This window comes from Leucopleurus acutus (genome assembly GCF_964270905.1).
Source record: "Leucopleurus acutus genome assembly, chromosome: 3".
Classification (NCBI taxonomy): domain Eukaryota; kingdom Metazoa; phylum Chordata; class Mammalia; order Artiodactyla; family Delphinidae; genus Leucopleurus; species Leucopleurus acutus.
In genome coordinates, this window is record NC_139145.1 from 140,073,694 (window position 1) to 140,195,926 (window position 122,233).

General features: G+C 39.4%; 1 protein-coding gene across 5 annotated transcripts; it reads right to left on the reverse strand.

The window, feature by feature from the left end:
* Window positions 1-13,426: 13,426 nt before the first annotated feature.
* NNT (nicotinamide nucleotide transhydrogenase) lies at window positions 13,427-108,763 on the reverse strand. 5 transcript variants are annotated; one of them, XM_082836079.1, is made up of 22 exons: window positions 108,600-108,763; window positions 100,725-100,928; window positions 95,443-95,672; window positions 92,922-93,139; window positions 89,046-89,133; window positions 84,019-84,107; window positions 80,069-80,256; window positions 62,053-62,186; window positions 61,367-61,558; window positions 60,658-60,811; window positions 57,145-57,306; window positions 56,220-56,330; window positions 55,218-55,363; window positions 53,832-54,027; window positions 50,713-50,946; window positions 49,258-49,418; window positions 47,909-48,088; window positions 40,292-40,451; window positions 38,105-38,186; window positions 19,036-19,154; window positions 16,857-16,972; window positions 13,427-15,322 (listed from the first exon to the last, which is right to left on the reverse strand). In XM_082836079.1, exons 2-22 carry the CDS (start codon window positions 100,873-100,875, stop codon window positions 15,173-15,175), a joined length of 3,261 nt encoding a protein of 1,086 aa, XP_082692205.1. In that variant the 5' UTR covers window positions 100,876-100,928; window positions 108,600-108,763; the 3' UTR covers window positions 13,427-15,172. The 5 variants fall into 5 exon arrangements, with proteins under 5 accessions (XP_082692205.1, XP_082692207.1, XP_082692206.1 ...); XM_082836081.1 differs by having other exon boundaries at window positions 108,732-108,751; XM_082836080.1 differs by lacking the exon at window positions 108,600-108,763 and adding an exon at window positions 108,199-108,306.
* Window positions 108,764-122,233: the final 13,470 nt, after the last annotated feature.

The following is a 122,233-nucleotide window of genomic DNA, read 5'->3' on the forward strand; positions in this document are numbered from 1 at the left end:
AACTCAAGCAGTATGAATCCAGAGCCTTCCCTTTTAACTTCTACACTTTTAACTTCTAATGCCTCTAAATGGAAGTAAAGGAATATTGCCTATCAGACACCATTTAAAATCTAGTCAACAACCCATTTCACAAAATAACATTATGAAATGAAATGATACTGTCATCATATAACAATTTAAATGGTTTTACTTCCAGCCAAAGATTAATGTTGTATTTTAAGGAGAGTAAGGAGAATTTTTTAGCTCCCTAGACTTGGACAATCAGCCCACAGAACATTCAGAATTTGGTGATTTAATGATCTTAATGCACAATTTTTTTTCTCCCTAGAGCTTAACATTTTTACCAGAAAGGAAGATGAGATTTTTCTCCGAGTAGTCTAACAACTGTAAAGAGCTGTCTTAAATTTTTCTAATTTTTTATTGCCTTATTCTATTTAATTCACAAGTTTGTGTTTCCCCTTAAATGAATAAACCATAAACTCAATCTTTTTTCTCATTAGCTCATAAGCACCATCTAGTGAAGAAACAGAATAACTACAGAATGATTCTTCCTGGTGAACAGGATTTAATCTGTACCAATAAAGCCTAAGTTAGCACCATTTTATATCACTGTTCTCAAACAGAAGATTTGTTAAATGCAAACATTACGGCTAAGGTTTAAAATATGTATTTCAAGCTTTCTTGTTTTAAATTTTTAGAAATGAGAATTAGCTTGCTTTGTATTTCCAACTCCATTGGCCTTTCTGCTACTGTTGACTGTATGTCCTTAGACAGCATTTTAAATGGCACATTTTACAGTACCAATAACCCTGGATGGTTTCTGAAATATGTTTTTCCATATCAGCCCATGTTCTGCTTTTTTCCTCCCTCTTTTCATGTATCACATTATGATTTCTTAAATACATTCACCTAATCATTTATCAAGGACAATCTCTGCCCTCCACGAGCCCATAGTCTAGTAAGTACAGACTTTAGGGAAACAAAGTATTACAGGTGTTATGATAGAGTATAATGTAGTGTAGAACCACTATACTACAATTAATCAATTCTAATCAGAAGGGTCAGAAAGAATTGGCTTCCATTTTGCAATTTCCTCAGAAGGCAAGGAACACATATTCTAACCTATTCTATGCTATAGAATTCTAATCTATTCTAACCAACTCACCACATTAACCAAAGCTCTCCATTACGTCTATAAAATATATTGACTCATACTCACTGCACAGTGAATGCTTAGGGCTAGAAGGCTTTCTAAACACTCATGAACATCTGTTCCTACCAGCTGAGTTGGATGCTTAACAAGAGGCAGTTGGATTTTGTTCCAAAATATGTTTATGCCAGTTTTAGTTGTAGTTACACAATATTAACTACACAACTTAAATAATTACTACATCAATCAATCAAATATAAGTTCGAAAACTGCTGTCCAATTAGGAAGGAGTTAGACAAGTGTAGACGATTGTGGGGAAACAGAACATTCTAGAAGAATTCTGCATTCAAATTGGTTTGAAGATGTTTTTAGATTCTTGCCCTAATTTTTTAAAAAACTTGGAAATCTTAGCTGATACTTATGGGTATATTTTATGCAAGAAAGACAATGCACGGCATTCCTAGGATCTCGAACTTTAAAAGGAAGTAAACATCATAAAAGGATTCATAATCAAGAATAGTATTTTAAAAGTGGCACAGAGGTATAAGAAAGTTGTCAAAGAAGGTAAAATATAACATGAGGTCAAGATTGTGGAACAATAGAACAATAAACTAGGCTCTTTAAATCATATTTAGATAAAAATGAGAGCATGAGAGGTGAAAGTCTTCGAACCATGGTAGCTGATGCCATAATAACAAGGAGCAGAGGCAAAGTTGATCTCCTCGAATCCTATTTTCCATTCTTCTGTGTAAAGTATATTGAACTTTAGCTGGAAAAGGTAGAAGAGAGACTTTATAAAGAACCTCCTAACTTCTCTACAATGTGCCCAAATGGGACTCGTACATACTATATCCAAGTATAAATTCAGAACACACCTTTAGATTGATGACTCTGTCGTCAGCCATCTTTGAGGAATCGGGAAAAATGCTACAAGACTGATCATGGGCAAATATATTCCTTACCTTGAGAAATGGCAAGAAGTTGATATTGAAAATGATGGATTGGAAATATACTAATTGTCCTCAAAAACATTCTAGAACAAATTATTAAAATCTCAGACTATAAGCATCTAAAAAGGGAACAGTGTTGAGTGTGAATCATGATTAGTTCATAGGAAACAAACGCTACCAAAACTAACCCATAACTATTTTTGTATGTTTATTAAGTTAGTCACTTCCCTATTTCTCTGTATTTTTGGAAAACATTTAACAAAGCTTTTAAAGATACGCTTCTGGACAAAAAGTGAAGAAATGTGAGTTCAATAGATTTATTGCTGTTTGTACTTAAAATGTCCTGATTAACAAATCAAAGTCACTCTCTTGGAGAAGAGTGTGTAGCATGTGTTGTCCTGTTTCGTCCTAAGCCCTACAAAATAAGGAAAATATTTTTCTTCTCAATGAATTCGATGAGAAAATTGATGCCATACTTGCAGGTGACACAAAGTTCACCTGACTCAAGTTCCTGATCCCCAAGGATAGAAAATAGGCCCAGGGACTTCCCTGGTGGTGCAGTGGTTAATAATCCGCCTGCCAATGCAGGGGACATGGGTTCGAGCCCTGGTCCAGGAATATCCCACGTGCCGTGGAGCAACTGAGCCCGCGAGCCACAACTACTGAGCCCAAGTGCCACAGCTACTGAAGCCCTCATGCCTAGAGCCCGTGCTCTGCGACAAAGAGAAGCCACTGTAATGAGAAGCCCACACACCACAACAAAGAGTAGCCCCCGCTCGCTGCAACTAGAGAAAGCCCGCGAACAGCAACAAAGACCCAAATGCAGCCAAAAATAAATAAATAAATATTTTTAAAAAAGAAAATAGGCCCAAATAAGTTAAAAAAAAAAGAAAAGTAAAGAAGTGTAAATGGGAGAGAAATTAATTATCAGTAGCCTGTGTAAGGAAAGGGTTAAGGATTTAGTTAAGTTCAATATAATAAAAATAAGTGTCAAAGAGGTAATGTGCTCACAGGCTAAATTAATTATAGTAGTTACAGTAGTAGGACCCTAAAAAAGGAGACATTTTCCATACTGGCTGGTCAATGGTGTCAAATGTTAGAGATGTCCAAGAAAATGAGTTCTGAGGTTTACATTTGGTGATAAGGGCATCATGGTTGACTTTCAAGAGAGTAATTTCTGCTAAATAATTAGGGTAGGAACCAACAACAAAGGTTTTTGAGGCCCAAAAAGAGTATGAGCAAAAGTAAACTACCCACTTGAGAGCCTGACTGGTAAAGGAAAGAAAATAGCATTTAAGTAGAGAAGATAAACTAGTACTGGATTAACGTTAAGTTCTCTTGCTTTAGAGAACTTTGCTAATTTTATGCAATTGCGAGCAAAAACCAAAACTATAATTAAAACTGAGAAGCAATATTAATTTCCTTAGATTATTATACAGCTTCAGCTATGCTCTGCCCCTAATAATCCATATGGTTTTGCATTTTATTTTAATTTTACATGTATTATATAAATAAGCATATCAGAAAGACTAGTTCTAAGGTAATATAGAGGAACTAGGAAATAGTTTAGCAGAATTATTGGGCTAGTATAAAGAAAGGAGGAGTCTAAACTGTGGATGGAAAGGCAATTTTCTGCAAAAATTTGATCAGCTCTACTGCAAAGCATCAACCTCTACAGGAAACATGGACTAGCATGAAATAAAGAAGTTCAGAAGATAATGGAGAACTCAGATAATAACAAAAAGGAAAGCCAGAAATAGAGGCAGGACAGAGAATCTGCCCAAACCAGACTAGACAACAGCCTTCATAACTTTCCAGTAAAGAAGGAGGAGTAGTTAACACCAGAACCACGATGTGCTTTTGCAGTCGAATTATTTGTAGCCTGTTGTATGGCTATGTATGCATAAGTACATAACAAGATCCACAGCTACAGTATTAGAAAGAAACAAAGAGAGAAAGAGAGAGAGAAAGAGAGAGAGAAAGAGAAAGGAAGGAAGGAAGGAAGGAAGAGAGGGAGGGAGGGAGGGAGGAAGGAAGAAAGAAAAGGAAAACTCAAGAGCAGCCTGCACTTAAAAACGAGTAGTTCATATTCTAGGAGTGATCCTTCTCATGGCACCATGTCAAAATGACAGATTCTGTATTTCTAAAAGGTGAAGAAATCTTTCGGAAAAATTGACTCTGCCAAACACATGCGTGATGTTAAGCGAATGTCAAACTGGTACATTAAACTGTACTTCTTTGCTTCTTTGTTTAGAATCCCAAAGAGTTCACAAATTACAAATAGTTCCCAACTTACCAAGAAGTTGTTTTCTAAATGTTAGTTGGCAAATGGGCTTCCCTGGTGGCGCAGTGGTTAAGAATCCGCCTGCCAATGCAGGGGACACAGCTTCGAGCCCTGGTCTGGGAAGATCCCACATGCCGGGGAGCAACTAAGCCCGTGCACCACAACTACTGAGCCTGCGCTCTAGAGCCCGGGAGCCACGACTACTGAGCCCACGTGCCACAACTACTGAAGCCTGCATGCCTGTGCTCCACAACCAGAGAAGCCACCACAATGAGAAGCCTGCGCACCGCAACAAAGAGTAGCCCCTGCTCACCACAACTAGAGAAAGCCCACACACGGCAACGAAGACCCAACACAGCCAAAAATAAATAAATAAATAAAATAAATTTATAAGAAAAAAAAGTTAGATGGCAAATCAGTTCTATGACAGCATAGTACTGTGGTTCAGAGTGGAGCCAGACAGCCCAGGTTCAAATCCTGACTCCACCACCTACGTAATTAATTGAACTCTGAGCTCCCACATCTGTAAAATGGGATACCTACTGAAAGGATTGTTCTGTTGTGATTAATGAGTTATTACATTGAAAATCTTCTGTTGTGATTAATGAGTTATTACATTGAAAATCTACATTGAATCTTTAGAATCATGGCAGGCACATAGGGAGTATTCAATGAGTTTTAGCTGTTATTATAATTAGCACAGTTGTAGGAACAGAAACACAGTTAAGTAGTTCCTAGAACAGGAGGCTCATAGGGCTGTGGTTAAGGGAAACGACAAGAGAGAAATATGTCACCAGGGGTTTGGTAAATTTCTATACCTTCCCATATGTGTAAGAGGAGACTTCTCTCTGGGTTACATGTCCCAAAGTGTTTAGCAGAATACATTTAAATTCCAAAGAACATGTTAAGCAAAAAATAAATAAATAAAAATGCTTAATTAAATTTAAAAATTCAATGATCAGATGACAATGGGAAATGCTGTATATTATATCCTTTCTTCTTGGAGATTTACAGCACATATCAGTCCTGTGATTAAAAAGAGAAAACTACCATTGAATTTTGTTTAATCCAGCATTTCTAAACTTCTGTAACCGTAGAACCTATTTTTTTCTTACCTGCCATTCCCATCACATTTTGGGAAATGCTTCCCCTGGTCAATTACTTCTCAAATATTCTAAATTGAAGAACAAACAGCAGTCATCCCTAAAGAAATAAAACTGGAGGCTTTTGACTCACAGCCCTCAAAGAATTATAAAAATGCTATTCATAAGTAGAATATTGATTAAATCATGATTGCTCTTCTTTTTTTTTTTTGCGGTATGCGGGCCTCTCGCCGTTGTGGCTTCTCCCGCTGCGGAGCACAGGCTCCGGACGTGCAGGCCCAGCGGCCATGGCTCACGGGCCCAGCCTCTCCGTGGCATGTGGGATCTTCCCGGACCGGGGCACGAACCCGTGTCCCCTGCATCGGCAGGCGGACTCCCAACCACTGCGCCACCAGGGAAGCCCCATGATTGCTCTTCTTGCTCAACCCATTCAAAGTCAGAATAGCAATGTTAAAATAAAACATAAAGCTCCAATACTTCCTTTTTCTGCTCATATTAGTAAGCCCACTCTAAGCATTTTTTCTGTTCAACTTAATTATTACAGACTTTAATGAAGATAAATCTGAGAACTGCAAAGTGTATTAAAGCATTACAGTTCTGACTTATTGTGATCATTTCACAGTGTATACAAATATAGAATCATTATGTGGTACACCTGAAACTAATGTTATATGGCAATTATACCTCAATTAAAAAAGCATTATAGTTCTTCCTTCATAAATCCAAAATTGTTTAATTATAAAAGAAAAGGAAGCTTTTAACTATTATTGCATGGAAAAACAGAAATAATTTTTATGGCAGCCCAGTGATGTTTTTACAATGCATGCTAGTACTCATGTCAGCTCTTATAGTTTTCTTGCTTCTGGGAATGTTTTTATCCATGGGTTAGAATTTAAAGGGAGAGGCATTGTAAGGGAGTCCACATTGCTCTAATAAGTCTTAGTTTCAGCGTAGCGCTCTTAGCTTTTATTTCCCCTCTTGAAATATCTCATGGAGCTTTTAGAATGCCATGTGCCTGTTTTCTTGCCCACAACAGTAACGAAACACCCAGTCCAGGCACAAAAATTTCTAAAGTACAGAGGTAAGAGAAGATTTAATTGTTCAGAATCTCAGTTCATTCATTCATTCATTCATTCAACAAATATGTATTGAATATGTTCCAGATGTCAGAATATATGCTAAGTATTGATGATACTACAGTGGGCAAAATTAGACAAGATCTCTATCCCTTTGGAGCTTATAGTTCCAGGAGGTACAAATATAATTACATATAAAAAAAAGTTGAATTAAAATTTCTCTGAAGAAGAGATATTTGGTTCTATGCGTACATATAACATGAGAACTGATTTAATTGGGGGTTCTGGGACACTTCCCTAAGAAAGTATCAATGGAGTCAAGAGCTGAAGGAAGAGTCATAGTTAACTGGATGGCAAAATCAGGGGAGAGCCTAGCAGGCAGGAGTAAACGTGTGGGCAAGGCCCTCTGGCAAGCAAGGGCCTGGTAGCAGTTGCTTTCCTTTAGCCCTTTCTTGGGAAAGGAAACTAACAAACTAATCCTGGCTCAGTAGTGAATGACAAAGAATAATGTTATGTGTCCAGATAGCTGCATGTTCATCATTGGAGATGTAAATTCTTAGCTGAGCGGGAAAATCATTATTTAAATAATGTTGAAGATTCAAGCACCAGGACAGACTGATAAGGAAGATATTCTGGGGTAAGCAGGGTTTCCAAGTGTCTCCCAACTCATGCTGCCTAGAAGAATGACCATTATGCTTCCACAGGAAAAGGGGAAGTGGAGACAATGGAAAGAAATAAGGAATCCAAGGAAGGGGTAGAAAAAGGAATAGTCAGAACTAAGTTAATGCATAGTTTAAAAAAAAAAAGAGAACCAAGTTTGCTCTTAATGCTTTGTCATAGTTTGTTTCAGTGTTCCACTGCAGTGTAACCAACCACATCCAAACAACAATTTGTTATTTCACAGAATTCTGTTTGTTAGACATTCTGGCAAGGTTCAGCCTGTGGTTCTCCTGCCCCATGGATGTAGCTCATGCAGCTGCCTTCAGCTGGTAAGTCCAAGACAGCACCAATCCTCCAAGACTCTCTATAAGTTGCCTCTCGTGATTCAGCCCAGCTTCTTTATATCAAGGCAACAGGCTCCTAGGAGGGAACTTTCAAAAAGGCCAAGCCCCAAGGCACAGGCACTTATCAAGACTCTGTCTGCACGTCACTCGTTAATGCCCCACTGCCCAAAGCAGAGTCAGAGAAGGACTGATCCCCACATGCAAGAATGAGTGCTCTTTGAATTCCTAAAAATGTTGTATTTCTCTGGATGTGAGCATATACTACACCAAAGCATCACTAAAAATATTTAGCCTTGGGCTTCCCTGGTGGCGCAGTGGTTGAGAGTCCGCCTGCTGATGCAGGGGACACGGGTTCGTGCCCCGGTCCAGGAAGATCCCACATGCCGCGGAGTGGCTGGGCCCGTGAGCCATGGCCGCTGAGCCTGCGCGTCCGGAGCCTGTGCTCCGCAACGGGAGAGGCCACAACAGTGAGAGGCCCGCGTACCGCAAAAAAAAAAAAAAAAAACATACACAGAAATCACTATTTTTAAAAAAATATTTCATCAGGACAAAAAAAATTAGTTGGGATAGAAACGCTAACCTGTGTCCTTAAAAAGACGCTGATTATCAAAAGAGCTGTGTTTTGACCTTGCTTTATTTCAGATGTGCTCCGACTATGAACGAATGCTTCTTTTCAACTTTTGGCTATAGATTTAACACCAAAGCACTGCTGATAAACTAACAGAAATTAGACGATAGAGCACTTTACATTCCTCACAGGGCAGGGAGGAAAAAAAAAACCAAAAAACCCTTCCCCAAAACAACTCAATGTCTCACTAAATTTTTAAAAATACAGATTTCTGAAGCAATTCAGGTTTTCTCAGGAGAATAATTAAATGACTCCTCCTTAAAACTTCTTTGCTGGAATCATTTGGATCAATTCCATTTCAAATTATTTAAACAGTAGAGCACCTACTCCTTTCTTTGTGGAAATAACATTAATATTCCATTTTCACACAAAGGAGAAAAAGTTTATCCCCAAATATAAATTGTATTTTATTTTTAAAGTTTCACCCCAAATATAAATAGTAATAGGAGAAATTTGCCAAAATACATTGAGATTATCATATCCTTCACCTTATGTACTTCTTCCTCCCCATTCCACATTGCTTTAAACAATCTTGTAACTTCTTTGATTTCATTTAGTAGAGGATGTCAATATGCAAATATATTAGTAACCAGGACTAGGCAAGACAATATACATTTCAGAAGATGCCAGACTTCCACCCCCCTTTGCCTCTGAATGAAGATGTGCCCCCAGGAGTAGGAGGACGAAACGCCCTGAATTAAGGTCAAGTTTCCACCACCGGCAAATGTGGGAGGTCTGAGGAATTAACTTCATTTATAGAAAAATAAAGCCAGTTTGTGAAAATTCCCAGCAAAAAAACTGTGGCCTGACTAGCTGTCAGGTGGGAAGGTGCTGGAGGTCAAAGCAGGCAAGGAAATATAGCAGGTATGGTCCTGGAAAGCAAAACCCTGGGAAGTGGAGCACCTACTCCAAAGTCTCCTTTATTCTGCTCCTGAACAGGAAGCATCCTCAGGATTTAGGCTTTTGTGTATGAGGCAAAAAGAGAGAATGAGTGGAAGGACAAATCCTGACTGGATAACCAGCAACTTCTGTAATGCTGTATAAAGAGAGTAGGCACTTGTTTCACATTTCTTCCTATAAGTGGTTGGCATCTTCTTGCTGAAATTTTAAATGGGTTTTTTAAAAAAGTATTTAAGGGCTCCCCTGGTGGTGCAGTGGTTGAGAGTCCGCCTGCCAATGCAGGGGACACGGGTTCGTGCCCCGGTCTGGGAAGATCCCACATGCCGCGGAGCGGCTGGGCCCGTGAGTCATGGCCGCTGAGCCTGCGCGTCCGGAGCCTGTGCTTTGCAACGGGAGAGGCCACAACAGTGAGAGGCCCGCGTACCACAAAAAAAACAAAACAAACAAATAAAAAGTATTTAAATAGTTTCTAATGATGTGGATCTTCCCTTTCATGAGTGCTATCCTTTCCTTCAGCTATTTTTATTTAACAAACATCAACAGGGTGGGTAGTGGACCTGCTGGCTGTCAGCCAGATCTGGGTTTAAGTCCCACTCTACCACATGGCAGAATGCACTGAAAACCCTCAGGATGTTGATAGGAGGTTGTCTAGCACAAAATAAGCATCATTAACTAATAGCTACTGTTACTATTACCCACTCACTGAGCTACTAAAGTGAACTATAAGGCAGAGTCTTGCTATCTAGAATTTTTTTGTAAAAGCTAAGATAAGCTTCAAGATAATGAGCCCTAAATACTGAATAGAAGTCAATTGTAACACACATAATAATGCACGCCCTCCCTCCTTCTGCCCTGCATGGTAATATATTTATTAAATGGCTTAATTTACCAAAAGGTGACACACTCCAGAAGTGTAATAAGCAGGACCAAAAGTGATTCATTATGTAGAAAACAGTAACATCTTTCATAGTGACGCTGCTATCCAACTATTCAATCTGGGTTCATCACTAAAATCCACCTTTGTTGCTACTTTCACGGACAGTATTCTGGGTGAGACGCATTACAGCAAGGACCAAAGCCAGTATAGGTACTCTGAAAGTCTTATGTATACAGTATCCTCATAAGATTTTTTGCCATAGTCTTTAAATGTTCTATTAGTCTCATTTACAATGATCATTCTAATCTTTATGAGACCATGTTTCCCAAGTTACTATAATTCTACCCAACACTAATGAAGCAGTTATCCCCAGACACAAGGGTGTGGACCTGAAGTATGCCTAAGCTTCCATGCCCATATATATCCCAATGGGACAAAACCACAGAACTAACTATAATTTGCAAGAATAAAATTTTCCATGAATCAGTAAAGCCCTGAAAGCTTTCAAAGGCCTTTTCTAGAAGGCGTGATTTCTGAAGCATAGCATTCCAGTAAACTTGGAGAGTAGTGACGAAACATTCTAAAGATAAAGCCATGACATTCTGTTTCATCCCTCTGGGGAAAAAATCATCACCCTGCTGACATAATTCAAAGGAGTTATGTATTTAGTCACACTTTCTCCCATTTCTCTGGAGAGCTTTAGATGTGACCTTTCAGTTCTAACCCTGTGTGTGCAGTAGAGGACTAGAATCGCAAGGTCTGAATAGAATTAACCAGCACAAGGCTCTGCTGTACTGGTTTACCCACCGTATTATACTCCGGAAGGCGCACTCCCTAACTGGGAGAAAGAAGCAAGAAAAAAACCAAGGCTGGTGGATAGCGACTCACTGGCATTTGAAAAATCAGTTCCAGGAAAGGACTGGTTTAAATCAAAGTTCACAGGCTAAATGTAGTCTATACCTTACTGTAGAAGTTTCCAAGTTCTGCTTTTCCTACTGTAAACCAAAAACAAAGTAGGAGGATGGGGGAAAAAATGGCCTTATTTCAATTCCTAAATGACTCATTCCATGGGGTTTTACTATCCTGTACATCAGATCACATTGCTGCTGTGTTTTTCATCTTCCCAAATGCAACAGGAAAGAGAATGAGAAAAAGTTTATCAGATATTCCTCTTCCATCTTTATAGTAGAGGAAACAGGAGCACCCTTGGCCCCCTGCTGAGTTCTCACTCCCCTTTTCACGTCTCTCCACTGCAAGGGGAAGGAACTGGCCACCATCACCTCAGGTGTCACCTGCATACCCCAAATCCACATCCCCTCCTCAATTCTTCTCAAAGTCCGTGACAACCACTTCTGGTCCCTGCCAGTCCACTGCTGCCACATGGACTTCCCCCCTGAACTCACCAGCACCCTCTCCATTCCAGTGCCTTCATGTCTTTGTTACTCACAGTGACCAAGACAATGCAGCCCAAGCACACAGTTCTCTGAAGAAGTTGGTCTATGAGTGAAATTTGAAATATCCAGGGGCAAACTGGACTCCATATCATTTAAGCAATCTTTCCATTAGTATTATTCTTCACAGATGGCTTTTGGAAAGAACTGATAAGCAGAGCTCAAGGCTGTAACCTTTGGCAAGAATATGAAGTACAAATATTTCATATAGAACAAGGCAGTCATATGCTTTGACAATCAACATGACCGAGATCCAATATGGTTTTCCACTCTTCCCCCCAATGAATTATCTACTATGATCCAACTGTTTTTTCCTACCACTATCTTAATCGTTATATGTAACACTTTCAAATATTGGTCATTCTAATTACTGTGTCATCATCTATATCACTATTTTACCAGCATCCAAAAGATCTGCATCCAGACTTACAGTATATACCATGTTAAATGTCTATAATTACTTAAATAGTGAAGAAAATAGTTCAATTCCTCAGCCCAGTACATAAATCTAAGAAATAAGAGTTTAAGAACAGCAATCTTGAGTGCTTTGAAATTCAAATGTTACTATTTTTGCTGCCTTAGTAAATCAACATTTCAAAAATTTCACTTAAAAAAGTTTTTTTTTTTTCTCCTTGTTAATTAACCTAATTCTTCTTTCCCTTGAGAATCTAAAGAGCAGCTGGATTATGAAAGTTGCTGCCACTGGAGTGAAGTTTTGGGTTTGGGTTTGTTTTTGTTTTTTACATTCTGCCCCAGTAATATTTGTTGGCAAAGACTCTCAAAAACTGGCAAGAGCTATAAATTAGATATCTGAACTATTCTCCCCTATCTATACAAGAGAGCTGTCCAACTTTCCAGTACTAAAATGCCTTAATTAAAAAGACTTATGCCTTAGGGGACTAGAAAATTTGCCTCTAAGTCAGATGAACATATGGGTTATAAGTTATTAATTATACAAACTAAGGCTTTGGGATCAGATAAATTGAATTAAACCCTAAAGCTAAATGATACATAATATATCCCATATTTGTGTTGGATAGGAAAACAGTAAAATCCGAAAGTTAGGGTAATGACTTAAATGGAATCAGAAAGGCCAAGGCCCACCTTCCAGATTCATTACCAAATACTTAATTGATATTCACTGGCTCAGGAAAAACTGAAAGTCTACTGCATGAACAGATTAGTCCTCTCTATTAGTCTCTCTATTACAACCCTAGAAAGAAGAGTATGTAGAATGATAAAGAGATTTATGTATCAGAAAACTGTCCAAGGTTAGATAGATAAATCAATAGATAGATAGATAGAATGTATAAAAACTTATACATTTACTATATACTATTCCTTAGTTGGATGCGTAACTTAAACACAAACTCCCAAATTAAGACAAACATGAGAAAATAAAGGATGGTTAATAAGGGCAAAAAGACAAATCAATGTTAGCACTTTACTGTCTTTTTTTTTTTTTTTTTTGGTAACAGATTGTAGGGTATAATGGATTTTTAAAAAATTATTTCTAGGGCTTCCCTGGTGGCGCAGTGGTTGAGAGTCCGCCTGCCGATGCAGGGGACACGGGTTCGTGCCCCGGTCCATGAGGATCCTACATGCCGCGGAGCGGCTGGGCCCGTGAGCCATGGCCGCTGAGCCTGCGTGTCCGGAGCCTGTGCTCCGCAACGGGAGAGGCCACAACAGTGAGAGGCCCACATACCGCAAAAAAAAAAAAAAAAAAAAAATTATTTCTAGTTGAATTTCAAAAAGACATAGCGAACAACAGATCAATACAGAATAAAAATAAGTCATTATTTACCAGTTATATGACTTATCAGAAAGGGAGGAATAATAAAATAAGATGAACAAAAATTATTTTTGTTGCTTTTAGACCTCACCATAATTAATAACCCAAGATCAACAATCTTTTGGAGTATTACTTTAAGAAATTAAATATCCAAAAATCCCTTAAATCACTTAAACAATAAAGTAAAATAAAACCAACCAGAGCATGAATGACAAAGGATTAGCAAGTACCAAAGAAATGAGATCATCCTAAATTTTTAAAATATAGAAAAATATTTACTATAAATGTTGGAAATAAATCCAAGTATAATTATTTTAATTTAAATTGAATGCAGGAATTATCTCAAAAAAAAAAAAAAATCCAAGTTGCTGCTTCCCAGATATACCTACAACTACTTTGAGAAAAGGAAAAGGGCATGACTCAAGATACTATTTACTTTCTTCTAATAGAACTTTCATGATATAATTCAGTCTTGAGGTTACAAATGACCTGAGATCCATTAACAAATTGCATTTACCACTTAAAATTTAAAAAGGAGTCTTTCCTTATTTAAAACACATGCACACACAAACAGATCTTAATCTCAGGCACAGCAAGAAAGAAACTGATTACTAAACCAACAAATACTATGAGTTTTCAACTCAATAAACATGAGTATTATAGTAAAAAATTTCACACCAGTTATTTCTTTTTCTGATTTAGAGATACTTTTTACATGTTAATAATTGTTTCAAGAAACTTAATGCCAAATTAATTATATATAGAGAGAGAGAGATTCCAAATATTCTTCACACATTCAACCTATACAGAGATTTTGGCATAATGGCAAAGTCACGAAGAAAATCTACACTTTTACTGCAAAAGACATAATCTTTACTGGTGCTAAAAAGACATAATCTTTACTGGCGCTTAAACAAAGAGGTAGCTAAAAAGTGCCACCATTTCTCTCAAATGTTATCATTTACATAACACCTTAAAACACACTCTGATTTGGGAAAAAAATTATTCTTCCAAGCAGTTAAGACAGATTAATCTCATCTATTTCATGGTAGCAAAATCTTCCTCAGATATTAATAACAGGCAGAATTACTTGAGTTTAGCCTTTCGTCACCAGAGACAATTGCTACATCACTATGCAAACATGGTGAACTCATTTTATTAGTCAAATAGTTGAATTCCATTCAAGTGCACTTAACACAGTACTACACATTATAAATTGATTGAAATTAGAGAGATCTCCAATTGGAAATGGGGTTTAAAAAAATACAATTAATGCTGATTTCAAATTATATGTTTCATTGGTGTTCTAATGAAACATACAAAGCAAATGATTTGTTTCCAGCATCTCTGAAAGATTATCTAGTCCTTTAATGTATTAAAATGGAAGTGAGAAAATACACCCCTGAAATATAGAATCAGAAGTACAGTTTGAAAAATTGAAACTGATGTGATATGTTTAATTCAGATTATGGTTAAATGGTAAGAGGACAGCTCAAGAGTTGATGAAAGTTTCAAATTAGTCACATTTGTTGAAAACACATAAATGCAGGTGGCTGTAATGTTTACACTGAGTCAGATTTTTTCAAATCTATGTATAATGTAAGTCCTAAAAAATTCATAAAGACTAATTTCTTAAAAACTGCTGACTGTTGAGGAAAATCCAAATGGATTACATCTAAAATGAGGCTGTTCCTTCTCCTTGTGTAAAATACTTTTGGAATTCATAACACAAAAACTATGCACAGGAAGACATTTAGACTTGTCAATCCTTTTTTAAAATGGAGGGACTGTTGCTCTTGAAAATTTTCCCTGTATTTGCTTTGCTTTCTTCAGAGTCTTCCTTTTCTTTCAAGAGCTCTGATATAGATGCGTATCAGCTGTATATGTTAATAACTTATTTGCCTGTTCCCACAAGTGAAGAGGTGGCTTTGTTAGACAACAGCTTGATCTTTATGTTTTACTTCTGGTAGGATTCTCTAACTTTCGCCTGAAGAGCATCACACGTCTTCTTGGCATCGCCTAGAAGCATGGCTGTGTTAGGTTTGTAGAAGATTGGATTGTCCACTGCAGCATAGCCAACACCTAAGGACCTCTTCATAACAATGACCTAAGAACCAAAGATTAAGTGAGATGGTGTATTTAACAGACCTGGCCAGGACTTGTTCTGCAAACAAACATTGCCCTGCCCTGACTTTGAACAAAGCAGGTACCACTACTAATTCTTTACTACAAAGACTTAAAATACACAAGGAGTAGTTTTAAATGCATGTTTACTCTGTATTAACTTTAATTATTTAAATGTGCCCATACTCTTATATCCATTAGAGAAAAGGTCATGTTAACAACAGTATATCTCCAAGTGATAAGTGATTTTTTTCCTCAGTGCTTTTCTCTATAAAGACTATGTATAACATTTTCTAGTCAGAAGAATAAGCATCTTTCTCTGAATGGGCTAAAGAGAACAAATTTAGTGCATAAGCTTCTACTACCCATCCTAAGATAAATGTAGTTGAGTGGGAAAATGGTATGATTCTTAGTCCATTGCTTTAAAGTAAAGGATATGAGACAGAAAGGATATAAGACAAGAACCCAAAGAGCAATCTAGTGTGTCACAGAACAGAGCTAATTACTAATAGAATGCTTCCACGAAGAAAAATGAAGGGGTAAGTCCATCCATCTCTAATACTGATGTGTTCTAGACATTTACAATTACACGGATTGTGGATGTTGCTGTCCTGTTGAATATCAAGTCAATTCTTCATGAAATGCAAAGCCTTTCTACGGTCTTTTAGGACACGCATTCTATTCAAAAATGGAAGCAGAGCAAATTTATTCATGTTCCATATACCATTGATACAGTAATGTACCCTACAAACTCAAATACTGGTGATCGATGCAACTGTCCATATACACATGAACAAGTGCACATCATATCTACTCACTCACCACAAATACTATGTTTAAAATTCACACATTTACAATAAAGAGAGACAAATTAAAGGGAAAATATACGTTACGTTATAATGATTCTTAAAATGCAGATATGACTTGAGAGTGTAAAGAGACTTGCCCAGTCGGGGCAGAGGAAAATTTATAAGCGTTTGCATTCTCTACAATCTAGCAATTAGCTTTTTCAGAAGTAATGTGCTGTGAGCAGGGCTTGCTTCCTTCCATGTTATTATTTGGTTTTCTAAATCACCCTTCTTCTGTAAACTCCATAACATACAAATTCCCTTTCAAAAAACTTAAATGAAAAAATGTGCTCATCTTCGTATGTGAAGGCGATGATACTGACTCACTGTCCTGGAGGGAAGCCATCTGCTTCACTGGACTCGGCCTGGAATTCAGCCAGACTCATCCCAAAAGCTCACAGGTCCTTTTTCAGCTGTAGTTACAGATTGTGTTAATCCATCCAGATAATCTCTTTTAGTTCTAATCGAGATCAGGGCATTCACTCAGGTTCTCTGGTGACCACAGAACAGACAGAAGCTGGATATAGAGAGCTGGACCCTAAATCTACTCTAACTCCTGAGCCTGCTAAAAGGCATCATCATTTCTCATCAAGTGACCAAGGAAAGTTCTGTGTATGTGTTTTAAGAGACCTTTAATTATTAGAATGAAACACAAGTCTGAAACTTTACCTGCTTTGATTTCCAGACCTCGAGGACTGGCATGCCTGCAATAATAGAGTTGGGGTCTTCTTGAGCCGCTGAATTAACAGTGTCATTAGCTCCAATTACAAGGACCAAATCAGTGTCTACATAATAAAAGAAAATATAAAAATTAAAAGGGTCACTTTTACTTTCAGGCAAATTATGGTGACCTGACTTTATAACAACAACAACAGAAGCTAAAATTTACAGGACAAGCACTTGTGCTAGGTATTGTACAAAGAGCTTTATCAGAGAGGTTCAGTAACTTAGCCAATGTCACATAGCTTAAAAGCAATAGGTCCTGCATCTGAACCTGAGCACCCTGACTGGAGCTTGCATTATTATGCTTTCCCTCCCCTCAATGGATCTACCTAATCTGACTTTATAGCTCTTTTATGATCCCAAAATGATCTTGCCGGTAACATTAAAGACCTGCACTCCCATAAATGGGCGCTGAATTTTGTCAAAAGCTTTTTCTGCATCTATTGAGATGATCATACGGTTTTTCTCCTTCAATTTGTTAATATGGTGTATCACACTGATTGATTTGCGTATATTGAAGAATCCTTGCATTCCTGGGATAAATCCCACTTGATCATGCTGTATGATCCTTTTAATGTGTTGTCGGATTCTGTTTGCTAGTATTTTGTTGAGGATTTTTGCATCTATGTTCATCGGTGATATTGGTCTGTAGTTTTCTTTCTTTGTGACATGGATAAAGAAGATGTGGCATATATATATACAATGGAATATTACTCAGCCATAAAAAGAAATGAAATTGAGTTATTTGTAGGGAGGTGGATGGACCTAGAGCCTGTCATATAGAGTGAAGTAAGTCAGAAAGAGAAAAACAAATACCGTATGCTAACACGTATATATGAAATCTGAAGAAAAAAAATGGTTCTGAAGAACCTAGGGGCAGGACAGGAATAAACATGCAGATGTAGAGAATGGACTTGAGGACACAGGGAGTGGGAAAGGTAGCTGGGACGAGGTGAAAGAGAGGCATGGACATATATACACTACCAAATGTAAAATGGATAGCTAGTGGGAAGCAGCCACATAGCACAGGGAGATCAACTCGGTGCTTTGTGACCACCTAGAGGGGTGGGATAGGGAGGGTGGGAGGGAGACACAAGAGGGAGGAGATATGGGGATATATGTATATGTATAGCTGATCCACTTTGTTATACAGCAGAAACTAACAACATTGTAAAGCAATTATACTCCAATAAAGATGTTAAAAAAAAAGATCTGCATTCCATTTCCAACTTTTAAAATGACTACTTAATATGCAATTCAATGTCTAAAAGAAAATGGTCTAAGAGTCTGTACTATATTAAAGCTGTGTCCATAATTCCTGGAACTGGCAGGTTTCACACATAATTTAACAACAGTGAAATCTGAAAGGGGGCATAAAATTAAAATGGTCTAAATTCCCTCTTTAAGGATCATAATATAAGGTACCTTAGAACTCTGCCAAAAATGCCATGTGAATCTAGACATACACACAATTTCATTATTTTTCTCTAATAAACAGTACTTTTCAAGTTTACAGTGGATACGTGCCAGAGGGAACTGGTTTAATTTTAACAAACATGATCTTGGGCCAAATGTCATTAGCATTCAACATCCACCCAGTGACAGCCACAAAGTCCAACACCTTATCTAGTGAAGTCCTAGTACTTTAAAGAAAACAGAAAACTACTTACTGACCATGAGTTGGTACAACTGAAAACCAGTAAAATCTCAGACACTGGCAAGAATCAGACACTAAATCATCAGCAGAAGCAATTTCATAAATGAGGAACCTGAGGTTGAGTACCTAGTTCAAGGCCACAAGCAAATGAGACTCAGGACCTGGATTCCAAAGCCAGGTCTGTTCCAAATCCCTCTGCAATGCAGTCCACTGCACTGACTCCCAAGATTTTCACCATCCTTCAGATCTCCTCAGAGGGAGAAAATGACCCATGCTGCTTACAAACCTGTTGCACCTTTTTCAGTACTGTCTTTCGCTTATTTAATTTCAACTGCATCCTTACTAGGAGCAGGTTACTCTTCATCTGACTAGTAGGTCTTCAGTAATCCCACAATTTATGCCCTAAGACTGGAATCACTCTATTCATAGTAAGAACACCTAAACTTCACCATTATCCCCATCACTTACCTGGGAAATCATGGTTGATCTCATCCATCTCCAACACAATATCATACGGCACCCCAGCCTCAGCCAGCAGCACATTAAGCTGACCAGGCATCCGGCCTGCAACTGGGTGAATTCCAAACCTAGACATGAAACAAATGAACAGCTGGCCTTACTTGATGGGCCGAAACGTACAGAGACCCCAATATCACCTCCAAATCTGCACACTTTGTTCTTGGCATCTCTGCTTCTCCTGGTACTATCTGATCTCCACAAGCAGGAATAGAATCTGTCTAGATATACGGTCAATCTACAAATAGTAAGGTTTGGAGATTCAAGATCTCAGTATATACAAACTGTAACTCCTCTCAAAAAACAAAGTGTGACTTTAGAACCTGACTCTTCCATATATGTTTTAAGTTCAATGAACTCCCAACAACATTAATAATATCACCTTACATTTAATAAGCACTATGTTCTCTCATGATACTTTATAATTTTTGAATCTTTTTGAAGTCAGCCTGGAATTAAACGTTTGCCATGAAAAACACTGTCACGCACATAAGTTAAAGGCCTACATTCAGCGAGTAATATGCAGCATTGCTCCACATCACAGAAGAAATGTGATAGTAACACGCTGGAGTGTTTAAAAGGCAGAGGAATACACAAATCAGATATCTGCTCTTTTATGAAGGCCAAAGAAACTGAAGCATCAGGCAATTTCGTTCAACCACAGCCATAATGGGATCTCTGAAGTCATGTAATCCAGCCTCTTGCCCACAGTATTGATCTCTGTCTCCCCAGCACTGGGCACAGTCCGTAGCACACAGGAAGGACCAAATAAAAGGTGAGTGAGTGAGTGAATGAATGAATGAATCCAGTGAAGAAATGCATTTTATACTACCTCTAGGCAGGGATCCATCCAACCTCAGCTTAAATATCTTCAGTGACCAGAAACTAACTCCATTCTAGCTCTATTCCATTACTAGAAAATCCCAATAACTATATATATATATAGTTATATATATAACTATATATATATAGTTATAGATATATAGATATCACACGCTCATTATATTAAACCAAAAAGAACCCTCAACTCATTGCTTTCCAAGGTCTGTAGTCTGAGGGTCTACTCCCTCTTTCACATGTGGATTCCTCTGAGCTAACCTAGGATGCCTATTAAGCAAAACATCTTCAATTCTTTCAACTGTTCAATGACTGACAGGACTTCTAGACTCACTGCTGTCCTAGTCACCTGTTCCTATATTGTCACTGTCCAGCTCAAACCTCAGTCCCCCACCGTAAATACAATATGCTGGATGTGATCTAGATGCACAAGGCACAGCAAGAAAGTCATACCCTCAGGCCCCTTTCAGAAGCCTAGGTCTGTAACAGCTCCCACACCACACTGCTGGTTTTTATCACTGACAGTTATGTAAGATGCCCTATTGGAACTCTACTCAGTGCTCTGTGGGGACCTAATTGGGAAAGAAATCCAAGGAAGAGGGGATATATGTATACGTGTGGCTGACTCACTTTGCTGTGCAGCAGAAACTAACACACCATTGTAAAGCAGTTGTACTCCAAAAAAAAAAAAAAAGATGCCCAGTTACTTTTCACAGGAACTGCTGCCAAGCCAGATCTCCCCACTCGTAACACAGTCCCTGTTAGGAACAGATTAAAAAAGCATAGGAATTGACCCCTCCCAAAGGCAGACCTGAAAAGAGCTATAAAATGGCTGTTTATATTGTCCAAAAAACTGATATATGGTTTTCTACATCTTTGAATGAAGTTAATGAAGATAATCTGATAATGAAGAGCCTGAATTACTGGGGAGCTTGTAATTGGAAAACAAGATATCAAATGATAGGTTCTCTTTAATCAATTTTTTTTTAAATTTATTTTTGGCCGCATTGGGTCTTCATTGCTACGTGTGGGCTTTCTCTACTTGCGGCGAGCTGGGGCTACTACTCTTCATAGCGGTGTGCGGGCTTCTCACTGCAGTGGCTACTCTTGTTGTGGAGCACGGGCTCTAGGCACAAGGGCTTCAGTAAATGCAGCACGTGGGCTCAGTAGTTGTGGCACGCAGGCCCTAGAGAGCGCAGGCTTCAGTAACTGTGGTACCTGCGCTCAGTAGTTGCAGCTCGCGGGCTCTAGAGCACAGGCTCAGTAGTTGTGGTGCACAGGCTTAGTTGCTCCACGGCACGTGGGATCTTCCCGGACCAGGGATCAAACCCGTGTCCCTTGCACTGGTAGGCGGATTCTTAACCACTGCACCATCAGGGAAGTCCCTCAAATTCTCTTTTATACAATCTTCATTCTGGGACCGCTGAAAGTTCCTAAATAATCAACTTATGTTTAAAAAACCAGAAACTCAGGGCTAAAAGGAAACAAAACAGTTATCTCTAGGTGGTTGTACAACAGATAATCATTTTACTTCTCCTCTATTTAAAAATGTTTTCCAAATTTTCTATGAGAATGAACAATTTTAGGGTGGGAAAAAATTAACTTCATTTAAAATAAATTAATACTTCATGCTTTTATATTGTGATATAATTTACAAATTTCTTATATATTATTTCATTCTATCCCTAATCATCTTTAATAATCTCCATCAAGAATTAGAATTTAGAGCAGCTGATTCAAATCCAGGACTTAGTTAAATAAACTGGGCTTTAGAGCTACATTCCTGTACCTTAAAAAAAGAAGAGAGCAAGAATATATATAAGAGGGGCTGCTGGCATATATTCTGGCACAATGACTAATACTGACTCTTTGAGATGTGCTATACAATTTGCACAACTTTTTTAGTATAGCTAACCTGTAAGTCAAACTCGGGTCTTTCTGCCTCAAGAGTCTTTTCACTACTATACAATATAGGCAGTATAGTCAAGCATTTAAGAGGTGTTTTTGTTTAGTTAGTAGCTCAAGTTAACTAGTTACATGATGCTCAGTAAGTTACTTAATAGCTCCCTCTCTCTCAATTTTCCCATAGAGTACTAACCAGCTGTTATTACAAGCCCACATCATGCCAAGGGCTATATTAAACTCTGTAGAAGAGGTTTGAGAAATACCTATTTATCTCTGCTTAAATGGGTGAAACAAGGAATTCTAAGAATCCAATTTACAGTGTTGAGAAAAACTGAGCACCCAGAAAGTTTCAAACAATACTATAAGCTATAAATTTTTTTTAATTTAATTATTTGCATGGACATAGGAGAAAAAAATGTCTCTTAGTACACAAAGTACCTGCAACAATGCAAAACATTTACCAGCACCTCTTAAATGATGGGGAAGTAGGTTCTGAAAAATTACTAGGGGTAGGAGGTAGAATGAACTGTATAGAATGGACTATTAATAATCTAAGACTTTTTAAAATTTTTTATTGGAGCATAGTTGATTTACAATGTTGTGTTAGTTTCTGCTGTACAGGAAAGTGAATCAGTTATACATATATATATATATCCACTCTTTTATTTATTTATATTTATTTTTGGCTGTGTTGGGTCTTCGTTGCTGCGTGCAGGCTTTCTCTAGTTGCGGTGAGTGGGAGCTACTCTTCGTTGCAGTGTGCAGGCTTCTCACTGCAGTAGCTTCTCTTGTTGCCGAGCATGGGCTCTAGGTGCGTGGGCTTCAGTAGTTGTGGCACACGGGCTCAGCAGTTGTGGCTCACGGGCTCTAGAGCACAGGCTCAGTAGTTCTGGCGCACGGGCTTAGCTGCTCTGTGGCATATGGGATCTTCTTGGACCAGGGCTCGAACCTGTGTCCCCTGCACTGGCAGGCAGATTCTTAACCACTGTGCCACCAGGGAAGTCCCTCCACTCTTTTTTTAGATTCTTTCCACAAACAGGCCATTACAGAGTACTGAGTAGAGTTCCCTGTGCTATACAGTAGGTCCTTATTAGTTATCTATTTTCTATATAGTGGTGTGTATATGTAAGACTCTTCTAAAAGGCATTTATCATCTCTTCCCTCAGTGGGCTACCTACAGTTTTTTTTTTTTATTGAAGTATAGTTGATTTACTACTTTAATTTGGTGAGAATAAAATTAATACATAAATAAAATTAATCATTTTTTGGAAATGTAACAGTTCAACAGTTAAGTAAAAATTTTTAAATGTTCTCTAAAAACAAGATTTTTTTTTTTTGGCTAGACACTGCTATCCTAATGTCATTGTCTGTTCCAAACCAGGGTTTTTAATCACTCCTGAAAACAAAAGAAATGAGGCAAAATACTGACAATTCATGTTCATACTCTCCATGCAGTTAACACAAACTATATTCAGCACTACTGCAGCTATTTTCAAACTGCCTCAAGCATTTGAGGAAAATGCTTTTTTGGAAAGAAAGCATTTCCAAAATGTTACACAGACTCTTGAGTTGAGATGTCTACTTTAAAATTTTAATACCTTTACAATGGCAATAAGATAAAACATTTGAAAAAAAAATTTCTCCAGGCACCAAACTATATGCTCATTAAATGGGAGTTATTAATACTAACCCTCAATCCTGAACATGAATGTCATTTTAATATTTTAACAATATAGAATTTTAAGCATGAATATAAAATATAGAGAGAAAAATGCAGTATATTGAAATAACCAAAATATACTCCTAAGCCTGCTGATTACATGAATGTAGAAAAAGAAAAGGCATGACGAATGAAGTTTCAGAGGTGCTTGATTTTGTAAACAAGCATCACAGTCTCTAGTTCAGGACTTTTAAACCTTTCTTCAATGATGGGGAGGGATGAACAATCCCTTAGGTTCACAGGAAATAACAGAAGCAGTAAGAAAAAGACAATAACAAACTCAGAGAAGGTAAAGCTCACTTACATGTAATAAACAATTGAATTGTAAAAAAGAGGAAAGACTGAGTTTGTGTAATCCTTACAAAAAGTGAGAAAGAAGGCAGAGCACAAAGCAAACTAAATGCGCATGAAAGGATGACATGGACCTGGGTCTTTAAAGGCACGTATGACACTAAGGTGTATAAAGAAAGTAATTTGAACATCAAAATAAATAAGGATAGGGCTTCCCTGGTGGCGCAGTGGTTGAGAGTCCGCCTGCCGATGCAGGGGACGCGGGTTCGTGCCCCGGTCCGGGAAGATCCCACATGCCGCGTAGCGGCTGGGCCCGTGAGCCATGGCCGCTGAGCCTGCGCGTCCAGAGCCTGTGCTGTGCAACGGGAGGGGCCACAGTAGTGAGAGGCCCGCGTACCGCCATAAATAAATAAATTTAAAATAAATAAATAAGGATAGTCATGGATTATAACCCACTGTGGAAAGTGGGAATTCATGAGTCAAGACCGATAACAGATTCATAAGTCAATAAGGAAAGGATGAAAGGAAGGAAGGGAGGGTAGGAACACTCTCCCCTATAGTGGTAGACCATCAACTGATAAATGTAGTGGGGTTATAAGACCACCATTTTGCCACCATCATAATAAAGTTTGGTTCAGATAAAAATCAGCAGCAGTACATGCTCAGTCTAAGGAGTAAAGCTTGAATGAGGAGCAGGATTCTGCAAGGTCTTAAAGAGAGCTCAACAGAGAAAGAAAACAAAAATCAGTAAAGACTTTCAGTGCTTTCTCTGACAGCTACTTTATTGAAATTGATCAATAGTAAGTAGTTGTTAGAACATCTGGATACTTTGCTCAATGGGCATTTGGTTAAGTGGGCAGAGTCTGTATTTCTTTTTCTCCCCAGCTAACAGTTCCTTATAATACCTAATAAAATAAATTACCAAGATTAACAAACCAAATCTCATCCAAGAAGAACTTAAATTGAAACTAATTTTTTACGTATTTTAAGGCACTGTTTGGTATACACAAAATATTTGGTGTACAGAATATTTTAACTTTATGTTCTTTAAATATCAAGTGGGAGCAACAGCCAGCTCTACCCACCATGAGCCCCTCCCATCAGGAAACTGGCACAAGCCTCTTAGAGAGCCTCATCCACCAGAGGGCAGACAGCAGAAGCAAGAAGAACTACAATCCTGCAGCCTGTGGAACAAAAACCACATTCACAGAAAGACAGACGAGATGAAAAGGCAGAGGGCTATGGACCAGATGAAGGAACAAGATAAAACCCCAGAAAAACAACTAAATGAAGTGGAGAAAGGCAACCTTCCAGAAAAAGAATTCAGAATAATGATAGTGAAGATGATGCAGGACCTCGGAAAAAGAATGGAGGCAAAGATCGAGAAGATGCAAGAAATGTTTAACAAAGACCTAGAGGAATTAAAGAACAAGCAAACAGAGATGAACAGCACAATAACTGAAATGAAAACTACACTAAAAGGAATCAGTGGCAGAATAACTGAGGCAGAAGAACGGATAAGTGACCTGGAAGACAGAATGGTGGAATTCACTGCTGTGGAACAGAATAAAGAAAAAAGAATGAAAAGAAATGAAGACAGCCTAAGACACCTCTGGGACAACATTAAACGCAACAACATTTGCATTATGGGGGTCCCAGAAGGAGAAGAGAGACAGAAAGGACCTGAGAAAATATTTGAAGAGATTATAATCGAAAACTTTCCTAACATGGGAAAGGAACTAGCCACCCAAGTCCAGGAAGCACAGAGAGTTCCATACAGGATGAACCCAAGGAGAAACATGCCAAGACACATAGTAATCAAATTGGCAAAAATTAAAGACAAAGAAAAATTATTGAAAGCAGCAAGGGAAAAACGACAAATAACATACAAGGGAACTCCCATAAGGTTAACAGCTGATTTCTCAGCAGAAACTCTACAAGCCAGAAGGGAGTGGCAGGACATATTTAAAGTGATGAAAGGGAAGAACCTACAACCAAGGTTACTCTACCCATCAAGGATCTCATTCAGATTCGAGGGAGAAATCAAAAGCTTTACAGACAAGCAAAAGCTAAGAGAATTCAACACCACCAAACCAGCTCTACAACAAATGCTAAAGGAACTTCTCTAAGTGGGAAACACAAGAGAAGAAAAGGACCTACAAAAACAAACACAAAACAATTAAATATCAAGTGGAAGAACTAAAGGCACAAAGAATGTGCCCCATCAAAGGCAGAGATTCTATAATTAAATTCAGGGACCCTCATGTGTCATTATTTTTTAATAATGATGAAACAAAATAATTTCCAAAAGAACACATCTTAAAATCAAAAATTTTAGTTTGAAAAGGTCATTTCACATTATGGAGGTTCTTAGTAATATAGTTAACATATCAAATTGCATTAATCAGCTGATTTGTATTCAAAGTTAATGCCAATCTGTATTTCAACTGTCAATTCAAGTCAACATTCAAAATTAATGCAGGGTTGTTTTCGCACATCAGGAAAAGGTACTCTATCTTCTACCACTGACTAGATCCAATGATAAAACTAAATAACTAGATTTAGTTCAGGGAGTTGCAGCTTAAAAGGATCAGAGGGCACTTGGATAAGTTTCCAGAGAAACACAAAATACCTAACAACTTAGAAAATAACATGCTCTAAGTGAAAAAAGATAAATTGGCTAGAAAAAGAAAGGCAAAACTGATTTTCAAGCAGACCAAATAAAACAGAAGTTGACCAAATATTCCTCATTTTCATTAAACAGAAGAAAAGAAAACAGTCTTCAAATGCAAGAGAAAGAGTTGCAATTAACTTAAAAAAAATACTTTCTGTCAACAATTAGAACAAATCTCCTAGTTAGGGAAAGTTTCAGGCTTTTCTGTGGATCAGGCAGAGACAGGTTCATTCATCTGAGCTGACATACAAACCACCAATTCAGTACAAAATGGATTCAAGGGGATTTGACAAATAAATGTAAAGGATGGTTGGCTGGCAGTGGACATAGTCAAGGCAGTTATGATAGCTGAGACAGCTCTTCATTCATGGGAGGAGGAGGAGGGATAAAAACTACTAGTAAGAGAGAGCAGCAGCTTTGGTGGAACTGAGGATTCCCAGAACAGCTGCAAGACATTGCTCTACCTCAGTCCTATACTACTAACTGCAATGAATGTGCTCTTTTGAGATCTTCATAGTAAATCTTGGACACCAAAAATTTCTCCTAGGGCTTCCCTGGTGGCGCAGTGGTTGAGAGTCCGCCTGCTGATGCAGGGGACGCGGGTTCGTGCCCCGGTCCGGGAAGATCCCACATGCCGCGGAGCGGCTGGTCCCGTGAGCCACGGCCACTGAGCCTGCACGTCCGGAGCCTGTGCTCCACAACGGGAGAGGCCACAGCGGTGAGAGGCCCGCGTACCGCAAAAAATAAATAAATAAATAAAATTTTTTAAAAAAATTTCTCCTAATTTCCCAATCTTTCTGAGCATCAATAAGTGCTTCTTGTTTCCCCCAGGTCCCTTCCTCTCCCCAAAACCTTATTGGTGAGGCTTAAGAAAGACTAAGAGTCACTGTGCTACATGACATTTAAGGTCTGTACAAGCTTCCTATTGCTGATATAGCAAATCACCACAATTGTAATAGCTTAAAACAACACAAATTGATTATAGAGGTCTGACATCTAAAATCAGTTTCTCTGTGCTAAAAAATCAAGGTGTTGGCAGGGCTGCACTTCTCTCAGAGGCTCTGGGAGAAAATCCATCCCTTGCCTTTTCCAGCTTCTGGAGGCCCCCATTCCGTGGCTTGAGGCTACATCACTCTGACTTCTGCTTCCATTGTCACACCTCCTTCTCTGATTCTGACCCTCCTTCCTCGCTCTTGTAAGAACCCTAGTGATTACATGGGCCCACCCAAATAATTCAGAATCATCTCTCCAGCTCAGAATCGTCACTGAATCTACAAAGTTTCTTTTGCCATATAAGGTAACATATTCACAGGTTTGGGGGTTTCGGAGGTGGGTATCTTAAGGGCCATTATTCAGCCTACCACAAACTCCCTTTCCAGTCCTAAAATTCCATGAACCAGAGATTCTAATTTAGCTGAGTGAACCAATACACACTTTGTGGTTTACTTTTGTATTTCAATTCTGTATCCCTTCTTGATTCCAGTAATTTTAAAAAAATTTAATTTATTTATTTGTTTTTAATGCTGCCTTTGCTTATCTTTAAATTATTCCATCTGGCAATCATCTTTATGCTTTAACTGAGGTGTCTTGGTCCAAATTAGAAATTAAAGACCTCCAAATGTATTTGTTATTATTGTAATATTTGATTAGCTGCAGACTGCATAAAGACAATGTTTCTGTTGAGCTAGTTGTGAAGGGTAAACAATCATAAAGCTAACTAACATGTTATGCTGAATATCCCAAAGGACAGATCACTTTATATCTGTTTGCACAATAATTTGTTATAGTAAACTTTAAGAATCTAAAGTTGGAAAGAAACACATGCCAGGCGATTCCAAGAGAATGCCAATGTTTTGAGAGAAATGACAGAACACACTACATTTGGAGAAATATATATGTGCAGGCTGATAAGTCCATGTGAATTTACAACAATTCTGGCCCATGCAACTGGCTAATCTTCAAAGTATGGATTAAAGTTAATTATATCGGACATTGGTTGCCCATGACCAGCAAATGCCAGGAACTAAGGGCCAAAGCTCATCAACATTCCGTCACCACATGAAGAATATCCAGAATTCCAAAGTGCAAAGCCTACCAGCCTTTTGGTTCTTCCCCATGAACCATGAAAATTATCTTTATTGTATACATGCTTCACAAAACAGGATCAGCTGTCCTTGTCCATAACGTAATGCTACAGAAGGGGAATAACTACTAAAACGCGATCACGGAAAAATCCTCCATGCTCCCAGAATTCTTTCTTTATGCTCCTCCTCCTTACGATGCACTGCAGCATAGGAACTGGCTGAAGACTGTGCTCTCCAAACTGGGAGCAACTTGGGAATAGGAACTGTGTCTTATTTATCAGTTCCCCCAGTACCTGGCACTCTATTAGAGTGACTCAAATAAAGGGAGGGAAGGAAAGGGTTTTGTTTGGGTTTTTTTTGCGCTACACGGGCCTCTCACTGTTGTGGCCTCTCCCGTTGCGGAGCACAGGCTCCGGACGCGCAGGCTCAGCGACCATGGCTCACTGGCCCAGCCGCTCCGCGGCATGTGGGATCTTCCCAGACCAGGGCATGAACCCGCGTTCCCTGCATCGGCAGGCGGACTCTCAACTACTGCGCCACCAGGGAAGCCCCACCCTCCATTTCTTTTTTCCGTTGCGGAGCGCAGGCTCCGGACGCGCAGGCTCAGCGGCCATGGCTCACGGGCCCAGCCGCTCCGCGGCATGTGGGATCTTCCGGGACCGGGGCACGAACCCGCGTCCCCTGCATCGGCAGGCGGACTCTCAACCACTGCGCCACCAGGGAAGCCCAGAAAGGGTTTTAAGGAACATAGTGTGCCCAACAAAGTACACTGACTCAAACTTTCTACCATCTCTTTTTAGAGAAAGATTTCAGGGAAGTAGTAAAGAGTAGCAGTTAAAAGCTCTAGAGTGCCACTGCCTGCGTTCAAAACATTTGGACAATTTACCCGTGTGCCTCACTTTCCTCATGTGTACAATGAGATTCATAATAAAGCCTCTTCAGAGGATTATTGTGAGATTTAAGTGAGGCAGTTCATGTAAAGAGCTTTTTATACTTTAGACTACTGCCTGGCATACATAAGCCCTTAATAAATGTAACCTGAAACTATAACAGTCTATTGAAATACATTTTGTGATATAAATGCTCATCTGTATTGCTCAAATAAATGCACATTTTTAATGATCATTTACATTTTAAAAAACCACAAATTTTTACACTAAAACAAATGTGGTTTGTTATCAACATTTCTGAATTAATTTTCTAATTTTTACCTTGAAATCCCACTAAGTATCAATATGGTCCAACGAAAGCCAGAAATTCTTTGTACTTGCAACTACACAAAAAAAACTAGAGAAATTATATTGTCAATATAGACTGAGGCCAATAATTGCCAACAGCGCACACATTGGTCGCAGTTAATATTCAAGTGTCGAATAGTGTCAAATTTCAAAAGGCCACGTTTAACCCTTCTATAGATACTATTAAGGCAAAAAAGTACTGTTTCCTAGATTGGTTCAAGAAGGCAGAGTAGAAGAACGTGCACTCACTCCCTCTTGCGAGAGCACCAGAATCACAACTAACTGCTGAACACTCATCGACAGGAAGACACTGAAACTAACCAAAACAGACACCCCACATCCAAAGACAAAGGAGAAGCCACAATGAGACAATAAGGGGGGCGCAATCTCAATAAAATCAAATGCTGTAACTGCTGGGTGGGTGATTCACAAACTGGAGAACACTTATACCACAGAAGTCCACCCACTGAAGGTTCTGAGCCCCACCATCAGGCTTCCCAACCTGGGAGTCCAGCAACAGGAGGAAGAATTCCCAGAGAATCAGCCTTTGAAGGCTAGCAGTATTTGACTGCAGAACCTGGACAGGACTGGGGGGAGCAGAGACTCCACTCTTGGAGGGCACACACAAAGTAGTATGCGCATCGGGACCCAGGGGAAGGAGCAGTGACCCCATAGGAGACTGAACCAGACCTACCTGCTAGTGTTGGAGGGTCTCCTGCAGAGGCAGAGAGTGGCTGTGGCTCACCGTGGGACAAGGACACTGACAACAGAAGTTCTGGGAAGTACTCCTTGGCATGGGCCCTCCCAGAGTCTGCCATTAGCCCCACCAGACAGCTGGTAGGCACCACAGCTGGGTCGCCTCAGGCCAAACAACCAACAGGGAGGGAACACAGCCCCACTCATCAGCAGTCAAGCGGATTAAAGTTTTACTGAGCTCCGCCCACCAGAGCAACACCCAGCTCTACCCACCATCAGTCCCTCCCATCAAGAGGCTTGTACAAGCCTCTAAGACAGACTCATCCACCAGAGGGCAGACAGCAGAAGCAAGAACTACCATCCTGCAGCCTGTGGAACAAAAACCACATTCACAGAAAGACAGACAAGATGAAAAGGCAGAGGGCTATGGCCCAGATGAAGGAACAAGATAAAACCCCAGAAAAATAACTAAATGAAGTAGAGATGGGCAACCTTCCAGAAAAAGAATTCAGAATAATGATAGTGAAGATGATGCAGGACCTCGGAAAAAGAATGGAGGCAAAGATCGAGAAGATGCAAGAAATGTTTAACAAAGATCTAGAAGAATTAAAGAACAAACAAACAGAGATGAACAATACAATAACTGAAATGAAAAATACATCAATAGCAGAATAACTGAGGCAGAAGAACGGATAAGTGACCTGGAAGACAGAATGGTGGAATTCACTGCTGTGGAACAGAATAAAGAAAAAAGAATGAAAAGAAATGAAGACAGCCTAAGAGACCTCTGGAACAACATTAGATGCACCAACATTCACATTATAGGGGTCCCAGAAGGAGAAGAGAGAAAGAAAGGACGCAAGAAAATGTTTGAAGAGATTATAGTCGAAAACTTCCCTAACACGGGAAAGGAAACGGCCACCCAAGTCCAGGAAGTGCAGAGAGTCCCAGGCAGGATAAACCCAAGGAGAAAGACACCGAGACACATAGAAATGAAATTGACAAAAATTAAAGACAAAGATAAATTATTAAAAGTAACAAGGGAAAAATAACATACAAGGAAACTCCCATAAGGTTAACAGCTGATTTCTCAGCAGAAACTCTACAAGCCAGAGGGGAGTGGCATGATATATATAAAGTGATGAAAGAGAAGAAACTAAAACCAAGATTACTCTACCCGGCAAAGATCTCATTCAGAGTCAATGGAGAAAATTTAAGCTTTACAGACAAGCAAAAGCTAAGAGAACTCAGCACCACCAAACCAGCTCTACAACAAATGCTAAAGGAACTTCTCTAAGTGGGAAACACAAGAGAAGAAAAGGACCTACAAAAACAAACCCAAAACAATTAAGTAAATGGTCACAGGAACATACATATCGATAATTACCTTAAACGTGAATGGATTAAATGCTCCAACCAAAAGACACAGGCTCGCTGAATGGAAACAAAAACAAGACCCATCTATATGCTGTCTACAAGAGACCCACTTCAGATCCCAGAGACACATACAGACTGAAAGTGAGGGGATGGAAAAAGATATTCCATGCAAATGGAAATCAAAAGAAAGCTGGAGTAGCAATACTCATATCAGATAAAATAGACTTTAAAATAATGTTACAAAAGACAAGGAAGGACATGACATAATGATCAAGGGATCAATCCAAGAAGATATAACAATTATAAATACATATGCACCCAACATAGGAGCACCTCAATACATAAGGCAAATGCTAACAGCTGTAAAAGAGGAAATCGACAGTAACACAATAATAGTGGGGGATTTTAACACCTCACTTCACCAATGGACAGATCATGCAGACAGAAAATTAATAAGGAAATACACGCTTTAAATGATACAATAGACCAGATAGATTTAATTGATATTTATAAGACATTCCATCCAAAAACAGCAGATTACACTTTCCTCTTGAGTGCACATGGAACACTCTCCAGTATAGATTACATCTTGAGTCACAAATCAAGCCTTGGTAAATTTAAGAAAATTCAAATCATATCAAGCATCTTTTCCAACCACAATGCTATGAGATTAGAAATCAATTCCGGGGGAAAAAAACATCACAAACACATGGAGGCTAAACAATACATTACTAAATAACCAAGAGATCACTGAAAAAACCAAACAGGAAATCAAAAAGTACCTAGAGACAAATAACAACCAAAACATGATGATCCAAAACCTGTGGGATGCAGCAAAAGCAGTTCTAAGAGAGAAGTACACAGCAATACAAGCCTACCTCAAGAAACGAGAAAAATCTCAAATAAACAATCTAACTTTACACATAAAGGAACTAAAGAAAGAAGAACAAACAAAACCCAAGGTTAGTAGAAGGAAAGAAATCATAAAGATCAGAGCAGAAATAAATGAAATAGAAAGAAAGAAAACAATAGCAAAGATCAATAAAACTAAAAGCTGGTTCTCTGAGAATATAAATGAAATTGATAAACCTTTAGCCAGACTCATCAAGAAAAAGAGAGAGAGGACTCAAATCAATAAAATGAGATCAGAAAGAGAAAAACAAATACCGTATGCTAACACATATACATGGAATCTAAAAAAAAGAAAAAAAAAATGGTTCTGAAGAACCTAGGGGCAGGACAGGTATAAAGACGCAGACGTAGAGAACAGACTTGAGGACACGGGGAGAGGGAAGAGTAAGCTGGGACGAAGTGAGAGAGTGGCGTGGACATATATACACTACCAAATGTAAAATAGATAGCTAGTTGGAAGCAGCCGCATAGCACAGGGAGATCAGCTTGGTGCTTTGTGACCACCTAGAGGGGTGGGGTAGGGAGTGTGGGAGGGAGACGCAAGAGGGAGGGGATATGGGGATATATGTATATGTATAGCTGATTCACTTTGTTATACAGCAGAAACTAACACACCATTTTAAAGCAATTATACTCCAATAAAGATGTTAAAATACATATTTTGCTCTGAGGGATTACTGGCAATTTTATACCATAGATTGAATATAGAGATGTACGTGAATACACATGTACTCTTTAGCTTTCCTCTCTTCTACCAAAAGTTTCACTCATTTGACTAATTACACAAATAACTTCCATCACACCCACCCACCTGTCACCATGTTTTACAAGAAGGCAGGCTCAGTGCAAAGAAACACACTGTATTCTTTCAGAAAACCAGAAGCACTGGCTAACTCCTCACCAAATAGTGCCAGCTGTAACTCTGAAACTCAGATATAATGACCTATGCTCTTGCTGTTCTTCATCATTTCAACTAGCATCTGAATTGGAAACACAATGAGGTTATAAGCGTCCTCAATTCAGAATATCTTAACACCTATTATCTAAGTTCCCAGCAAATGTACAACTCCACAGGGTCAGGATTTTTGATCTTTGTATTCACTGATGTATTCTCAGGACCTAGAACAGTGCCTGGCACAAAGTACTATATCATTATTCATACAGTGAATTGTCATTTACATGAATAGTCATGGCTGATAAGAAAGTATTGCAAAGCTGGTAAGAAACTCATAAATAATAACTATTTCTTTATTTAACTACTATACTGGATCTTTTATCTGGCCTCACTTCTACTGTCAGATGCATGTACCTTTATTACTTGATAAATTTGCATGTCCTAGCTCTTCCTGTACCCCAAAACATAACAAAATCCAAGACGGCTGAACTCTTGTTTATTTAGATTACATTTAATCCATGAAAAACAGGAAAATCCAGTTAGATCAACAAAATATTTCATCTTCAACTGTCTCCAAAGAATGGGTTTCCTAGTAAAAATAACATATATTTAAACTTATAGCCAGGTCACACAAGACTGTAAAACACTATTAAACTGCAAATACCACTGGCAGCTAGATGTGTTTAGACAGAGGATGAAAAAGTAAATATTTATTTTTTAAAACCTGCAAAAAAAATGTCATGTTATGAGTAGTATAAAAAGTTTAAAATATCCCCCGGACACTTATCTACTCTTCTCTTTTGCATTCCTACCTTCCTTCTACTCTACTCTTCTTAGCATACTATCACATTAAATGGAATTCATTCACTGATTCATTTGTTGATCAATTTGTTCTCTTTATATCTATAAACTTTTGAGAGTGGGAACTGGGGCTTACACATTCTTGTATTCTCAGTACCTACTAATAAGTTTCTATCAATAAATTATTAATAGAAAGATAGAGTTGAACACTAACACGAAAGCAATATATAACATCAGTTAGTCGATCAAAGAAGTTGAAAGGTGGTTTCATAAATTTAAAAGCAATAATGCCTTTATACAAAGAAAATCAAGCAGTGATTAACTGCAAAAAGAAAAACATATATACCTCTTTCTAAGAATTATTCCTTGGAAAGATTATCTCAGCTTTACAATGAAAAGCCTATCACATCGATCCAAAGACTGGGAAACAAAGAGAAAAAAATGTCTGTGCTCTTGTATCGTAAGATTTTTGTAATAAAATGCTTTCAGAGATCAAGCATAAATTAGGTGTTCTGGGTGCCCGGGAAGCAACAATATGCTGGCCACTAAAGAACAGCTAAGTCAGTGAACTTCCATGACATGAGCTCTTGTCATGAAATGTCATGTGCTTCACTAGATAATCTCAACTCTCTGTGAGCATATTAGGACTATGGCCAGAGTAAAGGAAAACAGGAGTGTCTCTAAATCAACCATGGGCCATGAAGCCAGACAGACTGTACGACAGATGCAATTTTTCTTGGCACCACTTGGGCATAACTAATTGATGGCAATCGTATGTCCACACTGGCACGTTTCCATGCGGAATGTGTGCTAATATGTCACCACATCTGGATGCTGGGCATGCTGGGGTCCGGAGGCACAAAGATCTACTAACAGCAGAGGCCCGGCAGCTGTGCTCAATGAACACCGTGGGAGCTCCACAGAGTGATGAAAGGACTAAATTACCACAAACTGTAAATACAGATTTATTTCATTAAAATACGAGGTAACCGCTGCAGCCATCTCTTGTTCAAACAGACATTTGCCTCTTAAGAAAAAGCTAACATCCATGTATATACACAGTCCTAACTTCATAAAGAAAATCTGCATCTCCCCTATGGAAAGATGACACAAATAAAGCAAAATCAACAAAGTTGCTATATTCCCTTTAAAAAAAAAAAAAATCCCACACGGACACTAGGAAGGAAAAATATGATAATATACTCTCATCATGTTAGCAAGAATAGTTCTCTTCCATTTAATTCAAATGTGAGATTTACATAACTGATTACAAAGCCCATGTTGAAAATTCAACATATTATAGTCAAAAAAAAACCCTTGGACATATTAATATATATTTCATCTTTAATATGAAATAGATCAGTATAAATGGCTTACTCTTCCTAACTCACAAGTAGAGATTAGGCTGACCAATAATTTTATTCTGATCCTACATAATAAATTATTAATAAATTTATTATTCATAACTTATTTGAAAAATCAATGACGATTATATGAAACAAAAGCTCTCATGCAAAGCCTGATGCTCTGGCCACAGAATTACTTCAATAAAAAACAAATTATAACTGAGAAACTCTTCATATATGTTTACTTAAATATCTGCTATAAATCTTAAGTCAAATAATTACTTTTCCAATGCAGTGTGACAGAAATCCTCCTCTTAAAACAGCAGTTTATATTATGTCCTCATGGATAAAATTCAAATTTTAATCAGGTCAGAAACTAAAATTTCATTTGTCTTATCCCTTCTTTTTTCAGATGATTTTTTTCCTTCCCTCTTAATTCCTTTCCTTTCACATCCTGCCTTACGTCAGGCTGCTCAACCTGCACCCACAAGCTGGACTGACCAGTGGGTAATAAAAGAGGTATGTCAAATTAATCATTCCCCTCCCTAAGGATAACTAAGACATGAAAGCCACCTTTCTCTGTTTTATTATGATTGCCACTCATCTCCTAAACAGTTATGTGGTGATAGAAGGCATTACTAATACATTAGAATTTTTCACATGTGGATTGAATAAAGAGAAACAATTTCTTTTTAGGAAAATCATGAAAGATTCTGTAACACATCCTTTCCACTTGCAGGTCTGCAAATGCTTTAAGTGGCAAGACTACGACTAAAAGGGAAGCACTGTTTAACACCCTCTATGAAAACAGGAATAAGTTATGAAAATGAGACCTTTTATGTGAAAAGTAGAAAACAAAGAGGATACCTTTTCTCATTTTCTATCTTCAATTCATCTAAGATTTTACCAAACGTGGAAACTGTCTACATCACAGAAACGATGGTCCTATCATGAAACAGTATCTTGATTCTGTGTATTTGAAAAGCACAGACTCACTATATAGGTCAAGAGCAAGAAAAGGACTGAAGAAGGAAAAAAAGGGTGAGAAGAAAGGAAGAAATAAAATGTAGCTGACACTAAAATATTTTAGATAACCCTCTGATTTCATCATCTAAGTCTCTTTTACCGCTATTAACAGTTGGGACATTCAAGCTGAAGATTATAGGACTCTGCATCCAGTCTGGCACAGATAGTCTGACTAGTTCTAGGCACACTGTGGCTTATTTTCTTATCATCTGCCACCAGACAAAAGTGTAAGATTGACAGCTCAAAGGAATTTTTATTAACAGACATTAACTGTTTTGTCAACATACATTAACATCCTGGTGAACAAACTAATTGTATTTAACAAGAGAGTTATCTTGTCGCTCTGACTTACGGTACCGTGTCAGTGAAACTGCTAGGGAACCCGTCTCCCCACGCAACACGAAGCAGCTATGCTCCAGGGACAACTCCAGACGGTCCCTTCTTCGCTGCTTCCTAACAGTGGAGTTCCAGAACGTGGCTCCAAAGGTGCGCAGAACAGACGCAAAGTACTGCAAGGGTTCACCACCCCCCGCCCCATTTTTACACCCCACAAAACGCTTTATCCAAGGTCATGGGGAATAATCTAGAAATGCAGAGTCCTTGACTTTGCCATTCCGCTTAATATCCGCCCAAGAGCAGAGTCCAGTGCCCAAATGGCAAGTAGCAGGAACAGCTGCCATTCTAATTCACAATTCAAAAAGTGTATGGCTTTATTGATTACCTATTTTATATATAGGAAAAGAAATTTTTCTGCAGTCTTTTCCAGCCTGAGTGTGAGAGCTTTATCAGTCAACTATTAACCAGCCACAGTTTCACCACCGGGTCTCACCCTTCAGAGACCACTCATTTGAGATGTTTTTCTTCAGTGTAAACAACAGACACCAAAAAGACACAACTTGACATGATTCAGATGCCTTGCTTGACCTCCTTCCCCAAATCAAACCACAGAGAAACCAGGTTTCTCTTTTTCCCTACTGATAACTATCCTGGAATTTAGTACAATAAAATTTCCTTTTCTAAAATGAGACTATATTTAGGTTCGAGGCTATCAGAGATAGCGACGACTAACAGGTAAGCCTAAGGCTAGAATAGAGTCTTTTACAACTTATAATAGTTTCTCTACCTAGTATTCACAGGGAAAACTCCACTTGAAGAAACAGTCACCGAAAGGAGGTCATCTATTTTCCTTTCCTTTAACACATGAACTGCAAGCACTTACCTGACTTTTTTGCCCTGTTCGGAGAGCATCTTTACCAAATCAGCAATGGGGTACTGAGCTTTGGCTGCACAGAGACCGTAGCCTACAAGGAACATTAAGAACACAGAAGAATGTGGTTTTATTTCAGATTGTATGAACTACAATTTCTCTCTTGATTGAAACATATTTTTATGCCAAAAAGGGCAATCAGTTAACAGGACTAGAAGTGAAAACAAAAAACTTACAATATGGACTTTTAAAAATATTGGCCTAAATTTCAAATTCAAATTCTCATGGTCCCTTCTCAGTCTCCTACAGTGTCTGACACTGCTAGGCACTCGCTCCCTACATCACATATCACACATCTCACTCACACACACACACACACACACACACACACTTGTGCACAGGCTCTCACTTGCTCTCACATAAACATTTTCAAACTGTCTCCCTACTTGGCTTTGATAACATTACAGTCCCCTGGTGCCCTTCCTGACTTTGTCACCACTCTTCCTCGATTTTCTTGAACAGATCTTCTCCTTCTGTGCCCTCGCCCTTAAATGATGAAGCTCCCCAGGGCTTTAACTTTGCACCTCATTCTGTCTTTGGAAAATCTCAGCCCATCCCACAGCTTCAACAACCACCTGACGGCTCCCAACCTGTCTCCAGGCTCACTGAGCTCGAGTTCAGCCTGTCCGCTGTCCCAGCTCCACCACAAACTTAACGTCTCCAAATAAGAACTTAAAACCTTCCCCCTCTGCCAAAAAATAAATAAATGAATAAAGTGTTCCGTATTTCTGATGGTCCTACAGGTATGACCGAAAATGTCAGTCATCTCCCTTCCCCTTGAACCCCTGTGCTCTGTCCCTCCTCTCTGTGCAATGAATCTCACATCTGTCCCCACTTCCCTACACTCATTTTTCCAAAGACCAAGTCTCTGCTCAAGGTACTCCCTCTGCCCCCGCCCAGTGCCATCCATCCTCTAGGGCCCCATACAAATCCTCACTTCCTAACAGTCCTTCTTAGGTTTCCCACGGTAGAAAAAGTGTCTGTATCATCCAATTCAGCCCTATCATAACCCACCGTGCATTATTTATCTATCTCACTTCTCCACTAGATGGAAAATGCCTAAAGGGAAAAGAGTGCTGTCTCTTACTCTCCCCCTTCACACTCCAGCACAGCATTTCTCAACAGGTAATGCCAAAGCACTCTGGCTGGTACAAGCCATGCTGCAGGAATGTCCCAGGCTTCACAGAATATTTAGTTTACCTGCTCCCACACACCAGCTGACAGTAGCAGCTCCGTCCTGGAGACAAACCAAAACCCCAAACCCACGAGTTTCAAACACCCCTAGAAAATGATATTGCCCCCACTTGAGAAGGCTTGCACCTGAATATTCAATCCTGCTAAGGTTTGTTATTTATTTACATCTTAGTATATAACCAACCAGCAAACTACCCACATATCAAATCAATTGACTTTCTTTATAGAAAACGTCTATGATAGCATGATAGAGTTAAAAATCCTAATCTGGAATCAATGTATTGCCTGTAATAAATACAACGGCATTCTGCGATGAGTAAAGCAGTACTGGGCTAAACCTCAGAAAATTGGGAAACTGAGGCCTGAAGAGATTAACTGACTTGGTCCACATATGTCAATTGTCAGAGGCAAAATTAAAAACAGAAGTAAGGTGTTATGACTCCTAGATGAAGTCCTTTCTACTGGGCCTTGTTACCTCATCTTGTTGGAAACCACATGATTCTCAATGATTTTTTAAATATTTACTTTTGGAAAGAAAGATATTAACATTTACCAACCTTTACTGAGCGAGTCTAACAAGTGAGTTAGACACTTTCATATACTAATTTAATGCTGACATAGGCCCAAAATTTACCAATGAGAAAAAAAATAACCAAGACTCAAAGATGATTTAAACATTTGTACAGAACCACAAAAAGACACAGTAGAATCCACTACCTCAATTTATAGAATCTCTATGTGATTCCCAATATATTAACCTAAGCCAAGAATTCTCAGTACTTTCCACTTAGTAATCACAGGGCTGCTTCTAAATTTCCATTAAGTTTTCAAAAGTGAAGACGTTCCATTTTGATTTTTTTCCCTATTACAAGAAATTACTTTAATGTAATCAATTACAACAGCTATTACAGGTTGTTTGTTTGCTTTGTGGTTTTGGTTTTTTACCTGGAGTAATAATAATGCTATTAGCTTCTCGAATCATGTCAATTGCATTGTCAAGGTTGATTTCTGTATGTGTGCCAGAAATTTCCATGGGTTTTCCACCAGCTGTTGAAGTGGTACCGTAGCCTCCAAGAATCACATTAGCCAGGGAGCGATTCATTGCCTGGAGAGTAAAATTGTAGCTGTGAGAGCTTAATCCACATAACTTTTGAAAATGGTATGAATCCTGTGTATATGGTATTCAGAATCATTTAAAGAGGCTTATTTGATCACCTAAAACATTTTAACCAAACCAATTTGATCTAGCTTCTGAAAATTATTTCAAAAATTTAAATGATAAGAAGACATCAGGGAAATCACATCATTTTTTTCTATAAAATCAAGTGTACACTGATATCTTTTCGGTCAAAATAAATTTTTGAAAATTTAATGGAAAATTACCAGTCATATTGACATATATGTGAAAAACTCAGATCTAGTCATTATTGCCTGTGTACTGATTGAGCAAGTTCTACCTCCATATTGACATGTATTTCATCAGAGTAAAAGAGAATCATAGCCATAAGAAATTTTACAAGGTGACTCTACAGATCTCAGGTGAATTCTGATACCAGCTGCAAGCTGTCAAAAGGCAACAGGGGGCTTCCCTGGTGGCGCAGTGGTTGGGAGTCCGCCTGCCGATGCAGGGGACGCGGGTTCGTGCCCCGGTCCGGGAGGATCCCACATGCCGCGGAGCGGCTGCGCCCGTGAGCCATGGCCGCTGGGCCTGCGCGTCTGGAGCCTGTGCTCCGCAACGGGAGAGGCCGCAGCAGTGAGAGGCCCGCGTACCGCAAAAAAAAAAAAAAAAAGGCAACAGGGAGGAATCAAAGGACAGGGATCCCTATCATTTATAAGTCTGCTGCCCTCTGTCATCAGGAAAAAAGGAAATGTGGGAGTTGATACTGTCTTATTTTCCAAATCAACTACAGCTCCATGAAGCAATAACAGAAGTGACTGGATTCATCATTAGTCTTCTAAAATATTTCACTTCCAAAAAAGGTAAATGAGTTAGTTTATACACTGCTTCGCTAAAGTTTACACCCATCTTTTACCTAGAAAAATAATGTCAGGAAAAAGTAAGAGGAAGGCATTTATTGCATGCTCATTTACAATCATCCAACAAAGTACCATACAAACACCACGGCTGGAATATGTGACAATAACGGATCTGGTTTTGAAAACTGTTTGGAGACCTCTAAAGGTGTGGTGGTTAAAAAAAAGACAGGAAGCTAGATGTTTTGAGTAATCAAAAACATTTTAAGGGGCTTCCCTGGTGGCGCAGTGGTTGAGAGTCTGCCTGCCGATGCAGGGGACGCGGGTTCGTGCCCCGGTCCGGGAAGATCCCACATGCCACGGAGCGGCTGGGCCCGTAAGCCATGGCCGCTGAGCCTGCGCGTCCGGAGCCTGTGCTCCGCAACGGGAGAGGCCACAACAGTGAGAGGCCCGCGTACCGCAAAAAAAAAAAAAAAAAAAAATTTTAAAGAATTCAAATCACTGTGTGATCAAAGTAGTCATTCTAAATGATCATAGCTGAATGTATCACTTCATAAAGAATTCCAAAAAATTAAATCCTATTTTAAGGGTTGTAATAAACATATCATTGATCCATCAGTTATACTATTTTAAAGCTATATAAGTGTCAACCTATACTTTAAAAAAAAGACAACACTTTATTTTTAAAGAGCAAAAAGCACCTGGAGATTTTCAGTGATAAGGAACACATCAGAGAAAAAAAAACATGACCACTCATCCAAAGATAGGCAAGCCTGCTACCACCTTAGGAGAGAGAATTACATATACTGCAGAAGTGGGACAGAGGCAAAGGCAGGAAAGAAACGAGCAGAGAAGATGAGCAAAGGGCCACACTTGACTTATCATAAGTTTCAGAGATGTGGATCAAAATGTTGCCAGAGTTTTTTAAATTGTTCTTTTGACCTAACCCCATTTATCAGATATAATATTCACATTTCACAAAGTTCACAGTCTGGTGGATTTGTCTAAGTTTCTTACATATAAAATAAAGTTCAGAATATATTTATGCATATTACTAACAGACAAGAGGGTCGGAGAAAAATTAAAGTGATGCTTTTAATTAAGTTCTTCATCTCAATCCAACGTGGAGTTTTAAATTCTTAACACAACCTCCTATACTTAAATCCAAGGTTGAATGAAAATCCAAATAGCCATACCTGACACTTCCCAAACATTCAACATTTGCTGATTTTGATAAATCCTTTCTAGTTTTAAATCACAGGATTCTGAAACAAAATTACCAGAAATACATTCTACCAAATTCTTGCCCTTAAAAACTGATTCAAAGGCCAATTTCAGACACTGAGATATTTCTGCAATAGATAACTTTAAAAAAAAAAAAAGTGAAATGTACAAAGAGGCTCCATCACCTGCATCACACAGTCCTGTATAAAGGGAGAGATGACAGAGGCACAGGATGTAGAAGAATATGACCACTTTAACTTGGCTTAAAAGGAACCCTCCTTTTCTTCCTATAAAACTGAATGGAGGAGAGGGAAAGAATTTCTGAGGACATTTTATTAATGTGTACCCACTTCTGATGGTATCTTACAAAGAGAAATTAGGGAACCACACAGTAGTTTAACAATCAAAGTCAACTTGTTAAATATATATCCACAATCATATCACCATTAAGCTAATTCCATGTGGTCTCTTAAAAACTAAACTAAATTAATTTTCATCTCTGAATTTACCAACGCAACATCACAGTTCCAACAAATGTTTAGGGTTTAGGGCTTTGTTTTGTTTCCTTCTTTTTTTTTTTTTTTTTTTTTTTTTTGCTTGCTTAAGTGATTAATGAGACTATCCTGTGACCACTGATCCACAGATTGAAGAGTTGCCAACTTCCAAGACAAAGTATTTGCAACACTGTCCAAGACTGTTCCTTTCAAGTTATTAAGTCCTGTAATGAAAATTGTATGCTACATTAAAGAGATCCTTAATTCACATAATTCCAAGCAAACTAAGAAATAAATATGAAAACAAAGGAAAGGTCATAAAATAGACAAAGCAATAACAACATGTATACCATTGACTAGCCATCTCTCATTTCAATGCTTTGTAGGTGCTAATTTGTTGATTGCAAGGCAAAAAAAAGTTATTTTTGGTTTGGCTTTGATCTACTTCATTCTGTTTTCTTTTCATTTGGAAACAAGCAGCAAAGTGCAAAAATCAGAAAATTTGCTCTGAGAATGCTGTTCCATTTTTGTAAGCCTTCTATATCCCAGGCAATCTGGACACTATCTCAAGTAAATGGACTGCAAAATCATAAAGAGTTTAACGTCTATACGACATCTGGATATAAAGCAAATCATTCATTTGAGCTGGCTGTTTGACACTGTCAACATTTTTCAGCTTTTATAATACTGGGTGTTGTGTAACCAAGCATTAGGCTCAGAGGATACCCAAAAGAATTCTTTGTCAGAACAAAAATTCAATTTTCGGGATGCTGATTACACTTAGGGTGCATTCCATTCCCTCTCACATAATAAAACCACTCTGTGCTGGTTTGGACTTGCATGTTTCCTTCAATAAATAATAAAATAATGAAGGTAAACATACCAGTAATATTAATAGATGTTTGATATGTGGTAGTGTTTCTGCTACCATAACCTATCTGGAGAGGATTCCAAAAGGTGAAATGAGCTAACAAATAGAATATTCATCTAATGTTCATTTAACAATTATTATATTCATTTGAATGTGCCAGGTGCTAGGGCAGGCTCCATAAACACAAAGGCAAATAATAAATGGCGTCTTAGGGCTTCTCTGGTGGCGCAGTGGTTGAGAATCGCCTGCCAATGCAGGGGACATGGGTTCGAGCCCTGGTCCGGGAAGATCCCACATGCCGTGGAGCAACTAAGCCCGTGCGCCACAGCTACTGAGCCTGCGCTCTAGAGCCCGCGAGCCACAACTACTGAGCCCATGTGCTGCAACTACTGAAGCCCATGTGCCTAAAGCCTGTGCTCTGCAACAAGAGAAGCCACTGCAATGAGAAACCTGTGCACCACAATGAAGAGTAGCTCCCCGATCGCCACAACTAGAGAAAGCCCACGTGCAGCAATGAAGACCCAACGCAGCCAAAAAATAAAATAAAATAACAAATAAATTTAAAAAGATAAAAAATAATAAATAAATAAATAAATGGTGTCTTAAAATATCTTGTAAAGTGAGAATAGTATTTCCTACCTCCAGAATTAGTTTGGGGATCAAAAGAGTTAATATTTGTAGAGCACCCAGCATATTCTACTATGCCCAATTACAAGGAGCTATTTCACTTATATTATTATTATGAACCACTCTGAGCTGCTAAGCACAAGCCATGGAGAAAGTTTCTTATAATAAACAGTTTATTATAAGAAATAAACAATTTCTTATAATAAAGATAAGAGTCAATGAGTATTAATGTGAAAAGTCAGAGCAGGAAAACTTAGAAGAAAAGGAAATTTCTATCTTTGAAATTGAAAACCATGCAGGTGTGTTTTTGTTGTTGTCTTGTCTGTTTTGTAATAAGTCATAGGAGTAGAACATGAGCAGTAAAACAAGCACTCTGCACATCACACTGGTGGGAGCTTTGACTGCAGAGTCCTTTGGAGATCAATTTATCAATATCTACACCCAACAAAAAGATCTTATTCCGTTTAATCAAGTAATTGTACTTATAGAAATTTGACCTAAGAAAATAATAAACAAGACACAAGGAAGAATACTGCAGAAAAAAAAAGTTAAGAACAACTAATATCATGGACTTGGATAAATAAATTATGGTATATGTTTGTGATATAATAACATGTAGACACTAAAATTTATTGGTTAGAAAATTAAACGTTAACATAGAATGTATTTAAATATATACATATGAAAAAAGACAAGAATTAGAATATTATGTGTTAACAGTTAAGTGGTAATGGGATTATAGATTATTTTATATCCTTATTTATCTTTTTCTATTTCCTTAATGAAAGATGTTTCATTAAACATCTTTTATTTTTGCAACTGAGTAATATTTTTTAAAAATTAAAGCTTCAACTGCTTTCAAATCCAAATTACTACAATTTACTATTACAAAAAACATATCTGACCCAGTGTGATACTTATGGTCACAGACAGCTATGAGACCTTGTTAGCCTTACATACAATATAGGAATAAAAAAATATCTGAGGTATGCTGACAGTGGAATGGCATGCCTGAAGCAGTGGAAACAGAAAGAAAAGAAACAGAAGAACTAGAAAAAACAGATCAAGAAATATGAAAGAATGGATAAAAATTAAGAGAAATATGGTATAATTACAAAAGCACATGTAGAAAAGAGTACTTTCAACAAGTGCCTTTTATACCTTATTCTAGTTAATGCTACTGCTAAAGGTTACTATAGTTACTATAACCAACAATAAAAGAAACTAAATAAAGAAGGGAAAGGAGAGGAAATAAAAGACACAGACAGAAATTTGGGAAATATTGTTGATAAATTTAAGAACCTAAAGAAAACCATTTAAGAGAAAAAGGATAAAGATAAGAAGGTACCCATGCTGACACTCCAAGAACAATATACAAGCCCCGACTTCCTCTCCCCATAAGTATGCCACTGGCCTTGTAAAAATACAAATACTCCCATTTAGTTTTAAAATCAGTATTTGACAAACTGTTAAGTATTAATGACAATCTGCTGCCCCCTGCTGGTCACTGAAATTCACCAAATGAAGCAAAGTCTAAGGGTTAAAAGTTCATTTTTAGAGAAAACTATTTCTAATACAACTGAATAAATTTTTCTCCTTCTTAAACATTTGTTTTTAAAAACTCCACATCCTCGGGCTTACCTGGTGGCGCTGTGGTTGAGAGTCCCCCTGCCAATGCAGGGGACATGGGTTCGAGCCCTGGTCCGGGAAGATCCCACATGCCGCGGAGCAACTAAGCCCCTGCGCCACAGCTGCTGAGCCTGTGCTCTAGAGCCCGTGAGCCACAACTACTGAAGCCCATGCACCTAGAGCCCGTGCTCTGCAACGAGAAGCTACCGCAATGAGAAGCCCGCGCACCACAACGAGAAGCCCGCGCGCAGGCTTGAAGGTTGCTTGAAGACCCAAAGCAACCATAAATAAAAATAAATTTAAAAATAAATAAATGTATTTTTAAATAAATAAAAACTCCAAATCCTGACACTTTTCCAGTAGGAAACACCTGTCCAAACTCCTTGAACTTGGGAGATTTAATTTAAAACCTCTCAGCTTGTTTTGAACTTAGGCTTTCAAATTTTTGTTTTTCACAATATAGCCAAAGCAAACTAATTTTTTTATTATGAAAAGATAACTTCAGCATTCAATTTGCAATGAGATTTTTCAATTAAAGACGTAAGAGGAATTCTGAGTTGTAAAATAAGGTATTTTTATAATTGTAATAAAAGAATGAAGGTGAAGTTATTTTTCTGCCTGAGTTATTAATCAGCATAAAGTCACATTCTAACTTCACCCAGTTTCATGCTTGTCCTTTCACAGCCATTCAAAACAATTATTTAGAGAATAATATCTATAATTTGAAAAAGTTTTTTAGTCAAAACTTTAATTATTTGCAGGATATCTTCTTGCCATTAAGAAGAGAATTAGAAACAAAAAGGAAGCTAGGAAGTATGTGTCTTGTTAATTTTTTTTCTAAATCATGCTGACCACAAAACTTCAAGATAGGCACTCTCACAGATGACGAGTGGGAGTGTAAATTGGAGCAAGCTTTCTGGAAACCACACAGCAGTAAGTAGGCAGAGCCCAAAAAACGAGCACACCCTTTCACTTCTAGGAATCATCCTAAGACAAAAATCAGAAGTGCCAAAATGTATTTAGGTACAAAGAGAAAGATAAATCAAACAACCTTAAAGTACAGCATTAGGGAAAATTAAATAAATCTTGAATATCCATATTCTAGATTAGTATGAAGACCCTTAAAATCATATTTAAAAAGCATTTTTAATGATAAGAAAGTGGTAAGACTATAATTTGGAAGAGTAAAAAAATTCAACGTGGGCTTCCCTGGTGGCACAGTGGTTGAGAGTCCGCCTGCCGATGCAGGGGACACGGGTTCGTGCCCCGGTCCGGGAAGATCCCACATGCCGCAGAGCGGCTGGGCCCGTGAGCCATGGCCGCTGAGCCTGTGCGTCTGGAGCCTGTGCTCCGCAACGGGAGAGGCCACAACAGTGAGAGGCCCGCGTACCGGGGGAAAAAAAAAAAAAATTCAACGTAAGACAGTGTACAATATGATCAGATAAGTAAACACACAGATATGCAATACACGAAGAAAAAGAATAGAAGGAAATAAAATCTTAAGTGTTTATCACCAGATGGAGGGAGTTAGAAGATTTTTATCTTATACTTAATTTTCCAAGTTATCTACACTTGTGTACTTTAAAAGCAGTATGGCAAATGTATTCAAACGAAACACTCTGATATTTCTGCTGGAGAGAAAAAGAACCAACACAGTCATTTTTACTGCAAATAAAAGAAATGACAAACAGGTCCTCATTTTCAGAACAGCATTTCCTTTTCCTCCATTGGCTGTTTCCTTACCACACACATGATGTAGGACAGTATCGCACCGGAGGAGCCGATGAGCGCACCCACGATGGTCAGCAGACTGTTGTTGAGCAGGAAGCCCTCTGCACACAGGGCCCAGCCTGAATAGCTGTTCAGCACAGTGATGACCACGGGCATGTCAGCACCCCCAATGGCAGCCGTCAAAGTCACACCCTAGCAGAAAAACCAGAGTGGAACTCAAAATTCATGCAATGAAAAGAAACCTCTGACACTGAGCATCATGGCTCCTAATCATTCCGGTTTTCCAATTAATACATTTACATGTAAGTTCCACACCTGGTAATGAACGAGTGACCCCTATCGGACCAACTCTCCTACAGATATAACAAGTGCAAACGCTGAACCACAACCCCTGTGCAAAAAAATCCCTAAATCCCTAAAAGGGAGTGATGAAGAGCAGGCAAAAATTGGAGAGGGGTCTACACTCGGAAAAAAGTAACAGCGCTGAGTAAATGTCACAGTGTTTATGACTTTAGCTGATGAGGAGGGTCCTGTTGGTGCCAAGTGAAGCAGCTAAAACTAAAATATAAGCCCAGTCTTACTAGCTTGAAAATCTGAGGATAGGGTTTAGGGTGACTAAGCAATTACTGTATGTCTAACTTTGTGCTAAGCACTGTAGATGATTTAAAAATTTTTAAACATAAACCTTGTCTATAAAGTATATACTAAGAGTATACTAGACAAACATGAAGTAATCAGTGAATGGCACAGAGCTATACACTGCTCTATACACTGCTATAAATAGAATGCTAAACTGTGACATACAGACACCTAAAGAATACTGTATGTATCCATATACTAAAGCAGTAACTGGAGAGGAAGAGGGGGGCCAACCTATCCTGAAAGGTTTCACTGAACTCCCTCACTGAACACACAGGGTTTATTAAAAGCATTTCATTTCATATGATTATTTGGTTTGGTATCAGAGCTTCCAACAAATGTGAGAGCAACTAACGGGCAGGGACTCTCTGACACTTATTTTATAGGGCTTGTCACACAGCAGGCACCTAATGAACAGAAATGAAACCCCTGGCTTTTTAAATTCCCATTCACCAACACATTGATCCAGTGAAAAGACCCCAGAGCAAAAAAGATGTCACATGTGACAACTTTGACAGGAATTAGTAAGTGAAGAGAAAGAGTAATTTTCTCCTTACACTTTTCTATATTTTCCAGACTATCCAAAGATGAATACATAACAGCATTTTGAAACATTTTTATTCCATCAGGGGTCTTGAAGAGATAGAAATAAGATTAGACTGTAACCTAACAAAATACTTAGTTCCTCGCTAAGAATGTGCTTTCCATCTCTGACCTCTTACCATGATAGCAGACAGAGCTGACACAGAGCCCAGACAGGTGATGCCAGTGGTGAAGCTGGGGTCCATCATGAACGGGATGATTCCACCCACGCTAGCAGCCAGCAGGCCAGCATTGAGTAGATGCCTTCCAGGGAGCAGGAGAGGGGCAGATTTCAGGATACCTAGGGCCAAGCATGTGGGAATCAGAACCTAGAACGTGTCACAAGAAACTCCCTCACACGCACACACTCTTAAGTGTGTGTCATTTAATCCTAAACCACCAAAATTTAACATTAGGATAAAAACATGCTACTTAAAATATCACTTTATATCACCAGCTACTGAAACATAAAAGTAAATTAGAGTTCTTACACATAAATATTAATGGAATTAGGAAAAGTAGGGCTTGACTTAATTGTCCTTTACTTTGATCACACAACAATTTCCTTACTCTTTGTCATGGAATCATGAAAAGTGATTTTTTTCCCCCCATATGACCAATACAGAAGTTAAGTGTGGTTTTATTTATTGAAAATGTCAAAACAGAGTCCTAGAACATTAGCCTTTCTGATTCTATCAACTGAGCCCAAGGGAGAAGGGTCCTTGTTTGCTAGTTGGTTCTGAAGACAAAGCATGTACTAACATCTTACTTATGGTACATCTTCTCCTTTTCTTAGCCCCTTTTTGTTTCTTTTGTAAAAGTTGCCACTGCTGTTTTATTTATTTTTTGGTTTACCTTCCTTTTTGATTGTCTCCTCCCCAAGAATATAAGCTCCATAAAAAAATAAAATAATAAAGACAAAGCGTGAGACAATATCGTAGGCTTTAAGTTCTTTTGTGATTTTTAAGTTTCATGGAAGTTCCCCACTTAATTCTAATGACTTGATTACTGAGAGACAAGACCAGGTTTTTAAATGACAAACTAGTTTCTCTAGAGACTTGCTTTTTCATGAAAACACTGAAAGCAGCTATGTGAGGTTTTCCCCTCCACTTCTATTTTCATGATTGGCTTTAGCGGTAGCAAAAGCTGCCAGGCTAGCCCCTAAAATGTGTATTTGTTTTAAAAGTAAGTACTGTACACTAATCACACAAATTTATTCAATAAGCCTCTCTCTATTCTGGAAAATGTATGAATCATTTCTGTGAATGTTACACCAGCATCTCTAACCAAGGATTATAAAGACGTTATTTTGTTCATACACATTATCAAAGGTCAACTAGTCCCTCTATGTGAATTTCTGTGCATTAGTTTCCTTCACTAGCTGTCTGCAGACGACATGGCTTCAAAGCTTTGTGAGATCGGTAAGGATCAATAAAGGGAAGCCATGTTTATGGAGAAAAAAAAACTTTCATAGTGTCATACAAATACTCTTCACCTAACAGGTTCCACTACTAAGCTATTTTCTGAAATTGCAATGGACCCCTACACACCCTAAATAATAGATATTTACCTCTATGTTATACTGAATCACTTACCCTGCAATTTTCCATAGGCAACAAGAGACCCACTAAACGTGACACCACCGATGTAAGTACCGAGGTAGGCCACGGTCTTGGTAAGATTAGCTGCTGCATCCGTAGCGAAATGTGGATATTCTACAATGTACTCAGCTATGCATGTAAGCACAGCTGCCAAGCCCACTAAACTGTGGAAAGCAGCAACTAACTGAGGTAAATCAGAAATCTGGATGCGTTTCGCAATTGTCAGTCCTGTTGGAAAGTGAAAGTCAAAGAGAAATTAAAACTTGACAGACCTTTGAGAAACAACCCAATAAAGACCACACTTGAATATTACTCAGCCATAAAAAATAGGAAATCTTAAAAAAAAAAAAAATAGGAAATCTTGACATGGATGGACCTTGAGGGCATTATGCTAAGTGAAGTAGGTCAGACAGAGAAAGACAAATACCATAGGATCTCACTTTTATGTGGAATCTGAAACAAACAAACAAACAAACAAAAAACCAAGCTCATAGATACAGAGAACAGATTGGTGGTTGCCAGAGGCGGGAGGTGGGATGGGGGGTGGTGGGCAAAATGGGTGAAGGGGGTCAGAAGGTACAAACTTCCAGTTATAAAATAAATAGTCCTGGAGATGGAATGTACAGCATGGTGACTATAGTTAATAAAGCTGTACTGCATATTTGAAAGTTGCTAAGAGAGTAGATCTTAAAAGTTCTCATAAAAAAAAAAAAAAAAAAGTTCTCATCACGGGCTTCCCTGGTGGCGCAGTGGTTGAGAGTCCGCCTGCCGATGCAGGGGACACGGGTTCGTGCCCCGGTCCAGGAAGATCCCACATGCCGCGGAGCGGCTGGGCCCGTAAGCCATGGCCACTGAGCCTGCGCGTCCGGAGCCTGTGCTCCGCAACGGGAGAGGCCACAACAGTGAGAGGCCCGCGTACCGCAAAAAAAAAAAAAAAAAGTTCTCAGCACAAGAAAAAAAATTTTAACTATGTATGGTGACGCATGTTAACTAGACTTATTGTGGTGATCACTTTGCAATCTACATATATAAATAGCAAATTATTATGTACATCTAAAACTAGTATAATATTATAGGTCAATTATACCTCAGTTTAAAAAAAGGCCTCTTAAGGTTATTCATCATTGTCATTAATTAAGTATTTATCTGCTTCCTGGCAAAATATTCTCTTACAGGGACTATTCCGGCAAGAACACTGGCTTAAATACCCTTTCAAACAGCAGGCTCTTTCAACACACCTCACCAACGCCCAACTCCAAAGAACCCAAACACACAGCATCAACGTTCCTTACAACCTTTGAACACTCTCCCGGACTAACGCTTCTTCAGATTACTTAAAGCTCCAACTAAACCCCTTAAAAACCCCCCACTGCATGAATAACCCAGGCTCTCTTCCCTATCAGCCAACATTTGCCCCTGAGCACACAAGGAACAGCTGGAATATGAAGAAGGTCTAGGTTTTCAGGTGAGTGGATGGGAGCCAAGTCCAAAGGTAATGAAATGCAAATATCTGAGTAGTAAACAACCAAATCAGGAGACTCTGAAGGAGTTGCCTGGCTACAGGTAGGGGGAATAGAAGGACTGGGGCTCACAACATTTGCAAAGGTCATGCCTAAAGGTTGTCCTGCCATGAACCTACAGCACAAGCATTTTCCTTCAAGTGCTTTTCCAGGGACTGTCAAGAAAGGATGCACAGCTTTCCCAGGTAAGTATAAAAGGAGATGTAAAGCTAATGCTGTGCTTGGTAAGTATTTAACCACCAGCCCCTCAGAATAAAAACGTGCGTGTGTAAATACATACATGAGTTTTTACTCATAAAAATGTATGCAGCACACAATTTTTAAACAATAAAAATATATACAATACTCTTTACTGTAAGTTTCATATAACCAATTGACTCACAGAATGTTACCAAATTCTGGTATATGTAGCCAACCTAGTGTCTGCAACTGATGAATGAGTGTGGTTCCCACATGAATGTTGGTTGAGATTTTTGTTTACTCTAACAAGTAAGACGAGAGTGAAACAACGAGATGTATATAAGAACTTCACTCACTGTCAACCATGTGAGTGGCAATTTTGCTGAATCTGATAATAGTTTCCAAGTACTGGAAGAATATTTGCTCAATTTTTTTGTGCAATTCACAGTGTAATGACAAAACACACTTTTAAGTTTAAGCTTGCATTATTAATATTTTCTCCATCACCTTACTAGGTATGGACAATGAACAAAACAATAAATGAAACACAGATTCACAGAATTTGTTGATTTCCATGGTGTAAATACAACTGCCATGGCTGCTCTCAAGCTACCAACATGATGTCATTAAATATGGGTTCAGGAAGAGATGTACAGAAACCCCATCATTACATAGTATTTCTACCACACAGACACAAGACACATGGGTAATCTCAAAAGCAGAAATAATAAAAGCTAGTGAATTCATTAGAAAGTCATGGGTGTTTAGGATTATTACCTTTGTTTCTAATTTATTTAATTTTAAGTTTATATAATTTAATTTTTGATAATAGCTGTGTTTAATAACCAGCTCGAAAGATTCTTGAAAATTTAACAACCAACCCCAGCACACCACTGAATAAGACTAAAAGAGTGTTTTTTTCTGCTGGCACGTGTTTTTCACGTTTTTAACAGGTCTCTGAAGCAGAATCTTCTGCTGTTATTTATACCCAGCAGAATAAAAGATGAGCCTATAGATAGTACACATATAAGTATTCCAATTCCCTGTTCAATTATCAGCTAACTGGACAGAGTCAATAAAGGAAAACAAGAACTGAGCACAAGGCATTTCTCAGCCCACTCTTTTGACACAGTTGATATCACTCAGTGTTTTAAAATGTTTACTTCTGAATGAGAATTACACCAACTGTGATGATTTTTTGCCAAAAGAATATTTACTGAAGCAACTTCCATTAAGGCAATTTAATTCCTTCATCAATATGGGCCTCAAACAGAAATATGTATATTCAGAAACTGAAGTGCAATTAAAAAGTTCTTACTCCTAAAAAAGTATTCTTAAATCTCTGAGCCTAACTGCCATCAGGTGTTCAAAGGGCATGGACTTACATAAAGGCAGAAACCCACAAGTGCTTACCAATGGTACCGCCCAAAGCCATTGCTCCAGACATCTGAGCTAACAGTTCTGGGCACGGTTTTAGGCCTCCAAGGGTGGCTGCCAGGCCTCCAGCCACCCCAATCATGCCCAATGCATTGCCAAGACGCGCAGTTCCCTGGGTGGAAAGCCCGGCCAGGGCACCAACACAGCACAGGCCAGAGCCCAGGTACACAATCTTTTCAAAGGAAAGGGAAGAGAAAGAGAGATTATCAAAACCTTCAGTCTACTAGCTTAAGGAGAACTCCTCTTGAGGAAACATGATTCTCTAAGGACAATTTTAAATTCAGACAATAGAGCTCTTTTTTTAAATATTTCAATATATTTTCCTATCCATTAAGGATATTACCATATTAAATACTTTAAATTGTACTTGCAATTATACCATTTATGTACATTGGCTTCTTCTGGACTTGATAGCATACAAATACATATAAAAGTACCTAAATTTAAATGGAGTTATTATGGGATCTAGACCTGAACTAATGCTATAAGTGAGCCATCCCCTGAGGTTGTAAGTGCCAGAGACCGTGCTGTATACTTTACTTATGCTGTAACTCAGTCTCATGAGAGTCACAGGAGGAAAGAATCATCATCCTCATTTTATAAAAGAGAAAACCAGTGCTTAAAGAGGCCACATAATTTTTCTAAGGGCAAACGATCAGTAAATAGCAAATCTGGGATGCAGACATACGTCTCCCTGACTCACTGTTCTAACTCTTCTCAAAAAAGATTGTGTTCATTCAACAAACAGTACATGTTAGAAACAGCAGAAACCAAAGGAGACCTGATTTTTCAGCTGTCAGAGAGGCTGAAATAGTCATTGAAAAGAAAGGTATGACTGAGTTTGGAACAAAGTTGAGTCTCTATTATAAATTATATTTAGACATGGAACTTTCAAAGTTCAACTTGATTATTTCTGTTTCTCTACACAGCATGCATTTTTAAATTAGCTTTTTTAAATGCACTGGCATAACATCTCCTGGATCCACAGGGGAAGAAAGTAAGTAGGAAAAGGACTAATGATATCTAATAATAAAAATTTTTTACTGATTATTTCATTTTATCCCTACAACAACCCAGCCAGATACATAAAAAGGGTACTAATAAACTTCTTGCCTCTTTTTACATGTGGAAGAACTTAGGGACAAACAGGTAAACCCATCCTTGCAGACTTGGCAGGCAAATCTGTCTCTAGAATCCAAGGTCCTGATTCTTAGAGGATGAGAATGCTCTATTTGACCAAGATGTTTCAAAAGTTACTGTCGTATTTGCTTGATAGAATTTGAATTTTGGTAATGATAATGTTAGGTCTACTTGGGATGAAGACACAGTACAAAAGTAAAAGCTTTCAAAAGAGACTCTTACTTGTTCAATGTTATAACCACTGGAGAGGGCAGCTAAGTATCCTCCAACAAAGGTACCGGCAGGGAGCAGATACAGGTAATTGTGTTCTGGGGGGTCGGTGGGACGTTTGAACATGTCCAGCATTCTCTGAGTCACCAGAAAGCCACCTTATCAAAGTAAATATAAAACAGAAAGAGGTATCTCATTGAGCAACATAATTTTTAAAGGGTTACAAGTTTTCTATTTTAAGCACATCTTTATCATCTAGGAATAAATATCATTTTAAGTAACATTTCAGAACCTCGAAATTAGAAGTTATTCTATTATTCAAGCCAGTTACATTGAAGGGAGGAACCCTTAATACATCTAGGAAGAAAATTTGCTCTCAGAGTATAAAACCAACTATTTCTGCATGACTAACAGTAAACAGCCATTCAAACAGCTCGGGAATGTAGAAGATCAAAGGCCAGGGTTTTTCTTCTAATAGGTTATTCTGTTTGTTAAACCCTATAATAAGTGATAAAAGAGAAAATACCATATCAGCTGGCACCAGGTCTGTTTGGACACGTTAAAGAATTTATAGCTACAAAATATCATCGAATGAGTTTCATATACAAGTGATGTGCTAGGTTTTCAGTTTTCAGGAACATAGGCCAGGATATGGCAAAAGGCTAAAGTTTTATCTAAAATTATACCCATTTAAAGATGTTACGGTGATAGCTCTAAGTCAGTTTAATTCAAAACTATGCATTAAATAACTTTCCAGTTAACCTGTAGGCATCGTAGTTAACCTTTGGGGCATTCAGGGGGAGGGGTGTTCTCTTATCAAATAGTTTCTAAAACTTACCAATGGGCAAAATAACTAATTTTCCTTCACACAGAGCATTTATCATCTGAGTGAAACATTTTTTAAAGGCATGAGTAAATTCTTAAAAATCAGAATGTTTGTTTTATATTGATTTATATTTGCTTCTCGTGTCTCCACTAAAAATCGCACTCTGGGTTCTTTCACTGTCCTCATACCTGCAATGTTGACTGAGGATATGAATGTGGCAAGAGCAGCAAGGCCCTGAGAAGTTGTGGAAGGATACAAATGTCCTCCCATCAGCACCAACCCACCAACTGCGGTCAACCCTGGGAAGAAAGCATGGATATATTAAACAGCAGCTAATAGTCGTGCTGCCAAATCAAATGTCATCGCTGAAAGACCTCACAAGCACATGCATCATAAAGGAGAAAGTTCTCACACACATTCTCACTGAAGTACTTTTGTGGGCAAAGAGTTACCAAAACATTTTCTCCTTCTGCATAAGAATTTTAACCTTTACTTTCTAGCTCTGTTCCCCTGATAAAGATATAAATCAATAATGTTACTAGACAACATTGTTCATGGTGCAAAGGGACCTCTGGTGGTTACACAACTGGAAAATACTATGCATGAACAATAAATATATGATGGTGAAAGCCCATAGCTTTGGGCTTTCCTGAGCATAGTACTTCTTGGAATTGGACCTGTTCCCGGTGGAGATCCTGAAAGCCATGCCTGTGCAAGAGATGTCCCCTGGGGCCATGGTTTCCAAGCCACAGCAGCTCCCACATCTGTCCACGTAGCTGTGTGGACCCTGCATGGACCATGCTGCCGCTGTGAAACACTGTTTCCAAATTTTATCAGAGGAATCCCTTCTTTAAAGGAAATCATAACTGAAAGAAGGAACAGTAGCTCTGCACTGCTTGCAACAGGAGCAGCCCAAAGGTATGACACACTCCATCGGCCTCTCACTTCCGACCCCACCTCTGCACCCTCTGGGAGCCCGAGTCACCACAACCACCAAGATGCCAAGCCCTACAATTTGGAAAACACAGACCTTATAAACCTCATGGAAAGCACTCCTAGAGTTGAATAAGCCCTTGAAAACCTAAATTGAGGGAAAACAAGAGGCGAACAAACCTGAGATTGCATTAGTCACAGACATCAGTGGTGAGTGGAGAGCGGGGGTCACTCCCCAGACAGTGTGGTAGCCCACAATGCCAGCCAAGCCAAAAGTGGTCACCATCTGGGAAAAGGCTAAATTGGGAGCCGCAATGCCCAAACCCAGTATCCCAGTGAGACCTAGAGAAAGAGAGGAAAGAGTGTGAGTTCACATCCAATTATCTCGGGAGGATTAAAAGCACACACACACCCACACACAAACAAACATGTGGGACAGTCAATGCTTTAAAATTCCACACCCTTGCCAATAATGAGATTTTTTGAGATGTTCCATGACTGGGAAGAGGGGTGGTGAAAGGGAGTTAAAGGTATTGCGAACAAAATTCAACTTCCTGACCACCACTCCCCAAAATAAAATAAATTTTAAACATCTAGTAAAATTTATGAGTCACCTTAATAACAATTTGCACATTTTCCTCTGTATAACTTGTCCTCTTCCCCATTTTAACTTTCACTGACAGTGCCACATGTGTTTATACAAGTGTTTTTATTCCAGAATTATAGGCCTATAAAGGATCTACCAAAGCATTTTCTACTTGGGCAACACACAACCTTTATAAGACAGACTTCTGTGAGGCCAAGTTCATGTCACTCTCAGATTTGGCTGAGGAAGAAGGATTTTAAGAGAGTAGGAAGGATTTCATTCACTCCAGCACCTCCCCAAAACATATGGCTTCCACCCACCCGGGACAGAAGTTTTGCAATTGCTCCTGAATCTGGACTGGACTGCTGGCCAGGGTAGTCAGCTCCAGCCCCAACACTAAGTCAGCAAACAGGATTTTACAAAGAAAAGGAAAAAAAAAAAAAACAAATTAAATTAAGAATGTGCAGAATACAAACAGTCAGCTCTCAACATACATCTTTAATTATCGCCTTTCCTAATAGCAAACATGTGGATGGCTGTTCTGCAACAGAGGAAAGGGTTACCTAGTGGTCAGTGAAAACCAAATGATAATGGGTGACCAGAAAGCTGGAATTTAACTTTTTTGAATAAGGTACTTTTATCCCTTGATATAAACTATTTCTTTATAAGTGGCATAGCTGGAACATTAGCAGTTGACATTCATTTTACTTTACATCAGTCAATAAGACTGTAGTTTTAAATTTTTTTTTAATTTTTTTCACTGCCCCACACAGCATGTGAGATCTTAGTTCCCCAACCAGGGACTGAACCAGTGCCCCCCGGAGTGGAAGCACGCAGTCTTAACCACTGGACCACCAGGGAAGTCTCTGTAGTTTTAATTTTTATTTTCCTACCCACATACAAGATTTCCAGTGTTCCAATGGATGGCCTGTTAACCATCTGGAGGGAGAGTTAGACAGAATATTGTTTCGTGTTTCAGTTAAACATCAGAGAAGGGCTGTACAGGGTTATATTTAAGGACATGTTTTCTTAAGCCAGACTGCCTGGTTCGAATCCTGGCTCTACTGCTTGTCAGCTGTGTGATCTCAGGCAAGTTACGTAACCTCTCTGTGCTCCAGTACCCTCATCTGTAAAATTATTAACCCTCTCTGTTGTCATCTGGAAAAAGAAAATAATAATATGCCCACTTTACTGAGTACCTATAAGGAATAAATGAGCTAAGGCACATGAAGTGTTTTAGCACAATGCCTAGCACTCATTAAATGCCCACATTAGTTCAGAAGCACTAAATTACCATAACCTGCAGTCAATTGTGTTGGGCATCTAAGACAGAAATCCCACATCTGAAGGTTTTCTTTTCTTTTGTTTTTTAATAAACTTATTTATTTTATTTATTTATTTTTGGCTGCGTTGTGTCTTCGTTGCTGCGTGAGGGCTTTCTCTAGTTGCGGTGAACAGGGCCTACTCTTTGTTGCGGTGCGTGGGCTTCTCATTGCAGTGGCTTCTCTTGTTGCGGAGCACAGGCTCTAGGCACGTGGGCTTCAGTAGTTGTGCTACATGGGCTCAGTAGTTGCGGCTTGTAGGCTCTAGAGAGCTGGCTCAGTAGTTGCAGTGCATGGGTTTAGCTGCTCCGCAGCATGTGGGATCTTCCGGGACACGGATCGAACCTGTGTCCCCTGCAGTGGCAGGTGGATTCTTAACCACCGCACCACCAGGGAAGCCCCAGGTTTTCTTATTAACTATTTAATAAACTAAAGTCTTTTCTATAATACATTCAGTAATGTCAAATGTGCTACATTTAGTTTGTATAACAGAGGAAAAAGAAAAGAAAAACAGAGAAAAAAGAAAAGGGAAAAAAAGCAAATTACATTCTTTGAAGAATGCTAGTCAAATAGATTCCTAACAAATACAGAAGAAAAACGCTTGGTTTTATTATAAAGGAGGAAGTTTTAGGGTACAGAAAATAAATATAAGGCCATCCTTTTATTCACTGGAATATGCCAATGTCATATCTATTAAAATGCAATAAACCTTGACTCAATAAACATAAGAGAAACCTAGAAAAATAAATCACTACATTTCCTTATGAATTGTAAAGAGAAATGGAAATTTACAACCCTGCTGACAATACTCTCCATGCACAAAACAGTAATATGGTTTCTTTTTTTTAACAAGTAAGAGCAAATAGGGACACTGCTCCATCTATTCACTATGTTCGCAACTAAAGGCTTTTTCAGTCATTTTGCTGAGACTTGCTCTTTATTCAAGGAGAGTTACATATTTAGCTTTAAAACATCTGGACTCACATGGGAATTTGGAGAATGCTGAGGCTACGAGAATTCTGTGTGCTTGGTACTGGTCCTTATTCTTTATAGTTTGCTTTTGTTTTGTTTTTATTTTGGCTCTAAGCAAATCTAAACATTTTTACTTCATTCTATGAGACAGAAACCAATTTAAAATCAAATATCCATATTTCAGACTCTAACAGTTCACAGCCAGAATGAATATTTATCATTATTTTACGATAATTCTTTACTGCCTTCATGAAGGTGAATTAGAAAACAAAGAATCTATGTTAAATTGTAAAGAAAGAGATAAAAATTTTTAAATTGAATTTTTTTTTACTAGGTGAATAACTTACTGTTTATTCTTCAAGGCAAATATTTGGTTCCCCAGTCTTATCCAGAGGTGCAGATAATCACAAGTGATGTTTTATAAACCACAAAAAATAAACCAATAACCACATTTACATGCACTTAACACCAACACAATCTGTCATATATCAATACTCATTATATTTGATATATATAAAAACATTAACGATATTTTAAATGTTTTCTATAAAAGTATTAACAGCCTATGTATTATTTCACACTCATTCAATCCAGCATTTATCCCAGTGCCTGCATCTCTGAGGGTACACAGTGCAGTCTCCACGTCCAGAGGTGGGACAGATGACATGTATGTGAAAATTGCTTCTAACAGGCCCAAGTCCTGATGGAATCCAACAAAGGACAACAGCATTTCATTTACTAATTTTGACAATTAATACATAACTCACAAAATTCAAAGAATTTGGACTAAATCTTCATAGATGGGACCCTCACCTGCTGTATATACAGAAGCTGATGTCATCGTCTTCCTGAAGGGCGTGACAGTAGCTGCTTTTTCAGCCTCCAGCTCAGCCACTGTCCTCTGTTTTACTGGGGCACCTTGAGGAATATTTTTCGGTGTGGGAGCAGGAAAGATCACTTCGCCATCCTAACAGAAATCGGAAAAATAGCACTTTTTAAAGTCAATTCAGCATTCAGTCAATCCAGTGTTGGGGAAAAACTCTTCTTTGAAAAGTAATTTTAAATAAATATAGAAATTCACGTAATTTATAATATCACTTTATATAAATATATATCACACATGTATATAAATAATGTCTGTGTCATGCATACACACATAGATGTACAATTAGTACGTGTACAGAACATATAAGGAAGAATACAGAACAAACTTAAAAGCAGATAGGTGGGGGAGGGGGAATATTTAACTTTTACTTTATTCAATTCTGGGTTTTTTGTCTGTTTTTTTGTTTCTGTTTATCAAAAGCAATGCATATTTTAGGTGAGTCACACATGTATATAAATCTTGCAATATTTTTCTTTAAACTGTTCTACATTTTTAAACAATTTTTATTGGCATAAACCCAACACATCGATACTTTATTAGAATATATCCCAATTCCAAAATAGGATCGTTCTGTAAACAAAAATCCTAAAACAAATATATAATGAAAACACAGGAGAAACAGATCTCTTCACTTACCTTCATCACTACAGTTCCTCTAATGACGTGACCCATTGTACCAAAGTCAAAGTCATCTTTCACTTCAAAATAAAAGTTGTCTTTGTCAGAGCTGATGGCCTTCAGGAGCTTGGTGATGTTGTTGGAATACAGGGTGCTGGCCTGAGTCGCCATTTGGCTGGGAAGATCTGTGTAGCCTATGTGAGTAATCCCCTAAACAAAGAAAAATACAGTCAGAAAGGTCTGTTACTAAATGCCCATATTCTTTCTAGGACAGTTCTCAGTCAAGGCTAAGTTCTGAAATTACAAATCTTTATAAATATACACACACACTCACAAATACATATTTCAAAAGGAGCTTTAGGGCTTCCCTGGTGGCGCAGTGGCTGAGAGTCCGCCTGCCGATGCAGGGGACACGGGTTCGTGCCCCGGTCCGGGAAGATCCCACATGCCGCGGAGCGGCTGGGCCCGTAAGCCATGGCCGCTGAGCCTGCACGTCCGGAGCCTGTGCTCCACAATGGGAGAGGCCACAACAGGGAGAGGCCCGTGTACCACAAAAAAAACAAGGAGGTTTAAATGTGACTGTTTTTAAGTTTAGAAAATTTCAGGCCTCAGTTTCTCTAAATAGTTAAAGCAATAAACACCCTCTCACAAATCAATAAAGATATAGGAACAGGTTCATAGATAGAGGAAGCTTTGTGCTGTACCTTATGAACATAAAGTTCTCCTGGCTTGGTGGTTTCAAAGTTTCCGCCAGCCTCAGCAGCTAAATCCACAACAACTGAACCTTCCTTCATGGACTCGATCATTTCTTTACTAAACAAAACAGGAGCTTTTTTACCTAATAAAACCAAAGAAAAGAGTACAAATTACATGGTAATTTCTTAAAACTTTATATTCTAATTATTACAGTAGGCTCTGGGTACCCAGGAATTTAACATCTGAATATATAACTCTTTCAAAGAGACCCCCTAAAGTTCATAACACAGGTGAGACTGGTCAGTCTCCTAAGGAAGAAATAGGATGAGTGTGAGCTGCAAGCCAGTGGGTGGGAGGGAGCCGCTTAGCCAGAGAGCAAGCCTTGTCATTTGCAAAGCATGGAAATTTCAGCTAGCACTGCTCTTCCCAACTGGTTTACACCCTGTACCACTCATGAAGAGATCAACATTTTGCCTGTTTCTTTAAAAATGCATAATAAATAAGCTAGTAAGGAAACTATGTGCACCCAAATTGGACGATTCATAAAGATCACAAATGTCAAGGGAACATTCAACAGTAATCTATGAATGACAAAATAGAGTATTTCCAATCGTCTTAACCAATGGCACCAGATTTTCCCACATGCTATATTAATCTACCTTAATTTAACACAGGATAACTTCGAGGAGAGACAGGGAAGTACCATGAAATGGACACAGTAGGATACCACAACTCCAAAAAATCTTAGGAACCACTCATACATTTTTATTCCCACTCAACAACTATGTATTCTGCACCTCTGGTGAGTCGAGCTCCATGCCTGGTGCTGGGAGTGTCCTGGTAGATAAACAGAAAAGATCCCTGTTCTCATGGAGCCTGCCCCTCATGAGATATTTCACATCTTATAATAAATCGTTTACTAATTCTTTCATAGAGGATAAAGCACCAAACATAAGGATTTTTCAAGCTAACATAAATTAATATGTTCAACAGGGGTCCACACTGTGGGTATAATACCTCGTTCAAGTTTCATAAAACAGTGTAAATATCTAAGCCAAAAGAGAAAGGAAATAAACTTGCGAGACTAGCCACAGGAAAGCAGAGAATTAATAGCCTAATGATCTTTTTTTCTTCTTTCGGAAGTTTTCAACTCTGTCTACAGAATTTTAGTAAAAGCACTGTCAGTTTTATAAATGGAAATCAACTCAAAGTAAAATTTGCATGATAATAATCTGCTTTTCAATCTACTTGACTGGAATATATGCGATTCAAAAAAGAAAAATAACCTTTTTTTTGTAGCACGTGTGAAAAACAAAGTTGTAAAGATACGTGTGGGTGTACCTCCTTTCTCAATGCGAACCTTATACTTCCAAGATCAAGCCCAACTCCTAAGCCTCCTATTACCCAAGGCCTTTCTCCCCGGGCTGAAGCACTCCTCTTAGCATTTCTCCTCACTACTGCCCCACTGGACCTTCTGCTCCAGCCACAATGGTTAGTTAGAGAAGCTCTGGTTCTCTCTTCTGAGTCTCCATGAAAAAGAGCAAGAATGAGGAGATCTTTTCCCAAAGACAACACACCCTTTGGTCCTGGTAGTTTCGCCACTTCTCAAAATTCTCTGGAATTACGTATTCCTTTCCTCTACCCTCCCGCACTGTAGTCCACTAAAGGTATCTTGAATACTTAAACATTACTCGAGCATGAGAATTTGGGGATGCAAACAACAGCACCTGAGGACTCGTCCCAAACTAAAGGTCATGCTGACCAGCACTGCTGTGATGTAAAGCTCTGGATGACGTGGCTGCATCTACATAAAGTGGCGACTTTAAACGGCTAACCTGTACTTTGCAGGTATTTACTGTCGTCACCACCCACCCCCAGCCCTTGTCCAGAGCCCCTTCGTTATTAACCAGACTCTCGTTTGCCACAGCCTTTCCTCCCACCTTACTTGGACCCTCCAGTCTTAGGTCGACGTGCCTTAAGCTACTCTTCTGGCTAGAACCAAGTTGGATCCAGGCGCAACCCCTTTGAATTCTAACCACACCAACTTTACGACCATCGACCTCACAAATTGGATTTGGCATCTAACTAATTTCTCCCGCCCTAGACATTCTGGATTCCTTCTTCCTTCTGAGATATCTATAGCTACAGATCAGACCCTGCATCTGTAATGCTGCCCACTTTATAAGACGTCAAGTGGCCAAAACCATTTAGGCTCCCTAGAAAACATCTGATATACCTACCACCTATTTCTCTTCTTTGATTTTACTTATTCAACCTTCACAAAACAATTTTGCAGTGGCTGACACAACACACACACACACACACACACACACACACACACACGTGTGTCATAACAGAGGTAACAGGTGTTCCGTCCATATTATCACTCGGAAATTCAACCGCTTTTGAAAGGATAGCATTTTCTTTCACGTAACAGTATTTTACTTAGTACATAGACAAATAACTGGAAGGTAAGTTAAAAGAATAGACTTAAATTACAGATGAATGTTTAAAAGACATGGAATTATTACAAGTAAAAGCACACAACAGAACAGTATGTATAGGATGTTCCCATTCAGTAAAAAAAAATTTACATATACATATGTATGAATGTTTCAAGAATGTGTGTGTGTGTGTGTATAGATACATACACACACACACACAAAATATTACATATACTATATAGTTCCTAGCAAATTCTATAGAGTATAATGTTTAACAATATCAGGACGTCTTTGAGTAGTAAGACTAAGAATAATTTATTTCCTTCTTTGTGCTTTTTCTTATCTCCCAAGTGTTCTAGAAGAGCTTGTTTTCGTGTTATACTTTCAAAAATTCAATAAGGGCTACAGGGAATACAATGATGAATATAACAGTGCAGCTGCCTTTAAGAACTCACATGTGGATTAACTTTTTGAAAATTCTGAAAAGTGCAGAAATGCAAATTAAAAACAGAAGAAGGGAAGAAAGGGAGTCAAAAGAGGAGCAGAGTAGCACAAAAAAGTTCCAAATGAGCAAATCCTCAAAAGATTAGGTCAAGGGAGGGAAAGACTGAGAAGGAAATTTCAAAGTACTATCCTACCCTGATGGCCTACTATGATAAAAATGTAATGTAAGGTAAGTGCGGCATCACAAAATGGAAGGAACAAAAGGAATAAGATGATTAGCTAGGTTTTGGGGGAAAAAACTCCCCAAACCTAATATCTTACTTCAAACTGAACTCTGAACTCTATAGGTCAGAATTAATTATAAAAGAAGGGCTTCCGTGGTGGCGCAGTGGTTGAGAGTCCGCCTGCCGATGCAGGGGACACGGGTTCGTGCCCCGGTCTGGGAGGATCCCACATGCCGCGGAGCAGCTGGGCCCGTGAGCTATGGCCGCTGAGCCTGCGCGTCCGGAGCCTGTGCTCCGCAACGGGAGAGGCCACAGCGGTGAGAGGCCCGCGTACCGCAAAAAAAAAAAGAAAATAAAAGAAAAAAATCAACCCATAAAGAAAAGAAAAAAAGGAAACACTTGGTGAATATCTCTCCTGTCTTTGGATTGAAAAGTACTTCCTAAATTTACAGCAATGGGAAAAATTACAAAGGAAAATGTCAAAAGGCTTAAATATGAAAAAGGTATGTATTACTATCCTCAAAAAAAATAAACATGACAAAAAATTAATACAATAAAAATCTCGTGGGAATGTGAATTGGTTCAGCCACTATGGAGAACAGTATGGAGGTTCCTTAAAAAACTACAAATAGAACTACCATATGACCCAGCAATCCCACTACTGGGCATATACCCTGAGAAAACCAAAATTCAAAAAGAGTCATGTACCAAAATGTTCATTGCAGCTCTATTTACAATAGCCCGGAGATGGAAACAACCTAAGTGCCCGTCATCGGATGAATGGATAAAGAAGATGTGGCACATATATACAATGGAATATTACTCAGCCATAAAAAGAAACGAAATTGAGCTATTTGTAATGAGGTGGATAGACCTAGAGTCTGTCATACAGAGTGAAGTAAGTCAGAAAGAAAAAGACAAATACCGTATGCTAACACATATATATGGAATTTAAGAAAAAAAATGTCATGAAGAACCTAGGGGTAAAGCAGGAATAAAGACGCAGACCTCCTAGAGAACGGACTTGAGGTTATGGGGAGGGGGAAGGGTGAGCTGTGACAGGGCGAGAGAGAGTCATGGGCATATACACACTAACAAACGTAGTAAGGTAGATAGCTAGTGGGAAGCAGCCGCATGGCACAGGGATATTGGCTTGGTGCTTTGTGACCGCCTGGAGGGGTGGGATAGGGAGGGTGGGAGGGAGGGAGACGCAACAGGGAAGACATATGGGAACATATGTTTATGTATGACTGATTCACTTTGTTATAAAGCAGAAACTAACACACCATTGTAAAGCAATTATACCCCAATAAAGATGTTAAAAAAAAAAAAAATCTCACAGAAATTTAAATAAAACCAAAACACTAAGATCCTAATTGATAAATAAACAGCAAATACAAATGGCCAATTCAAAGAGAATGGTAACAACCAAATGAAGAAAGTTCACCCTCAGTAAGACTAAAAGTAATGTGAGTACAGTGAGATACATTTTTGCCCTCAAACTGAAAGAGTCAACAAAATCCAAATACTTCTGAAATGAAACAGTTAGCTGGAAAATCTACTAATGAGATTATGAACTGTATAATCTTTCAACAAAGCATAGTAGATCAAGTGTGTATCAACAGGCCCAAAATATTGATATTCATTCATCCAGTAATTCTACTTCTAAGGTTTGATTAATCCTGGGGAAATCAATGAAAGTACAGATACAAGAATAAAGCAGAAAAAAATGTTAGAACATTATTTTTAATTGACAAAAACTGGAAATAAATGAAAAGGCTAACTTTGGGAGAACAGTTAAATTAAATACAGCACATTCAAACAAGAAAATTCCACAAACCATTAAAATATATTTGCAAAGAGTTCTTATTGACTTATTATGTTAAGGGAGAAAACTTATGATATAATAATATTAAGTGGAGAAAGTAAGAAAGATATTTTATCTTCATCTAACATGATAAAAATGCATGGAAAAAAGGCTGAAAGAAAATGGTAAAATGTTAAAAAGAGTATTTTTCACTGAGTAGAAGGATCACAAATGATCTTTATTTTCTACTTTGTACTTTACTGCATTTCCAACAAGACATACTATTTTTATAAACAGATAAAGCATAAAGTTTTAAAGTTTCCCCGTTTAAGCTAAGGACAGAGATTAAAGAGTTGCACTAGAAGAATTAAAATAACTTAGAAATGCCCTTTCCCAGTCTGTTAACTTACCAATTGAAAATACTGCACTCAAAATCCTCTGCCCTCCGTGCTACAGCAAAGGAAGCTATACAGTTAGGACAGCCTTTCAAAGAGTGAATCCAAACACTTATACAGGCAGACAGAAACATAACTAAGGATGGATAATAGACAGGAAGATGTGCACAGATTTTTTTATAATATATAACATAGAAAAGAATATATCCAATGTTTAATTAGAGATGTCCCATATAGAGATGTCCCATAATTACCCCAGTGACAGCCCTGTGCAGATCCTAGACACAAGGATAAAAGATCAAATGAGCATATCAGGGTTTCAAGACAGGACTGTAGAAGGCAGAAGAGTTAATAAAAGAAGGCAGATAAGAGGTATTTTTTTAGAGGCACAATTGGGCTTTCCCCTTTTGACTGCTCATTTCTGTTAATTTTATCATTTATCTGCAAAAGATGAGATACACAAAAAGACCAAGACTGTTACATCTCTTCAAACCACCATCCCCCAAAAATCACTGATTGAAAAATTAACAAGGAGAAAAAAAAATTTTTAATATATTTCCTGGCACAATACAAACTGTGGGTGAAAGATGTTCAACTTCATGAAATATTTCTTGGTTCCTTATGGTTCATGGACATTAAATTCCCGGTAAGATTACTCAGTTCCCTCCCAGTTGGGAGTTTATTTCCATACTTTTGCCAAGACAATGGTAGGACAACATGCACTCACAGTCATCATTCAAGGATTCATCCATTCATTGACTCAAGCAATAACTTAGTGCCTACCACGTGCAGGCTAGATGGGGAAGGAAAGCTTTACTTACAGCTCTAAGGTCTAATAGTTTAGGATTGAAAGAGGTTGCATTCAAAGATTAGTTGCATTCAAAGATTTATTAGGAGAATAGCTAAGATACTTATAGCACTCATCTAAAAGTTTTAATTATAGTTTCCCAATTGGATGGCCATCATTTAGGGTGAGTAGAGGTGCCACAGATTAGTGTAAGGCATCCTTGAATCTTTGTGTGCACCCAGAACTGCCAATAGACAGAAAAAAACGCCTCACACATGTGCACTGTTTCTAGACGTATGTATGTATGGCTGTGATTCACACAAAGTTATTCTGAAATGTGACTGAATTCATAGAATCTTTTCATACTCATGGGTTTTCTCATTAAACGAATACTAAGATGCAGTTTTTAAAGTAGTAAATTCAAAGATTTCTAGAAAAAAATTACTTCTTTCTAAAAATAGCTTTAACAACTTTTCACTATGCAGCAAAAGAATATACCGCTGGCCTCTCTACAACAGTAAATTAAAAAAAGAGAGATTTGGCTTAAACTAAATCTCAACAGCTAAAGATCTACTGGAAAGTTTTGCAATATATTATAGCTCTCTGAATAAATCAGGCCTAACGTGATCATCTGAAATCAATAAATTCGCAGATTCTATCTTACTGGAAAAAGAATCAAGCCCTCACAAACAACTTTAATCACACAAAAAAAAGAAAGAAAGAAAGAAAAATTAATAGGAAACCACTAAAAATATTAAGAACAACAAGACACCAAGATGAAAAAGGCTTACCACAAAATTTTATAATAATTCCCAAGAGCATTTAGCATTATTTACCGGAATTATTCAATGGCATTTAATCAGATGGGGAAATTCCTAACTTCCTGGCCTGTAAGCCATCAAATTAAGCAGGCTCAAGAAAAACTTTCTGGGCTTCCCTGGTGGTGCAGTTGCTAAGAATCTGCCTGCCAATTCAGGGAACACGGGTTCGAGCCCCGGTCTGGGAAGATCCCACGTGCCGCGGAGCAACCAAGCCTATGCGCTACAACTACTGAGCCTGTGCTCTAGAGCCCATGAGCCACAACTACTGAAGCCCGTGCATCTAGAGCCCGTGCTCCACAGCAAGAGAAGCCACCGCAATGAGAAGCCTGCGCACTGCAACGCAGAGCAGCCCCCGCTCGCCGCAACTAGAGAAAGCCCGCAAGCAGCAACGAAGACCCAACGCAGCCAAAAATAAATAAATAAATTTATAAAAACAAAGAAAAAGAAAAACTTTCTGCTTTAACAAGAACATGGTATATTTAACAGTATAGTGATAAAGAGATTAATAATATAAATTATAGAGTATATGTCTCCAAACCAAAATAGATTTCTCATGAACAAGTACTATAAATAAAGGATAATTTTTAATGTAACACAATACTATATATTGACTACATGCAAAACAGAGCATGTAAAAATGTTCTGAACTTTAGTATTTATACAGTAAGAAATGTCATTCTAAGCATATAATTTTATACTGAGCACTAGTGTTTATCCAGCATGCTCTTGTCACTACTTTGATTTCCATTTTCTCCACACAGTCCATGAGCTTCAGGAGAAATGACCTGAAACTACTCCAGAGGCAGGCCTCGCTGGCCTAAGGGTAATCTCAGCACCTACTGAAGACCAGTTCAGAAATCCAGGTGTAAGCTGAGGGGCATCTCATTGCCCTGCCTACATGGATTGGTTCAGAAGTGGGGATGTAACCCAGTCAAGGCCAATAAGAATGAGGGAAAGTGTGCTAAGGGATTGTGAAAAAGAAGTTCCCTTGCTCTTCAAGAGGGAGCCATGAGAACGGCTTGCCTTGCCCTCCGGATGTGTGCTGCGCACAGTGGAGGCCTGCCTCTGCTCCTGACCATGAAACCAACTCAGAGGGGGCGGAGCTAAAAGAGGACAAAGCGGCACGGCAGGGCCCCGACCACACCTACCCAGCTATAACTGGCTTCCTTCACCTACGCAACCCAGCAAATCTCCTTTCTTGTTTAAGGCAGACTGTGTTGGAATTTCTGCTTCTGGCAGCCAAAGGCACCCTAACAGATACACACCAAAGGCTCTTTTGGAATAACAAAATCATAGATGGGGTTAAACTATTGAGTCTTTTTTTTTTAACACATTCCTATTCTTTATGATAGTCTACTTCTTTTTTTCTTTCTTTCTTTCTTTCTTTATTTATTTATGGTTGCGTTGGGTCTTGTTTGCTGCACGCAGGCTTTCTCTAGTTGTGGTGAGCAGAGGCTACTCTTCGTTGCGATGCGCGGGCTTCTCATTGCAGTGGCTTCTCTTGTTGTGGAGCACGGGCTCTAGGCACGCGGGCTTCAGTAGTTGTGTCATGTGGGCTCAGTAGTTGTGGCTCATGGGCTCTAGAGCGCAGGCTCAGTAGTTGTAGCACACGGGCTTAGTTGCTCCACGGCATGTGGGATCTTCCCGGACCAGGGCTCGAACCTGTGTCCCCTGCATTGGCAGGCGGATTCTTAGCAATTGCATCACCAGGGAAGTCCAAAATATTGAGTCTTAAACTATAAAAATGTTACAGATAAGGACAAAAGGCTTTTTATACATATATGTACACATATGAAAAAAAAGAGATAATTGGTTATGTAATAGATTGGATGTGGCAAAAAACTGCTGAACATTTGACCCACTGATCTAATAAGTCTCTGATTCTGCCAGCCCCGAGGTGCACAGAGCAACACACGGATACAATCCCTCTATCTCTGTTATCACTAGAGAGGCTACAGATAGCTCTGTTCATGAACATAAAGGGATTCTGACCCAAGCTTAACCAGTCAAGCTTTATATGTGAGTTCTATTCCTGGAACTAGATAAAAATTTTCTCTGCCTAATTAATTATTTGTATAAGGAACCAGAGAGAAAGCCAGGTGGCAAAAACTTGACTGTTACAAATTGGATGCCTTGAGATATTTCTAAATGTAATATGTAGGAAATATGATTAGTCAACAGCATGTTTTAGCAGATAAGAGAAATCCTTAAAGATCTATTTAAAGAAGAAGCCTAAAAACAAGCCTTTACCTAATAATTAAAGAACACATTTATAAAAATTTTTTGAGGATTACCTCAATAATTTACCTGCCATAGCTGCAAAATTCTGTATAGATAAAAATCAAAATCAGTCAAGGCTTTACCATGGCTTCATAAGCTATGGGAATTCTCAAAAAAAGGAAAACAACTTACCAAACCTAAATGGTAACATAAAAAGGAAACATATATAATATATTATATATTATATATATATATAATACATTAAATAATATTCTTATATAAATTATAACATTCTTTGTTTTCCCTCCAATACATGTCTAGATGCACATTAGCTACCAATCCCTAAAAAATTAATGAATATTTATTATACATTTGTTTATAAAATAATTAGGAGGTTATTTTTTAAAAGAGAAATAATGCTGTTTATTTCATTTTCCATGTCAGAAAACTTAGGTCAGGGGACTTCCCTGGTGGTGCAGTGGTTAAGAATCCACCTGCCAATGCGGGAGACACGGGTTCAATCCCTGGTCCAAGAAGATCCCACATGCCAAGAAGCAACTAAGCCCGTGCGCCACAATGACTGAGCCTGAACTCTAGAGCCCGCGAATCACAACTACTGAGCCCGCGTGCCACAACTACTGAAGCCCACACGCCTAGAGCCTGTGCTCTGCAACAAGAGAAGCCACCTCAATGAGAACACGTGCACCGCAGCGAAGCGTAGCCCCCGCTCACCGCAACTAGAGAAAGCCCACGCGCAGCAACGAACACACAACGCAGCCAAAAATAAATAAATAAAATTAAAAAAAAAAAAAACTTAGGTCAGAATGAGATTGACAGAAAAGCCTTAATGAAATGGGTATCTTCAGAAAAGTCAGATAAAAAGCAAGTTAAGCCATGGTTTTCCACAGTGAAATCCATGCTAGATTGCCATCTAATGGCAATGCTTTTGTAACTTCATGAGTATGTCCATAAGCCTGATGATTTCAAAGAACATCTTTGACATGCCACATAATGCTCAAGAATGTCTGGACTTTCTATTGCAACAGTCAGTAAGCTTTTCAGTCTGGATACCATTTGCAAAACCAAGCATCACCAATGGAAGAAAGGTGATTATGCTAATGCTCTATGTGCCAGGCCCTACACTGGGCTTTTCTCTTCATGTAGTTCTCAAAACAACTCTGCAAGATAAAAAGGATTACTTCCTTTTCAGAAATGAGGAATCTGAGGTTCAGAGAGCCACAGCTGTTAAGCAGTGGAACTGGAATTTGAATCTACTCTATCTGGTTCTAAATCCATGATCTGATTGCCAATGAATGGATTAAACATAAGCAGATAAAATTAAAAACTGGGGAAGAGGAAAGAAGCTTTTAGTTCCTCACCAAAATCCACATTTGTTATGGGTTGAATTGTGTCCCCAGAAAAATTCACATGTTGAAACCCTAACCCCCGGTAACTCAGAATACGACTATATTTAGAGACAGTCTTTAAAGAGATGATTACATTAAATGAGGCCATCAGGGTGGGCCCTAATCCAATCTGACTGGTATCCTTAAAAACAAGAGAAAATGTGAACACAAAAAAGACACCAAGACCATGTGAGGACACAGCAAGAAGAGGCCCTCTACAAGCCCAGGAGAGGAGCCTCAAAAGAAACCTTGATCTTGGACTTCTAGGCTCCAGACTGTGAGAAAATAAATTTCTGTTGTTTAAGCTCCCCAGTCTGTGAGATCTTGTTACGGTACCCTTAGCAAACTAATACAATGTTCTCTTATCCCTGGGGGCACAGTTAGACAACCATTCCCAGCCTCCTTCGTAGTTAGGTTTGGCCATGTGACTAGGTCTTTAGCAGAAGAAATGTGAGCAGGGGTGGTGTATGCCACTTCTGGGCATCCCATGCACACTCCTCCTTGGCCCTTTACTTCTAGCTGGCTGGAACAGAGACAGTGCCCTGAGCGACCTTCACGGCCTCATAACGATGATGACAACATTGCTGTACCTGAATCCCCAGAGGACCACCTGAAGGAGAGCTGCCCTCCAATGTGTCAACCACCTATTACTGTTAACTGAGCAAGAAGGGACTTTCTATAATGTCTGAGCTTTTGGGTGAATTTGTTTTAGCAGCTAGACCATCCTAACTAATACTGAGGCATAAGAAAGTATAGAGAAAGTGGAAATAAGGAAGAACAGAAATGCCCATGGTGGAAAGTGCTGGTTATAGCTGTAACTCTATCTATCGGGTGCTGTTTCACCAGAGACGGGACAGCCTCAGCCTCCCAATCCTTTTCAACTCAGGGACTGCCACAGAGGGAAGCACAGTGCTTTCCAATCTTGCAACATACTTTGGGAGAAACACCAGACCAAACCAGGAGATAATTCTGGGCCATAAATCTTCCTACCAGGGCATCTGTTAAATTTGGCCCAGTCACTCACTAAATGTGCCCAAACACACTCTAAATAGTCAAGATTGATAAATGACGATGGAAAACTCCACAGTCTTGGCATCTTCCTCTTAAGGACAAGTTGCCCTGCCTCTGTTGAAAGCTACCAAGACGTGTATAGACAGCCTGTGGTTACCAACCCTTGATGTTGCAACATTTAAGTATTTTTCTCTGCCCTTCCAAATTCTCAAAACAAATGAAACTCTGTACAAGAAATATTACAAAATTCCATACAATCGTACAATGCATTTAAAGGAGGAGAGGATGGTAGATGAATCAGATTAGTCAGTAAAAGAAAGTTAAATAATTCAAAAAAAGCTGAAAATCCCTGATCTATCACTGTCCTGTAAGACCACAATGTTTACAGAATGAAAAGAACAATCTGAAAAATAAAGCTTTACTTTAGAGAAAGACCTTGTGTAGTCATCAAAACAATATTATCTTTGTGGAGTTTCACAAACAAAGAGTATACTGCTATATCAATTATTCTCTTGCCTAAAAGAACAAGTGTGAAAATTACTATGGAGGGCTTCCCTGGTGGCGCAGTGGTTGAGAGTCCACCTGCCGATGCAGGGGACACGGCTTCGTGCCCCGGTCCGGGAAGATCCCACATGCCACGGAGCAGCTGCGCCCGTGAGCCATGGCCGCTGAGCCTGCGCGTCCGGAGCCTGTGCTCCTCAACAGGAGAGGCCACAACAGTGAGAGGCCCACGTACCGCAAAGAAAAAAAAAATTACTATGGAAAGTTACTCTTTTGTACTATATTTCTACTTCATATGAAAGATGGCTTCAAAGAGACAGGCAGCATCCAATGCAAAACCAATGTTGATTTTCCAGGAGACTGTGAGATCCCTCAGGTTTGGTCTCACATGTGTAAGGCCCTTGTATATCAAGGGAAAACACTCCCTCCCAATTCTCCAGAGTCATGCAAAATTGCCACAAAGCTCCTTTGATGGGTGTATACTACAGACCCTATCTGATATAGATAAAAATAAAAAGGACTGTTACCCTAATCTGGATCATACCTAAAAAGAGGCCCAAAGATATACAGCCTAAGGGATCATAATTTATAATCAAGCAATGAATATCTTCCCTCCTGGCTGATAGGACACTTTCTAACTCCTGAACAGACCTTCCCACTACTTCCTAATTCTATCTCCTGAGAGGCCTAGCTCAACACCTCAAACTGCAAACGTGGCAAGTGTCCTACTTTTGAAAATTTAAGAAAGCTAGCTTCCCAGTCTTAAACTAGCCTCTGCAGTATTCCTATCCAAGAGTGTTCTTTCTTGGATGGCACTAGAAAAATAAAAGGGATTGTACCAACTGAGAACTAAGGAAGGAACCCACATTAGCTCAGGAACATCTGCTGAGCCACAGCTGTACACAAGGCTCCCTGGTAAGCACCCTCGTGGCAGAGATGAGACAGGGCAAGTAAAGGGCAGTGAGACTGAGAACTACTGGAATTTGAGGTACGGGCAAATGCTATGAATGCCGAAAAAAGAGGGTTTACTACGGAGCAGGAGACAGCAGGACCTCTGGAGAAACTACTAAGCTCAGAAGGACTTCAAAAGGCAGGGAATAAAGACACAGACCTACGAGAGAATGGACTTGAGGACACGGGGAGGGGGAAGGGTAAGCTGGGACGAAGTGAGAGAGCGGCATGGACTTATATATACTATAAGTAAATGTAAAATAGATAGCTAGTGAGAAGCAGCCACATAGCACAGGGAGATCAGCTCGGTGCTTTGTGACCACCTAGAGGGGTGGGATAGGGAGGGTGGGAGGGAGGGAGACACAAGAGGGAGGAGATATGGGAACATATGTATATGTATAACTGATTCACTTTGTTATAAAGCAGAAACTAACACACCATTGTAAAGCAACTATACTCCAATAAAGATGTTAAAAAAAAAAAAAAAAAGGCAGGGAAGGGCAGGGACAGCATTCCAAAGAGAAGGAACAATACGTGCAAGGCCTGAAAGTCCTTGGCCTCCTTGAGGAGATAATAGCAGCGAGCGTGACTGAAATCTGGCCCAGAGAGCAAGACATGAGTTTCACATGAGATCCAAAAGCTCAATCAGGACTAGAAACTGAAAGGCAAGAAATACCTTACCAAAGGGTGCAAAATTTAGAGCACCGGTAAGGGTGGGGTGGGGAGGGAGGGGAGGTGATCCAATCCTGAGGACTTTAGATGCCTTTACCTAATGATGCTGGGAACTTGAGTGGTCCACGTTACTGTCATGACTAAACAAAACCCCAGGCTTTCCAGTAGCTATGGTTCAATTACGAAATGAGGGCAGGGCCTGAGGTGGAGACGGGGAGAGCAGGAAAACCAGATGACCCTATGATGCTTATGATTTTTAATTAGGCGTCATCAGGAAAGGTTCTAAATGGAGAAAGTTGTCTCAGGGTAGATTTAGTGTGTGCCCCACAGTACTCCTAATTCTCACAGGAATTTAGGCAAAATTTGCCTAACACACAGTCACTGCTAAACCACTGTGATTTCTCCTCACACCCCCACCCCGTAATCCCTAATTTACGAATTAGATTTTCAACCTGATTCAGTTTCTTCCTGATTAAACCTTCCAAGTCTATGAAAAGTCTCTCTAAAAGGGTTTCAGAATAATAAGAATGCTGAAAAAATCTCCTGTGTCTCAAAAGGTTTACTGGAAAAGATTATGAGCACAGCCTGAACTTTATCAGAGAGGGGGGCTGCCAAACTTTTTAGTGGTAACCCTAAAGGTCACAGAGCTGGACAGGAAGGTTGGGAGCTTTCCCTCGTGGGCACAGCACCACAAAATGAGACTGTCCGCTAGGCCCTCTCTTGAAGTTACCTGCACTAAGTGAAATGCTAGCCCTGCATCCATCGCCCAACCCAATTGAGGGGGTCTAGACAATGGTACAAGACACCAGCAGCATAATTAGTAGCTAGCTACAGAAACGTTTCGTTTTACCCAGGACCCTCATGAGTACAACGTTATTGTGTGTCCAAGCCCACTGACTGACGTGTGCCTAGGAGGAATGAAAATTTACCAGCTCCACAGGATTGCTACCTGAAGCGAGCTCATTGCCCATGTTCCTCTCTCAACGTTCTTATCCACGCCAGGTTTTCAGTACAGCCGTGAGGATCTCGGTCTAAGGAATCGCCACTTGGAGAACTTCTGACATTTAACTTAATCCCCTTTGGATCCACTCAAGGAAAACTTTAGAACAACTTCTGCTCCAGGAGTCTTTCAGGAGCAAGACACACCATCACGTGACTTATGCAAAGGCTCAGGACCAACACCAGTAAGGGTACAATGCCAAGGACACTGTTTTTCAAAGGGCATGTGTACCTTTATATAATCTTTTCAATTTTTTTTTTTTTTTTTTAATGCTCAGAGGTTTTCAAGTTTCAGTCCCCTAGGGATATGTAAGACCTTTAGAAAGATCATCTTCATCCTTATTATATTCAAATTAGCTTTTCTCTTTTGGGGGACTTACCAAAAAAGTAACAGAAAGGTGCTTTTCAGACCAGCCTTGTGAGTGTGAACTCTGGGTCAATCCACTGGTCAGGGACTTTGTGCAAGTTTAAAGTGCTTTGACCAGATGGCTTCAGAAAAGACTGAAAACAGGAAAGGCTCAGCAGAACAGACTCGTAAACCTTCAACAAGTCCTCTTTATCACTATCATATAATTTGAACTGCTGCTAAGGTACACTTACTGTAAACTACTTATAAAAAATAAGAAGTTAAAGTTTAGTCAACTGTTCACATGCCCTTTTTCTGTTCAAAAAAAAAAAAAAGATACTATGGGGGGTAGGTCCGAAAAGTCCATATGTGTTTTATGCAAGAAGTCTTGAGTTCTATAACTTACTTTAAGATTTACCATCAATAATAATTCTATATACTATATCCAAAGTATACTCAGTTCTTTTTTTAACCTAGTGACATATATTTTATTTTTTCTATTTTTTATTATTTTATTGAAGTTTAGTTGATTTACAATGTTGTGTTCGTTTCAGGTGTAGAGCAAAGTGATTCAGTTTTTATATATAGATATATAGATATAGATATTCTTTTTCAGACTTTTTCCCTCATAGGTTATTACAAAATACTGAGTAGAGTTCCCTGTGCTATACAGTAAGTCCTTGTTGGTTATCTATTTTATATACAGTAGTATGTATATGTTAATCCTAAACTCCTAACTTATCCCTCCACCCTCTTCCCCTTTGGTAACCATAAGTTTGTTTTCTTTGTCTGTGGTTCTACTCAGTTCTTTATAAAGAGAATGATTTAAAACTACTAGCTTCAGGGCTTTCAGGGCTTCACCATTTACTGCATGAGTAAATGCTTTAGCACCCTCTACTGGCCACTTGTTACATCCAGTCAGTTCCCAGCTCATCTCCCCAACAGGCAACTACCTTTCAACGGTCTAATGGTGGCTACAGCAAAAGCCACCCCATCCTTCCTTCAAAGCCACCTGCAACAGCTGAGCCAGAAGCCACCACCACAAAAGGAAAGGATGAACCCTGAAGTGCTCTCCTGCCACCACCTGTCCATGAGTCCTACTGTCGCTGGCAGATTTCAAACACCACCTGTGGCCCCTGCCTTGTCTGATCTGCACCCACCTCCAGTAACCAACCCCAGCCTCATTTCCACACACACACACAGATTCTTCCAGGGGCTGAGCCCATGTCACTCTCCCGCTGTCTGCTTCATCTAGCCAGCTCCGGTGGGATGGGGATGTCTGGAGAGAAGAGCTCACCCACTGGGTATCACATGGGTAAACAGAGGACAAAAAGAAGAGCCTGAAAGGCACGTTTTCCCCCACAAGCTCACAGATATGCTGCCAATCAGCTTCCTGCCCCTGGGTGTATATTAGCCAGATTGGGGGAAGGGGGTGCCAGAAGAGGACTTCTCCTTTCCCAGAACCTCATGACAAAGCAGCTTCTCCTAATTTTCCACGGTCCCCTAGAGAAAGCAAGGCTCCTTTAGGAGGATCGAACACAAGTAACGCGAACCCTGTAAGTTCTCATTATCTGGCCCACTTTCTTTTAGAAAGGGAAAAAAATTAGAGTCAGCATGGTATTCATTATTCACTAACAGAAGCAAAGGACAGGAGAGGAGATAGGAATATAAAAGGTAGAGAGTTTCTTCACTCCCAAATCTTGCTAGATCAAGCTACTGTTTATTACTGATTAATAAATGCTGGCTGGTTTGACATCAAGCATCTATTCTTTAGAAGAGGATGTTGTAAAGGACTAAAAAGTAATTGCTGCCATCAAAGAGCTCATGATTTGATTGTAAAGACCAAACAAGTCAAAGGAAGTAATTACAAAGTAACAAAGCATCATAACCTTTAGTAAAAAATATATACGGGAAATTCCATAAATATATATACACACACACAAAGTCCCCCTCTCTTTCTCATGTATAAAAAAATGATCATCAGGGCTTCCCTGGTGGCGCAGTGGTGGAGGGTCTGCCTGCTGATGCGGGGGACGCGGGTTCGTGCCCCCGTCCGGGGGATTCCCGCATGCCGCGGAACGGCTGGGCCCATGGGCCATGGTCGCTGGGCCTGCGCATCCGGAGCCTGTGCTCCGCAACAGGAGAGGCCACAGCGGTGAGAGGCCCGCATACAAAGAAAAAAAAAAAAAAAGATCATCAAAATATTAATAATGGGACTTCCCTGGTGGTGCAGTGGTTAAGAATCTGCCTGCCAATGCAGGGGACACGGGTTCGGGCCCTGGTCCGGGAAGATCCCACATGCTGCAGAGCAACTAAGCCTGTGCAACACAACTACTGAGCCTGTGCTCTGGAGCCCACAAGTCACAACTACTGAAGCCTGCGCGCCTAGAGCCCATATTCCGCAATAAGAGAAGCCACCACAATGAGAAGCCCACGTACCACAACGCAGAGTAGCCCCAGCTCGCGGCAGCTAGAGAAAGCCGACGCGCAGCAAGGAAGACCCAACACAGCCAAAGATAAATAAATAAAATTTTAAAAATAATAAATAAATTTTAAAAAATATATATTAATAATGGTCACTCTGGTAGAACTTCCAATCTGTACTTTTTCTTTCATATTTTTCAGTGCTGTTTGGATTTCCTACAATAGAAATGTAGTATCTTAACAAAGAGAACAGAAATAAATTAAAAAACAATTATCAAGGGTGTAAACAAAGCAAACTGCTTACAAATATAATACTGTACACAGAATATGATCTATGAACATAGATAAAAATACACAGAAGACTGGAAGAAAATATACAAATTATTAATGACCGTGTTTGTCCAGGGGCCACAGTGATTTTGTCTTTTCTGCCTTTCATGTGCTTTCTCATTCTCTAGAAAGTAAATCAATCTTTACTTAAAGAAATGCAAACGTTAAACAATTATTCACCCTCATTTTAAAGTATCATTAGTAAAAGTGCTTTATCGATAACCACTGATGTAATGACACACCTGGAATAAGTGCTGTGCTGATAAGGATATCCACCTCCTTGCACTGCTGAGCAAATAGCTTCATTTCAGCCTCAATGAACTCTTTGGACATCTCCTTTGCATATCCTCCTTGGCCCTCACCAGATTCCTTCAAGTCCACCTCTAAGGGCTCAGCACCCAGAGACTTGAACTGCTCCAAAGCTGCGGCCCTGGTGATTATTGAAGGGAAAGCAGTGGTCATTTCAGGTCCCTAATACAGAAATCAAGATCATCATTTACATACACATTTTTAAGAAAGCTCTATGTATTCAAAAGTAGAAACTTTCTTTTGAGGTCTCTGACCAGACCGTTTGAATTTTTTTTCTAAAGGCAGGTAACACCCTTACGATAATATCTTTTTCTGGAAAAAAAAAAAAAAACTATAGGAAATTCCAACTCTTACTTAGTTAAGTTACAAAAGGAATTTCACTACTGCCAACTCCAGTCATCAGTTAGTAGAGTTTCTTGACAGTAGTCCCACTGTTGATGATGTGAGATCTGACCTACGTTCAGATTTGACATCATTGAAATCACTCAAGTTGAGGTCTTCACTTGTAAATGTTCTGACTTATGGGGACTTTTCCCATATAAACGACTCTTTTATTTAGAAATATTGTTACAAAGTGATTTTTGCCCCTAGTCCTCATTAAATTGTGTTTGAGAAAAGTGATCTATAAATGGCATAAATGGCAAAATGTGAAGAGCCAACACATTTAACTTATGTAAAAATACATTCAGTTTAAAAATAAATAAGTAAATGCTAGCCAAGTTCTGTGCACTAGTTGGGAAACCAGAGCCAACAAACCTCTCAGCTCTGTGGCGGACAGTGTTTAACTCACCAACATCCATCCCACTACAGTGAATCCCAAACCTCCCTAACGACAACAATCGCTCCAGGCACTTGTTAAAAATTCAAATTCCCAGGCCCATTCCGAGACCCACTGAATTACAATCTCCAGCAGAGGGGCCAGGAGCTCTATTTTTAGCAAGAGCTGTAGGTAATTCTTGCCTTAACGGAAGTTTGGGTAACAGTGGACTGAGCCCATCAGTCCCCTGGCAACTGTCATGGTCGGGGAGCAGACACAGAGGTGGGATAATGAAGGCAGGGCAGAAAAGGTAAGGCATGGATGAACAAGAGCTTCTCTCCATTTCTGCTGACTTGAACAAGGAAGCTTGTATCCCAGATTGCCTGCGGAGGTCAACTTGTGACCACAGGGGGGATCAGCCAGAGCTGAGGACAGCAGAGAGGAGAGATAGAAGGAACCTGGTCCTGGATGGCACTGACCAGCGGCTGCCTCTAGTGTCAAAAGGGAGTCCTTTCCATGGATTTTTCACTTCGGAGAGATAACACATTTTCTTATAGTTTAGGCCAATCTGAGTTGGTGTTACTCAAAGGGATACAGGTTTAAAAAGTTTTAGAAATGTCTACTATTTTATTTATTTATTTTTGGCTGCGTTTGGTCTTCATTGCTGCATGCGGGGTTTCTCTAGTTGTGGCGAGCGGGGGCTACTCTTCATTGCAGTGCGCGGGCTTGTCATTGCAATGGCTTCTCTTGTTACGGAGCACGGGCTCTGGGCGTGCGGGCTTCAGTAGTTGCAGCACGCAGGCTCACTAGTTGCAGCATGCGGGCCCTAGAGCGTGCTGGCTTCAGTAGTTGTGGCACGTGGGCTCAGTAGTTGTGGCTCGCGGGCTCTAGAGCGCAGGCTCAGTAGTTGTGGCTCATGGGCTTAGTTGCTCCGCAGCATGTGGGATATTCCCGGACACGGATCAAACCCGTGTCCCCTGCACTGGCAGGCGGACTCTTAACCACTGCGCCACCAGGGAAGCCCCAAGTCACTGTATTTCTATACAATGAATCTTGTGCAGCCATTAAATATATTTGCAGATAAGTAAAGAGCTTCATGACCTACTGCTAAGTTAAAAAAAAGTAAAAAAGTAAGTTAAATAGTACTATTAGTAAAATTACATTTTTAATTAATGTGTAGAAAAGGGAACATATATAGTAAAATGTTAATAGTTATCTCTAGCAGGGTTGTAGGGTATTTTATTTTCACTTTTTGTACTTTTTTATATTTTTCTGAATTGGGAGAATAAGCATTTTTACAATCAGAAAGAAAGTAAACTGGATAAGTTATTAAACTGATTTATATTTCTTTTAACATTATGTAAAATAGGGTCATTTATTCCTATTTCATATACTTACAATAAAGAACAAATAAAATAAAGCATAGAGCACAATGCCTGGAAGAGAGTAAGCATTTAGTACAGGTATCTGAAAACTAAAGCTCTTGACCGGCCAATTGTTTTTGCAAATAAAGCTTTTTGGAATACACACCAAAAAAGGAAAGTAAAGACTTTATAAACTTTGTAATAGAGACAATAGGCAATGAGTGGAATTTCCTAGTTATTGTCTGAAAGAATTTAGAAAATCACACCCATATAATATCGCTAGGCAATGAGTTGTCCTTAAGTTTTTAGGATGTTTAACTGAAAATAACACCATTCAGTTTTCCAACAAGAATTTATAACCAAGTGTGTTTTCCAATGTATTTAGATTTCATATTTATAACATGATACTAACCCCCAGTCTCAAGATAGTGATTAGATTAACTAATGAGCTATAATTATAAGAAAAGCATTACATCAGCCACATCTTTCTTCACTGTATACTTATCTTAATAAACTGTAAATAAAATTGAAGTTAAGCAACAGCTATATTCTAGCTGTCTACTCTCTACATAATCTAAACCAAAGACATCAACATAACTTTTATAAATTCTCAGTAGTTAACTCAACACTGAGTTTCACATCATCTCCAAGTCAAATATATACACTTCCACTTTAATAGTATTGTCCACTACAATGAAAACTTGAACAACCTACTTTTCCCAGATTTGGGGGGTCTTCAATAACTTCACATCTGCAAACATTAAAAATTAAAAGCTAGGACTAATGACATGCTTAACTGTGGCTATCCCTGGCTTGTGTCCTGGTTACTTCAGAAATGCCTTTTCTCATTTCAGCAAGACAGCATTTTATCAGCACATCACCCCTCTAAACTCCCGGTAAGCACTGTAAACCATATTCTATTGGAACAGTCTTTACTCTGAAATGTCATATTCTTTTTAACTTTGAATGGTTGCATTTCTTTTTCATCATTCTATATTCAAGATTAGCAATGGTATTTCTCCTCTACTGACTTCAACTGATAATAACTAACTACATGTTTCAACCTTAAAAAAGTATTAGAACACATAAATGATAATAATACTCAATAAGCACGTAATAAAAGCTAGTATCTTCTGAAATGAAGAACAATTTTAATTGAACTTCTCTTTAAAGAAATTCCAGGAAAATGATGATACGTCTGCTTTAAAGAAATATGCAATGAACATAATCAAGTACTTTCACCTGGCAGCTCTACTGCTGCCCAATCAGCTTTATCTGCTTCCGTCTGTTGGATGCCGAGCACATCCCTCACCCCCCAACACCCCAGTCTGCTCTCCAAGATGTCTCCCATACTACTCCCCTTCTTCACACTCACAAACATCTTTGTTCATGCCCTACCTAGTGACTAAACACATTCTGAGCAGAAATAAAACACAGTAGAGCAACATGTTAGAAAGTCAGGATGCAGAGAACGCTGGTCCCATTGCTAATCTACATGAAAATACAAGACTGAGTGTGAGCGGTTCATTTGCAACTTTTAAAAATTATTTCTGCTGTACTGGGCCTGAGTCCTTAAATTTTTTTTTCCACTAAGTAATACATTTTCACTTTGAGTTAACTTTGAACAAATGGATACATTTTTAAATGAAAAGAGCTTACAGAGCAGTTTCAGCGTGCTACTTCAATTTGCAAAAGGAAAGCATAACATCCACCTAAAACAAAACGTTTTTACCTTAACAGCAATCACTAGTAAAGCCCTCACCTTGTGTCAAATCCCCGAACAATCGCACCCATCGACTTTGCTGCACCTGCAGAGGCCAGCCCTGCCACACCGCCACCGACTATCAGAATCTAGGAAAGAAGGCAGAACCCATATGTTTTAAATAAAGTTCATGATCAACTGATTATGTAAAATCATCCGCTAGTAACTCTCAGGGCCAGGTACACAGTCAGCACGCAGTAATACAACAGGTGGTGCTGGTGGCGATGATCAGCCCTGAATAAATGTACTGTGTGGATAGGCTACTCTGTACCTGGACCGCGGCTGTTTTTCGGGTTTTTTCTTTCTTAGTTGCAGCACACGGGATCTTCCTTGCGGCATGTGGAACCTTTTGTTGCGGCTCACAGGCTCTTTGTTGCAGCGCAGGGGTTTCTCTCTAGTTGTGGTGAGCAGGCTCCGTATTTGCAGCACACGGGTTCTCTAGATGTGGCTCGCCGGCTCAGTAGTTGCCGCGTGGGGTCTTGGCTGCCCCGCGGCATGTGGGATCTTAGTTCCCCAACCAGGGATCGAACCCCCAAGTCCCTTGCATTGGAAGGTGGATTCTTTTTTTTTTTGGAAGGCGGATTCTTAACCACTGGACCACCAGGGAATTCCCCCGGACCACCACTGTTTTAAAAAGTTTTGTAAAGCTGATGGCAAAGGCCAAAAACTTCACTAAATCTAGTGTGACACTCAGCATCTCAGCGTAAAAGCTACATACAGCACCATCAGTGTTATGTATGTTAAAGACTGACAGGTTCTTTCCCACACTATCAAAGCTACTTCTACTAATACTATATATTATAGTATTCTAGCTCCCTCTCCCCTCTCAAATTTTAAGGTTTTCTATGTTCATAAAATATCAAAATAAGTTTCAAAGACGGGTACAACTTTGGTGAAACACCTACTCCTATTTTGAGCTTCTAAAAGGAACAGCAGGTGACCAACCACCTAATTTTGATCCACTTTCAATGAACTGCACCTGAAATTCGAAGCAATGTAACTAATCTCCCTAACCAAGGAAGGATCAGAGCCAAGAAAATCATAGAATTCCTCAGAAACAAGAGTCTCTCCGCCTTCTAAGAAACAAACTAAGAACAATGTCATCTGGAATGGGCCTTCCAGAGAAAAGACCTATTATACTTCGCAGTCAAAAAAAAAAAAAGTCACCCACAGAAACTGAGAAGTTTATAAATTCCCACCCACCCATCACGCCCACTTTTTCTGCCTCTTTAAGAAGACCAGGCTAGTGGAACTCTGCTCTGGTGACCCCTGGGCAGTGTCTCAGAGATTATGTGAATTGATCTTAATGGGAATGCTTTCTCTGGGGAGTCTACAAGAAAGGGGACAAAGAGGGACCAGAGGGAACAAGACGCTGCTGGGCTCCAAGGCACCAATCCCCACTCCACACACTGAAGCCCCACCACCACTAAAAAAAAAAAAAAAAATGAAATGAAAATAAGTAAAAGTCATAGGACTGGGCCAAGTTATCCTGAATCAAGAAATAACAGCAGGGGCTTCCCTGGTGGCGCGGTGGTTGAGAATCCGCCTGCCGATGCAGGGGACACGGGTTCGTGCCCCGGTCTGGGAAGAGCCCACATGCCGCGGAGTGGCTGGGCCCGTGAGCCACGGCCACGGAGCCTGCGTGTCCGGAGCCTGTGCTCCGCAACGGGAGAGGCCACAACGGTGAGAGGCCACGTACCGCAAAAAAAAAAAAAGAAAAGGAAAAAAAACAAACAACCCAATTAAAAAATGGGCAGAAGATCTAAATAGACATTTCTCCAAAGAAGACATACAGATGGCCAACAGGCACATGAAAAGATGCTCAACATCACTAATTATTAGAGAAATGCAAATCAAAACTACAATGAGGGTGCTTCCCTGGTGGCACAGTGGTTGAGAGTCCACCTGCCGATCCAGGGGACACGGGTTCGTGCCCCGGTCCAGGAAGATCCCACATGCCGCGGAGCAGCTGGACCCGTGAGACATGGCCGCTGAGCCTGCGCGTCCGGAGCCTGTGCTCCGCAACGGGAGAGGCCACAACAGGGAGAGGCCCGCGTACCGCAAAACAAAAAAAAAGAGAAGAAATAACAAAAGACCCCATGATTTAAGACACAGAATCCATTCTTCAAAAAGGGAAGAGGGGCTGGAAATGGAGTTAATGATCCATCATGCCTACGTTATGAAGCTCCATAAAAATCACAAAAGTACAGGGTTCCAGGAGGTTCCGGAAGCTTCCAGGAATGGTGTCCAAAGAGGGCATGGAAGCCGCACACCCCATCCCACGTACCTTTCCCTAGTCATCTCTCTCAACAGGATGTTCATCTGCATCCTTTATCATAGTCCTTCATAATAAACTGGTAAATAGGAAGTAAATTGTTTTCCTGAGTTCTGTGGGCACCTCTAGCAAATTAACTGAACCCAAGGCAGGTTGTGGGAACCTCTGACTTACGGCCAACCTGTCAGAAGCACAGGTGACAACCTAGACTTGTGACTGGCATCTGAAAGTGGGTGGGGACAGTCCTGTGGGCCTGAGTCCTTAACCTGTGAGATCTGATGCTATCTCCACGCAGATAGTTTCAGAATTAAGTGAAATTGTAGGGCACCCAGCTGGTGTCACAGAATTGCTTGGTGTGGGGAAAATCCCCACACATTTGGTGACTGGAAGTATCAGAAGTGAAGTGTTCTATATGAAAGTTAAGGAGAGACACAGGAGCAAGAGTGGAGTTTTTCCTAAACAATCCTAAATCAGACATTCCCTCATCTGCAAGAGGATCTGGGACTTCCCTGGTGGCACAGTGGTTAAGAATCCACCTGCCAGTGCAGGGGACACGGGTTCGAGCCCTGGTCCGGGAAGATCCTATGTGCCGCGGAGCAACTAAGCCCGTGCGCCACAACTACTGAGCCTGAGCTTTAGAGCCTGCGAGCCACAACTACGGAGCTCACGTGCCACAACTACTGAAGCCCACGCGCCTAGAGCCGGCGCTCTGCAAGAAGAGAAGCCACCACAATGAGAAGCCTGCGCACCGCAATGAAGAGTAGCCCCCGCTTGCCACAACTAGAGAAAAGCCCGCGCACAGCAATGAAGACCCAACACAGCCATAAATAAATAAATAAATAATTTTTTTAAAAAAAGAGGCTCTGAACTCTGTAACATGACCTAGAAGAAAGGCTCCACATCATCAGATCACTCTCCACCTTGCTCACCACACTCGAACACCAATGGCTTTCTTCACTCTCCTAGAAGCACTGAATTCTTTCCCATCACGGCACCTTTATGTGTGCTATTCCCTTGGCCTAGAATCCTGAACCCCGCTTTCTTTCTTCCCATCCTTTAGGTCCCAACCAAATGTCAGAGGTGCCTTCCCCATCACCCTAACTACAGTAGCTTGCTCCTATGACTCACCACCATATCATGCTGTTCCTTTCTTTTATATCTAAAATGACATCCCGTATGTGTTTGATGGTTTATTTATCTCCTCGCTGTGGTCCCTACTATGTGTAAATTTCTGTGGCAGGGGTTTTTTTGCCTTGTTCATGCCGTATCTCCAGCTACTAGAACAGTGCCTGGCACATCAGAAGCCATCAACCGATTGATTTTAGCTCATTCTAGACATGTAAGAACACTCCATGTTTAAAGGAAACCCCAATAAAATATTATGCAAGCTACTTTTTTTTTTTTTTTTGGCTGTGCTGCACAGCATGCAGGATCTTAGTTCCCCAACCAGGGATTGAACCCACACCCCCTGCAGTGGAAGCACGGAGTCTTAACCATTGGACTGCCAGGGAAGTCCCTAAGCAATCTACCTTGATAAGTCCATCTATTGTCCAATTCTTCAATATCAGGAAAGTTTTTCTGACATGTAACTAAAATCCCTTAAGCTGCAATTTAAATTTTCAGTAAAGAGAGTCACTTTTCCACCTTTTAAAAGCTGACTGATTCTTCTTCCTTTACACCTCTTGTCTTCTGTTTCACTTTTTAATCCCTTATATTAACAGCTTTCCTCTCACCTTCCAGACAGATTCTAACCAAAACTGAGTAGTGGATTTGTGCATCAAAGCATTCAGCCAGTCTAAGAACAGCAGCCAACTTCTGGCCACCATGAGAGTCAGACCTTTTCTTACGATCCCGAGAAAGAAGTCAGATGTAATCACTTTACGTATCACACCTCTGTGCTGTTTGCTCATACTCTCTTGTTAAGTTTTCTGGCCTCCACTTGAACCACGTGCCACCGTCCTCACCTGGTTTGTTTTTAAAGCCATGTATAACTAGATTTCTCAAAGCTGCTATTATCTTTTTTTCATTTTTTCTAGGAGATTTATTTTGTGTGAGAGCTCTGGGTTGATATAACAAAGTAATTAAGAGCAGGAAGCACCAAGTAAACTGTACCCTACAGAGTATACTCTGCAGATAGATGACAACGTTTAAGGTCCTGTTTCCTATACTCTGCTGAAAGGCTTACACTATTATTTAGGGTCCGTGGCCTCGAAGGGTCACAGCATAATCGATTCTTTCACCTAGCCACCACCACCTCTCATCAACTGCTCTTCTCTGCTCTCAATATAGATTAAAGAAACTGCACCCTTTCCCCCTGCCAAACACCCTGATTATACCACCTACTATTTCCTGTCCTCTTGACCCAAAATTTGGCAAAAAGTGAGAAAACCAAGTCTTTCCTGAGCCCATGTGTCACAATCATTGGGAAGTTGAGAATTTGCTGAATGTATCACGAGGCTTTTTAAACAATTACTAATAAACAAGTCATCCAAAATCCCTTTAAGAATTCAAGTTAGAAAGTGAAAAACAGGAAAAAAAAAATTGAACTTCCAGAAATGTCAAAATTCATTGTTATCAAGTAACCTTAAGTAGCTTTGAGGTTCTGCCATATATTTGTATATGACATGAACATCATAATTTGCAAACAAAAAAATTTTAAATAACTATTTAAATAACTATTTAAATAACTATTTAAAAACTACAATACCCTTGCCTAATTCATAGTATGAAGAAATATTAAAGTTTTACCTACCTTAGCTGGAGGAACTTTTCCAGCAGCTGTGATCTGACCAGTAAAAAAACGTCCAAAATGATTTGCTGCTAGTACAACAGCCTTGTAGCTTAAGAAAATAGAAAAATAAATGGATAAGTAATTCTATAAAATTAAAGAACTTAAGTTTATATGGGAGAAATTATTAAAGAATAAGAATAATAGCTAACATTTTTATAGTGACTACTATCTGTCAAAAACAGTTCTAAGTGCTGTATATATGCTTACTCCTAATCTTCACAACAATCCTATGGATAAGTATAACTATTATCTTCATTTTATAGGTGAGGAAACAGACACACAGAGGTGAAGAGACTTGACTGAGGTCTCTCAGCTAGTAAATGGCAGAGCCAAACGTCTGACCCTGGCATGTTGCCTACAGAGGCACACTCTTACCCGTGACGCTCTCTGAGCTCTTTGTAATGAGCACTACAGAAGCTCAGTTGGGATAAAAAAAAATGAAGGGAAGACAAGAAAATGCTAACAATGGTTTTCTTTGGCAGCTGGGACTACAGATACTTCAAACTTTCTGTTTTACTTTATTGTTCAAATTTTCCTTGTTGACTGTGTAGTCTTTATATAATAGAGGAAAAAAATCTTTCAAATTAAAAAAATTGGATTGGCTATATGCTTGTACATAATAAAATTCCAACCTCACAACAAAAAACACTTCCCTTGATCTCTAATGGTTGAAACCATGGGATTTTGAGACAGAGTGACCTCAGTTCAAGTCCAAGTTCTATCACTAACTAGCTTTGTGACCTTGGGCAAATTTCTTTAGTTCTCTAATCCTTGTTTTCTCATCTCTAAAATGGGAACAAAAAGAGTCTCTTAGTGTTGTGAGGACTAAATGATATAATGCAGGTAAAGCCCTTATCATAAAACCTGTTACAATAAGTGCTTGGTAAATATGTTTTTAGCTAAAGAAATGCTCTATGTATCAAAAACTAGTAATTTATACCACCTTTTCTTTAATAGGATATTTTTATTACACTAATTTCATTTCCTATTACATTAATTTCATTCTATTATTTTATACTTAAAAGGCACTTTTGCACACTCTCAGTAACACAGTCTACCTTAACATTATGATACAAAGATTAATATCATAATGCAAATATTATGATAAGATCCACCTGCTAGTTGACAAAAAAACCCTTTCCCTGGTCATATTTTTGTAAAATAATACTTGATATAATAATTAATGCAAAAGCATGGAACAGTTACCACTATTACTTTAAGTTAAATCATATTAGAGCAGAAAAATATTTTAATGATTACATTATTTGTTAGTTTTGAATCCAAGTGATAGAAATTTTCAGAGAGCAAACATGAATCTTCAGAGAGCAAAGATTCAAAGTCCACTATAAGGAATTAATTTTGGAATTAACGTTTTAAAAGATTCAGTTGTTATACTGGAAAAAAACAAAAATGAGACTGATTACACAGGAAATGTACAAGAAAACGTTGATAGTGGGAAAAGGTGATAAAAGTGGGGCTGTTTTTGATGAAAGCAAAAAGGCTCAGAATGAACATCAGGGAACTAGAAGGAGGGTGTCTTCACGGTAATACAGCTGTGTGTGTGAGTTAGATAATGATTTATCACACATTGTATGGGTAAGTATACTAGGTGATTCATCTCAAACTATGCCTTTTGCATATACCAGCTCAGGACGTAAGACAGTGATTCTTTAAACTGTGTCCCTGGATCCCCAAAAGTTCAAATTTCAGCCAACTCTGGGGCCATTGTGGCTGGGATGGAGAACAGAGAGAGAATGTTTCTAGACACCCTTCCATCCCTCAATTCAATGAAGACCACTCTGTTCTTACTGGATTTGTTTATACTGCTTCATATTTCATTTGCTCAAAAGATTCTGCAGCAGAAAACCACTGATCTAGAGCTACCGGTGGGGATAACCTTTCACACATGTGCATTTCACATGACAAAAATCAACAGCACCCTTAAAACTTTACGTTGTACATTTCCTATATAAAATTTTAAGTCCCATATTGCATAACTCTTCCAGAAACTAAAGAAATATGACAAAAGTTTATTTTGTCCCTTAGTATTAATTCACATCACAAGAAATATCTTCAAACCAACCATTTGCCATATTACATAAGGACAACAAAATGTGTTGTTAACTTGTCCTTTTCGTTTACTGCATCTCATTTATATCAAATGTGAACAAGTTGAAACCCAAAGTGGAATCTGTGGCACATTTGATATGCTACATCTAAGATATGAAACCTAAGAAAACTTTCAGTTCATGTGTTAGCTTTAAGAGTCTATTCAGGTTAGTCTTTTTTCATGCGCCGTTTTATTTTTTAAACATTTTCATTTGTCGGTGCCTCATTCATATTAGCAAGTTGTCACTACTAATAGTTTTCATGCTTAAAATCTAATTCAACAGGCTTCTTAGATGAGCTGATTTCATAAGCATCATCTGACTTCCAGATTTTTCCCACTCTCCAGGCAGAGTCAGCAATACACTGTACTCACATAGTTATTCCTATCCCTGCCCCGTGGCAGGCATGGTTACTCAGTCAGAGCCACATTCCTCTGAGCTGATTGGGCCTTGGAATTCTTTTATACACAGTGGTCCAGGCAATCAATGGGGAATGAATTAGTGCTGGTGGGCGAATGAAGTTTACTGCCATCTTGGCCATAGTTAGCCCTCAGTTATCAATATGGGTTTTGACACCAGATGAAACTTCCTCAAGCGCATGCATTTTCCCTATTCATTAAATATTTTATAATATTTACCTATGTAAATATTATATTTACCTATGTAAAAGCTAATTTTACATAATACCTATGTAAAAGCTAAAATTACATATAAAATATATATTTTATAATATTTACCTATGTAAATATTATATTTACCTATGTAAAAGCTAATTAAAATGGTAAATCTACCAATATGTATATATTAGATTGAACCATATGAAACTGCTAATATCCAACCATTTCTGACCCTATGACAACAGCAATTTATGTTAACTAAACTTATTGTGGTAGTAATTTCACTATATATATATATATATATATATATATATATATATATATATAGCAAATCATTGTTTACACCTTAAACTTATACAATGTTCTATGTCAGTCATACTGTAATAAAACTGAGGAAAAAAACAGTAATTTCAACCTAATATATACAAAAATATACACATATATACACACACACATGAAATACAGTGTATCCCTGTTAAAGTACAGATAAATTCCAAAGAACAAAATTTGGGACATTATGTATTCGGAAGTCAGAAGTACTTTCTTAGCATAGACTCAGGAGCCTTATAATTAGTAAACTAAAAATAAGACTTTCTACATTGCACCCTTTCCCTTTCTCATCCTTTATGACTAACAGTCTAAAAAGCAGTACTAGATCTATGTGAATTTTAAATCATTTGTTCTAAATTGTTATCACTACCCTTGCTATCGACTTCAGTAAAATATGAGTTCACTATATTAAGGTTTTTGGATAATTAGAAATTACTAACACTATGGTTTACTTACCATAGTTTTTCATGAAAACAGATATTAAGATATTGCATTTCATTTAAAAAAAAGTCATTTCCTTTGGTGGAAGGAAATACTACTTCCCTTCTCCCCATGAATATTAAAAAGTAGTGTACAATAGCATGCAAAGTGAAGAGCCATTTCCCACTGATGACTGTGAAACAATACAAGTCTTAAAAATAATTTAAGTGCACTCTCAGAAGGCTGCAATCTCCAACAATCATTACAAGTAAAATCATTGTGAGAGAGAAGAGCTACAGTGAGAGTGTTTCTATAGTACCATTGTGCTTTTGTTCGGCTGGAATGGAAAAGAATCAACCTACCCAGCAATGTTGGCCATGGAGCTTAGCGCATCGTATCCCTGAGCAATTGTGACTCTTGGAACCTGGTCCATCGCCAGAACTGTAGTTTTCCTTTTGGAAAGTTTATTTAGCAAGTCTGGATTTTGGGTTGGGTAAATAAAACTAATCAGTGTTCCCGATGTTTTTAAAAGGTCAGCTTCATGAACACCTAACGTTGGGTTAAGCATAGGGGCTCGCACCTAAGAAAAAAGTCATCACCAATTAAAAATGTAAATGCCTTTATAATATTTTTAAGTAAACAAAACAATTAAAATAATATGCCATGATTGAAATAACACTCCAGAAGTAATCTCTCAGCATAAATTTCTGACTCAATTCCTAAACAAAATAAAGCACACAAAGATCTATGCCACCGATCATCTCACTGAACCTATGACCTGGTCCTGAGTAAGGAGCACACATACCTGGAAATAGTGTTGGGACAGGTTTGATAATGACAGGTAGAGCAGTAAAAAAATATGTAGGTTCTACAACAAACCTGTTCTCCCAAAATGTATTACTCTGGTAAAATTAAGACATATTAGAATAAACAGGCAGGAAGTTTTTGTTGTGTGTTCAAAGAATCAACTCTTGTTAATTTTGGCAAGCACAAACATTTGGAGTGGTGAGAAGTTAAGAACAACATAAACTAAAATATCCATGGTAATATGTATCAATTTATGTCACCTTAAAATTCCAGAAGAATATTTATAGATGAACACAACTCAAACTAGTAGCCTTACTGAATTGGGTTTAAGCAAAAAGCTACAATATATTCTGTTAAGTATCAGTCAATGAACACACACTGCACATGCTTGAAAGTTTCAAACGTCCACTTTTTCAAGCCAACTTTTTTAAAATTCCATTTAAAAAGGTGTTTTAAAATGTGTTTCACATCCCTGTTTAAAATCAATCTTAAAGTATATGATTTCATTAGCTCCCGATTTGCAGCAATAGTGCTTTTAGGCTAGTAAGCACAGAAAAAGGAAAACAACTCTGAGACTTATGTTTTAAAAGGAAACAGAAACACAAACACTGGGTCAATACTGTCATTTCACAGCATTTCATCTCAATTTACCTATGAGACACCTTTATCTGTTATTCCCATTTCAGTTGTTGATCTGGTGATGCATGTGATTTTAGGTTCTGGACTTTAATTAAGACTCTCTGACAAGGTTATTTTTCCTCAGTGAGAATCTATAATGTAGATTTAATAAAAATTAGAGGACAACTTTGAATTAATTCTCCTGGCCCCTATCAAATGCTCAGCTGAGACTGCTGACATCTGAGCAAGTTAAGCCACTAGAACATTTCCCTGAAGGTGCTTTTGGGTCTCTAGTTCCTCAGGATATTAACAGACTTGACTCAAAAAAGAGACCCTAAGATCAAGTAGTTTATTAGTACGAGTATAAGGTTACTTAAGTTTTTCTATTATAGGATTTCTCAGTGCATTTAACATGCTCATACGCATTGTGAATCCCTAAAAGGAACACAGAGCGTTTCTAAAACTTATGTGCACCCTACTAATCCTTTTTTGTGGGACATCTCAAAAGGTTTTGGTCCCTATAACATACATTACAATGGGTTATACTCATTTTTCTATTTTCTCTAAGCTCTTTTATTATACCAAGTTACATTACCAAGTATCAGTATACCTAAACACTTAAAAACTTAAACTGAATTACTATTTATCTCCATATCATATTGTTATTAATTTTCTATAGAAGAAAAGTTTTGTGTCTCTGCAAAAAACATGATTTAAGACCCTATCAAGTTATTCAGTGGACTGTATGTAAAAAAAAAACGACGTGATTGAGTTCCCCTTAGAAATTAATGTAGGAAAAAAGCGGGTCTATCCTGAAAAAGTAAGCAGCTTATTTTAACCAGATAATCATGCTTATTTAATCCATACTTCCTTACTTGCCTTGGTTACAGAAGGCTTAGGATTTAAGTTAACGTTCAGATACAGTCTCTCTTTTCTCTACATGATTTTTTACTTAAGATTTTATTTGTAAAATTGCTTTTTTATTTGTAACATTGCTTTTTCCAGAATAGTCCTCCCTCTCTAGAAATAGTACCTACGTCAGTTAAATCACTATTCCTTCAAGGTATCAGAAGATCATTCTACATTCGGTCCCAGGAGGAGTTCCATGCCTCCTTTCCATTCTAGAAGCAGTTAAACACTCACCTGAGGGTATTGTGGACATATAGGAACCATGCACTGCAAATTTTCCCTAGGCAATAAGAAGGGCACTTCCACATAGCAAATGTAAAAAGGAAGATCACTTCTTCTTTTCTCATGGTTAAATATAGGTCACATTGCCTGACAAAAGTTCTACTGGAACATGAAGAATATTCACAACATGCAACCATTTCTTTGAGAAAAAAATCATCATTTGAAAGTATGGAAAACTATAAGCATAGAAGAGGTAATTTAATCTTTCTACAAGAAGATTTAGAAAAGTCAGCATGCCATAAATGGAAGGGGGAAAGGAATAATTACTTTGACCACCAAATCAGAAGCCAGCACTTCCTTCGCCCCTTGGATCTGGGCACCTGCTGCTCTGTAGTGATCATCTGAGAACTTGGAAGCTTCGCCAGCACCCGACTCCACAACAATATTAAAACCCTGCTTGACCAAGGCCTGAACGCCAGCAGGAGACAATGCCACTCGCTTCTCATTTTGGAAAATCTCTTTGGGGACCCCAATAGTCAGTTGCTTATATGGAATTCCTACAACAAAGACAAAAAAAAAAAAAATTTGGTAAATAACACCACCAAAAGCCAGTGTTTTAATAATACCGTTCAGAAAGCAGAAATGGGCAGTCTGTTCAAAATATACTGCACATACAGGCTGCTGTTCAAAATGATGTTCCTGATTCATACTCATAATTTTTTTACTTTTTTTGATAAGATGACTAGAAATTTTTATATCCACTCTCCTGAAAACCCAAATATTTTATTTAACCAAATGGCTCTCTTCAAGGCCTGTAACTAGCTTAGCTTATTCTTAGGGAAAAATACGTTGAAAGGCCACTCAGCAGGCTAACCCCACTCATCTAACTAACCCTCTCAGGTTTATGGTCTCCTGGTCTTTACCTTTAAGGAAGACAGAAGTAATTAACTATTTTGAAAAACAACCCTACACTAGACACTTTGATGGCCTGCCACACCCAAAGTCCTTTTCTTGGCAATTTGGCAATTGCAATTTCTTGGCAAATAGGCAATTCCTCATAGATTTCCAAGTGTTGTATCTTAAGACCTTCCATTCTTGGCCACAACTGATTAGACCAGGGGTGGGCAGCTGGGTCAGAGATAACAGTCTACAGGCCAGACCTAAGGAAAACCAGCAGTCCATGAGATGACTTATACAGGAACTCTGCCTGAGGACACTCCATGTTGGCCAATGACTATCCAACCCAATCAGGTTCTCTCAAAGGGAGTTTGGATGCAAGACCCACCGAAAAGGACAAAGAGAGTAGAATGGTGCAGCAGCTATTCATAAACACAGCCATGAGATAATCAAAGGGAGGTCAGCAGCCACAACAGTAGAAACATCAGTAGTGGACATGCAGAGGAGTCATGGCTATGAAATCCAGAATAACATCCCACTTTTCCAAGAAGTAGATGAAGGGTTTCCTGGGCTCCCATACTTCCCAAGAATCCATAAAATAAAAATAAACCCTCATCACAAAATATAACATGATGTGACTGTGTTGCCTGCAACACAAAAGAACCTGTATAACACAGAGTTAAATTATTTATATATGGTTCAGACCAGACTTAGCTAAAGTAGACTAGTTTCTTCTGTTGTTTTACTCAATATATGGACACAAACAGATATTTTTTTTTAATGAAGAGCGTCTGCTTCTATATAAGTTTTACTAAAGTTTAGAAAACCCACTCTAGCAATCTAAACTCTGAATATATATAATAAAAAGATAAATCAAATTATCTCTACAGAGTAATTTATTGAGACCTTAGAGAGACTAAATCAACCTAAAATAGCTGCATTTGGACATACAGTCTTAGATCCCACACTGTTTAAGCAGTAATAATTGACAGTAGGCCAAAGGCAAACATATGCTGAATCTTGCTCTCTACTTAAAAGAAGAGGGAGGAAAATAATTGAAAGCTGGCAAATATCTTGAATTAATGTGCAAAATTAAACCACATAAACTAATCTGGAGTTCACTTATCTGACAACCTCAAATTATCTAGGTCCTACCAAAGACAAATGAAGTCGTATCAAAAGGATTTAGGATCCAACCTCAAAGGGCTTCCGCTGGCCAAATATGAGCCAATTTGAGCATCAAAAAGATAATTAATTGCAATGTAGTAAAACACATCTAAAGATGTTAAAATCCATGAGTTCAGGATAATAATAAATATTTCAAAATCCAAAAAATAAATATTTCCTGGGCCTCCCTGGTGGCGCAGTGGTTGAGAGTCTGCCTGCCGATGCAGGGGACACGGGTTCGTGCCCCGGTCTGGGAAGATCCCACATGCCGCGGAGCAGCTGGGCCCGTGAGCCACGGCTGCTGGGCCTGCGCATCCGGAGCCTGTGCTCCGCAACGGGAGAGGCCACAGCAGTGAGAGGCCCGCATACCGCAAATAAATAAATAAATAAATAAATATTTTCTAAAAGCTTCATTGGTCAACTGGGGAGAAAGTAAGGTGTGATAGGCAGAATCATGGTCTCCCAAATATATCCATGTCCTAATCCTCAGAATCCAATACATGGCAAAGGAGAATTAAGGTAGCAGATGGAATTAAGGTTGTTAATCAGCTGACCTTGAAACAGGGAGAATATCCTGGATTATTTGGGTGGGCCCAATGTAATCACATGGGTCCTTAAATGTGGAAGAAGGAAGCAGAAGAGTCAGAGGCAAAGAATAATTTGAAGATGTTATCCTGCTGGACTGGAAGGCAGAGGCAGAGGCCATGAGCCAAGGAGTGCAGGCAGTCCCCAGAGGCTGGAAAAGGCAAGGGCACAGATTCTCCCCTAGAGCCTCTGGAAGTGAGAACCATTTCAGACTTTGGCCTCCATAAGTGTAAAATAATAAATTTGTGTTATATGAAGGCAGTAAGTTTGTGATCATCTGTTACAGCAGAAGTAGAAAATGTATACATAAGAAAACCAGCTGATTAGCAAAACTAGTAAATAATGGAAAATAATCAAACATCTACCCACCCTTCCAGTACAATCTCAGAGTGACTAAATACAGTTGGCCCTCCGTATCCACGGATTCAACCAACCACAGATCAAAAATATTAAAAAGGTTCCAGAAAGTTCTGAAAAGCAAAACTTGATTGTATTAGGCATTATGAGTAACCTAAGACGATTTAAAGTGTACAGGAGGATGTGTGGAGGTTATGTGCACATACTACACCATTTTATAGAAGGGACTTGAGCATCCGCAGATTTTGGTATCCACGGGAAGTCCTGGAACCAATTCTCCATGGATACCAAGGGATGACGTAATACAGGGAAAGATTTTTTAATAGAAAAATTCTAACTAATAAATGAAGATAAAATGATAGAATATCACCATTTTAAAGCCCCTGATAAAATCACGGATTTACTTAATGACCATCAAATGACTGCTACAGCGTTTGAGTGAAAAGCTGATGAGAACTTCACAATAGATGGATCACACTGACAGCATCTAAAATCACTGATGAATCTTCTTGATGTGCTGCAACAGATAGTACACAGCATCACCTATGAAGTACACTTGCCAAAAAAAGCAAACCTGGGTCTGATCAAGCCTCTAGCTCTAGCTAAATGTTACAGAAAATACAAGCGACAGAGAAACTGGTTAAATAATACCAAGGGAATTCAATAAGCTAAACCTAGATAGAATGTGAGAAATTCTACAGAACAACTAAATTCTTCAACAAATAAATTAAAAAGAAAACAGAGGAGAGGAACATACAGACCAAAAGAGACCTAAGAGACGAGCAAGCAAATACAACACATGGACCCTGTTCGGATCACCATTTGAACAAAGCAACTGTTAAAAAAAAAAAAGAAAAGAAAAAATTGAGAAAATATGAATACTGACTGAAATTACTTTTCATGCTTTTCAATGTGGTAATGAAAGTGTGGTTATATTACGGAATAAATAGGACCCTCATCTTTTAGAGGTAAAAAATAATTATCTAGGAAACAGTCAAGAACCAGAAGTTAAACAAACAAGAAAAGTCTTATGCATAGTTGATATAGAGATCTTGAAGTCCGCGCTTTCACTCACAAGGACAATTCCCATGTGCTCAGTGTAGTTATTGGCTTTTACTTTATACACAATTTTATCACACTGGATAATCTGGCTTTTCAGAACACTTTAAAAAAAATCTGAAGATAAGGCTGAGGGCTCTCAGAGGCAGATACCCTGCCAACAGTGACTTGTCATGAGAGAACAAGAAAAGAGCTGTGAAGTCTACAAAAGGCAGACATAAGAACTCAAAAAAACCTTGGGGCTTCCCTGGTGGCGCAGTGGTTGAGAGTCCGCCTGCCGATGCAGGGGACGCGGGTTCGTGCCCCGGTCTGGGAAGATCCCACATGCCACGGAGCGGCTGAGCCCGTGAGCCATGGCGCTGAGCCTGCATATCCGGAGCCTGTGCTCCGCAACAGGAGAGGCCACAGCGGTGAGAGGCCTGCGTACCGCAAAAAAAAAAAAACTCAAAAAACCTAGCAGTTTAGGCGGCCTTAATGTACAAATAGTCCTACAAACAAAAAGGGAATTATTCTATTTGGCAAAGACTTCTGGTTTCTCTCAAATAACCACGCTGTTCCTCCCCTAAAAATAACAGAATGCTATTTTTATTTGAGTATGTTGCCACGCAGAATAAAAAAACTAAATGGCCAAGTCTCCCTTAGAGCTACATATTGCCACCTGTCTGAGTTCTGGCAAATGAGGTGTAGACAGAGTGCTGGGAGGGTCTCTGGGCAAGATGCCTAAAGCGATCTGACTCAGCTTAGAAGGTTCCCCTTTGACACTCTCCTCCTTCCGGCTTGCACCCCAGAACACAAGCAAGTGGGGGTCCTAGCAAGGAAGGCCTTGGAGGCCACTGGAAGACTTCAGCTCTTACTCTGTGTGACCTAGGAAGCTAGTTGCAAATTTTGAATAGAAGAGTGACATGATCTTTCATTTTAAAAAGATTATTCTCATTGTCATGTACAGAACAGACTGTTGTCGGGGACAGAAGTAGAAAGCAGAGACCACTTAGAAGACTAATGCAATAATCCAGGTGACAGATGGTAGTGGCTTGGACCAGGATGATAACAGTGGTGATGGTGAAAAGAGGAGAGATTCTGGATAAAAGGTAGAGCTGACCTATACCCACTATGCGGATCTGGAATGTCTCCAAGGTTTCTGACCTGAGCAACTGAGATGAAGTTGCCATTTACTAAATCAAGAAACATTAATGCAGATCAATTAATACACCTAGTTCCTAATTCCTGAGCATAGCTGAGCCATATATGTACAATTCCCCAACACCCACCAGGAAAGAGGAAGAGCTGCTAGGAGAAATGGATACTATGAGCAATAGTTTCCTGGGTACAACTCAACTGATTTGACATTTTTTTTTTCTATTATATTTTCTTTTCTGTTAGCACTGACAGTCAGGAACTTCCATGCATGGAAAATATAAGAAAGCACTCATTTCGTTTTTTACTCAAAATGATCACTGTCAAACACAGGGCTGTAAAACTGCATGCCTTATTTTATCTATCATCAGGAGATCTATTGGCTCCTATGACGTGAAGTGAGACTTTACCTGGTTTTACAGGGGCTTTACACCACAGCGCCTGATGAGTATGAAATGTTCGTAAAAAATCCTTCTTCCTAGGTAGAACCTTACAGGACCCCAAATTGCTAAGGAAAGGGCAGGAACAGCCAGTCGCCACTGTTTTCAGTAGGTTCGCCATGTTCACAGGAGCTCCCAACTTTCTGAATCCCCAATTTCCTTGAAGGTAAATCACTAAAGGAAAGAAAACGAAACATTTCTGTGCTGAGAAAGACATACTTTGCCTTTCGTACATCAAAAACATTAAAAACCAAAAAAAAGCTAATTCAAAGAGGTTGGAAAATAACAGTTAAATGTGGGCATCTACAATGAATTTATTTGCCAAGTCCTTTACTTACAGAAGATGCTTCAAAAGTTTGTTTCTAACTCAGGTATTAAAAACTTGGAATCCGTTTTCCCACTTAAATTGTAGTTATAAACTCACTATTCAATTCCAAGCCTAGGTCACATAAGTCTAATTGATCCTTAATGTAGCTGGAAAGTTAAAAAAAAATGCTATAAAGTCCAGTCACATCTTACATGAAAGTTACTGTCTAAGTCAGCTTGTCCAGCAAAAATTGCATAAAGTCAAAATTACCAGTAATTTCCCTTAGATTGTCTAAAATACTGTACAATACAGTAGTACTTGTTTAGCTACCACGCTATACAGAAAACACCCACATACTTTTCAGCATCAGGATATTCCTCCTGTGAGATACCCCCCTCAACCCAGACTGACTGAGTGAATGATAGATTCATGTTTGTTAGGTGTACATAGCAAGAAAATTAAACATGCATGGAATATGACTCCGATTTTAAAAATGAAAGAAAAATTCCATGGTTAACCTTATCACATAGGTTTGTGCTTGCAGATGTGGGCATAACTAGGAATTCTCTCAGTGGTTCCCACAAGTGGCCAGTTTTTGCCAGCTCTAACTGAGCTAGGTGAAGTGTCATCGACCTTTGCTGTTTCTGAGGCTTCAGTGGCTACCTCCACCACCCTCTGTGGCAGATCCCCAGGGGTACATAGAAGGCACTCCCACCATCCCCCTGACTCCCAATGCTCTCTTTCCTTCAAAAATGGGAAGAAGTAGAGGACCTGGAACTCCATCAATCAACCTCAGCTAACTCCACTAACTATGCCTTTAGGCTCTGCCCCATCATGCGGTCCCTCCTGGGGTCCAGCACCCAAACCCAGCAGACTCCATAAACATACTTCCAACCTCCAGAGGAAGAAGGGTCTAACTCATTTTTTATGTCATAACTACTGCCACAGCTCCCTGAAGCAACTTCCTACAAACACCAGAAAGCAACAATGGGAACAGAAGTACGCGATCCAGGTAGGGCTTATTCTTAAGATGTCCTTTAATTCAACAAACATGTACTGAGGGCTGAGTCTCAGAGGCACAGCCGTCAGGAGCATCTGTAGAATTAAACTGGAATAGGTCACAGACTTGGAGATAAGAAAAGTCAACAAGTAATAACACGGCAAGCAGAGTAACACAAATCCAAAGTTCCAGGCATCAAAGGAGATCATGTCCTCCTACAAGGCTGAGAAAAGGAAGGCAAAGGCATTTGAGAAGGAGAGAATACTACGAAAAAAGCTAAGGAAGAGGGAGCAAGCAAGATGTGTTCAGGCATGCAATCAAAAATGTGAATAATTCTTTGCATTCAAATAGAAGGTTTTATATTTTCACAGCATTTCCATATATGTCATTTCATCGCAGTCCTAAAGCACTCCTGAGTCAATAAATACCTTCCTCATTCATTCACAGGTCACCTCTACGGTTATTCATGGCTGGGAATGGAGAGCAAATAAGTTCAGAATTCAGCCACCCATTGGAAATATTCACTGAATCTATGCCAAGAACTGAGGGAGATACAAATATATATAAAATATAATTCTTGGAATTTGGAACCAAGATGGCGGAGTAGAAGGACGTGCTCTCACTCCCTCTTGCGAGAACACCAGAATCACAACTAGCTCCTGGACAATCATCGACAGGAAGACATGGGACCTCACCAAAAAAGATACTCCACATCCAAAGACAAAGGAGAAGCCACAATGAGATGGTAGGAGGGGTGCAATCACAGTAAAATCAAATCCCATAACTGCTGGGTGGTGACTCACAGACTGGAGAACACTTATACCACAGAAGTCCACCCACTGGAGCGAAGGTTCTGAGCCCCACGTCAGGCTGCCCAACCTGAGGGTCCAGCAATGGGAGGAGGAATTCCTAGAGAATCAGACTTTGAAGGCCAGCGGGATTTGACTGCAAGACTTTGACGGAACAGCGGGTAACAGAGACTCCACTCTTGGAGGGCACACACAAAGTAGTGTGTGCATAGGGACCCAGGGGAAGGAGCAGTGACCCCATGGGAGACTGAACCAGACCTACCTGCTAGTGTTGGAGGGTCTCCTGCAGAGGCAGGGGGTGGCTGTGGCTCACCATGGTAACAAGGACACGGCAACAGAAGTTCTGGGAAGTACTCCTTGGCATGAGCCCTCCCAGCGTCCGTCATTACCCCACAAAAGAGCCAGGGATGCAAGGCTTCTTCAATATATGCAAATCAATCAATGTGATACACCATACTAACAAATTGAAGAGTAAAAACCATATGATCATCTCAATAGATACAGAAAAAGCCTTTGACAAAATTCAGCACGCATTTATGATAAAAACTCTCCAGAAAGTGGGCATAGAGGGAACCTACCTCAACATAATAAAGGCCATATACGACAAACCCACAGCAAACATCATTCTCAAAGGTGAAAAACTGAAAGCATTTCCTCTAAGATCAGAAACGAGACAAGGATGTCCACTCTCGCCACTATTATTCAACACAGTTTTGGAAGTCCCTGCCACGGCAATCAGAGAAGAAAAAGAAATAAAAGGAATCCAAATTGGAAAAGAAGAAGTAAAACTGTCACTGTTTGCAGATGACATGATACTATACATAGGGAATCCTAAAGATGTTAACAGAAAACTAGTAGAGCTAAACAATGAATTTGGTAAAGTTGCAGGATACAAAATTAATACACAGAAATCTCTGGCATTCCTATACACTAACAATGAAAGATCATAAAGAGAAATTAAGGAAACAATCCCATTCACCACTGCAACAAAAAGAATAAAATACCTAGGAATAAATCTACCTAAGGAGACAAAAGACTTGTATGCAGAAAACTATAAGACACTGATGAAAGAAATTAAAGATGATACCAACAGATGGAGAGATATACCATGTTCTTGGATTGAAAGAATCAATATTATGAAAATGACTATACTACCCAAAGCAATCTACAGATTCAATGCAATCCCTGTCAAATTACCAATGGCATTTTTTACGGAACTATAACAAAAAACTTAAAATTTGTATGGAGGCACAAAAGACCCGGAATAGCCAAAGCAGTCTTGAGGGAAAAAAACAGAGCTGGAGGAATCAGACTCCCTGACTTCAGACTATACTACAAAGCTACAGTAATGAAGACAATATGGTACTAGCACAAAAACAGAAACATAGACCAATGGAACAAGATAGAAAGCCCAGAGATAAACCCACGCACCTATGGTCAACTAATCTATGACAATGGAGGTAAAGATATACAATGGAGAAAAGCAAGTCTCTTCAATACATGGTGCTGGGAAAACTGGACAGCTACATACAAAAGAATGAAATTAGAACACTCCCTAACACCATACACAAAAATAAACTCAAAATGGATTTGAGACCTAAATGTAAGACCAGACACTATAAAACTCTTAGAGGAAAACAAAGGAAGAACACTCTTTGACATAAATCACAGCAAGATCTTTTTTGATCCACCTCCTAGAGTAATGGAAATAAAAACAAAAATAAACAAATGGGACCTAATGTAACTTCAAAGCTTTTGCACAGCAATGGAAACCATAAACAAGACGAAAAGACAACCCTCAGAATGGGAGAAAATATTTGCAAAAGAATCAACTGACAAAGGATTTATCTCCAAAATATATAAACAGCTCATGCAGCTCAATATTAAAGAAACAAACAACCCAATCTAACAATGGGCAGAAGACCTAAACAGACATTTCTCCAAATGGCCAAGAAGCACATGAAAAGCTGCTCAACATCACTAATTAGAGAAATGCAAATCAAAACTACAATGAGGTATTACCTCACACCAGTTAGAATGGGCATCATCAGAAAATCTACAAACAACAAACGCTGGAGAGGGTGTGGAGAAAAAGGAACCCTCTTGCACTGTTGGTGGGAATGTAAATTGATACAGCCACTATGGAGAACTGTATGTAGGTTCCTTAAAAAACTAAAAATAGAATTACCATATGACCCAGCAATCCGCTACTGTGCATATACCCAGAGAAAACCATAATTCAAAAAGACACATGCACTCCAATGTTCACTGCAGCCCTATTTACAATAGCCAGGTCACGGAAGCAACCTAAATGCCCAGCAACAGATGAATGGATAAAGAAGATGTGGTATGTATATATACAATGGAATATTACTCAGCCATAAAAAGGAACGAAATTGGGTCATTTGTTGAGACATGGATGGATCTAGAGTCTGTCATACGGTGAAGTAAGTCAGAAAGAGAAAAACAAATATCGTATAGTAACACATATATGTGGAACCTAGAAAAATGGTACAGATGAACTGGTTTGCAGGGCAGAAACTGAGACACAGATGTAGAGAACAAACGTATGGACACCAAGCAGGGTAAGCGGCAGGGGGGTGGGGGTGGGGGTGTGATGAATTGGGAGATTGGGATTGACGTGTATACACTGATGTGTATAAAACTGATGACTAATAAGGACCTGCTGTATAAAAAAAATTTAATTTAATTTAAAAATAAAAATATAATTCTTGTCTTGAGGGAGATTTTGAACTACCATTACCAAGGACCTAGTCCTATCCCAACTTCCCCACTTACCCTAGTTTCTCTTCTTGGATCACCCCAGCTCCCCAACAACCACCATTCTCACTGGTCAGGCTTAGCCAGACCTCATCAGCAAAAGAACAAAGCTGCCTAGAATACAGGCCGGGTATAGTCTAAGCCTGCCACACACTCGCTGTTTGACCTGAATCTCTCAGCACCTCAGTCTGCTCATCTATAAAAGGAGCACAGGAAAGCTCCTTTGTAGGACCCCATTAGGCTCTATAAGTTTTATGATTAGATGAGATTTTGCAATGCTTTAAAGCTGAAGTCCTATTTCATGGCCTGGAGCCTGGAAAATTAGCCCTGACTACTTGTAAATGTCACTAAGCCTAAATAAAATAAAAATGACCCTGAAAGATATTCAGAGAATATTTGAACCATGCTATCACAGCCTAGGACTTGTTAACATCAAAGATAGTACAGTTGACCCTTGAACAACGGGGGTTTGAACTGCATGGGTCCACTCCTAGGCAGTTATTTTTCAACAGTAAATATTAACATTACTACGATATACACAGTCCGTGGTCCGCTGAATCCTCGGATGGGGAGCAACGGCAGATACAGAGGGCCCTTATTCAAGAGCCAACTGTATTCCATCTTAATTGTCACATTTTCCCCTATCTTCGCTTTAAAGCTCTTTGCTGTTTTATTATCCATGTCTTCTATGGCTTTTAAGCAATGGAGAAAAACTTTACAACTCAAAATGGAAAAAAAAAACTGTTTTTTTTAGTATGGCATTCATACAGCCGTTTAATGTAAGTTATTTTGGTAAATATCTCCCCTAATAGATTAAAATCCTCGGAGACAAGCACCTGAGAGAGGATAGTATTGAGGCTAAGAGGGTGAACTCCTGGTTGGAAGGCGCCACTCTGCAACACATTAGCTGTGTCACCCTGGCAAGTCACTTCTTTGTGTCTGATTTCACCACCTTTAAAATGGGTTAAATCATAATGGCACCTATCATATAGGGTTATTGTGAGGATTAAAAGGACACAGTATCTTCATTGCTATCAGTGTTCACTTTATTACCTCTGGCCCAGTGCCTTGCACAAAATAGAGGAAATCAACAAGTATTGTTTGACTGAGTGAATGAATAACTAGGGCTAGGTAACCTGAAGCCTGGGGATCTATGAACACATTCTCCAAGAAACTTCAGGAAATTTCCTTTAAAAATTAAATGCTGGGCTTCCCTGGTGGCGCAGTGGTTGAGAGTCCGCCTGCCGATGCCGGAGACACGGGTTCGTGCCCCGGTCCGGGTAGATCCCACATGCTGCGGAGCGGCTGGGCCCGTGAGCCATGGCCGCTGAGCCTGCGCGTCCGGAGCCTGTGCTCCGCAACGGGAGAGGCCACAACAGCGAGAGGCCCGCGTACTACAAAAAAAAAAAAAAAAATTAAATGCTATGTAGCTTTGTGGAAAAGTGATTCCATCAGCAAAGCTAAGCAGCCTGAGCACTCCTGCTAATAAGAAAGCAATCCTAAACTGTCCATTCAATTAAAAAAAAAAAAAGCCAAAGTTTGCAAGTAAAAGGGTGCCCTGGAGAAGAGAGAAATATTTTAAATTAAAGCTCACAAGCCTCACCGTTCCTAACACAGCCTGTCCTACAAGACTCCTTACAGATTCCTTAAGGACTTCCCTGCACCAGAGGGCGAATAAAGGACGCCTGCAACTTTAATAAACAAGTTACACTTCTAAAACGAGACATACCAACCAAGGACACAATACCCTACAAAAGCTTAGACTGGCAGGCAGCGTGACTTTGCCCAAAGCCACGGGTTCAGCTCCTCCCTCTGCAACTAAACTGCCACCCTGCTGGCAGCTGCCCGGGACCGCTATTTATAGCGTTCCCCGGAAGCCGATTGGCCGAGGCGGCGTAATAGTCATTCCGCCTCCGGAGTTCGAATCAGCTCTGCCCCCTCCGCTGTCTCTCCCGCATTGCCAACCCCGGCCCCACTCTTGGCCCAATAGAGGCATGCCCCGACCACCACCAGCCCGCCTCCGACATACACTCACAACTTTCGACACCAACTGTGTCTCCAGCCAGTCACCCACCCCAAATTCCCTCCGGGTTCAAGCACAATTTCGGAGGGTCCAGGTGCCACCTCTCTGGGTGCACCACGTACCAAGAGTCCTCTATGACCTCCTTCCCTTCTTCCATCCTGCAACCTGAAACAACCCCGTACAACTCCCGCCGCCCCACACAGCTCCAAAATCTGCACCTGCACAGCTGACACCTCGTTCCCTGCCCTCAGCGAAGACGCAGTTTTCGAATCCACCATCCCCCACTTGCTTCCACGTCGCCCCCGCTCGAGACAAGAAAGGGGGCCCTCGAGGCACTGTTCTCCTTCCCGGCCCAAGGCTCCCGAGGGTCCACCACGTGCAGGGGTCACTGCCGACCCCGCCCCCTTCGGCTCCTTGACAGATCTCCTTCTCCGCGGGCGCCAGGATCTTCTGGACCAGCCCCAAGCCCCCTCCCCAGCTGCGCCCCAGGAGCGCGCCCGGGCTGCCCGCGCCTTGACGCTCACCTTGGCAGGGAGGCCGGGCGGCCGCGGGTTGCGAGGGGACGCCGCGCTGGCAGACCTGGGCTCCAGCCCCGCGGCGCGGCGCCTCCAACCCGGAAGAACAGCCCCAAGCCGGTGGTGGCTGAGGCCACGTGACGACGGCACAGCCCCCACCCCGGCCCAGCGCCCTCTCCTCGCCGGGCCCTTCTTCCCGCCCGGCCGCCTCCACCAGCCCGCCCGCCAGCCAGCCCTCTCTCCGAATGAAAAAACCTCACGAAATGCCCCTTAGCGCACAAAGGCCAGTTACCCCAAGGAACACTTCCCTCTCCTTGGTGGCAGCCAAAAACCTCTTTGTCCCGGGCTCGACCTGTGGCCTACCCGCCCCCCTCCCGCGTTTTCCCTCGGCCCGTGCTTGTCAATCAAACCTGGAGCCCAACGCAGGCGCTGAAGTTCCCAGGGCTACATTGGTCCTCTCCTGGAGAGCCAGTTACAAAGTGTGATCGCCTCTCCAGTGTCCCACCAGAACAAATGAAATAACAGAACTCCACTTTTGGTACCTGACTTTCCTCTAGCTGTCTAGGAAAAATCAGAACTTCTAAAAGGCAAGTGGGAGGAGGCCAGGAGGTGGTGAAGGGCGGGAATGGGGGCGTTGTTTTTCCATTCCGGACGGAGGGTGGAGTTAAATTCCTCTGAGAAGAAGTCAAGGCCCCAAAATTAACACACATCTGCTGACTGGTCTTCCTAGGCACGCCCATAGAAAGTCGTGTGCTTCTGTTCGTATTAATATCCAGGGGCTGGAGAGCGCCCTTGGTGGACGTTAAGTGTCCTGACCAGGCCTGGGCTCATTTCGGCAAAACAACTAAAGGACGCTGAAACGTAATGACTTGTGTTACTTAGTCTGCAGGTGTCTTCTGATTAAAAGCGGGAATAATAAGGTAGAGAGTATAAATTGGTTCACTTACCCAAAGCTGAATCATCACGAAGTGTCAGTATGGTCACTGCATTTTTACTTTAATTGAAATATCTAAGATGAGTTAAAAATTATGAATCTCAAAGGCATGAGGCAAACATATTCCATATCCTTAAAAAGAAATAAACTACAGGGAAACCCTTATTTTGAGAAGTTTTCTTGTCTTTAACCAACACAAAAGGTCATACAACTTGAGGACTTCCACTGCATCCAGACGAGGTAAAAACACTCTTCCTGTCCTGGAAGAATTCACAGACAGGAAAGGATACAGCCTCATGTTTTAAAATAATAATGAACGGTGATAAGTGCAACCCTAGAAACAATTTCAAGATATTGCAAGTACAGTAAGGCAGGAGTAGTTGATAAGGATTAAAACTAAGCTCCTTTCACAATATACCTAAGTCACATCATTATGGTGTACCCCTTAAACATATGCATTGCTGTGTGTCAACTATATCTCAATAAAACTGGGGAAAAAACTAAGGTAGGTTTAAAACACGTGTTGGGAGGGTGGAGCAGGGGTTTGCTTCTTTTCTCTCCCAAGGCTTAAACAGTGGTTCCCAGCTGGGGACAATTTTATCCCACAGTGTCAGGAGACATTTTGGTCATCACAGCTGGAAAGGGGAGGCATCTAATGGGTAGAGGCCAGGGATGCTGCTAAACACCCTATATTACACAGGATAGCCCCTTACAACAAAGAATTATCTGGCCCCAAACTTCAACAGTGCTAAGACTGAGAAACCCTGGCTTAAATAAATGCTCAATGGCTTATTTAATTTGATTTAATTTGTGATTATGTGACTGGACAGCAAATCCAAAGATGATATATCGATTTTCACTTTTTCTGTTAAATAGTAAGTATATGGTAATTTTATTTTTTTCATAAATTTATTTATTTTTGGCTGCATTGGGTCTTTGTTGCTGCGCACAGGTTTTCTCTAGTTGCGGCGAGCGGGGGCTACTCTTTGTTGTGGTGCGTGGGCTTCTCATTGCAGTGACTTCTCTAGTTGCGGAGCATGGGCTCTAGGCACGCGGGCTTCAGTAGTTGTGGCTCGTGGGCTCAGTTGCTCCGCGGCATGGAGGATCTTCCAGGACCAGGGGTCAAACCCATGTGCCCTGCATTGGCAGGCAGATTCTTAACCACTGCACCACCAGGGAAGCCCAGTATATGGTAATTTTAAAAATTCATTCTGCTCATTTGTCCAACATAATTTGAGTGCATTGCTCCAGATGAAAACATTTGTCATTTGGAGGATTCTGTTTTAGGCTTTAAGCTCCTACATAATAATTACAATATGGTCATAGGAATTACCAAAGAAAATAGGAGTATTTCCAAAAGTTTGTTTTAAGTTAGTTGCTTCTGAATCTTAGACGCTGTCTTGTATAAAATTTTTGCAAAGATTTTGTATCCCCTATTAGGTGGTGAGGACTTTGTCCATTTTGATATCTGCTCCTTCCTCCTTGGCCTTCTCAGCCTTCAACCCCACTTAGAACAGTACTTCTCACATATATGCAAGTTTTCGTTACAGATTGTTCTGTGATTGGACATTTTAATTTTAAATATATTTTTAAATCAAGATGCACATCAAAACTTAAACCCTCTAAAATTTAGGAGACTTTGTACACACAAATGCTTAAAGATATTATTTAATATTTAGTCCTAATCTATCCAAAGCAAAAAAGATTTAAATCTTTAGAAGAGTGTGACACACCATTAGAGTCAGCTTTGAAGCCTCAAACCACAGAGGTGTCCAATAGCCAAAAATCAAAATGTAGGCTAAGCCTGAGGAAATGTGTGATCAGAAACCGAACTCTAAAGATAACATGTTACAAAAACCCTACATCTAGTTAAAACCAGGCCAGAGAACAGGTCAATTTAATGTGTTTTCATTGTGGTTATTACTTTAAACAGTTATCAGCAGTTTGTTTTTTCAAACTTCCCTTTTATAAGTAATTATAAAAAGTAAACAACTCCAATGAGGTGATATGCTTAGACTCTGGGGATTTTTAATTATACAGACACTTGACAGGTTTTGAAGCAACCATCACTAATCTCAGTCTCAGCCCTCTTCTCTCAGGCAGACCAATCAAAAGTGCGTTTGATTGTAGGAAGCAAATATTAACTGACTGAATGAACTTACACTAATCAACATTAATTGGAAGAGGATAGAGGAGAACTGACAATAAGCAGCCAGCACAAAGTTAAATAATTGGCAATTTAAGTAAAACAAGTTTGCATTTAGAACTGTAAGCATCTAAAACACCAGCTCTAAGCACACCTTTGTTCTCTCCATGTAGTAAGTGCCAGTGATAAAAATCTATGTTTTTTTAAATGAATACAAAAAATTATTTATTTAATGATATCTTTGGGGGCCTGGGGAAATAGTGAGGGGTAGGAGCTATATTAATATCCTAGGGCTGCCATAACAAATTACCACAACCTGGGTGTCTTAAAAATGACAGAAATATACTCTCTCATAGTTCTGGAGGCCAGAAGTGTGAAATCAAAGTGTCAGCAGGGTTGATTCCCCTGGAGGCTCTGAGGGAGAAAATATCCCATACCTCTCTCCTAGCTTGCGGAGAAAGCTTCTGGTTGTCAGCGATCCCTGGTGTTCCTTGGCTTGTAGACACATCACTCCAATCTCTGCCTCCTCTTCACATTGCTGCCTTCTCTGTGTGTCTCTGTGCCCAAATCTCCCTCTTCTTCCTCTTACGAAAACATCAGTCAGTGGATTTAATGTCCACCCTGAATCCAGGATGAGATCCTTAACTAATTACGTCTGCAAAGACTGTATTTTCAAATAAGCGTAGTCACAAATTTTGGGGACACACTGTTCAACCCACTACAGGGGCGGTCTGTGTGTTTAAGGGTACAAAATGTAAAGACGGGTTTTTGTTGTTTTTTTAACATGGGTAGATTTACTAGCTCTTGAGTTTAAAGTGAAAGTTCAAATTATTTGGGGGAAATTCAGGTGAAAGTTGTTTTGTATTAATAATTAGAAGAATTTTCCTATAAACTTCTTTGCTTTTTTAATACTCAACCTAATTGAATTTTTTCTTCAATTTTTAAAAAAAATATAACTATATATTACACAGTTACCATTGTCAAACTACTTGATCATAAACTCCATAACAGCAGTTAACATGTTCATGCTTAACTTTTTATTTATTTTATTTTTTTAACATCTTTATTGGAGTATAATTACTTTACAATGGTGTGTTAGTTTCTGCTTTATAACAAAGTGAGTCGGCTATACATATACATACACCCCCATATCTCCTCCCTCTTGCATGTCCCTCCCACCCTCCCTATCCCATCCCTCTAGGTGGTCACAAAGCACCGAGCTGATCTCCCTGTGCTATCTGGCTGCTTCCCACTACCTATCTATTTTACATTTGGTAGTATATATAAGTACATGCCACTCTCTTACTTCATCCCATCTTACCCTTCCCTCTCCCCATGTCCTCAAGTCCATTCTCTATGTCTGTGTCTTTATTCCTGTCCTTTCTCTAGGTTCTTCAGAACCATTTTTTTTTCTTTTTAGATTCGATATATATGTGTTAGCATACGGTATTTGTTTTTCTCTTTCTGACTTACTTCACTCTGTATGACAGACTTTAGGTCCATCCATCTCATTACAAATAACTCAATTTCATTTCTTTTAATGGCTGAGTAATATTCCATTGTATATATGTGCCACATCTTCTTTATCCATTCATCTGTCGATGGACACTCAGGTTGCTTCCATGTCCTGACTATTGTAAATAGAGCTGCAATGAACATTGTGGAACATGATTCTTTTTGAATTATGATTTTCTCAGGGTATATGCCCAGTAGTGGGATTGCTGGGTCTTATGGTAGTTGTATTTTTAGGTTTTTAAGGAACTTCCATACTGCTCTCCATAGTGGCTGTATCAATTCACATTCCCACCAACAGTGCAAGAGGGTTCCGTTTTCTTCACACCCTCTCCAGCATTTATTGTTTGTAGATTTTTTGATGATGGCCATTCTGACTGGTGTGAGGTGATACCTCATTGTAGTTTTGATTTGCATTTCTCTAATGATTAGTAATGCTGAGCATCCTTTTTGTTGGCAATCTGTATATCTTCTTTGGAGAAATGTCGATTTAGGTCTTCTGCCCATTTTTAGATTGGGTTGTTTGTTTTTTTGATATTGAACTACATGAGCTGCTTGTATATTTTGGAGATTGATCCTCTGTCAGATGCTTCATTTGCAAATATTTTCTCCCATTCTGAGGGTTGTCTTTCATCTTGTTTATGTTTTCCTTTGCTGTGCAAAAGCTTTTAAGTTTCATTAGGTCTCATTTGTTTATTTTTGTTTTTATCTGCATTACTCTAGGGGGTGGGTCAAAAAGGATCTTGCTGTGATTTATGTCATAGAGTGTCCTGCCTGTGTTTTCCTCTAAGAGTTTTTAGTGTCTGGCCTTACATTTAGGTCTTTAATCCATCTTGAGTTTATTTTTGTATATGGTGTTAGGGAGTGTTTTAATTTCATTCTTTTACACGTAGCTGTCCAGTTTTCCCAATGCCACTTATTGAAGAGGTTGTCTTTTCTCCATTGTATATTCTTGCCTCCTTTATCAAAAATAAGATGACCATATGTGTGTGGGTTTATCTCTGGGCTTTCTATCCTGTTCCATTGATCTATCTTTCTGTTTTTGTGCCAGTACCATACTGCCTTGATTACTGTAGCTTTGTAGTATAATCTGAAGTCAGGGAGCCTGATTCCTCCAGCTCCATTTTTCTTTCTCAAGGTTGCTTTGGCTATTCGGGGTCTTTTGTGTTTCCATACAAAGTGTGAAAGTTTTTGTTCTAGTTCTGTGAAATATGCCATTGGTAGTTTGATAGGGATTGCATTGAATCTGTAGATTGCTTTGGGTAGTATAGTCATTTTCACAATGCTGATTCTTCCAATCCAAGAACATCGTATATCTCTCCATCTGTTTGTACCATCTTTAATTTCTTTCATCAGTGTCTTATAGTTTTCTGCATACAAATCTTTTGTCTCCTTAGGTAGATTTATTCCTAGGTATTTTATTCTTTTTGTTGCAATGGTAAATGGGAGTGTTTCCTTAATGTCTCTTTCAGATTTTTCATCATCAGTGTATAGGAATGCCAGAGATTTCTGTGTATTAATTTTGTATCCTGCAACTTTACCAAATTCATTGATTAGCTCTACTAGTTTTCTGTTAAGATCTTTAGGATTCTTTATGTATAGTATCATGTCATCTGCAAACAGTGACAGCTTTACTTCTTCTTTTCCAATTTGGATTCCTTTTATTTCTTTTTCTTCTCTGATTGCTGTGGCTAAAACTTCCAAAACTGTGTTGAATAATAGTGGTGAGAGTGGACAACCTTGTCTTGTTCCTGATCTTAGAGGAAATGGTTTCAGTTTTTCACCATTGAGAACGATGTTGGCTGTGGGTTTGTCATATATGGCCTTTATTATGTTGAGGTAAGTTCCCTCTTTGCCTACTTTCTGGAGGGATATTATTACTTAACTTTTTAAATGTTGCATTTGATGAAAACTCCAGTTCAAATACTTTTAAAGCAGTTTTGTGAACGTCATCTCTTTGTAGATCTCTTTTTAATGCTAGATGTTACCCATAACAAAAAAGCAAAAACCAGATTCTGGTTTTCATTGGTTTTCATCTTACCACTTTCCTATCTGCTCCTACTTCTTTAACCATTCTTTCTCAGTTCTTTTACTGCTTAAATCTGCAAATGTTCTCTTGGCCCTCTTTCCTTCTAACTCTAATATTGTCTTCCTTCCAGTTTAATGTCAACTGTGCTATCACAACTCCCAGAGCTTAATGTCCAGCCCCAATCTCTCTCCTAACCTCCAAACTCATGCAGCCAACTGCCTGCTGGTCATTTCCACTGAGATATCCACATATATCTTAAACTCAATATGAAAAAATTCTGTCCTGATCTACAAAGGACTTGTATTTAGAATATATAAAGAACTCTCACAACTCGACAGTTAAAAAAAATCCAAATAGAAAATGAGCAAAAGGCATAAAAAAAATTTCCCCAAAGAGGGATATAAGCACATGAAAAGATGTTCAACATCATTAGCCATTAAGGAAATGAAAATTAAAACCACAGTGAGGGCTTCCCTGGTGGCGCAGGGGTTGAGAGTCCACCTGCTGATGCAGGGGACACGGGTTTGTGCCCTGGTCTGGGAAGATCCCACATGCTGCGGAGCAGCTGGGCCCGTGAGCCATGGCCGCTGAGCCCGCGCGTCCGGAGCCTGTGCTCCGCAACGGGAGAGGCCACAACAGCGAGAGGCCCGCGTACCACAAAACAAAACAAAACAAAACAAACAAACAAAAAAAACCCACAATGAGACATCACTACACATCTATATGAATGTCTAAAAAAAAAAAAGATAGTGACAATACCAAATGCTGGTGATGATGGGGAGAAGCTGGATCACTCACACATCATTAATGACAATGTAAAATGGTACTCATCACTGGAAAACAGTTCAGTGGTTTCTTAAAAAACTAAACTTGCAACTAGCATATGACCCAGAAATTATACTTCTGGGCATTTATCCCAGAGAAATGAAAATTTATGTTCACACAAAAACCTGTACATCAATGTTCATAGTAGCTTCATTCATAATAGTCCAAAACTGGAAACAACCCAAATGTCCTTCAACAGGTTATCCTTACAATGGAATGCTTTTCAGCAATGAAAAGGAATGAAGTATTGATACACACAACAGCTTAGATGAAACTCCAGAGAATTATGTTGAGAGAAAAAAAGTCAGTCTCAAAAGGTTACATACCTGTATGATGCCATTTATAAAACATTCTTGAAATAACAAAATTGTGGAAATAGAGAACAGATTAGAAGTTTCTAGAGTTAAGAAGGAGGGTGGATGTGACTATAAAAGGGCAACAGGAGAGATCCTTATGATGATGAAGATGTTCTGTATCTTGACTGTACCAATGTCAATATCCTGGTTGTGACACTATACTATAGTTTTGCAAAATGCTACCATTGGGGAGAAGTAGGTAAAGAGTACAAATATTCTCTTTGTATTATTTTTTACAACTGCACGTGAATCAACAATTATCTCAAAATAAAATATTTAATTCAAAAAATAAGCCTGGCAGGTGTAGTAAAATATTAATGATAGAATCTAGATGCCAACAGAAAGGGCAATGAGTACACTGTGCCAGAGATAGGGAAGCAGAACATGCCTCATACTTGACATTTATACATTAAACACTGACATTCCTAATTGTTTTTTGAATGCCAAATTTCAACGCTGAAAATAGCATTTCCAGCTATTACATTACCTTCCTGCTGGCCAGCAAGCACTTCAGTTCAATTAGTTGAATTGTACAATTAGTAGAATATTGTACGTTGTGACTATTCACCAGAACTTCCTCTAAAATTTTTAACTCTCATATCTCATGCTTGGACCACCACTTTCTTTCCAACTCCTTTACTTCTTTCTTTTGATCCCCCTTTTCCTTCCAATCTATCACCCTCATCTTCAACCCTTCCTCTAGCTAGCTGAAACCATGAACAGCCTGTCAGCCCCTTCTGCCTTTATTCTTCTGCCTTAACTGCATCATGAAATTACACTCCCACTAACAGGCTTCTCAGTTTCCACATCAGGTTGGGAAGAGTTGCTAGAGAAAAGTCACGTAATTGTTCAGAGTGTTGCCCCTACAAGTCCCTGGTCTCCAACCTCAGGGGGACTTTCGGTACCACCCAGCTATCTTCCTGTGAGCACTCCCCCTTCCTCATCAGCTTCCTCTCCCAGAGCAGCTTTTGCAACTGTTGCCACTCTCCTCAAGTCCCTTCTTTTATGTCTCCCACCCTCAAAGTAAAGACATGTCCTTCTTTTTTGCTGAGAACATGGAGACCGTCTGAAGTTTCCAGCACCTTCCCTCTCCTGCAGTTTATCTGCATTTGCTTCCATTTCTTAGTGACATAGTTTTCTCCCATCTCAAATTATTCCTGCTGCCTGTACTTTGAGTTTATGAACTGCTACCTCCTCTGGTCCTTTAATCTCTCAATTTCCCCCCCTTTTTCCTGATGTGTTCCCTTACCTCATTGTCTTTGGCTAACAAACTAATCTTTCTCCCATTAAAACAAAACAAAACAAACCCATAATAGCAACAAAAACGTCCTTAATACACTTGTCTTGCAAACTTCTCATATCTCTCCCGTTTATTTCACAGTCAAGCTTAGAGCTGTCTATACATCCTAATACTGGCAATTGCTTGCACCCAAATCACTCACAAATCTATATTATTCCAATTGCTAATATCACTGGAATGCCTATTTATTAATTTATAGTGAGAAATATAGCCCAGACAGAATAGAATGTTTGTATCAGTGTCATCCACTTATTCTGGAGATAAAGTATAGCATATTGTCTCAGTTTGTAGACTCTTAATAAAACTGAGTTGCTCATTAACTATGTGATCTTAGGGAAGTTAATTAAAGTCTCTGAATCTCAGTGTTTTTATCTATAAAATGGGGTAAGTAATAGAACCTACCTCATAGGGTTGTTTTGAAGATTAAATGAGATAATCAATGTAAAATGTACTTGGAACAGAGTTGGTGCTAAATATTAGCTATTATTGTTGTTATTTTTCCTCTCAAAATGCAAATTTATCCAGATAGTCAAATTATAGTCAGAAGACGGCTTGGTGAAGGAGGGTGTGGTTCCCAGAGGCGGTTGTTCGTTCAGCTCTGTAATGACCTCGGACAGCACACAGCTGCCTAAGTGACTTCGGGGCTCAAACTCAGGGAGTGGGTGTGCTTTCCTGGATTCTTTAGAGTCCTACTTTTATTTTACATCTCCACACAATTTGACACTCTTGGGCTTTCCGTCTTTAATCTATTCCTCACTGTCTTCTCTCAGTTTTTGTCCTATGTAAACAGAGTAAACAGATTCCTCTTCTTCAACCTAACCATTCAGTTTGGTGCTTCTCTTTCCTCTTCTGCCTCTATATACTTTTTCCTAAGTTACCTCATTTCTTCCTGTGGCTTCAGCTATCAAATCTCTAACTCTAGGCAACATCCCTCTGAACTCCAAGTCCATGACTTAACTGTTGACTGAACAATTCCACTTTGACGCTCTGGGTGCCAAGTGAAATGTCCAAAATGGAATTAGTGAGAGGCCCCTGTTCGGTGAGAGTCTGCTTTCCTCTGGTTTTCTCACTCTTTGGGACTGAGGCACCAAAGCCAGAAACCTGGGAGTCATCCTTATCTCAGGCCTCTCATTAATGCCTTATACACATCTGTCAGCTTCTTTCTAACATCTCTTGCATTTGGTCCTTCTCTCCAACCCCACAACCATTACCTCAGTAGCCATTATCACTTCTCACCGGAATTTCTGCTACAGCCATCAAACAGGCCTTCCTGCTTCTAGTTTCATACACTTCACAGCTACTAATCTCACACCTCTGAGTATCCTCACACCTACAACAGTGTCTGGCATTTAGTAGACATGCAATAAATATTTCCTGAAGGAACAAATAAATGAATTCCTATCCTCGTGGAGTTATACTCCAGCTAAGAGATCAACATTAAACCAACGTGTGCACTACATGTTGGGGGAATCCCAGGCAATCTCCTGGCTCTTGAAGATGGAATGGAGCCCTGATCCAGATGGGAGTCAAGTGCTGACTGGCTGGGGCTACATTTCATAGCAGGCCCAAGAGACTAGGAGAGGAAGATAATTCACACAAATGAGACCCAAGAGAACAAACACATCAGTTAATTCTTCTCTCTGTTAATGAGGCCCCCATGAATTTAAAATGATATATAAGTTGCCATGATGATTTGGGCAGGGAAAAGTGAACAGAATTAGCTAGGAAAGAGTTGGGAGTGATGGAATAAAATGAAATAAGGCTTATTTTTTAAACTTTTTACTTGGAGACAATTGTACATTTATATGCAGCGGTAAGAAACAATAGAGAGAGATTTCATTTCCCCTTTACCCAGTTTCCTCTGATGGTAATGTCTTACATAACCATGCATTACTATAATACAATATCACATCCAGGAAACTGACAACATACAATACACCCACCTTAGTTTTACATGCACTCATTTGTGTATGTGTGTGTGCACACATGTAGTGAGTTCTATGCAATTTAATCACATGTGTAGATTCGTGTGATCACCACCAGTTAAGATCGGAATAGTTCCATCGCAAGGATTCTTCATACTTTTAATAGCCGCACCTACTTCTCTCCAAACCCCACCCCCTCCTTAATCCCTGGTAACCACTAAACTGTTCTCCATCTTTATAATTTTTTCACCTTTATAATTTTGTCATGTATAAATGGAATCATACAATAACATTTTTGCTGTGGAGCACAGGCTCCGGACGCGCAGGCCCAGCTGCCATGGCTCGCGGGCCCAGCCACTCCGCACGCGGGATCCTCCTGGATCCTCCTGGGATCCTCCGGGACCGGGGCACGAACCCGTGTCCCCTGCACCGGCAGGCGGACTCCCAACCACTGCGCCACCAGGGAAGCCCTACAATAACCTTTTGAGATTACTTTCTTTTAACTCAGCATAATTCCCTTGAGAGCCATCAAAGCTGCATTTATCAGTGGTTTTCTTGCTGAATAGTGTTTTATGGTATGAATACCACAGTTAAACCATTCACCCGTTAAAGAATTTATGTTGTTCCCCGTTTGGGCTATTATGAACAAACCTGTTATAAAAATTGGGGTACAGGTTTTTGTGTGAACATAAATCTTCATTTCTCTGGCATAAATGCCTAATTTGGGCTGCTTTAACAAAAATACCACAGACTGGGTGGAAGTACATCACTTAGCTGGTTTCACAGGTTCACAGCTGGAGAGGATCTTCGCCACTTTATAATAAGGATTGCCTTTTCTCCGTTGTCCAAAAACATCTTCATTTCTGTCTGATACCTCATCAGAATCACCTTTAGTGTCCATATTTCTAACAACATTCTGTACATGATTATTTGTATACTCTAAGAAGATGGAAGCTTTCTCTACAGCTCTCCTCTTTTCCTTTCTCAGCCCTGACCAGCATTACCATTAACAACCCCTTCATGGCAATGTCGACTTTTTCTAGCATGCATCAAAAACCACTACCAGCCTATACCCATTAACCAGTTCAAAAGCCTCTTCCACATTTTTAAGGTATTTGTTACAGCGGCACCCCACTTCTGAATATCAGATTCTTTCTCAGGGTTCTTCAGAGAAAGAGAACTAATATATATAATATATATATACATATATATATATGTGATTTACTATGAGGAATTGGCTTATGCGCTCAAGGAGGCTGCAAAGTTCCATGAGTTAATGTCTTCAAGCTGGAAACCCAGGAAAGCTAGTAGTGTAGTTCTAGTCCGAATCTGAAGGCCTGAGAATCAGAGCAACAGTGTAAAAAAGTCCACCCATGTTGTCTGCAAGTCCACTTTTCATATGTCATGAGAATAGGGATAAAGTTATATAACAGTTAATAGGGAGAGGCAAAGGACAAGATCTCAATTATCTAACTTATCTAACAAAAGGGACTGTAAAGATACCCTGATGTCACCATGGATGCAGAATAGCCTCATCCTCAGATAAGAAAGTCTTAAGTAAGGAAAAGGAGCCATCATAAAAGTTCTAAGGGGAAATAAAGGGTGGTGAATGCAAACAAAAGCCTGGGACAGGATTGGAGCATCTGCTTTAGTGGAACATATAGGATAACTGTTGTTGAGCGTACAGTTTGTGGGGCTTTCTTATGCAATACAAAAGACTGGGCAAGAAGTGACTGACGACTACCTAAAAAAATGGATTTTTATGTTATTGGCATTACCTCATCTAATTTTTAAATTGTAATCTTGTCCTGTCTTTGTAATATATGCTCAGTGCGACAACATACTTACTTTATACATAAGGAAACTGAGGCCCAGAGAAGCTAAATCCCTTACTTACCCAAGACCTCACAGGCATTAAGGGTCTAGGCCAGGATCCAAAGTAAAGCTCTGGCCTACTTTGAACCCTACATTATTTTTTTTTTTTTTCCTTTAGCCGTACGCGGGCCTCTCACTGTTGTGGCCTCTCCTGCCGTGGAGCACAGGGCGCAGGCCCAGCGGCCATGGCTCAGGGGCCCAGCCACTCCGCGGCATGTGGGATCCTCCTGGACTGGGGCACGAACCCGCGTCCCCTGCATCGGCAGGCGGACTCTCAACCACTGCGCCACCAGGGAAGCCCTGAACCCTACATTCTTTCTCAACACCAAGGAACCACACTTTTTGCTGGCTTCCTTCCCTGACTCCATTATTTTTGCCAACCATCAACAGCATGAATCAGTTATTCACGATTGCCTTCATTAGAGCCATTTTCCTCTTTCAGTTGGGTGAAGATGTCAGTGTTTTCTTCATTAGCAAGAAGAGAAAATGGTTAAAAAGAGTTTTCTTAACTGAAATGATTCTCAAGATGACAATGGTGAAAAACATTAAGGCTTGCTTAAAATACAGGGCTACAATCAATTTGTGGAGATGTTTCAACCTAACAGTAAAGAAATCACTTTTCCCCTCCTTTTCATTACTTATATTCATCCTTCATTTGGCTTTAGTACCATCAGGACCGATTAAAACAATAATTTACACATAAATAATGTCTAGAACTTTGTTGTGCAATGCGGTAGCCACTAGCCACAGGGAGCTATTGAGCACCTGAAATGTGCCTAATCCCAAGTGAGAATTGCAGAAAATGTAAAATACACTTTGGATTTTGATTAGTATGAAAAAAGAGAAACTCTCATTAATATCTTTATATTAATTACATGTTGGAATGATACCATTTGGGATCTACTGGGTTAAGTAAACTATATTATGAAAATTAATTTCACCTGTTTCTTTTCACGCGCGTAATGTGCCTTCTAGAAAATTTATAATTACATAAGTGGCTTGCATTTGTGGTTCGCATTATATTTTGATTGGACAGCACTGGTAAAAGATGAAAAGGAGGAGAGTTTCATTGAAAGGTAGGGTATTTTCTTAAAATTTCTGGAGGGGAAGAGAAAAGGGAAGAGAGTAAAGCTTGGTCACAG

Coding starts and splice junctions, on each gene's coding strand:
- NNT (XM_082836079.1), bottom strand. CDS start 100,875: ATGGCGAACCTACTGAAAACAGTGGCGACTGGCTGTTCCTGCCCTTTC. Junction 57,307..60,657: donor AGCTTCTGTATATACAGCAG/GTGAGGGTCCCA, acceptor CTCTTTCTCTAG/GTCTCACTGGGATACTGGGT. Junction 55,364..56,219: donor ATCCTCAGTCAACATTGCAG/GTATGAGGACAG, acceptor TACTTTGATAAG/GTGGCTTTCTGGTGACTCAG.